General features: G+C 41.6%; 1 protein-coding gene across 2 annotated transcripts; it reads right to left on the reverse strand.

Moving 5' to 3' along the window:
- Nucleotides 1-1584: 1584 nt before the first annotated feature.
- Nucleotides 1585-118082, reverse strand: sema5a (sema domain, seven thrombospondin repeats (type 1 and type 1-like), transmembrane domain (TM) and short cytoplasmic domain, (semaphorin) 5A). 2 transcript variants are annotated; one of them, XR_008414167.1, is made up of 23 exons: nt 117729-118082; nt 88205-88416; nt 79572-79671; nt 77080-77125; nt 66939-67001; nt 62845-62943; nt 59489-59702; nt 57576-57861; nt 54526-54661; nt 51552-51756; nt 49136-49343; nt 47094-47211; nt 44746-44927; nt 43493-43636; nt 37982-38129; nt 26794-27019; nt 16920-17129; nt 12005-12175; nt 11700-11855; nt 9567-9611; nt 8454-8665; nt 7330-7563; nt 1585-5279 (listed from the first exon to the last, which is right to left on the reverse strand). XR_008414167.1 is itself a non-coding variant. In XM_053859690.1 (22 exons), exons 2-22 carry the CDS (start codon nt 88350-88352, stop codon nt 5160-5162), a joined length of 3237 nt encoding a protein of 1078 aa, XP_053715665.1. In that variant the 5' UTR covers nt 88353-88416; nt 117729-118082; the 3' UTR covers nt 1587-5159. The 2 variants fall into 2 exon arrangements, 1 of the variants encoding a protein (XP_053715665.1); XM_053859690.1 differs by lacking the exon at nt 7330-7563 and having other exon boundaries at nt 1587-5279.
- Between the last annotated feature and the right edge of the window lie 14891 nt (nt 118083-132973).

Genomic DNA, 132973 nt, shown 5'->3' on the forward strand with positions numbered 1-132973 from the left:
TCAGGACTGATACATAGTTGACGCGCCTCTCTGTTCTCATGTGAAAGTCGGAGCCTCTATCGGGGAACCAGTTTTCTAGTTTGTTTCCTCATTTGCCTTTGTGTCACTTAAGCATGAAAAACTTTTCAAGGACTGTATTTTCTTGTCAAAACTGTTCTATAAAGAGTGAACAGGATTTGCCAGAGCAGCTCCACCGGCACCAAAGGGGCTCATTTTCTGCATGTTTTTTATTGTAAAGCAGGTGTAACAAGGTTTGAGATCAGCTCAGGGGAGCGCTGGGAGGCTGGTCCAAGCACAATGATCCATGTGAATGAGAGCAAATCTGGTCTCAGGAGGGAAAAGAAGGTGTTTAATGGGAAGTTCACGCTCGGTTACCTGCCTGACAGGAACAATCTCACTCACTCACCTTGGTTGGCCCTCTGATCCGCTTGCTATACGGCGGCTAATTAACGCCACTCCTGAATGCGTCATGAGCTAAACGTTGGAAAAGTCAAGCTCAGATCTCATCTAATCGTAGTCAAGCCATTTTAAAGCTGAATAATACAGACTGCGGCAAGTTAAGCTCCGATCAGGATGTTTAAGGTCAATATTTAATACACACATTGGTCAGAGATTCACCTTGCAAATACTTGCTGTATAGCAAAAAAGGCCGGTTATAGTTTGAGGAAAACACATTTCAGTCCAGCATAAAGTTGAAATGATCCGTGCAGGCAGCAAGATAACTTTACTAGACTGTTGTGGTCGGCACTCAAGAGCTTGAAAAGAGAACAAAATCATGAGGAGATGATAATTTGTTTTTGTAATTCTTGATGGTAGCTTGCTTATTTGTCAAGCAAGAAAACGATAAATCACTAATTGAAGTGTAGCACAACTACATAAAACAAGTTGTTAGATGTGAAAACAGATCAAATCGTAAAAAGAAAGACGTAAAAAACAAAATGAAAAAAAACATAACATCCTGGGTAGCTGTGAATGTGTGGTGGAAGAAATGAGAGCAAAGGGATTCTCAAGAGAGTTTTTTTTCTTTACCAGTGGAATACTACATTTAAAGATATTCTCGACTCGAAATTTAATTAAGCAACTCACTAAAAGCCATTTTTGCCAGTTTTATGCTGGTTACGAGAGAATTGGCAACCCTGTGCAAACATGTTAGCGCTCTCTGCTAACTACTACTCAGTATAGCTCTGGAGAATCTATGCAGTGCATGGTCATCCTGGGCTGTAAAACTGTGGGGAAAGTAGTTGGATATTAGTTATTTAATCCAGCTCCCAAGGTGCCTCGCGCTTGCTACGTTTGTGTTTTGGCCTTTGATAACAACTCTAAATCACTGAAACAATTTAGACCCTGAAATATTTCTGTTGGAACCTGTTCTGTCTTTGCACATAAACGGCTTTGTTTGTTTTTTATCTGTGTATTTATAAAGAGTGAATAATATTCTTTATAAATACACAGATACAACCACGGTCACCACTTTGACCAAATATCTGTGGGAAACTGTGATGTGAATTTGTATTTTCATTTATTTTTCAAATTGTGATACAAATTCAATTGGACGAATAATCGCAATATAAATCAGAATCATGATATACAAGTAACACCCCAACCGGTTGTAAGTCACATCGGACGTATATCGAATGCCATTCAAAATAGCTGACGCAGGGGTTATAGGTCCTACTGTCGTGGTAGATCGCTGTGTGAGAGTGAGATGCTGGTCGCAGCAGGTCGTAAGTCGGATGTTACTAGTAAATAGAATCGGCTCCCAGGTATCAGGAAAAATACTGAATCTGGCAAAATGTATATCGTCCCAGCCCTAATAGTAACAGAAAGTAAAAGTTGGTGAATAATGATGCTCCAGAAGAGAAAGGACAGATTTCTGTACCCACATTCTGGCACCCAGCGTCTGAACCTGTCTGTTATTATCAGCCTCACACAACAGTATGTGTTCCGTATTGAAAATCCAACACAGCCTCAAGAGGGTCTGATATTGAGAAGTGTCAAAATGTGACCCAATATTGACACTCAGAGACGCACGATGTGCCGCTTGACTACATCCAGCTCAATTGCATTCTCACACACACACCCACACTACACAGTGATAAAGCCTCGATGTCACATCTCACCACCTTGCGACTTCTTCACGCACATGCAAGCACTCTGATCTGTCATACGCGAGTTCTACTCTCACACCCTTTAACTGCGACCTTTGGCAGATCCAAAATGCCGCTGTGGAAGAGTCATTTATTCTCCTGAGCTCACCTGTCAGAGTGGAATGTCACAAGTGCCTGGCTGCAGATGAGCTGCAAACATCTGCTGCCAAGCTGTGTGTGTGTGTGCGCTTTAGTGTGATCATGCTAGTCTGTGTGCAACTACTTTACATACTACGCTGGTGGAGTAGCAATGTGAGCTAGCTGCAGACCTCACAATCTATCTTGCAAAACTGTGTATCTTCTGCATTAAGTGTTGCTGCATTGCTGCGGAGTAGCGCTGGTTGGTGGCTCAGACCTAAAGAAAGTACGGCGTGTGCCAGTGGGTGAGGAGGGGTGGGTTCCCTGGTGCTGAACGTACATCGGGCTGCTTGATGAACGGCCCACCTCTTATCGGCGCCGAAGCACAGATGCGTGCCTTCAGGTTTAAGGTTGATGGAGCACAGCTTGGTGTGGGCTGCCACTTTCCATCGCTCAGATGAGAGTTTACACTTCAGATGGTAGCCTGCTTCACCTTTACCCCCTGACTCTCTTTATTTCTTTCCTTCAGGTGCCCTTTCACCACTGCCAATGCTATTTGTCACTGCAGAGACCCTCCAAAGACCCTTTATAGGGTTGAGGGAGTCCTTTACTCAGGGTTGAGTGACTTATGAATCCGTGGTGCATGTTTACTGTGTTTTTGGTGTAATTGAAACAGATATGTTGCAGAGGAAGGACTGCAGTTTCGTGAAATTTTCTTTGAATCCTTAAGATGCAGACGGGCAAAGATGAGAAAAAAAATCACTATTATGAACACAAAATATATTCAATTGATGAGAATTTGGATAAAAAATACTTTCTGAGTTTCTGGAAAAGGAGTCAGAGGCATAGCAAATAAATGGGAAGAAAGGAGACTAAAGAACAGCCTCACAGGGGACTAAAACTTTAAACTGAGTCTGCGGTCACCAGGATTTATTCATCCAAGAGTGTTGAAAAGCAAATGCGAGTTGAAACAAAATGCTCTGACAGTCACACCTCAGTACTGTGGACTGTGACATGGTGTCTCAGTATTTATGGTGTACTTAAAATGATCGAGTTTAAACTCCACAATAGGTTTTTAAAGCTCTTGCGGGCCACATAAAATGACTCAGCCCCCGGGGCCCGAGCAAAATAGTCTTCATGAAACAGAGGCCTGATGACTTAGTTCATCGTTGATTCTCCAAGACAGATCCCAACCATCAAACTTCTGGCTGATCGCCATGTAGATATAAACTTAGATATAAAACGCTTATGATTTCACTTATGAAAAATGGCATCTATCCATTTCCTTTTGCTTGTTCCATACACTTCATGACCACAAGCTCAGGCCCTTCGGGAACCTCTCCTTCTTTGTGGGACACACAGGTCCCACAGTAGAATCAAAGAGCGCTGATGCCCTTTTTTCTTGCAGTTACAGTGATGTGTATTTTATGGTCAGCAGTTATGGTGAACGACAAATAAAAGAGGTGAACAGAGGGTCACATACTACGGAAGCTCTGAACTGCCATGGTAAGTTATTTTTATTTATGTATTATCTCATTCGTGTGAGCTAATTATTATGTTTTGTATGAGAAAAAAACATGTTCGCACAAGGTAATTATTACGTTTGTACGTGAAAAAACACGTTCATAAATTGGATGCGGGATGACCAGAGATCGCCGAGCTGATGCTCCGACAGCACCTGCTTCTCAATGAACGGACATGATAGACTTTCAGAAGACCATATCAAGAAGCTCCAGGATGATAAAGTTTGAAACTCATGTCTGTTAAACATAACCGTTAATTCCACATAATGATCTTGTATGAACGTGTTTTTTTGTCGTACGAACGTAATAATTATCTCATCTGAATTAGATAATACATAAATAAAAAAAACTTACCATGGCAGTTCAGAGCCTCCGTAACATGAGAGAAACCTTCAAACAAGGGACCTTTGATGTATTTGTGAAACCGACCTCCTCAATTCAGCACTCAAAATATTCATCAGTGAATCTGTGATACTCCAGTGAAACCAGAGTGTTTTGTACCAAGAGGAGTTTAATTTTTGCACAATAAGACAAGCAAAAATGTAAAAAGGGTTAGTCCAAACTGAACCACCGAATTACCAGATGAACCAATGAGACTCAGTTTTCATTACACGAGAAGCTTAAGTTCAGGGATCAAATCAAATCTCTCCACCACAAATGCGCTGTAGCCCATTTAACAATTGCACACAATGTTGAAAAAAGTAGCTCATACTGTAGGATTTCGATTGAAATTTTTGGAATACACATTCTTTGACACGAGATACGGAGAAATGTATTCACATAAAAAAGTTCGGAGAAAACTTTCTGTACACGACCTTCAGAGCTGTAAAAAATAAACCGACCGTCGTACACTGCTTGCAGCAGTATTCTGAAAAGAACAGAACAAAATGACCCTAATTATCTACATCGCAGTACAAAGACCTAGGGAGGATGTTTATGAAAGAAACTTTTCAAAGTAAAAGCCCTCAGACCTTTTTTTAAACAACATAAACAGACCAACAAATGATCCATAAAGTGGAATGCTGGGTTTCATGCAAAATTAAAAAGATGAGCAGTCAGATGGAGTCATGCAAAAACCTTCGGGGAAGTTGCCTTTCTTCCTCACAAATACGCAGCCGCTTCAGAGGCGGCACAGCAAACGGGAAAGGGAAAGGCCTTCCATTTCGCCCACTTTATCGTCCACATTAAGAAATATTCATTGACAGTCAAGGCAGTATCTCCTTCCTAAAATTGAAATTGAGTGTTCCCCAAGGCACCTGAGAGAAAGCGGGTACTTCCCTCTGCCGACTGGACTGTGCGTCAGTTTCCACCGAGAGTCTGAGAGTTTCAGAGAGGATCCCACAGGTGGTGTCTCAAATCTCAATACAAAGCACAAGAAAATGGTCAGCTCGGTCACTTGTCCACAGCGTCTTTAATAGTCATCGTAGGTGTTGAGGTCAGTGAAGTAGGCGTTGGTGTAGGTCTTCCCGCTGTGCTGTGGGTTGAAGTACTTGTTCCTTTCTTCCAGAATAAGGTTGTTTTTGTTGAAGGCCTGTGGATGGAGACAAGAATGTTGAGGTTGAGCATTTTTGCAGCACGTAGTCTAAGATCATTCAGCCCAGATGGCAAGGTAAAACTGACTGCCAAAAGAAGAAATTAAAAGGGGGCAACACAAATGGAAGGCTCCGAGGTTACAGCATCAGCAAACAGGGCAGACAGATGACCACAAGACCAAGCTGTGGGACTTGGATGCACGTCCGTAAGTGCACCTCTGCAGCTCCAATCAGCAGTTTTCAAGACAATCCAAACAATAGCCATCTATCAAAACAGCTTTGTGTTCTGCAACACAATGGAGCTATAGGGGCATCGTTCTGCTCCCTTTGAGACGCTGTAAGTGCGTGGTAAGCTGCTGATGTCGATTCAAAAGAACATCAAAAAGTCGATATGCGTGGTGGAAGTCCCTCTGGGCACAATGATGCTGTGTTTATATCTTACAAAGACGACGATGAAAATAACTTTTCAATGAAAAGACAACTTATTTCAGGATTATTTCAGGAAGAAACACTGACTTCTGGGTTTAAATCCTCTGAGGACACGCTCAGAACAGCTGAGAGCACTGTCAACAGAATAGCTCCCTCTACTGTCTGGTCCCGGCTGACCTGGGTGACCGTGAGCGTGTTCTTGGGTGAAATGTATTACAGTATCTCTGGCATGTTACCAAGACGCCACCTAGTTGAGCTTCCCCAGCACATCAACGGGAGGCGTCAGTTCAGCAAACGCTTCTTTGATTATCGATGGGTGATGGCTCAACGGCACTTCGACAGGTCACAGGCTGAATAAGATAGTTATTTACCAAACGGTCAGTAACAGGCTCGCCTTTCACGGGAGTGTAGCCACATCAATGTGAGTGTCGGTTAGAATTTTAGCGTCAAGTTGCTATCTAAACAATGACCAGCTCCTCATAAAATTCTGTCTCTCTACCTCTATTGTTTGTAGCTGAGACAGCAGGTTGCTATAAAACACCTTGTAACAGGGCAAGGCTGTCGTCTTGGTTGCACTATGCATTTGAGGTGCTGGTGACACTGGTAGTGTTTAGTGAAGATACATTTGCTTTAACACATTTTAGTGAACGATAACTGATAAATCAAGGCAATGAGAATAAGCTGAAAATAGAAATAATTTGAGGTTTTATAGATAATTCATTGTGATTAATCACAGTTTAAAGTTTGACACCAGAATGATCAAAACCAAGATGATCTGTCCACAGATAAGTATAAACATCAGGGTGGAGGTACTACAGTTTTGAGCGAAGTCTTTGCTCCATGAATTCTTTATGTTTCTATCCTGAAGTTTTTTATCCATCCCACAGCACAATCTCACTCACTTTGGTGATGACTTGGCGTTTGTGCACTGAAAATGTAAAAAAGTTCAACCGCGATTAATCTGTGTTGTTTCAGTTAACTAGTCCTGTCTGTAATTTCATTACTGAAATGAATATTTTTCAGTACCAGCCCCAGTAAAAAGTCATCTTCAAACTGTCACCCTCACTTATGGCGACATACTGTCAATCTCAACCTAAAAAAGATGAGACTGTCTCCAATAAATTCATTTCAGATAATTCTACTTCCTCTCCTGAAAAAGTGAAATATCATTTCATACACTGTTTCTAAAGCTTTTAGCACTTAAACACATCAAATAAACAGACGATACAGTGACCTACAAATATTAACTTATTTCTCATTAAGAATCTAAACAACAGTGGAGTGTTTATATTTTTCTACTTGTGGCCTTGAGGCTCCTTGTTATGGGCAACTGCTTGTTAGCATCTTTTTTTAATGATGCATTTTTAATGTTTTCAGAGCGTGGAGAGACAACAGAGGTGTGTTACGGACATCATCGTCATTAATGTCATTTGGAGAAGTTCAAACAGAACAAGGCAAACATGCAAATGAGACATGTTTTCAGATCAATATATGAAGGGCAACACTGCATTAGAACAAGCCGGGGAATGGGGTGGACGTGGTGGTGGTGGGGGGGAAGAGGTGAAAAGATGAAGAAATGAAGGCATCAAAGCAACAGTGAAAACTATTGTATGCTCCAACCTGCCACAGACAGCAAATGCCACAGGAAGGTGGGGGAGTGGGGCACATTGGGGAAGTGGATGTAGCAGAGGTTGGGGTCAGAAAGTTGTTGTTGGGGGAGTGGAGAAGTGGGGGGTTTGTTGAGGTCAGTGGTTAGTAGAATATCTCCAAGCCACGCATGGACACCCCCATGTTAGCAGAGAGAGGCTGGTGCAGGGTGGGGTCATCCAGGGGCAAGAGTACCGACACGTCAGGCTGCAGGGAGGACAGGAGAGTCATCCTCAGGAAAATCCTAGCATCATGTTCTGTGCAGCAGGATGATGAATCGATATACATCTTCAAATACCTGACTGAAGTGCTTTCATCTCTCTCTCACTAAGGAATGATCTGTGCGTCGGTAATGAAAGGAATTAAGCCCTGAAGTTACACCATCACTCGCTCTTGTGATCCCTCACGTGGAGATGTTTTATGGTTTCACACATTTTATGTTCCAGTTTCCTTCACTGCGAGAGTGGGCCAGCGTGACAGAGGCTCCGAGATCGGCTTCATAATCCGTCTGTCATTTATTTTGCTTATCGTTCTTTGCGCCAACCATCTACGTTGATGCCTCCTATGATCTGCATCTGAAACTTTTCACTCTAAATCCCAGGTTGAAGGGCTTCTAAGGCCTTTTGACAGAAATAAGACGGTGAAAGTGAAGTGAAGATTCTACTCACTTCTGTCACTTAAGTAATGCAAACAAATTTTCATTTTGCCAAAGACTATAGTATCAATAATGCATTACATATAAATGAAAAACCTAATACATGATTAATAAAGTAGTGAATAAATGGAATTTTCCGACTCTTACCAATAATAGATAGTCTTGAAAGGCGAATTATAAAATGAAGACGCAAGTTCAATACAATAAATATTTCATCATTCATTTTCAAACGCGTAAAATACCTGGACTAAAAACAAACTGCCCACAAATTAGGAGGTCCCTTGGTAAAAAAATAAAAAAAGAAAGATATGAGAAAGCAGTACACAACATACCCAGATAAAACTGCTCTACAGGAAACATCAGGCCCAATGAGTGCAACAATCACATGAAACTGTAAAGACACTTCTGAAATCCTCCCCACGCAGCGAACTCATCATCTGACCTTGATGGCTTCCACAGAGTCGTATTTGTCCAGCTTGTTGATGTGGTTGGTGATGCTTGTGTTGAGCGGAGCAGCTGATATCGGGTGAATAACGGTGGCGTCGTGTGACTGCTGCTGGTAGCGTTGGCAGTACGAGTAGACCAGCAGGGTGACCAGGCACCCGAGGATGGAGCTGCTGAGGCCGACAGCGATCATGTGGAAGATGTTGAAGTCTGGAAGCAGAGCAATAAAACAGAGCGCTTGTGTGAGTACAAACAGATACTGCAGCTCAGGCGGTTATGTCAACCTGTTCAAGAACAAAGTCAAACAGTTCTTTTATGAGAATGTGTTCTCATAAGTCAGCAACTGTGAGGCACAGATGGAAACAGACGTCATTTCCAGTTTGAGATTGGGCAGCTTATTGAAGGAGCCTCATTGTGCAATATTTTTTCTTCAGAAACTCAATCACACAACCGAACACAGTAGTTTCACTTAAGAATAAAAACATGAATGTCCTTGCCTGTTTACATTGCATGAGCAACCCCAGAAATGGGGGATGCGCCGTCTCCTGTTCTGGTATCAACTGTGAAACAAAAAGTTCTCGACTCCTGACTGAGACATGCGCTGTCACCCTCAAAATGTTCTTCCTCAGTTCATCTCATTTGTCCTCATTCTTGTTGTGGACTACATGAAGTTCACAGTGTTGTTCATTCAAAGGTGTTTTTTTGTATTTTGTGTAGCCACTACAGTGACCACAGCTCCAGACATACCCTGTAGGTCTAAAATATCCATTCCAAAAAGAACTGATAGATCATCCAAACATGAAGAGGAAAGTTTCCTTATTGATATAGTTCTGCAAACGGAGAAGACTTTAATATCTACTAGATCTAGAAGTATGGCAGCTTCTGCTGAGAGATCTTTCTTGGCTGCAGCAATAAGTCACAGTAAGAGCAGATAGGTCAGAATGACTGAAGTAAAAAAAAAGGAAAATTTACATGATGCTCGAGGGCAGCAGTTCCCTCCCTGTGTTGTGTGTGTTTGCGCTACGATTTATATGCTCTTAAGCAGGTTTGAAGGGTTATCTAGCGTCATACAGTGAACCAGTGTATTGCACGCGCACACTCTTCACAGTACCTCCACAGTGCCTCTCCTCCTGACTGGAACGTGCAATTGAGATTTCTGGAAAACACACAAAGAGTGGAATTAGCGGCAGAAAACCAACTGAGCAGATTATCATCGTAAGATCCCTGACGGCTGCTGAAGGCTGTGGCACGTAAGAAAATGATCGAAAGATGAAACTCTTATGAAAGGAAATGAAGTTAGGTGTTTCTCATTGACCCTAATGGACTCTGTCCCACGAAAGGAGAGGGACAATCAGGCAGAAACGATGTTGAGTTGCATGGAGGCTTATCCTTATTGATCTCGGGGCCCACCTTTCCCAGAACAAATGGACCTGGGGCCCATTCAAGTAATAGAACTGATTCATTACTCTTGATTTCATTTGTGATCAATGACCATATTTAACCTACTTACACGTAAACAAAGCAAAACCTTGTGAAATGACATGAAACCATCTGACCATCAGAAAGATGTTTATTTGTCATTGAAAAGTCCAACCAGCAGCAGAACCAGGTACGAGTCATTTTCATCAAATTTACTACAGAAAGAAAATACGCTTGATGCAAACTGTAGAGAAAATTGGAAAAGCTGAATAAAATTCTGGATAAAATAAATATAATAAAACCAAGTCTAAATATCATAAAATAAAAACAATATATTTTATTCTCCAAAAAAGATATAAGTGAAGTGTAAATAAAAGTTTCACCATAAAATGTTCCAATACATTTTCTAAACTGCTTCAACAGGTGCTTTCATGAACAGTTTTTACTGTTGGAGGAGACGACATCAGTTTCTTTATCATTTTTTCTTTTCAAGATCTTCTCCATAGTTGGTAACTATCACAGATTTGCAGCTGTCAAGTCAATTCCGCGACACACTACTGCCACCATACTGTACGTGGCTAATGTATTAAAACCGAGCGTCTCGCGGCCCTCACGGCCCAAAGACTTAAGACATGAAAACTTTTAGCGGCCCTATAGGTGGCGCTTGCGGCCCAACCATGGGCCCCGGCCCTATGGTTAAGAATCACTGATCTAGAGTATGTGTGTCCTTTGTTGGTGAGACTTTTATGTTCTCAGGGGTCTGTCTACACTTCCTGTCAAAGTGGTTCCTATCAAAGTGTTCTGATGAAAGTGCTGTGTACAGGATACAGATACAGCGAGCGACTTTTGTGTCTCTTTCATTCAGAGTAAAACACACCCAGGCATCTGATCAAGTGCTCATCAATCCCTTTAACTGGCAGCTCACTTGCTGCCGGAGTTCATTCTGGTTGAATTTAGCTGATGTGGACAGACGAGCACTCCAAGCTCTGCGATTCACATGAGCTTATGCCCTTATTCCTCTGTCTGAATCACTTCTACGCCACAAACTTGCAAACCAACCGGTGATTTCAAAGACCACAAACTCACAAAAACCTTTTTCAAGGCTCATCTGTACCCAACTCTAAGTTCTGACGCAAGGAATCCCAAACATTGCATTTACATACTGAACACTAAAAAGGAGTGATTGTCCACAAACTTGTCCAATTTCAGTGGAAGTCTACTGGGGCACCAAACACATTCATGTTATAAGATACCCAATATTATATTCCAAGTCCCCAGCACGGTTGTGCCCCCAGGCTTCTCAGTATGACAACTCCTGAATAAGATGAAGAGAGAGCAGTGCTGGAATGCATGTTCGTAGCACGGGCATGTGAGAGAAAACATTGAGTCTCATGGCAGTCAGCAGGACAAGGAAGACCACCTGCCTGCGCACTACTACAGTACCACCCCAGCTGAAAAACACCAAGAGACTGCACTCAACTGACAGAAATGTAAATGTGCCTCACATGTAACATAGTTCATCATCATAGTCTTCTTGTTCATGTGATTTTTAAGTTCTTATCTTGTCATAAAGCTAAGAAATCCAGCAGTATTCAATGCCCTTTTTGCACTTACACAGTTTGCACAGTCAAATACATTGAGGTTTAATAACTGCCAGTAAACTATGTAAATTGGATTAGAAAAGGGGACAGAAGCACTTGCAGCACATTTTTAAACAACTGCATAGCCATATGACCAAAACACATAACATTATTATTAGTAATAGTAGTAGAGAAATTGGGAAATATGGGAAAAACAGATGCTGAAGTGTTCATGTCCGTCTCACCTGGGATGACATTGGAGTCTGGAGAGCACGGCCGGCTCTCGCTGCTGTTTCCTGCGCACTGATTTCCAGTAGGAAACAGGACGTCGCAGTGACGGACACGCATCTGGGCCCCGTTGGAGTCACAGTGAGTCCACCCCGACCAGCTGGACCAGCTCTCTGGAAACGGAAGTGACAATACTTTAGAGCACCTGGCACGTGTGCGTGTCCCGTTCAGCGCATTAGTCATGCATGAGTGCAGCTCAAGTGGCTGAGAAACTTAATGAAGACTAGCAGTGGATGTCGAACGTCTGCGTGCGTGTTTGTACCTGGACATGCTTGTGTGTTGCACAGCGCCTCCTCAGTGTGCAGGCCCAAGCAGATGTCTCCTCCGTGAGCAGGCGGAGGGTTACTGCAGGTCCGGGTCCTCATGTAGTGCCCTCCTCCACATGTCACGGAACACTTGGACCATGAAGACCAGCAGGACCAGCTGCCATCCACTAAACCCAGACAAGATGACAGGGAGGAGAGTTCTTTTTTAATGAGGATTTGAAATATGTGCTTGATGCTGGCCTTTTACTGTCCAATTAAATGAGGAACACAGCAGAGTAAAAGTTACTCTGGCTTAGAAGAACTTCTGCAGCTGTCCAGTTTGAAGTTTGCCGCAAATAATAGTTCAACAACATTTTCCTGCAGCCTTGATTTGAACAGTAGATGAGTTCAAACCTTATTGCCTAAAATAAAGTAGTTAAATTCAAGACATAAATGCATCCAACTCAGTTTTCCAGCACATGGATCTCACTGTTTGTAATGTTGAACAATAAAAAAAAAGGTTTGTCCTGCAAGTTGGCAGGTGATATACCATTCTTCACTTTGTATTAGGTTTGAAGCCATGAGATGTGACATTGTTACCCATTAAAAATCCAAACCATGCACTTTGACCAGCAGTTTTGATTTGAAAGTTATGATAACCTTCTTAATATAGTTGGGGTGTTCCCCATCTGCCGGGAAAAATGCCTGTTTGAAGAAGACAAAAACAGATGACTGGGTGAAGGTTCACTGATTCAGCTGGGAGCAACAGCCATCATGTTTTACACCATCACACATAGAGCGGTTTAGCTAGAAATGGTCCTTTTATTGTTATGTCAGTATCATGGGAACACATATATTTTAACCTACTCCCATGTACAAACTGTCCCATCTGCCATTTATCGCCACCATTGTAAGAACCAGGGATTGTTCCTTATGTCTATCACTAAGCCACCCACAGCCTTGTCACATGACCTTTCAGTGAACACTGAAATGATCAGCCACAGAAGCAGAGTACACACAGTACAGGACGCGCCATAATAAATAATGCATTTGACTTATGTGGAAAACATTTTGCTGAGGAAAATAGAGATTAATTGAGGCTTAGAGGGGAAAAGAGTATTGAGATCTCGGCATTTATCAACCACAAATCCCAAAACGAGGCAAACACTTCCTACCTCTTAGATAAAACCTCTACTCTGTGATGGAGAGAAATTCCCCTCTAACAGTCACTCGGGATCCACTTTTAAGGACTGGAGCGTGGTTGGCAGCATTGTGCAAGTAATTGAGGTTGTTGATCCTTTTTGTCATCCCGGCGTAATTTCTCTACCCCAAAGAGACACAAAAGTCGATTTGCGGCCCACGGAGACAGATAGTCCAATCTCAGGCTTCGTCGGAAGAAAAAAAAAAACACAAATTCATTTGTTTCCAAAGCAGACGGATGGTAGAGCAAACACCGTCGCGCGACTTTAAAAAGCACTGGATTATACATCGGAGGATTACGGAGTGGCGCTGCTGCTACATCTCGAAATAATATCTCACTTTCAGAGGGGTGCTAATTGAGCTCGCATTAGTATTCATTGCTACTCAGGCTCAGTTAAATCTGTTCCTTTGAGGAGTGAGAGCGTGGAGATGTTCATCAGAATATTGTAACTGCAGCATCGTTACAGTCAGCGTCTCATAATAGCTATACGACACATATTAGCATAGAAATGCAGCATCAGAAACACATTCACTTCATGTTGTCCTCCAGGGAGGAAACCTGAGGCAACGTCTGAGTACGTTGATGAAAGATGATGCTTTTAGATTCATCCCAAATATTGTGTATTGTGATCCATGTCATGAATTCTGTTAGGGTTTGGCTTATTGGAGTAAACCGCATGTGGTTTCACAGAATGACTGACAGCCTGAAGGACCTGAAAAAAATTTTTTGGTCAAATAAAATGTGTTTTATTCTGAAATCGTAGCCATATTTTTTCACCTGGACTATTGTGTTTTACCAAAAATGGAAATATATGACCCCCCCAAATAATTTCAGGTTAAAATCTAATGATAGTTTGGACACCTTCGTTATATTTTTTTCCGTCAACATGATGGAAAATTTAGCAAAAAAAAAAAGATCTCAGAAATATTCAAGAAAAGATGACAATGGGACAAGAAGGAACAGATGGTTACATTTGGTGGTGTTCCAAACTTCTAACAAGATCCTGGAATCATATGAGGATTCACCAGTCTCTGATGCGAAAGGAGCTGCTGCTGCTGTGCGTGTTGGATAAGCACATTCTGCTGCAACCTGCTGCTCACTGCTATAAACAATATTTAAAATGCTAAAAGACATATTGAATTATAGTGATAAAATATTATTTTGATTAAAAACAACCACATAAAAAACACTATACGGGTGTACACTAGGAGCTTACCGGAGTTCTCCATGATATACACCATTTGCTTGTACTTTTTGGATAAAAATCTTTTTTTTTTTTTTTTCGTTTTGTAACATTTGTCTGACGTTTTGTCGTTGAGGTTAAGTCAGGTTAAAAGAGACTTCACTGCCTCACACCACTTTTCCTTCCGCTGAGTTCTTTTTGGCGGCCAAAAATAAATATGCAACACTTGGTTGTAGGTTTTATCGACAATCACGTCCTTGTGATCACCAGCCAAAATGTGCACCTCTCCCTGCGAGTGTAAGAAAAACAGTCGGAGAAAAACCAGAGGCAGAAGTCAGAAGGTAAAAATGAGAGAATGTAAGTGAAGAAAGTAAAAGGTTTATATTTGGTCGGTATACACATTTTCATCCACTTACACATGTCATTTTCTTTCTCTTCCACAGCAAAAGGTGCTTTGAGTTTGTCCTTTTGTTTGTTTGTACGACTCTCCTCACTACACAGGAGGACAACAAAAACTTCTCTTTTAAAATGACTATTTTCTGAAAGCCACACAAACCATTTCCACACAGACCAATTAGCCACAGTAAAGTGAAGGATTCTGTGAAGAAACTGAAAGAGAACAGTGTGAAGGCTCCGAAGTCTTTCAATAAGGTGCTGATCATTAATGATGCGAGATAATGTCTGGTCTGCTCAGCGCAGATAAGCTTGATAAGCGCGAACCTCCCATCACCAGACAGAATATTCTTCTAATTAGAGCGCTTCCTCTTGTCATCCACTGTTGAGAACACATTGTTTCAGGGCTTTTTCACGGCAGACATTGCTGCCAGTGTAATTACCCCTCAGTGTAATTACACGCTGCGACTCCTCGAGGAGTCCACGTCTCTTTGTTTCTGGTTGAAGATTAGAGTTGTCATCACCACAACTGATTTTGTTGTGATTCTGGGAAAAAAAAAAAGAAAAATCTCGACATGTCGTAATTCTGTCTCAACTGGACGGGAGGGAAACATTGTTTCAGTCCGTTTCTTTTGTTTCGTTTCTGATCTCAGGTGAGGGCTTTGTGATAGTCCGGAAAGTTTTTCCTGCTTTTCTTCAGACTTCAATCGACACATGAAGTGCATTGACGTCTCTGAAGTTCAAAGAACCCACCGTCCATCTAAATTGGATAAATATGCTGTGAAGTCTCCTCCAATAAAACAAGACTCCATCCGTGCAATATGTGACTGTGCCAGAACAGCTCAGGTCTGATCAAGCACACCTTCAGAACCATGTGTCCCTATAATTGTTATTTGAAGCACATGCTTCTTGTTATTCTCAGCACCATCTGGTAAATTCTCTGGAATATTCTCTTATAACCAGTGCCACTTGTTTGGCGCTCTCTAAAGTTTGATGTCCATCCAACCATCTTTCACCGCTTACCTGAGGTCAGGTCACAAAATGGACAACAGCTCCATCGAAATACTGAGAGCCAACTTGGAGATAAAGTCTCCCCAACATGTCCTGGGGCAGATGTTCCGTGGTCATTCTAAAGAGGCGCCACCTCAACTGGCTTCTCTCGATAAAGAGGGGCAGTGGTTGTACATTGAGTCTCTCCTTGATGACTGAGCTCCTCACCTTGTCTTAAAGGGAGAGTTCATCCTCACTGTTGAGAATATTTATTTCAGAAGTTTGTATCGAAGACTTTGTTATTTTCTCAGGTTTGATTTGTTTTAAAGTACAACTGCGCAAAAAGGCTAAAAGAAGTTACTAACTATGGTTACATGGGCACGTTTTTCACACCTGAATGAATGTATTTTGATAGGAGACTAGAACTTCCCTGTATACCTGACGAGATATAGGATTCTGTGTGTACATGGGAGCCAACCGCCCGACTGGACTGGAATAGCTTCTTGTCAAATTCTTATGAGGTCCAGCTTTTTAAAACAGAATTGTGAAGAATAGTTGATTCTATGTCTGTTGTATAAAGGCAAGCATGATTTTAACTGTTGGAAACTCAAGGATTACACTGCATACTCAACCACTGTCAATATTGGAGCACATCAGGGTCCTGTTCTTGGGCCACTACTTCTTATTCTATTGTCAGAGAAACCAACCAAGAGGGTCATGGATGTGGTGAAGGACGACATGAAGAGGAGGTGACTCGAGAGGATGATCAAGATTGACCAAGGTGGAGAAGGCTGACACGATGTAGCAATGCATGTTCTGAAAATCCATATGAAAATGGAGAGAACACAATGGTGCTGATATAGCTATCTACACACTAATAGTCCAATATCAATAAAAGCTCTCTCCTGTCTCCCCATATTGAATGACCTACATAGTTACTGATACATTAACGGCGGCTAACACTTCATGCCTCACACTGGAATTATTTTCCCAAATAATGGCACATCTCTGTCCAAGAAAATGATGTGTTGAAAGTTTAGTGACTTTCATTTGACACTGGTGGTGTCCCAAATAATACATACATTTTCATTATTGATACGTTCTTCACCAGAAAACTCAAAAGTCTTCTCCCACGAAAATGAACCTCAAAGAAGACTTTTCTTACCGGGACAAGGTGTGATGTTACACTCCTGAAACTCCTGTGGAGGCCCGAGACATGCTTGCCCACCATGTTTGGGCTCTGGGTTGTTGCAGGTCCTCTTTCTGCTGCGGATCCCTCGACTGCAGTCTCTGCTGCACTGAGACCAGGAGCTCCAGGACGACCACCCGCCATTTACCGTGTGGCCTGACATTCGACCCAGACGAAGAACCTCACCTGAAATGGAAGCAGCATACCGTTATTGGAGTTTTCACCCTGTGATTTGGTTTGCCTTTCTGAAATTCAACATTATTATTAAACTACTAATCAGACGGATATACATCCGTTTTGTTTTCAGATACTACTTCTACTGTAATCCCTTGTTTTTTTTCCAAGTTATTGTGACTTCTAATCTTTCCTCTCTCCATCCATCATTTCCATTAACCTTCCAGTGTTGTCGGTTCCCCCTCTGTTGTTGCTGTCCTCCAAAATAACCTTGTTGTTAAGCAACTATTTTTTTGTTGCTTTGTATTCAGTGAGTGACAAGGAAGTGTTTGCTAAATCCTCATTTATATGGCCGACTATGTTGGTGTCTAACTGTGACACCAGACGGTTATCGATCGTGAGCAGACAGTGGTGGGAGCCCTCCCAGCTCCCACGGTGCCCTGAACCTTTACAACACACCCTTCCTGAACCTCATGCTTCAACAGCTGTTCTGAAGGACTCAACCAAACTTATAGCAAAGGCAGAAATGCCAACAAAACCACCTTAAATCCCTTTAAACATCAGAACTTTTCTGAGACCTTGTACTGCGTTTCCTCCATCCAGCCCATGTGCTAGTGTCATGAGTCACAGCAAGTGAGTAGTTAGATTTTGCTGCTCTGGATGGAGCTTTCACAACTGCGCCTCAAGTGGGAGAAACATGCGGACTGAGCGACTGGGCTGCAAGTTTTCAACACGCGCGCACACAAATGCACCTCGCTTGACTGGTGAGGGCCTCTTCCGGCACTTGCTGCACTTAAACGTCTGCAGTTAGAATGAGGTCAATGACTGCTAAAACTAAGGCCATGGTTCTTTGGCAGGGAGAACAGCGCCTCTTTTCTGGAATAAGCATGAAGCAAGAACACAGCTGACAGTCGCTGCTGCAAAGAAATCGGGACAAAACGTTTCCCCCTCACTAAAAGGCAAAATATTAACTCGACGTTGTAGAAAAATTAATGCGACAGAGATCAACATGCAATATAGTGCAATCTAAAGCTCTCCAAATGAAACCCATAAAGGAGAGGAAAAGAGAGCACGGTGCTTCAAGGCAAACATGTGAAAGGCGGCTCTGGTTGAGGTGGAGGGCATGAATTGAAAGTAGCTTCCAACTGAGAAACACTGAATAAGAAGCAAAAATTATGTCCTCGCGTTTCTCTGGAGGGAAAAGAAAAGAAAAAAAAAAGGTAATAATTAAAGATATAACCTGATCGTAGAAATCTCGAGAGGTCTTGGTATGAAAAAAAAACAAGATGAATACACATTAGTAAAAACAGTTCACACAATATTGTCACATGAATACACCACATGTCTCAGCTTTAATGGTGTTTAATGAAGCCACAAAATTTATTGCCCATGAAACGCACCCTTGCTCTGATATATGGCATTACTTTTTGTCTTTACAAGCTGTTAAATGACTGAAGGAAAGAGATCCTGCTTGTGTCATCACACCTTTGCAGCCAATGCAGCAGCTTGTCCGAGGACTCGTGATCTATTGGGATCAAAATATAAAATAAATAAAATCAAAATGCATGGAAATGTGTGGTGTTTCCCGGTAACTTCTGAGCAGGAGTAGGCACACTGTGCAGCTGTGGACACTTGAGGTGATGCAGAGATGTGCACACTAGGGACACATGAACACTGCAGACTGATCAGCTGCTGTATTATCTGAGATGTGATTTTCTGTATGTAACCGGAGCTATCACCTGCACCCACTTCGCTGAAGAAGCGTCATGACATGTGCGACTCTGGAACAGTGAAAACCACAACACGCACACTAGGAACGTGACAATATGCACATAATAACGCATAGCTCATGTGTGATATGCCAATATATTTAACCAACACTCTGGTGAGGTGGTTCAACACATGATTCATACAACAGAATTCCATCTGGTCTTGACAGCTGCTGCTTGTGTTTTTCTGGTTAAACTGCAGCTCAAGGCCTTTCTAACAAGCCCCTGATTGTCTGTGTCAGCAGCTCGTGTTCATAACCTCGTGTGTGAAGTGTGAAACGTCATCACCACTCATCTTTTCCCCGTCACTAATTTCTTTTCTAATTTTTCTACTAACAGCATGCGACTCATATGAGCAGCCTATAAAATTAACAAATGGGAACAAACTAAAGTACGCCTCCAACAATATTTTTGTAATCTTCTTTTTTCCCCCCAAAACACTCATTTTGCAAGGACTTTTTGATAGTGAAGGAGAGAAGGCTCTTCTTCTTCCATGGCTTATGGCTTCACTGGGTTCAAGACTACGGCACTTGTCCACCAAATGCATGTGTTGCAAAATGTGAAGTGAGGAAGATTCATTGTTGTTATGAAGCTGAATTAAAGTGCACTAAAGCTTTGTCTGGTAATTCCCCAAACTAAAATAAAAAAATGAATGAATGGAAAAAGAAATGATGCGTTCCAAGCCTTAAAATAGACTTTTGTAGGAGCCAATGTAGAGCGTCTGCTGCAGGTGCGCTGTTCGTCTATGTGTGTGGCCGCTGCATGTGGGAGGGGTTGCCGAGTGAGTGACGTCTCTCCAGAAGTGAAGAGGTGCCCGGTGCGTGTCCAGCTCTGAATGTGCGCTTCTGTGCAGTTTGGCTGTGACAAAGTCATAAACCAAGTAACGCTCTGTCCCAGACTCGCCTCATCCCTGTCCCAGCTCCAGCCCACAACAGGACATCAAACCCTGGAGTGAGCGCTCCAGCACCTCCCTGTGACACTCTACCACGGTCCAGTGTGGAGACAGGAAAGGTTTTACACCTCAGTATGAAGAAAAAACAGTCAGTAAATGTAGCTAACGGGACACGTCTGCATACAGAGGCTGCGTTATACACAATAACAAAGCATGTCATGGGTTCATGCACATTATGTTTTTTGCAGCTTTTTTCGGGGGCGTTCGAGTTCTGGATTTTCGATGGAAATCCGAAGCAAAAAAAATCTTGAAATTTTAGTTCGAACTCTGATTTGTTCGAAGTCTGGGACGTTCGAAAACCGAGGTTCCACTGCATATAAATATGATATATTTTGCAATATTGCCCAGCCTTTTCAGGAGACATGTTTACACAAAAGCATTTTCTGATATTAGTTTCTACAAATAGCATGTAAAAAAACAGCCAAGAATCGGTTTTTCCACAAATTAAAAGGGATTTTTTGACGGGATACAACTAAGCACAAGTGCCTCGGGATATTTTCAATGAATGAAGTTTACTGTGGCTTAAAGAAGGCTGAAAAACACTGTATTAGGGTACATCCAGGACAGTCACATTCTTCTTCGGACTGAAACGCACTTCGACCTCACCTGGACCCATGACCTGGGGTATCAGAGAAAAATGCATCATTTATCTGAGCTCTAGAACTAAGAGCTCAGTTCAATCTCATTGTTGTATTGTTTAGAAGTTCAGATATGGCGTTTGGTACTGAATTTCAGAGAAATGCCTCTGTTGTTGACAGTCAAAAGCAAAAGAAAGAAGCAAAGTTCATCTAATGGTTATAAAATAAAGCAGAAAAACAACAATGTCTCACTTTAAAAGGAAGCATTCTGATGAGAGAGATGACAGACAGGCGAGGTTTTTCTCCAAAATAGAGGACAGTCGCCACAGAATCTTCACTTGTTTGATGCTCGTGGTACAGTGATAAATTTTAGAACAACCTTCAAGACCCACTTTAAATGTGCAAAAAGTCCCGAGTATTGCATTCCACAGCTTCCGTCAGCGAAAAACAAACTATAAAACAGTTCTTATTTGACAGAAAATAGTTTTGACCGCCAAAGGTGAAGATTAATTTCAAGATGAGATGAATATTTACAGAATAAATGGCTCTGTCATGAAACATTCGAAATGTTCGATCACTTGGCTGCTCATGAATATTGATCTAAATATCAATCCAAGTATCATTTTGCTTTCTTCCTGACGCCAATCCTCGGCATCATCTTGTTTGTGTCTCTACTTAATCAATCATTCCACTGCTGGAAGCCAAAAGCTCACACTCCTCCATCAAACAGATTGATCCAGAGGAGAATGACTACCTCCTGCTCCCCTGGCATACGCTTCTGTAATCCAGGTGTTTGTCCATACTTGCCCATTTTAAATCATAAACTACACCTTGAGGTGTGTTGAGGTTGGAAACTTGACACGATGTACAAGAGGTTTTGTCAAGTTGCTGAAACTTAAAACAAAACAAATCCTCCTTCACCAGTGCATCACCATCTGCAGACAGGAAAGTCAACAGCAGCTGAATATCTAGTCCAACTTTATCAGTTTAACTATTTTAGGATCCTCCACTTGTTACCCTCAACACGTCTCAGACATTTAACTGGTGCTGCCCTGCACACAGGAATCATGTCACACGCAGTGCAGCCGACTATGATCTGTGTGATCCACTTAGACTCTCAGCACTTAGCTGTGATTACAATGATCAATGAATAAAGAAAAAAATCTGCTTCTCGATGTCAGTCAGTCAGTCAAAATGATAGAGTCTAGGAAGACAAGCGAGCTGACAATGGCAGGCGAGCACAGAGACAACGCGAGTGCAGAAGTGGGCAGCATCCATCAGAGACGTCCCGCAGCACTGCCTTATATCTACTCATCGTGCGCTCATGACATCCGTGCTGGGGAAACGAATCAGTTGCCCGGGAGAGCGGCCATTCCTCCATTCTCGATCAGCTGGAGTAAAACACATCAGTCTGCTGTGACTCTGTGGCAAAAATAAAGCCATCACTCACCAGCACACGCCGTCAAAATCACAGCCGTGCAACTTATCCCCCCCCCCCGTTGTGTCGCCGTCAAGGAACGTGAAAAACAAACCCAGAGACTGAATGATTTCCTTTTCGATGCCACGCGATCTCGATCTTTCAATTTGTGTGTTGAACTTCTCTTGGCGTTTATTAGATCAGACAGGCATATCAGTTTCACAGACACGAGACTCGACTGAGCAGATTATTCAAACTGACTGCTGGAGCAGGAAGCCTGTCGCAGCCAGTAACAACATCCACTGCTGTGGTTCAAGGTTCACAGATAACAAGGGAAATGGAGATTAAACTGTATGTTATTTACCATTACAAAAGGACACTTGAGATTAGGGAACACATAACCTGCCTTTCTCATCCACATGTGTAGTTATTCATCATCATAAAGTACTTAACATCTTGCATTTTCAGATGCAATTTCACCTGAAAGGACTCCACATTGATTTTCATCAGCTAAGCAAGGAATGAAAGTGTTCCCTCACCTAAAGTGTTACTGAATTTCACTATATTTCCATCTTAAACTTCTGACTCATGACTTTCATCGTATGAGCTTCTCTTCTTTATTTCATAAACCCATAATCCAACCTGCATCTCAGCATAACCAGACATGAATCTCAAACAGCAGGAGACGCTCGAGCAAACTCACATTTATAAAGCAGCGCGGCGACGAAACAGGAAGCCTGACATCCCCCGAGCCATCATCTGCTTTACTGCATTGTTGCTTCCAGAATCACCCATGACAGATGATAATAATAGACGGTTCTGAGGAGATTATGAGCAAACAGAAGCCGGGAAATACACAAGCCTATGACTTAATGCAATGATAGACTTGCCATGTGTGAAACATGAATATTCTCTGACAAGAGATTGCAAAAATACATGGCTTCAGGCGGTTATGCCGGGGGATAGATATTTGGCTTTTCGGCGCAGTGCGTAAAATGATAGGACAAAATTGCTGCTAAGCTTTGACAATAATTACTACGCTTTACATGAGAAGAGCAGCAACCGGATAATTCCAGATCTTGAGTAATTAACTGATCACTATCATTAAGCTGAGATTATTGATATGAAAACACACAGCATGTTAAATAGAGGAGCGTGTTACATGCTTGCTCACATCACACACCTTTCTTCTGTCATGAGGACTCGTATGAGGGAGCTAGAAGCCGTGCTTATCGCACACATCAATATCCAAAACATCTGCTTGTGAATGAGCACAGAGGAGGACGTCAAGACAAACGGCAAGATGAAGAGGGGACCCTGAGGTTTAATAAGAAACTGCAGCGCAGGACCATCATTCAAGAGAAGACATCTAAAAGATGCTGCCATCGAGAGATGCAGAGGGGAGGTTGTCTGGCTCCTTGTTTATCCAGGTCACTATTAGAGCTGCCTGTTACTTTTTTGGATAGAGATTTGAATTTATGTGAGTACAACAGAGGACCCATTCTACTCTTCCACTACAACTACTGTATACCTGCATTTACTAGGGTATTATAGCTGCAGGATTGTTAAAAATGTGCTTTGAGTGACTATTTTTTCGAGTAAAGTAAAGTATCGATGCTCCATGTCACTGTGCGTATTTGACTTGGTAATACCAATATAAAGGGGAAAAAAAAAAGAGTAAAAACACAAATACATTTTTGGACTGTGAAACATTGTAAGAACTCCAAAAAGATGATGAATGATAAATATTTACCTTTTTTTCTACTGATTTTTTTCTATTAACTGATAAGTGTGGCTATAGTGATGGGACCGGTTCATGGGGGACATGGAGCGCTAGAGCTAAAAAAAAGTGCATTATTTTTATTGTTATTGCTGTTTGGTTGATTTGTTTGGATTCATAAACGGTTCTAAAACACAACATACAATCTAATCGCTGATTTACTGAACAAGCAGGGGTTATTGCAGTTAATAGGCAGAAGCCAAGCTAGCATTTAACCCTAACCTCATTCTGGACGTGAAATGGATTTTGACACCCTGAATGTAACCTCGATGTTGAAACCAGGATTAGGGGCATCACTGTATTGCAGCAGGTACGCCCACTTGTGGCTGCAGCTGGACGGCAATAGGTGGCAAACACGTCCTCATACGGCCACAGTGGGTGCAGGTTTTTGTTCCAACCAATCAAGAAGTTAACCAATATGTGCTACAGGGTTGGAACAAAAAGCCACACCCACTATGGCCCTTTAGTGGAGCAGTATGACACCAGGGATACAGGCTATGTGAAGCAAGCGAAGTGGGCGGGGCTATGACACGTTTTCCAATAATAGATACCAAGACATATTTGGGCAAAATTAATGAGAGAAATTTTTCTCCAGAAAAAAAGGGTTACTGAAGGGGCACTTTGCTCATGCATTTTTTTTTATTGTACCCAGGGTTCAGTCACATGAACAAGGCCCTGATTGTAGCAACCTGCTTCAGGTGAGTCTTGTGAGTCAGTTCCTGCTTCCTCACTTGCTGGATTTTTAAAAAATTAGTTTATTTCTTATTTTATTCATTATTATTATTTTTAAACCTGTCCTCATCACCTCCCACTTGACCGACTGGTGCTTGAACCCAAGGAGGTCAGCTGACTCACACTGCTGCAGTCAATCAAGATGCTGTCTAATGGAGCCGATGTTTGAAGGAGACAATGCTCAAAAATATTCCGCTTTTGTTTGAAGACACTTTATTCAGTAGCATGGTTTTAGTTAATACTATTTAAGAAGAGACAGAGGCAGAATCAGTTTAATTGATATTTGAACCAAGATATGTTTTGTGCTGAATGTATTATTTAGTTTTTGCCCTGACATGGTGTTTGTTTAGCTTTTCAAGCTCTTTTCTGCTTGATAATAAAAGGTCAAGGGTTGTCCAGCATGTCCTTTGGGGTCAAGCAGGCTGTTTTCAAGTTGAGCCAGGAGCTGAAGATCAGCAAAATAACCATTTACATTTATTATTTTAAAGATTATTTTAGATATTAATTTTTTTGTTGTGTTTTTTTCTGTTTCTACAGTGCTGATTGTATTATTGCTGCATCTAATATTTAATGTTTGTCTTTAATGTTTGTATGATGATGTAACAACCAACATTTGTGGGAAGACTAAAGGCAGCCTAATCTCATCTAGTACAATCTAATCTAGGTGATGCAGCAGAGTGAATCTATGACATATTATCGACCACATTCGACTCACCTGCTGTTACACTTGGGAACACTAGGTTTCATTTGAACAGCACTCTAGATCTTATTTAACTAAAATGACAGCAAAGAGTTCTCAAGCAGTTCTCTGCTGACAAAAATAAATGATGGGATGCTCAGACATTCACGCCAATCGAGGCACCAAAGGACTCTTGCTTTCTAGAGTGTCACCAGAGCTCAGACTTCCATCAGTCTGAGGCAGAATTGAGCAGGGTGTTGTTGAAGAGTGTCAGGTACAAACACACAAACAGCACCAACCACACAACAACAATCTCCAACTGAACAAACACACGGACCGGTGGATGAGATTGAAATGAAGCAGTGGGTCAAAGGAGTTCATCCTCTGGGAGGAGAAAATCATCAAGGTGCACTTAACACAGAGCAGGAGAGGAGCGACAACACTGTGGCAACATCCACGTTGAAACAGTGATAAAAACCAACACATTCAAGATAAGAACACATTCTATGGGAAGCCATTGGTTGCTTTTGTTGGCTCCTTCTGTAAGGAGATGATTCATCTTGTGGTTAAGAACATTAATAAGAATTGAACTTGGCCTGAAGTCGATTGAACGTCTGGTTTCACGGACACCTCTCCAAAAGCTCTTCCTGAACCAATGGCGATGACTGCTGATGGTAATCACATGGTCGCCACAACACCCACTGAGACACTTAGTGTGTTAGAACATCTGCAACAAGTCAGACTTGTTCATCGAGTCATCGGCTTTTCTGCCAATTAAAGAAGAGGCTGTTCACTCTGCTGGCAGGTGCTTGTTAAACCTTTGAAGAAACACTTAGTGCTTGCGTGAGTAGAACAACATGGCCTCGTCTGGGGGGGGGGACTTTCAGAGATGGATCAAAGAAGCTGCATCTTCATGATCCAAGACCAGTGAAGTGGCTCATCAGGGTTCAAAGACAGACCACACAGGAACACTGAGGAGCACCAGCTACTCAGGAGATGAAACCCCAAACTATGAAGCAGACACTCGCAGATACTGTGAGGCACTTTTATGAGCCGCACAGCTGCCTTTGGTGTGGCGTCACCGCGCGACTCGCCTCCGCCCTACACTGGTTTTCATGCCGAATGAACAAACAGCATCAATTAAGAGACTTTAGTAAACATTTACAACATTTGCTGGGTGTGGAGAGACTGTTTACACTTCAGACGCGTGAGTGATAGCATGTGGGCGCGCAATGAAACTGCCGCTCCAACTTGTGGCTTTAATTAAACATGCTTCTGCGTGTAATTTGATTTGCATTCATTACTAAAGGACGCCACATGGGTTAGTCAGTTTTTGACAGAAAGAAGAGCGTTGAGTTTATGGAGTGAGAATAAGTTAGGAAATAGTAAAGACTGTACCTTATCAATCATTTTATTAAAATTTCAGGCATTTGGAAAGAAAAATGTAATGTCATTCAATTATAAAATACAATAAAATAAAATCCCAAGAGGGAAATATAAGCGTTAGGAAGCAAGGTTTTAAATGTAAAACAATATGTATGTCTCACAATAGTGAGACATACATAGTTACCATACCAAGTACTTTCCATTAAATAATAACTTCATATGTGCGAAAAGACTCACAAATAAGAAGTTTATTTATTAACCGACAGTGCTAACAAAATCACATTCAAAATCCTGACTGTTTGGTTTGTTGACACATTACAAATGTGGCTATGTGGATGGATAGCTGCTGAAAAACAGAAGGGAGCAGAGCTACGTCTACTCACCATCGGTTGAGCAGCCAGTTGACCCATCACTGGAGCAGTAGCGCATCTCGATCCTCTGTCGACCCACTTCCAGCAGGCCAGCGTCTGGCACCCGGGCCTTGCAAGTGTAGCGGAAACGCTGCTCGTAATGGCCGCCATGGTCTGAGATGTTGACCGGGGTCCATGGCGTCCAGGGTGTTGTCTTCTTCAGGTCAGGGCAAGGCATGGTGTTGCAAGACTGGTACTCCTGTAAGGAGAAAGATGTTAGCATCTCCTTAGTTGAGTGAGCTGTAACTTTCTGCTTAGTTTACCACTTTTTCCAAATCAACCTGACTTCTTCCACTTTATTGCTTCAAAAGTTACTCAGTACATATTAAGGAACATGCTCACCGAATTATAAATCACTGTGTGTCACAGCTTTTAATTGGTAAGTCAGGGCAGCGCTGGTTTTAATTTGGGAATGTCTCCTCGGCTGGCACATTTATTAAGCTCAGTCTGCAGGAGTTGCTCTGTGGATGTCTGCATGGGGTCTCCGGGGCACCGGGTACGAGCTTTGAAAACCTCTGAATAAAGCAGCTAAGGCGACTTATATCATGCCTGAACAATCCTAAAGGTGGGGCAGCAGGTTCTTAACTGACCGTCTTCAAATTCACACCCTGATTACAACCAAGCTATTACAGAAAAACGTTCATCCCTCATGAAGCATGCAGCACTGTAAACTGCAAAATTAGATGACAATTCATCCTCCCTGCTCTCTTTTAGTCCTACTGTAATGAGCAGAGAGACAAAACTAGCACACTGATGCTGTGTTGCACTGGTGGGTGTTGCTCAAACGGTCCTCAACTTTATGAGAATCAGACACTTGGCTTCTAGTCAGCAGGTGAAAGCAGAGCTCCTTCCCTAAGAACACTGAGCCTCGTAACCAACAGCTTGTCAGTTATAATTTCAGTTATGTCCACGAGCTCATGGCAAAGTTGTGACTTGTATGATTCAGACAAGATCTTCATCCCTGCCACATCTGGAAGACAAACAGGATCAACGGCAGTCTAAAAACTAACTTTTGTGATAATCTTCTTCTTTTCTTTGTTGTCTTGGTTCTGAAAGGGCCACATTGTTGAGTTTCTGTCACGGCTGTGTGTGAAATTCCACGTCTCATGCAAAGTGATATTCTGGATTCGTTTGTTATTCCGACAAAGGTTACAATCCCTGCAGACTGCTGGCTGGACTTTAAAGGAAACAAACAAGCCAGAAACAAAAGGTCGATGATCAACTTTAATTATATATTGGAGAGGTGTGGGAGAGGAGGTCGCTCTCGGGCTGCAGGAGGACGGCTGCTGAGAGTGATCTGGGTGTGTTCGCGGAAGGAGAGGAACTTAAAGGGAGGGAAAATGAAAAGGCAATAAAGGCATCACTGTCCGCCATCTGCATCTGGCTTTAGGGGCTTGGCAGTTAACCGACAATAGCAGCTCCTAGGACATAACACGAGAGTCTTATGGAGGAGTGTATTTGGCTTCATTTCACTCTATTTGGAACCTTGGTCAAAGATACACCCGGTGAGGCTCTGTGGTGAGATTATATGCCGCTGACGGGCAGTCAGGGTCATTTCATGCCCAGCTAAATAAATAAGGGGAGGGAGGTGGGACCAAACAAGACAGTAAAGGTGAGATGGCTGCCAATTTCTTTATACTTGTTTATTCACGCTGAGTAGGCATTTAGTGACTGCCAGACCTGGAGGAATAAGATAAGAGCTCTGCTTTGTGCATCCTTCATCCTGTCAGATAGGATGCACTGACAGGTCAGCTGCGGCAAAAAGCAATATCCATTTTATGCAATGCAGCTTCATTTTTCACCATTTACTCCTGATATGGACATCATTCATGGTGACCCCCTCCCCTCCCCCACATTACTACTGACTATCAAGACTACTGTAATAATAATGATTGCAAAGTCACTGATAGTTTTGGTCTTAATATAGTGTGTTTTGCATTGTAGAGAGAGAATTTCCAGTTCCAGAAAAACAGTCACCTTTGAATCTTCAAAGATTCTTTGAAATTCAACTCCGGTGTGTTCGGTTGTTTTGGAGCTTTTATTTGGTCATTTTCCGGTTTGGTTGTGTGTTTCCGTTTCCTGTGTTTTGTTCCAGCTTCCCGAGCGACACGGCTGGCATCGATCAGCGAATCTAGCTTTCCTGGATATCTACACCTGGGTGCCAGTTTGTGTCGCCAGATGGTACTTTGCGTTCCTATGATAAACTCCCTTGTGACTCCACTCTCTCATGCTTCTGATTTTGATCTGAATTCTGTGCGTGCTTGACTTTCTTTTCAGCCACCTCCTTAGTTTGCTCTCCTCGCTCCGTTTTCTGTTTTTCACTTCTCTCTATTTACATTTATTTGCCTGTTTTCCTTCCTGTTTTTCCCTGCCCCTCTGCGTTCTCCTCACTCCACAGTTTGGTGCCGACGTCCTTGGTTTCTTCGTTCCTGTTTGTCTTTGCGTTTTCGTGCTGTTGTAAATCAATCCCTGTTAATTTACTCTTGTAAATTAACGACTTTTCAGCTCTACAGTTTGAGTCTGGTCCCCCTAATGTCATTAGAGTTCTTTTGACTTGTCTCTTCTCACCTAATTCTAATTCCATTTTGGTTCAAATCTGACGCATACATTTGCGTATAGACTGTGTTCCAGTCAATCTTCAAGTCAATATTTGTTGAAGCAGCACTCACATAATTATGTATGATGTAATAGACTAATATTAAAGTCACAATCTAAGTACATACGAGCATTTTTGAATTGTCTCCACCCTTGGTAATAACACACTTTCACCCTCTTGTTTGCCTTTCCTCCCGTATCTCCGTTTCATCTCCCTCCTCTTATCAACGCTCATTTTAATCTTGCCATCTCTCCTCCGCTGCTCTTCCCCGGAGCACCCAGGTTAAGAACACAGTGAGGATTGAAAATATGAAAAATGGTGGTGTCACCTCCATCAGACTTTCTGCCTGTCTGCGTCTGGCGCAGACATTAATATTTATCAATATCTGCCATCACAGACTTCAGCAGGCTGATTATTACCTAATAATAAAAATAAAAAGTGTCAGCGATACTCTTCCGTGACTGACGGGTGACTGTGGGCGATCTGGCTGCGCTTGCTGTGTTAGTTGTTAATGGTGGGCAAACGATCTTAATATTTAATGAGGCTGGTCCAGAAAGCTTTTCCGTCTGAACTCTCTGAGGGCTGAGGAGATAATTACTGGGTTTAAAATGATTCCTCTCTCAGGATCACAGGTGGAGTCAAGACCTACAGTGTATTATTGGGAATAAGCCTCTCCGACTGTGGAAAATCTGCCGGGTATGAACAAGACCCGCCTACTTGTTTGCCACAATAATGTGAGAGTAGACTGTAACACTACACAATTCACTCCATAGAGTTCTATCAACCTGCTGTCTCTTTTTGGAGTCCCTTATCTCTATATCTAAACAGGGGAAACAGCAAAACCTTCCCAAGTTTCTAAACAAAATGTCATGAAACTTTCATGAAGCAAACTCCTCTGGATACAGGCAACATTGCTTGAAACAGAAAAGTTTATCTCCAAATGTGATAAGAGAAAAATGAAGTATTTGATATGAAATTTCGCACATCATCTAGGAGATACAATCTGTGGGATTATTCACACTCAAACAACTTACTACCCACGTAATTGGCACAGCATTTGCAAAAAGGCTGTGAATCCATCAAGTTCAAACTTTAAAAAAATGCAGACAGAATCATTAGGCAATAGCTGAAGTTTCAGGTCTTTAACATTCATACAGTCAGAAGCTGCAGCCATCATGATGGAGTGATTCTCATTTGCCCTGCTAATATGATACCTGTACGGACTGAACAGCCCATTTGAAAGCTCCCCATGCAACCAATGAATCCAACCATGAGGATAATGACGCTTTAAAACAATTCTGTGGCTGTGAATTTCTGAATGAATTTCTCTCTGTTGTTTCAATGGACAATGTTAAAATATTTTACTGCCACAGTAACCACAGTTTGCAAATGAAATACTAAAATAAATCAAGTTTGTGACTCAGCTAGATCCTGTGTTTTCAGTCACTAGATTTGCTCTTCTTAAAACTGGGTTCCAGACTGAAAACTTTCTTTACAGCTGACTCACAACTCTTCACAACTTCACAATCACTTTGGTTACACCGCACTCCTCAGCACTTGAACCCTTTGGAAATATGAACACAATAACTCCTCTCTCTTTCATTATAATGAGCAGCAACAAGCGTTGCCAACACAGTGGCCAGTCAAAAGCACAAAGAGTTTAAACGTTATTTTCTAAAACCAGAACTTATAGAATTGGCAGAATTTCCCAGTGTCGATGAAGCATTTAGATGGGGAGCACAGATTATCTAAAACCACTCAAACACACCAGTAGTATCTGTCCCTGTCCACTCTCACATGTCTTGCTTGTCTGTTGTTAAGTTAGCAGCTTGCCACCCAAAGACCTGAAAAGACCTTTTTACCTCCATCTGTGGGGCTGTGTGTGAATACAAAGCGTGGCACATTAATAAAGGTATGCTGCGGGGAGAGAGGCAATTTTGCTATTAATAAAGCTGAGGAACATACAAACAAACAAAGTACAAAATAAGTGTATTCACAAATGTGTTTTAAATCAGGCATTGTTTTAAAATCCCAGGCACCTGAAAAACTTAACAGGAAATAGTGTTGAGTCAACTAGCAGATAAAAGAAAATACAGTTAAGACGGTGGAGAACATTTCTTCAGCTTTACTCCTTCAACGTAATGCTCAGCATTACATGGTTGTCCATTCAGTAGAGACTGGATGAAAGTGAAATTAAATAGAATTCAGCTCCAAAATCCAAATCTTACAAAGCCTTTGAATGTGCAGGTGGGCATGTGAAAAAGCAAATTGAAATCATATGTCGACAGAGATGTCGCCTCCCACGAAGGGAACACAGAGATCTTATTGTGGGCAAATAGCAATTATATGCCAAGCAGCATGTTTAACTGCCGCTGCAATGAGTTGGAATGTCGTGCAGGAGCTTCTGGGTGGGAGGATGATAGCATCTCAGATGGAACCTGGTCAGTATAGAAGTGGTGGGCAGAGGGCTGAAAAATGCTGACGTAATGGGTTTGTGCTAAGAGAGTCTTCACATGCGACGTTGAAATGGAGCGGCAGCAACTTGGGTTGCATGGCTTCTTAGGGCAGCTTCAGCCTGGCGTCAAGCAGGGCAGTTTTGCTGCTCTCATTCAGGCAGCATTAGTTTATAAAGGAAATATCAAGGATAATTCATCTCAACGCTTATTTTTTAGTCGACTCTAGTATTGCTAATTGGGATGTTGTTCTTCGGTTAAAGAAAATATGCTGCAGATATAATCCAACACAAAGTCATACAATACCACAATACTTGAAAAACTACTACTACTACTCTACTCTACTCTATTGATAGTTCATACATTTGTGTCAGGAACTTTGAATGATGTCATATCAAATGTGTAAATGTGTATTTAGTGCTTCACCAAATTTAGAGAAGCCATGGGTCCATGAATCATTTCAGGATTCCTCCTGGTGGGGCACTCATGGTATATGTCATAGTAAGTTGTTAGTATGTCTGGGGAGAGGGATGTCTGGGCCTCATTGCTCTGGCCGATGAGCCCACCTGGGATAAGTGGAGGAAAATGGATGGATGGGTGGAAAAGTCTAATGCAAACACTTGGCTCCAATAATGTGAACTGTAAGGGGAAGTTTGATAGAAAAACAAAACAAAAAAACTGCTGCTGTCAGGACAGTGAAGATGAAAATAGATTAGATTTTAAGGCAAGACAATAATCCCAAAACCCACAAACACTCCGTTGATGTCAGAGATAATAACTCCAGCAAACGCGCCAAGATCATCCCCTGACTTGGATCCAATTTACATTTTAAAATGATGCCTGTGGTTCAAAGAAATGCTCCACTGAAGGCTGGCCCCAAACACCTCAAAGCCAAGAGTCACTGCCAATGAAGGGCTTCAGATATTAGATTAAAGGACAGAAAAGATGATCAATATTTCAGGGGATTTCGAGGTACTGTTAAAACCTTGCATCAATGGAACTTAGAGTATTAAATTGAAGCATAAATCGTGTACGAATGCTAATATCCAATGGTGAAGGGAAAGGTGAGATAGGACCTGTGACTTCTGTCTTTATGTAAGAAAGTGTCGACGTGTGAGTCTGAGGTAAATGGAGTCCAAGCACAAAGAGCTCTCTGTGGTGTGTGGCCAGTTCTGGTAATGAATAACAAGGAGTTGTGCCTTTCTAGTCTCCCCCCGTCATTACACTCATTATACTTCTTACTGGACCTGCTCAGGCTTAAGTGAGAGGGAAAAGAGTCATTAGGAGAGGGCAGAGAAAACGTGGCTTGTTATGCATCAGGGCGCCGATATATATCGGCAAGTCCACTGACATTTAAGGCCGTTGTACAGATGGAGAGATTAGACTGAACAGTGGTCTCCAGTGAATCTTGTCTACTGTTGCCAAGTCTGTGGAGAGTGTTTGCCTGGCCGTGTAACATATGGGGAAACCTGAGTTTACCTGAATATGGAATACACTCTCCCTCACTTGAACATCTGTATCACTAGAACTATCTGGTAAGCATCTCCCACGAGCACAGAGAGACCATGTGCCTCCTCAGAAGCTTGCGACTTGTCTTTGACTTGTAGCATTCGGTTACAGGGTCAAGAAGTTGAGTTCAGCAGAGAAGAGTCGAACTGTTTGAAATCTGCAGAGAAGAAATTTATGTGCTCAGCCATTTACAGGCAGAAATACCTTTGAGGATTTATGACCTCGTGAAAAGAAGCAGCTCTGCAACATTGGCGTGTGTTTTATTGTGTTTGCGGTTCTCTGGTTTCGGTTGTGTCTCACTTACGCCCAGGATTTAATACTTATCAATTAGGTGTATGCTATTTTCAACCAATATTTGAGGACCAAAATCACTGGAGAATGAACCAAGGACACCTTTCTTATCATTTAGACCAATCCCAAGGATTTTTTGTCTATTTTTGTTGCTTTACACAGCTCTTTCACTGGTTAAGAATGTTTTTCCTCACTATTCGTTTGATTTTAATTTCAATGAATAATGTATAAAGCGATTAGTTGCTTGTCTGATGTTTTAATTTGCAAGATTATTTTATTTCAGTTCTGTTTGGGAGCTCATTTCTCTGTTTAAAAATCCTAACACACATCTTCACCTCAGAAAAACATGGCGCCATTAAGGTGAGAATGGGTTCAAGAGATGCACTTACGGTACATTAGAGATGATCATACTCACTAAACATGGAGCTGGTGAGAAGGGATGAGTTATAGGATGCTGCTAAAGCTGCTCTTAAGTTGGTATCATGCGAAAAAATAGGATAATTCTCTTCATCACTATAGGAACAACAGTGAATTTCTCTGGAAAGCCTTTTTTCAGGAGCTGCTCCATTGTTTCCAACTTTTCTGATTGAAACTCTTGTTTAAAATGTTCAACTCTTAAAAACAGCACTTTTAGGAAACAGTTTCTAAAAGTCTATAAATGCCATCTGTGGACTGCACAATTGTCCTCTCTCTCTCCTCTCACTGATCAATTTTTGTGGGGTAAAGATTGAATCATATGCATTTTAGGTTACAACTCGCTCAAAAATAATGTAGGTATTCATAAACTAATTTTTATCTCTAAGATCCCAAAAGCACAACAAATGAAAGAACTGCAGTGAAAGAAATGTCAGTGGTTGCCACTTACAGTATATGAACTTTATTTCGTTCTGAAGGACCTGTGATAAATGGTCACTACTTTATATTGAAGCATTCAGAATGAATGTTCTCCACTGTACCATTTGAAATCTATTTCCGACTTTATTACACTGGGGCCCACTATCATAAGGTCCCTCTCATAGCCAGTTGTTTGTACTGTAGAAGTGATGATATCAACAAAATACTCCTTCTTCTCTCACGGAAGAAAAACTTTCAAGTGGCTTATGTAACACAATCTGCAATTGTCACCTTTTGAAAAAAAATAAAATTAAAACATCGCTGAAGGAAATGTGACTGGTAGAAAGAAATTCATCAGTACAGGTGTGTGGGAAGGGTGTGGGCAGTGTGTTGCTTGCTAGCTACAAGTTGATAATTTGTCTGAGTCGATGGATTGTTCATTGCATGGCTGGCACTTTCAGTTGCCACTGACACCATGAATTGACAAACCAAACCAAAACATGTCATGAGATATTCAACAGATATAAACAAAGGAAAAATAAAAGCCGCGAGAACGACGGCCATGTGTATGTTGGAGTATAATATCATTCATTCTATCTTTAGTTCTTCTGCCAGCTTGTCATCTGGTCAGCATCTGGAGATGACCACAGGTGGCTGCCATTCTCCCCTGGAAAGTGTGAGCGTGTGAGACAGATGGCTGATAACATCTTATATTTCTGTGGCGGTAATAAGTAAAGTGACTGATCCAAACTAAAACACAGTTTTTAATCTAGGAAAATGATCAGTAGCACTGGTTTGCAAACAATTACAGTATCCCAGCTGGCTGACGTCTCAATGGGGTGGCAGCCAAAACAGACCAACCAAAGTCCGTCAGGAATAACAGTCGGGAAGAGAAGTGACAACAGCTTGAAAGGTAGAGGCGGCAGTTGTGGAAAATTAACCATACAAGATGTGTTCTGTGTTCATTCAAAAAGCCTTCTGACTTAATGAGTCACAGTTTTTCCTCTCTGCAAGATGTCACCATCATCAGCTGACTGTGGTGTTGTGACAGCAAATAATCTTGTTTTTAAAAACAGCTCCTCCACTCCGCTGAGCCAGGCCCTGTGAGATCGCGCAAATGAGATGCTGCCCACAATGATTAAAGGTCACCCGCTTCCTCGGGGCTGTCTTTGCAGCGGTAAGTGTGGCTACAAGGCCTAGTGTGGGAGGGAGCATGATATGAAGAGCTGCTCAGGCCTGGAGCCTTGAAGGCCTTTACACAGTGTGAGCATGGTTTGACACAAACAGCCTTTAAAGCAATGTTAATTGAAGAGTGAAAACTGAATTCACCTCCTCTTTAAACAACTCACTCCACTATCACACACAGGTGCTGAGGAACCACATGAGCAGGTGTCAGTACATACGAATGCTGTTTTTATTTCTTTATATCATAATAATATAATTATAAGTCTTTATTTTTATAGCACCTATCCAACTCGTGTCACAAAGTGCGACACATAAAATCAAACACCAAACAATTTAAACACAGTCATACACAGCAGAAAGCAGCAGTGCAGAAAAAAAGTACAGATAAAAACAGAGACATGTAGCGAGGTAATTGAATAGCCAGAGGACAATGAGATTCAGCTTGGCAATAACATAACTAAAATAACAATAACAATAAAATTCCCCTCAACGAATCCAGTGAGTGGACATCATCGAACAAAAGCCTGTCTGTAAAAAAACACATTTTCATAAGAGATTTAAGGGACGGCACAGGCTCAGCCAGTCTTATCTCCTCGGGCAGACTGTTCCAAAGTCAGGGCGCACCGACGGAAAAGGCTCCGTTCCCTTTTCATTTCAGCCTCAAATTTGGAATACATTATAGGGACTTGCCGTGTGTGAGGATCTAAGACTGCAGGTTGGCTCAGAGGTGGTCAACACATCGAGACCCAAATGAGATTTAAAAGGTAATGTTAAAAACGGAAAAATCAATTCTAAAATGCAGAGGAAATGTCTAGACAGTGAAGCTACAGCTGGCAAATATGATGCCATTGAAAAAAAGAAAAGAAAATCACAAAAAAAAAAAAAAGATCCGGACCAAATTTAAGACTCTTTTTGTATTTCTTAATATCTTACTGTACTTACAATTATTTATTTATGATTTTCTTAACCTTTATTACAACCCATGCAGGGACACAGGATGCTGCTGTACCTGGCCCAGACTGGTGGTGAAGTCAGGACTGCAGACTCTCGGTTAATCAGTACAGCCTGACTCCTGACTTGTGTCTGTCATGCTCTCATGTGCACCTGCTTGTGATTTTATTCACATGACTCAACACCTTCTCTGTACCCGTTTTCATATACTGTAATTTGTCTTGCATTAATTGTTCCCTTATCGTCTTCTTCTTCTGAATCTTTCGGCTTCTCCCTTCAGGGGTGGCCACAGCTGATCATCCTCCTCCATCTCACCCTGTCCTCTGCTTCCTCTTCTCTCTAACCTACAAACCCCATGTCCTCGTTCACTACATCCACAAACCATCTCCACCTAGCCTCTCTGACTTTGTCTCCTAAACATCTGACATGTGCTGTCCCTCTGATCCCATCCATCCTGCTCACTCCCAGAGTGAACCTCAGCATCTTCATCTCTGCTACCTCCAGCATTTCTGGCCTGCCACTGTTTTGTACACTTTCCCTTTCATCCTTGCCAACACCCTTTTGTCACACATGCCTGCACCCGCTTCTTCGCCTCCTTCTCACACTTGCCCCATGGACAGTTGAGATTAAGTACTTAAATCCCCCCACCTTCTTTGTCTCTGCATCCTGTAACTTCACCTGTCCACTTGGCTCCCTCTCATTCACACACATGTATTCCATCTTACTGCGGCTAACCTTCATTCCTCTCCTTTCTAAGGCAGACCTCCACCTCTCTGGCTTCTCTTCCACTTGCTCCCTGCTCTCACCACAGATCACAATGTCATTCCCTTATGAAGAGCTATAAAATTTGAATGTCATTCCCAAGTACACGCATCTCCATACAATATTTCAGAACAATTTCCAACAATTCCATCTGCAGAGGAACCAAAATGTAAACATCTAACTGAGAATCAGCCTCACCCAGTCCAATGTCAATTCTGTAAGTCGCTTCAACAACATCGAAAATACAGCAGTCCATTTATTTCGGCAGTTTGCTTGTTTGCTCCATGAAATAAACGTAATAAATATCAGAACACGACAAGGACAATGCAGACTCATTTTTCCGCCCTTCCCTGGCTCATCTATACTTCGGAGAAATCATGGATGATATTAAGTTTGAGGCAACAGAGCTGCCGTGGTAGTAAATCTGACAGGCGCTGCCAGTTTGCATACAAACCCACAGACGCTAGTCATTTTATATGTTGCCGCACCGTAACCAGTGGCTACAGCTGCATCTAATGTCACCACTGACATTTTCGAACAATGCAGAGACCCACAGGACAAAGCTTCGACTGTAACCTACCTGACCACACCCGGGACAGTCAATGCCATTCTCACAGGTTCTGCGTCGGGACTGGATCCCTCCACCACAAGGCACGTTGCAGCGTTCCCATGCCGACCAGGCCGACCAGTAGGTGTGAGGCGGGCAGGGCAGGTGTTCGTTGCAGTACCTGGGAAAGAAAGGAGGCAGCGGCTGCAGGCGATCAGACTGTTGTTTCACTTTAGAGTCAACAAGTTCATCATAAGCTCTTTCATAAGGTTTCTGACTGCAATAAAGAAAGTGATAAGAAAAGAGAAACAGAGCGCTAACAATATATAATAATCCCCGCTGGTGAATGCTGTATCATCTTGTCCATGTCATCTCAGGACATCATGTTTACTCATGAGGTTGGGATGGCGAGCAGGAAAAACTGATCTTTCTAGATGCTAAAAAATAAACTCTAATGTCCAATAAAGCAGCCTTGTCTCATTCCTGAGATAAAAAAACAAGTAAACAATACATTTTCCAATTCTTTGAATATGATTTCTGCATCCATGTTTTCGCTACCATCAGATTTGTGAATGCAGTAATTGTCTGGTTCAGTAACCATTGTGTTTCCGTGACATTTGTTACAGACTTCTGTTGTCAGCTTTGGGAGTTCATGTTCCAAATAGAAGCTTCCCTTCAGCCTGTTGTGTTGCCTTGAGCAGGACTTGTATAATGTTATTTGACAAAAAGGGCTATCATTTTATTACAACATCGAAGGGCGGGACCTTCATAACAGGGAACTGACACATCACCCATGTTATTTACTGCAATAGTCAGCAAATGTTTGGTTCTAGTAATGTGATGACATGAACATTAACATCGTGTGGTAACATTTTGAGTGTAACATAGCGATGGGAAATTACTGGAACACTTCACTTATTAATGGCAACTTTGTGAGTGGCAGTGAAATGATAAGAAAAAAATGAAGTTCTGTTCTTTGAAACCACAGAATAGAAGTTCTTATGGTTATATGATATACATTTTATGCTGTGACTATTAAGATACAAGAGAGACAAAAGAAAATGTAGAGAAAATGGAGAAAAATATGAAAAAAGTAAAAAAAAAAACGGGTTCGAGTTAGAAAGGAACAAAAAACAAGAATTATGATTCTAGAGTATTAAAACAAAGTAAATTCGTACTCATTTAGTCTTTGATTTTTAATGTCAAAGATACTAGCATGAAGTATATATTAATTACCTGACGAACCATAGAAAAAAATCCAAATTTAATTAACATAATGAATAATAAGCAAAGGGTGTCTTTCATCACAATTTCAATATCAGAGATCGAGAACATTAAAAAGGTCAGTAAAATAATGTTTCATTTTCTGGTTTCATATCTTTAAAAATAATTACACATGAATTCAACTGAAAAATATAATTCAAATGAAAATAAAAAATGAATAAAACTGACAATAACAACAATATAATACACCCTGTTTCTAGGAATGAAGACGAAATAATAAATCATATCTACCTGCCGAAATAAAAATAACGTGCATAATATTCATGCATTTAAGTCTAGAATTGTGGTCCAAACAGCTGTAAATGTGCTAAAACCTCAATGCATGTGCAGTGAAGAGCATTTCTTGATAACAAATGAAATAAGCAAGCAAACAAATCCACCGTGACGGTGTCCTTTCAGCAGCTGCTGTGTTCTGCAATCGCTCCTCTGTTCGATAAAAGCCTAAAAATCACATGTGAAGGGCTCTGGAAATGTCGCCACACTTTTAGCTTCGCCAGTAAATTAAATGAACAGCAAAGTGTTCACACCACGAGACAGGGCTGTGCACAGAACGCTTGGGGCGAACTTCACCCAGCCTCGCCCTGCGATGTGGTCGGTCACCGTTTGTTGTGAACAACTGAGTGAATCACATGACCGCGGTCTGAGCTGCAGGCAGAACCTCCATCACCTGAAACAAGAAGCGTGATCTCGATGCACTAGGATGGGCCTTTGCGCATTTTTGCTGATGCTGCACATGCATCAGCTTTAATTGTGCTGTTTTATGAGACAGGATTAGAGCCCTCTCAAAAACAGTCAATTACTCACTCCTCATTACAGAAGAACAACAGAGGAGCGTCGGGCTCATTAGGGCCACATTATTTATCTTTTCCTACGCACAATAAAAATGCTTTTATTGCTGTTTTTGATGTTTCTGGACTCATTACACCCTTCTGGGGATAATAAAGACTCTTTGTGATGAAATACGGTATCTTCTTCTATTTTATTATCTTCACCCAGGGACCAGCCGTTTCTATTGTACTTCCCCACAATAGTAAGGGTGAAGCCAAAGCTGCATTTGCGTACGCCGGAGCTGTTCCTCTTTTTAAGGGAGTCATTTTCCACATTTCCTAATCTGCCAGTTTGCAGCTGGAAAGATGCTTCTGAATGTTGTGTTGCTGGGAAATCTTTAGAGAGAGGATTATGGTTCGACAGATAGAGAGAGATGAGACATGCATGCACACACACACACGCACACCATTGTGTGTGCACACGCGCACATGCCATGTTTTTATGTTTTGTGGGGATATTTCATTGACTTTCATGCCTTCCCCAGCCTCTCATCCTAAACCTAACCACCCAAAACTAACTCTAACCAGGAACTGAACCAAACTTAAATTTCATTACAATGACCCAGTTATTTAGAAGTTTTAATTCTCAAATTGAGGCTTAACCTTGTGGGGAGTAGCAAAAAGTCCCTTCAAGTATAGATTTATACTCTGCGCACACACACACACCCATAGTCTACGCCAAAACAAAGATCACTGCAATGATCAACTCCCTCTCTCAGTCAGAATCTAAGATGTACTTTCTGATTCTTAAATATATTGCTGCAGGCTGATAGTTTTCCTTGACAGCTCATGGACACCTTTAATTTAAACCTCAGACTGGAGAGAGAAACACTGCACTCAAAGTCTGGTGGAAACGAGAAGAGATGAAATTCTGGGGTTCTTTTTTTTTGGAGTCGATCCCACACGTGGGATAGTTGTACTCGTTTTAAATGTACCATTAGAACTCAAAGAGTCAGTCCTCCTGCCTTCCCCACAAGCCCAACCTACATCTAATACTGAGAAAAGAAGCACTTGACCTTTAACGGGAAGGTTCCTTGTCATACATTCTGCAGCTGAAAGGTGCCGTATATGACTTAAAAGAACAGTGTCAAGTCGGTTGACTTCATGCCGCTAACCGTCCACACTCACTGTCATCTAGATAGTCTGTGACCTTTTGAGAGATTCTGACGGGTTTATGAATCAGTTTTGAGGAGAGGTTCATGAAGAAAATCTATTGCTTACTTCGGCTTCATGAATAAGGCAACTTGTAAGACTTGAGAATCGTGTTGGCTCATGGAAAAACAATGTCACCAGAGAGCAGCATTCTCACTGCAAGGCCATGAAAGACGCTAACTTTACTCTGACAATCTTACCTCGCAACAGTAGCAACAAATTTTGCCACCAATGTCACAGAAAAATAGATTTACTGAAGGTCAGAGGTTTGATTGTATGCTCTGTTTTAATTTTTTCAGATTTTTTTGTTCTGCCGCACACGTGAAAACCGACTCCCTAAAAACCTTCAGAGCCCATTGAAAAAATACTGAAAATGTAATTGAAATTGGGCTTGGGCTATTTTGCTGTCAGACTGTGGGAGCGGGTCTTAAGTCAGTGGCAAGTCAAGATGGCGGAGCAGAGAGGCTGAAATCTAGCCTGTTATCTACTGTGGAAGTAAAGTAAAATGAAAAAAATAATAATAATAATTTGCACATTGTCGTTTCTGAGTACATCCAATCCACCAGAGGCGCTATCAGCTGGGTCAGTGAATGCCTTGCAACCGGTACAATCAGCTTGTCTTCCATTTCCTGACTGCGTACATTACCAGCAAAATCCGGGCTTAAATTAGTTAAAGTGTGGCGACTCGTTGCTAACTCCAGTGTTTGATAGTGTTCTAGTCAAGACCACCCATCCTGAGACCAGAACACATGATGTGTGTTCTCACACAATGAAGTCCAAGAGTAAAACTTTGAGGGCCTGAGGCCCATTAGGTCTAAGGCTCATTCGGGGAGCCAGACCCAAACCAAACTGAAACCAAAGTTCTTGGCCTCACCCCTCAGGGTCTAGGTCTACTGAGACTTTGCCTCTGTATGCTCTGGATTCGGAGTCGACTCCAACAGTGGTGTTTGACACCTTGGCACTTTGTCACACGTAATAGTGCCTTCACATTGACTTCAAATATGGATAACAACTCAAATATCACCACTGATGTGAATGTACCTGAAAGGGGACAAGGTCCTACAAAAATAGAGATTCAGTCTGTTGCATTATATGCAGGTTATTAATGCTTGAATTGGCTCATTTCACACTTGATTGACTTCCGTCAACTACCGTGCCTTCACTGAGAAGTCAACATTGCGTGACACCCCGGGATATGCTGACAATCAACGCACACCTATGCACAACGGTAAACATCTCCCTCTTCCACCCGCTCCGGCAACTTCAAACAATCAAAGCATTATTCATCTGCTAACACTATCATCTCCCACTTACTGTTGGGCTGTCGCTCGGTCTGTGTCTCCTGCACACACACACACACACTACCACACAGAGAGACGCTCCCTGTGCTCACAGCTGGACACAAGTCGGCCAAATGTGTTTTAAATAGACGAAAGAAGCATTGACTTAAAGAGGAGATGAAATACAGGAGCTTAAAGAGAGGAAGGAACGAACCATAGCGACTACATTTTCCCACCCGTTGTGTACATTTCCATAGTTTTCTGGCTGATAAGTTTTGCATAATACTCTCCATAAAGCACGGTGAGTTAAAAAGGTGGCATTAAAATGAAGTGGCGAGAGAGAGAGAGAGACGTATAATCTTAGGAAAAATCTAATTAAGACACTGTTGCCAGGGCAACGCGTTTACTTCTCATCACTGCACATCCTCTCACATTCCTTTTGAAGTGAATGAATTCATGTTTTCACGTTCTCCACTTCTGGCGAACATCAGAATGATAAAGATCACAAGCAGGATGGCAAGAAGACCTAAGATTGCCTTTGAATCTTTACAACATGTAAAATATATATTTAGATTTTTAGTAAATGAAGCCAATTATCTGACAACTCTAGCGAAACACTTCCACCGACATCAATGCTACTTGCTAAATACTTATCTATGATGTCAAACAGCTACCTGAGCTGCTTTGTGCTGGTACAGTATCAACAATCTTCTTAAGTCTTTAACTTTCCGAGCTGTCTCTCCAAGCCCTGACGGTTGCTTAGGAACAACACCAACATCTGCAAAAACAACAATTCAACAAATCCCCCGAAAACCTCTAAATCCAAACTTGGACTTTGTGTGAAAGCCAGATAATTAACCAGACGCTGCCTGTCCCCATGATTGCTTCATTGTCTGTCACAAAGTTGGATTAAAGTGGAGCACTACCAAAACAAACCAAAGACTTCGGATTCTGTCGCACCACTCTGTGTGGCTGCTTGCATGTGTGGTCTATTACTGTACCTTTCCTCACGATTTTGGCCCACGCACACTCGCCCGCCGTGGCGTGGGGTCGGGTTGCTGCAGGAACGCTGCCGCACCTGAAAGCCAATGCCGCAGCTGGTGCTACAGGGAGACCAGGAAGTCCAGGGCGTCCAGGCTCCGTTCCTAAGAGAAGACAAAAGAACCAATGCCGTTGCCATTTCATTTTGAACGGCCTACATCATGACTGACTAATGTGTGTATCTATAACATACTGCTGAAGAGAGATAACAATATAATTATACAGCAACATACACACTTAAAAAAACAGAGTTAAGAGTTATCATGCAGCGCTCAATAGCATCTTGCAAGGGATTCATCCAACAAACCTCCTAATGTCTCATTAAACATTTAGTATTTCTGTAAAGCCTCACTATGGCCAGAGTTTTTTCTTTATTAACAATTACTAATAAATGAAGTCTATTTGGCTTATTCATTTTTAATCATTGGATTTGATTTAGGAAAACAACAGGAATGAGGTAAACAAAAAGTTACTGTCACAATATTCAGGAAAACAAAATGTTAAATTATCAGCAAGTTACAGTAAGTGAAAGTGTAAGTGCTGTATTCAAGACTGTGACCAGAGCAGACAGAGACCAAGTCTAAGACCAAACTTCAAGGGCCTCAAGAGACCTTGTTGAGACTGAGGGGTCCAGACTGGAACTGTATACGCAACAAACTGATAAAAGCATATCAGTTTAGTTGATTTATTTTGGAAAAAAAGACGACTTTTTCTTTTGTAGTACAAAATAAACATGTATATATTACTATATATTATGTATTGTGTATTCAGTTGGTCTTTATCTCAGGTCAGGTGGTCTTGACTGCAATGCTAAAACAGTGCACAGACACAAAAGTGTACGCTGCTAGCATGTTCACAGATTTGCATGACTTTGACACAATATGTGAAGAAAGGTTTTTAAAAAAAATCATCTCTCAGGTCAAAACTATGACTAATAAAAAAGACAAATGTGTTTTACATTTGGATATGTCAAAGCATCTACGCCTGCTCTTGTACTGGAGGCATCCGCACCAAAATCATCTGAGAAAGTGTTAAAATCAGGTGAGCAGAGAAACGCTGAATATTTAACACAGCGTAATTCACACCCTCAGGATGTAACTGCTGTATCTGCTGATAAATAATATATAGCTTCCCTTTCAAGCTCCTGTCAATCATTTTGCCAAGGAATGGGGGCACAAGGCTTGATATTCTCCAACCTTAGCTAGTAGTTTACCTTGAGCAGTTGGCAACCTCCACGCTGACCCCCTGGCACTTCTGTCCTCCACACTGAGGAGCCGGGTTATCACAGGCCCGGGTTCGACAGAGACACGACCCGGTGCTGCCGCCATCATTATGATTGCATGTAGACCACCCTGACCATCCACCAAAACCTCCGTCCACCGTCACGTTTCGGACCTGTTTGCAAAGAAGAAGCGAAAACCCTTAAACTAGAAGCCGTCATTGATTTACAATGTGCAGCTAGAAGCACAGAAAGCATCTTAATACAAAAGCAATATTCGGAAATGTTCAGAGAATATGGTGAGGAGAAAATAAAAACAACCAGGAAATAAAAGAGACAGCAGGAATAGTTATATGAGGCAAAACAAAATGAATCTCAATGGCTGTGATGTTGCAGAAGCTTGCAACGTCCCTGTCATTTCCAACTAATGGAGAGAAAAAAGCTCAGAGGGTGAGTTGAGCCATGTTGAAACAGTATTTCAAGACGACATATACTTCAAAAAATGCCCCTTAAAAAGACCAGAGTCTCATTGGTACATTTGAATCTCATTTGTACTTAAATTGGTGCCTTGCCTTTGTTTTAATGGGGAACTTGAGGCTAACAGATGCAATGCGACTTCTAAATTGGCAAAACTTTGGGGGTATTTTTCATTTTAAAGCTTGACTATACATGAAATATTCATTGAATATTCTTTCAACCTCAATATCTGATCTCTTCCCTCGAGAACTAAGAACAGATTGAGGGTTTCAGAAAAATGCGATGCTGCTGTACAAAGTATAAATAATGTAGTTTGGCATCCTCAAACAAAACCGGACCTACCACCGCAGGGATACTCCCCAACTTAAAAACGACTCAATTTTTGTTTAGAGGAAGTTGTGATGGGTATTTGAAGTACCATGAAACAGTATTGCAGGGTTAATGAAACAGTGTCCTAATTTCCAGAGGCCCCTTTGTGGCGCTCTTGGTTTAGAAATTATGTTTCGTTGAAGTATTGGTTTGAGCCCCAACCATTTACAGTAGGCAGTGCCATCTGGTAGCCTCCAAAAATTCAGACCCTGTTTCATGAAACTTCAACAACCCTTCAATACTGACGAGTCTTACAGTATATGAAAAGCATCCAGCTGCCTAGGGTCCTCAGTTTTGACTGACTTTATATAACCTCAGTCGTGTTCCTCACTGCTAGTGTTCTGTTTGCACCTTAGCAAGCGGCAAATGGCATTTTGTATGTTCTGTTCCCGCCGGCACAACTCAATTTGGGGACGATCCTCCAGACACAGTATTGCAGGAGAATACAGAACAGCCTGAAAAGGCCGGTTTAAATGAAACATCCTTGATGTTAATATACTGATGTGTTTACCACTTTATTCCTCTTCAGACCTGTTTAGTTTGAACTGATCTTGATGACGTTATGAACGAAAAAAAAAATCAAAATAGTAAAATTCCTATTGACAGTATGTATAAATGGTCTTGTCATGTTCTTGTTAAGATACGTTATGAAGTTAATATGTGTTCTCAAGTGTTACCGTATAAAAATACATATACAACAATACATTCAATACATTTAAAATCCCAATTCAGCGCACTACTGACAAATGAATCACACTTTCAGTTCTAAAAAATGAAAATGATGGAAAATGAAACTTGCAGGTGGCAAATAATGCGTTCTTGGTTTGTTTATTACAACAACCGACCGAGAGTTCAAGTCATGTCAGAACCTACAATACATCACAGGAGTAGCAGAGACCGAGGTAGGTGCTCAGTGCGAGTCACTTTCAAAATAGACCACAAAATTAAGTATGATAAACGAAAGGAATTCATGTTCTTTTTGTGTTGCACTGAATGTTGAAACCTCATCTGCACTGACGCAGGAGAATCTCACCCACATGACTATGCTTTGGCAAACCGCCTGTTTTTGCACATTCATGCGCATGTCTTCATGCATACAGGCATGTGACATTAGTTTTCAAGCCAGAGCTCTGCTCACAGTTCCACATAAAAGACCAGCATTCCCTAGATAGAAGATCAAAATGTGTTCTCCACCCCTCATATTTTTACAAGATTTGCTGAAAGAAACAATAATGGCAGAGCTGTTTCCCAAATCAACAAGGAGTCAGGGGTGAGAGAGAGAAGCAGTCTGGAGATCTCATGGGGAACATGCTGCTCCCTTAAAGTTGAGCCTTTGTTTGACAGTCAGATTTTTTATAACACAGAGAGCAGACACCATGTGGCGAGCAGATGAATGTGAGATTTCATTTGAGGCAGAGCCTGTGTGTAAAGGAAATATGTAGAAGTAGACAGACCCTCTACCTGGCTCAGTCCGAGAGCAGCTCAGGGATACTCACGGGACATTTTGTGATGCTTTGCTCCCACTGGCTCATTCGTACACTCTCCTCCAACGTGGTGCATTTCTTCAGAAGGAGATCCCAACCACAGTAGGGGTCTCTGGCCCCAACGCACGCACTGAAGAGGCAACAGGAGACGATCAATTCATGATATCGTGGTAGAAGATTTGACCCGACATTTAGCATACATTAAACTTTTAAACGGCAAAGTGAGGTGGGCACTGACATTTCCCAGCCACCGCAAGTTCAAACAAGGACTTTTAAAGAGGAAACATGAACAATTATGGCGGTCGTGTATTTTGTAATTGTCTGACTGCCAGTATCTAAACTGTAAAGTGCTACAGTACAGCAATTGGAAAATCAATTGGAATCGAAGGGAAATAATGGCTTTAACATGCAATAAATAAAAAGTTTTCCAGGCATAGCAGGGGTGTGGGGGCGATGATGTTCCTGGGAAGATGAATACGGAGCACTCACCTTACCACACCATGATGCATAATAGAAATAGTTGAAATTACTTTTTTTCTTATTATTCTGAGTCATTGGATGATTTTTACCGCCCCCATAATAACAACAGGGATTCATGCCTGGTGTGGAATACACAGGTGATACATGTCATACGCAATGTGAATGTCGGTGTGAAAATGGCGCTGGTTTCATAGAAAGAACTTGAAAGCAAAATAAAAAAAGAGGAATTTAGGAGTGGTTAGGGTGGGACCGAGGAGTGAAGATGGACCCAAACATAGTGTAAACAGCAATGGAAATATTTGAAAGGAGTAGGAGGAAATGTTCTTCACTTGTAATTCTGCTCCCTCGGCAGTTATTACAGTGTATCCTTACCATGGAACTATTCCACAACTCAATATTTCTTTGGCTTGAAGCATCCATTAATCGAAAATCAGTCAGAGTTATAATACCTGAGAATTCGGCAGCAACCATGTCAATATTCATCTTTCCTCTGTCTCCTTTGTCTTATTGAGGGCAGTAAAACGTCTGATGTTTTCGCTCCGTATATCAGCAGCAAGCGTGACAGTGTAATAACTAACGTCAGAGCCGCAGGCATCGATGACACCTGACACGCTTCTGCAGGAATGAAAGTCGAGTCGCTGTTGTTTTACAAGACATAAAAACACAAGTTGCTGCAAAGGCATCCAGTACTACTTTCAGCACAGACACATAAGTGAGATCTAATACAAGTAACATCCTACTTACGACCTGCTCGACTTACGTCCACCCGTACTTATGAACACGTAGCAGCCCAGCAACACGTACGACAATTTCTGCAGCCAGTCGGCATCGCATATGACAGTTATGGCTGTAAACAGCTTGGTATATAATAGTACTCAATAGAAAAAGTTGCTTAAAAACGCAACAGAATGACATTGTGTATCCTATACAGTAGTAGATATAACCCTCGCGTTGGGCATTTTAAATGGCATTCGACTTCCAATCTGTCTTACAACAGTCCAATCTGACTTACGAGTGGTTGGTTGGAACCGATCCTGGATCGTAAGTCGGATGTTACTCCAAGTCTGGGAATCATGTGGAGTGTCACCGGTTTTCCTTTCCTTCTCCAGAACTGTTTTTGATTACTTTCAAGCAGTGATCAGGTGTGTTTGTGAGCAAAGCTATCACAGCGCCACAGCTGTTTGTTCCAATCACTGGTGATGCAGAACATGACAAGGCTCTAGACGTCCCAACTGTGTCAAACGTTTGGCTGCCATCTTGCTTGGCCCTACTTTTTTATGCTGTTCATGACTGGCCCACGAGTCCCTTTGAAGGACACAAACTCATCTGATCTGCATTTAGAACTGTCTATGTGTGGGTGACTGACAGGAAGACGGACACCTCAGCCCGCTCAGACAAAAGCTGATTTACTGGGTTTTAAATCTGAGCGGAAGCTTCCGACCAACACACATGCCTGTCTCTCTCAGATAAAAAAACATATCATGGAGTGAGGAGCTTAAAAACTTCAGTGTTTATTCACCGCAGTTTACTTGGTGATAAACCTGTTTGTGCATGTGTGTGTTGGTTCAACTCACTCTCTGCTCTTGTGGTAGCTGCACCTCTTGAGGGGGATCTTGATGACCTGGTCCCTCACACCCACGTAGAGCTCGCTGCGGCTGTGGAGAATCAGCAGGCTCCGGATCGGCTGCCTCTTCCTCGGTGGGAAAAGCTCAATCTCTTCCAATAGGCAGCTGCCGGTGGACTGATTTAGCGGGGAGAGCACTTTTCTGATGGTGCCGTAATCTGAAAATGAAGGTAGAAAAGAAAGACTGTCACAACAGGTTTGAGACTGAATGTCTGCTGTGAAAAACACAACCAAAAATACATTCAGCATGAAAAATAACTGTAGTTAGTGTGAAGTAAATGACAAGTGCTTGTTGGCTATACTCAACAGCCATTCCAGCCTGTCAGTCTATTTATACATTTTGGGAATTTACGTAGCATCAATGGCAGGTGGCATCTGTCACAGACAGGAGAGTATATGAGGGGCGTGAGGGGTCTCCATGGAGAGCCGCTCATCACTCATAGTTCACAAACATGACAACATGAAAGAGAAAAAAGTGCGGCACGTCCACAACCACTCACCTAAAAAGTAAATTAAAATAACATCTGTGTGTGCAGGGGTCATTCAGAGAACAAGCTACTCACTTTATATGAGAGAAATATGACCAGGAAAAGTAGAAAAAAAAATCAAACTTGAGGCATTAATTCCTCTTCAACTTCAATTTAAGAATAGGTTTTTCGCTAACAGCCTCTATCCAACCACTAAATAGAGCAACTGCATGAAGAAATCGAATTATAAGATGAATAAAGACATTAACTCATTGCATTTCATTGCATTTTCTGACATTTAAAAAAACATTTTCCTTTGTATTAAAGCCTTCGATTCCATTTCTAATCTCAACACGACATGCTAGTTGGTGAACTCAGAAAAACACGTTGAAATATTCTCGTCCCTGTGAAACAAAGTTGACCTCTATGTTATGTAAGCTTTGCCTCGGTGATAAAGTGAGGGAGTGCAAGGATAAACAAAATCAATCACACATTCACTAGCAGGGTGAAGAAACGGCCAATGGGGTCAGAGGTCTGACAGATGAGAAACCAGAACCCCTGTCAGATCAGAGTGGGCTTATATGATGGTCGAATAATCCGCCGATGTTTATTTCAAATGATGAATGCGTGAAGGGAGAAGGGACGTCAAGATGTCTTGCCTATGCAGAGAACTCACGTGCTGTCACCTCTAAGGGAGGACTTTCAAGCATTCCGATGATGCTATGAGGACCACATTGGCTCTTTGAGATTTTGATGGCCACAGTGCAGAGAGAGAGCCCCAGCCAGCAGCCTTTGGCCGGGTCTCAGATGTTTTCAACAGCTTTTGGTTTGTGTCATTCTACATTACAGTCCCACACAAGCAATGAGAGCAAAGTATCAGCAGGAAGATGACAAACACAGCTGCTGCAAACTTGAATGGTGCCGGACACATCCTAAAATAACACCCAACAGTAACAGTGTGAATGTCATGTTCACGTGTCACGGTGGACCTATCGTTCACTGGACCAGCAAAGTGGGTCACTCCAATCAGTTTGGAAGCGCACAGATACGGCGCTCAGATACGGTCACTTAACCGACAACGCTTGATGATGACAAGTCTGTCACCACCTGTCGCTGACCTCTGTCCCACCGTCAGGAAACCAGTGATCCTGGGAAAGTGAGAGGGGGGATGGCCTTTCTGTCTTATTTTAACACGCAGCTGTTGGCACTTTAACAAACTGGAGTAAAGTGGTGTCACACCTGACAGATTTGGACACGAGTAATAAATAATAATGCTTAGAATTTGGTCATAGTATTAACCTGGCAGACCAAATCAACTCAACTGAGTTCTGAGTTTATAGTTTGCAATTGCAAGGCCCAACAAGGCAGGGATGGTGAAGCGCAGGAGGTTATGAAGGCGCACAGTGTGACTACTTCTAAATACAGTGGAGTCTGAGATAGATTATTAATGGGCCCAGAAGGAAAGTCACAGCAACAAACAGTACCTGCTCACCAGTACACAAATTTAAAAACACATTAGATAACCTGGAGGAATTGGACTGGACGAGAAATAAAGTGTAACTAGAATGGAAAAACATAGCTCTTTCACCCTCCTGCGATAGAGTCCCCCTCCCCACTGAGTCTCCTTGCTTGATTTTGAACTGCAACATTCAACAGTGGAATCTATGGTTGGGGGACTCGACTCAGACCGTCCTCAACCACATCAGATAAGTAAGCCTTTCTCAGTGCCTTTGGGCCAAACAAGTAGTACCTATCATCTCTTCTGCAATTGAGGATTGTATCGAGGTTTAAAATTAAATCAGAGTTGCTTGAATTCCTCATTGATTTTTATTTCCTGTGTCTGTGTCTCTATTTCCCAGAGGGAATGAATAAAAAGGAATTGATGGCGGGACGACCTACCTGTGGCCAAATAGATGATGTGAAACAGCATGTCTTTCCCCTGCACCACGTCCACCGCCACGTGACTGAAGCGAACGTTGTCCTCCATGAAGTACGGCACGGTGACCACAGGTTGGACCACCTCGTGCATGAGCAAGAACTTTTGCGCATCTTGCAAGTTTCTCTCCGTCAGGTTCACGTAGGAGCCAGAGTCGATGGTTCCACACTGCAGAGAAACCAATCGACCGAAGTATGTCAAAACTTTGTTGTTTAGAAACTTTACTTTTGTTTTCCTAGATAAATAGCAAGTGAACAGACCTTTGCTGACGGAAGTGGAGCGAATAATTGCTCGAGTGAGAAATACTTTTTCTCCTCAATATGCATATTTGTTGCTGATGCATTGTTTTTTTGTTTGTTTGTTTTTGCAACACCAACTCCTCCAGTCCATTATGCAATTTATCACTTTGCATTATAACATGCTTCATCAATGCACTGCAGAAAAACGTCTGTACTTTAAAGGTGATTTCTATACTGGAATGATGGTAGCTTGATATGTGGAGAGAACGCTCCAAGGCAGCGGTAAGAAGGTTGAGTTGAAGCCTTTTCCCTGACAGATTGCAAACCATAGAAGTGGAGAAAAATAAAATCTCTTTAATGTGATGGAACAACACAGACCGGAGAGGCGTTGTCATCTTGGATTAATTTGCTTCAAGCTAACATTCAGAACCTGGCTGGTCCGGTGGAGGGACCGTGGATGGCTATTAGTTCCTTCTGACTAGCTACAGTCGCAATGACGCAGATGCTTTATCCACATCAGTTCCTGGCCTTGCCCAGGATGACAGAGGAGAAGCGAAGAGGGTTTCCCAAAACGAGCGATGGATCAGTACCCCTGTCGTTTCTGGAAATTGAAGCCCTGAAGGATGGTGACGTGCAATGTGTAAAAAGAAGGATGAGTGGCCAGTACATTTGTTTTTATTCTTCATCAGAAATTTCCAACTTAGTGGCGTAGACTGATGGACCTCATCACCATCTGGCCGTTTATTTGGAATCCAAACACTAGTCATGTGAGTTATGGTCAGGAACGTTCCATCATCTTCAGAACCAACTCAACCTTCTTGTCAAAGAATCAGTGGCTCTACTACCTGTCTCTACAACATCTCCCAGGAAATGATGACGACACGGTCACGGAACGTTGTGTTTTTGAAATTTACATTGGCAATGGCTTATCTTGAATGCACTACCAAAACAGAGAGAAAATAACGAAAACATGGAAATGTGGGTAAAATAACTCTTCAGAGAGTTCACACCTCAATGGTGATTGATCTATCTTAGTGTGGTGCTTCGGAATCATTTTATCAGTTATGGGGGCAAGAAGTTTGATAACCAATAAAGATAGCGCTTTTAATATTTCTGCAATTTAAGTGAGATTTATTCTTCTCTTTTGTATTATTATTAGGGATGTCCTGATACCGATACCATTATCCAATACTCAAATAATGGCCTATTCTGCTGTACTTGAACTTGTTAAATACTCACCTGTGACGGCACCTGATACCCACTACACTGTTTCCTCGCTTTATTCATCAGATTCTAGACTTGTACATGTGAGCAGAAGCATGTCTGCAACATTTATAAGCATCTTACACAGTAGAATAAAATAACGACAGCCGAAGGAGGTAAGAGAGCAAGACAAACATCATAAAAGTCCAAGGTCAGAAAATATAGTTTTTACAAGTGTTGTAAAACAGGAGGTGCAACTTGTGGGTCACACAAGAGGAGAAGGCTCTGTTGAAGGCTTAGTTTTAAGAGAGGATCCAGCTGAGAATCTGAGGGTCCTGGATGCCTTAATGATATGTATAATATTTCAATGCAAACATGAGGAACACTTATTTCTCCCCAGACGGCAGGTGAGAATAAATCACAGACTATATATGCTGACGTGACAAAGCTTTAGCGCATGATGAGAAGAAAGCTGTTTCCATTTCTCACCTAAATGTACCTACTTTCATCAAACTTGTCACCTCCAGCACATTTGCATCAGGCCCATGTCATTCCAGGTAATGCGTGTGGGTGACTCCCCACTTCCCTGGAATAGATGTATTTGAAGCGCCTGTGATGAGGAACATGTGTCGAAGTGGCGAGTGTGTCGCTGACTAGCAACTAGCTCTCATGGAGAATTCAATCCCTCAAGATAAAGTAGGCGGATGAGCTTCATCACTATCTGCCAAGCTCACTCTGTCAGAGCCATTTGTTCTGCTCATAAAACATTCTCTCCATGTCGTCACTACAGTGGGAATTTCGGCTTCACTTTGTTTTGCACCATAATTTACAGGTAAAGCACCCCGCAAAATCACTCAAAAAATGGTCACCCTCTCTCTCGACGTCGACAGGGTGACGTTATGTGAAACAGTAAAAACCACTGGACGTTATAATGAGCGTTCGGAAACGGTGCTGTTACGATGGGTGATCGGAAGATATGAAAATTAATGTCTGCGGCTTGTCAAAATGAACACCAATTTATGTATCATGATACAAACAGTTATTAAGATGTAAATTACCCCCAGCATGCACATAAATTGAAAACATTGCCGACCAGATTGGATTTGAAAACCAGTCACCATGAAGTAAGGATGGTCTGTCTACACTTATGCCAATATTCACATAAGTGGGATCAGACTCAACATTGAAAAGGACATGTGTTTTGGTTGTTTGAGGAGTACAATCCTTGACATCACATGAGATGTATAAATAAGTGTTGTAGTTGAGATGAACTAACTCCCGAACAAGTCAGGACCAGGGCCGAAGTAGGGAGAGACCAAGACCGAGACCTAACTGAGTACTGTATAGAACAAACAGTTTATTTGTTACATTGAAAAACATATTTCTTTGTCACTGCTAGAAATCACAGTATAAGTCGGTTGATTCAGAGATCAGACAAAGACCTGAATCTGAGAGTGGCCCAGCGTACTCCACGACGGGAACAAATGACTCTTACCTGGAAGTTCGGGTTTGGGTTGGGATAAGGCAGCCAAGCGGACCGCGAGTTCTCCTGGTATTTGAAGGGCCCATTGAAAACTTGTGTAATGGCACTGAGATTGAAGGCACAGACAGCAGATGCAGCAATGCTGTTCCTAGTTGCCAGAAACAGGAGATAAGGGAGGGCAGAGGGAAGACAGAGAGAAAAGCATATTAATTAAAGAGGAGAGAAATAGGTAGTATTTCAATTACATTTCAATATAGTTGATATTTTTGACATCTTTATTTACACAAGCCCAGAGGCATCCTCGACCCACTGCTGATCTTATCTTCATGGAATGAATGAAACCAATGAAACGATAATGGCTTGTTGAAGAAACATTCTGATTCAATATATTCATGTTGAATCTTTATTCTGAGTCACTTTTGACTAATAGCAATGATTTGAAAATTGCCCAGAGTCAAATATATTCATGGGATTTACCTTCAATGTTCATCTTCTCTAGTTAAAAACTCTTTAGTGGATATAATATTGAGGCAGCCTTCTGCTATTATTGGGTTTCTATTGTAATGTCACACTCAGGCGTTTCCTGTCGGCACGATCGTGAAGCACCATTTGTCACTCTTTGACTCTAAAGTTTAGGAGAGTGAGTTCATGGTTTTTCTTTCATCATAAGGATGTAGATCACCGGTAACTAATGTTTTTGATTCAACAATTCCAGCGCAGTTGAATAGCATGTGACACTGAATGAATAAGAACTGAACGCTAACCCAGTCAAAAATATGCATGGTAGGGATTTTGCGCTGGAACTCTGACTCTAGTGTCACTACTCAGATGGATAGAACTAAGATTTCATCTGATTACCTCTGTAAGGTCTTGGAGTTTAAATAAAGCTGGGTCTCTGGTGCAGTCATATTAAACAAGCCCCAGCACTCTCACTCTGCAGAACCAATAATGAATGGAACTACAACTTCTCAGACGCCCCTTGAGGAGTGGACAAATGAGAATTATAATTTAATGGGGCTGCTCATTAAACAGTCAAGTTGCCGGGAGAACTGTTTCCAAAAGCTCCCATCCACAGTGATACTTCAAGTTATCATCCGGCATCTGTCCATCCTGTTAGCATGATGTGTGTGCCTTAACAGCCCGTCCTCATATGGCCACTGCTTCTGAATGATGCAAAAAAAAAAAAGAACAAAAAGTGGTCACATAGCGGCCACATTATTGATCCTGGCAGATCAGAGTTTTCCTGGAGAGGTTGATGAGGGGGCTGGCAAGCTCCCAGACGGCGAGAACCTTGAGCTCTCTTGCTGTGTCACACCACAGAAACTCAACAGAGCGGTCGAGTGGAAGTTCTGTGAGGGTGAATTTGTTTGAGACTGGCTGAAAGTTTATTTCACACACTTGTGTGAGATGAAAATTAGCGTAATATGACAGAATTAAAATAATCAACACAACAATAAAAAAATGGATAAAAAATGGATAAAAAATGTCCATAACACACAATTATTTTTTATTGGCCTCTAATTCTCCTCTTATGCTTTTTACTTTCTTTTTTGAAAATCTTTATGAAACTTTTTTATTTAAAAAACAGCAGGTCTTCTTAATTTGTCCAAAACATACTTCATTCTGTAATTTATGATTATCAAGCTTCATCTGTTGTCGATCAGTTTCTGTTTCAAAGCCAGTCCTCATTTCCTATCCATGTGTTGGTCCAAGACTTAAGACTTTCCTTTCTCATGTTCCTTCTTTGACATTTCTGACAGGCAATGTGGAATTTTCCAAATCCACAGGAGAGGTGGTGATATAGGTCGATATGCTGAAATGTGATGAAGTAATGTTATTCTAGGTCACCAGGAAGAACTTACCAAGTGAATATGAGCATCAAAAGCAAATATCAGATATATCAATATCAAATATCCTGGGCCCAAGTTTAAGGATTAGCAAAAATATGAGGGATTGTGGGAGATAGGGATGATCCGATCAATCTGCCACCGATCATTATCGGCCGATATCAGCATGATCGGTGAATGCCGATAACAAAAACTGATCACGTGTGACAGACGGCACTCTGACGTTATTCACCAAACTGCGACGTCTCACATCGAATTAAAAGCTGCGGCATTCTGCAAGGTTTTTATATTTTTTCTTCCTTAAAGAGGTATATAAAAATGAATTAAAATGATTTCATTGTTCATTTTTTTCACATCATGTGCACAGAAGGTCTCATCATTTTGATTACAAATTCATAGTCAATCCATGTGATCGGTGTCAGTGATTGGCGAGTGGAAAATCCTCAGTATTGACATACTGACATCACATTCTGTTTTGATAATTCCGTGTTGAAAAAGTGCCAGTTACACAATCGAAATTTAGTTTGGACAGTGAGTTGTACTTTGAGTACATTTTACCCAGCTGTGTAATTCATTCTGACATCTTTGCTCAAGGTTTTCATAGACTCCGGTGACCTACAGTAAGTGTATATTTCACTGGACTCCAGTGACCTTGCGCTTCCATGATCAAGTTAACATGATGGAACTACTTAAAGCAGACGGGCCGAGGACCACATGTGGCCCTTTGCCTTGTTTTATGTGGCTATCACGACGTCAGAGTGAAAAAAAAATGAAATGAAATTTTAAAAAAGGACTTTTTTTCATCATTAGTTACCATTTATTTATATGACCTTGAAAGAAACTAAACCAAACAAAAACAAACAAAATGAAAAAAAAAAACCTAAAACAAATAACCAATGATGATAACCAAAATATTTCATATTTCATTTCATTTCTGCTTTTCTTCCTCCAAAGCTATTAAAAGTTAAATGAAACGCTACATTAAATTAGATTAGTATTTCTTGTCCGTAAAATTAAATCAATGAAAGATATTGCTCCTTTAAATGGCTATGAGCCATTTAAATGGCATTATATTCACACTTATAAAGATTTTCCACTATTTATGATCCATATTGAGAATAAGAGCTATGTAAATTGAGCTGTACAATATTTTATTTACAAAATTTAAGTTTAAATCAACTCCTTCTCTTCTGCCCTCTGTCCAAATGTACTTACACATTGGTTGTGAAGATGCCATAAAGCAGCTCGAGCTCTGGAAGGTAGAACGTTCCCTGTAGCTCGTTGTAGTTGAAAGGAATTTCTCCGGGCCGGGAACAGTTCAGCCGAGCTTTCATGAAGGTCGTCCAGGTGTCTTCCAGGAGAAAGCGGCCGCCGATGTCATTTTTGCAGACACGTCCAGCTCGAGAAAACACTGTCCGGCCGCAGTCATGCTCCACAGCATTTTCTCGGAAAAAGAAGTAAGTGAAGTTCCCAATATCGTAGGAGGAGACAAAGTTGGGTTCTACAAAAAAAGACAGGAAAATAAACAGCGTGAGCTCAGGCTGTTGAAGAGCATTTACAGTACACAGTGCTGGTTGTCAACGCTACAGAACCAAAACAAGTCTTTTCTCACAGATGTTCTGGAGATGGTGGTCGGCTTTTGATACGCTTCTTCAAAATAGCTTAGACGTGAATCAGATAACATCACTTGCTGACAAAAAGTGAATTGTGCAATGCCTTTGCAGGCCAGACACCTTCAGCTGTCTGTCAATGTCAATGAGGTCAGTCATCGAAGTATGTTTTGAAGAGCATTCGATTTCACTTCTCAGGATTTTCTGGTGAGATAGCTACGTCTCTACTGCCTTAATCTGGCTTCCCTCCATTCTGTCCTTTGGCTGCATTATTGTGTCTGGGCTACAGAGAAGTGTAAGAGGCTCATCGAGGCAAGGGCAATACGGTACTGTCGAACACATCAGTAAAATGAGGAGCCCCTCCGACACAAATTGTTTCTGGAACACAATCTAGCTCCAGCCTGTCTCACCAGAACGTTGATTCCTTCGGAACGCCACACTATATCGTAGAGCAGACCTGGGCAAGGTTTGTACCAGGGGCCACATGCGGCCCTTTGCCTGTATTTATATGGCTTTCATGAAGTCAGAGTTAATCTATAAAATGATGAGCTAGAAATGTTTGCCACAATAATCTGTTTCTTATACGTCATGACTATTTCCACTTTCAGTATAACAAGTAAAGGCCTTTCCTCATTTTCCACTTATTTTTCTACATGAATTAATTTCATATTAATTTGACAAGTAATTGCTTTAATTGACCTGAAAATTTCCTCAAAATAAATGAGATTTTATTATTATATTGCTATATTTTATGCTTTTTCAGATAACTCTTTTATACTGATATTTACTACTTAAATAGATAGAAAAAACATACAATAAAATGTGTATAAGTGAGCTATTATATTATATTATATTATATTATATTATATTATATTATATTATTATTTCATCATAAAACCCATTTTTACTTGATCACACTTTTAGACATCTGGATTTGCAGTTTTCTCATGTTATTTACAAATTTCTGTCATATGTCTTCAGGTTTGACGGCCCCTCGTGACAGCTCCAATATATAATATGGCCGCCTAGGAGATGTAATAGCCCACCCATGTCATAGAGGAACTTCAGATAAGCCCATAGTATTGGTCCGATCACAACTATATATTAAAATAAGGAATAGGAATGTGCACACAGTTTTGCATCTGTTTGAACAGATGTAGGGGTGTCCCGCTCAATCTCGAAAATAGGACAAACTACAAAGCCAGAACACTGTGATCCTCAGAGGTAACAATATTATTGAGAGCATGAATGTTGATATGGTCTTTGTGTGCTTTAAATTAAATTACTTGTGAATTACATTTTTGAGACTAAGGTCTTGATGGCCACATACAGTAAACTGAGTTGGTGGCCCAGATTTGGCAGCAGGGCTCTGTGTTTGACCAGTGTTCTACATGTGAGATCCACGACAATGTTACGTGGATAATAACAGCTCCAAAAACGCTGCATGTGTGATTCCCTGTGTTCCACAGCATCTTCAGTTTTACCTTTCAAATCAACCCACACTAAGTCATGACTGACCATTGAGCCACTTGGAGTTGTACTGGGCCGTCCGTAAAGGAGGAAGTCCGCCCAGGCTGCGGTAGATTGCCGGGTCTCTGCCAGAGAAGTCCATGGCTGTGGCGGCATACAGTTCGCCGCTGGAGGTGATGAGTGCCGTGGAGTTGTGCAGGGGGTTGTAGGGACAGCGAGCCATGCCACTGATCTGATCGTGGATCTCTGTTATATTGGTGAGCTGAAAGAGGAAAAAGACATGCTTTAATCCAGAGTCCGTCCCATATCTGAACTATATATAAGATCACAGCAGTCGCAGCTAACAAGACAATGACAACAATGATAAAAAGGGGTTGCGGCAGCAGGAGCACTCGAGATGAGGAAGGACTCATTGATATGAGAGACAAGCTTAACACGATATAAAGACAGACAGGTGGCCAGATGTTCTGGACACGTGGAGCGGAGGACGATGCAGGTTTGAAATTGAGGTGACAGAGAGAGGAGGAAGGACATGGAGTAGTGAGAAGGGCAGACAATGAATATAGGTGATAAGAAACGCCCAAGACAAAGAACTGTTATCTGAATAAATGTAGCTAAAATACGATCCTGCATATTAAAAACAACAATGATGATAAAAATCACTAAGATCGGGACACCGTTAATGCACCAAATAAAAAGAATAAAAACACTCTTCTTCACAATAGACAGTGTAATAAAGAGGCATAAATCTTGTTGGAGAACTGTCATTAAAATACAGAGGAGCTTATCAAAAAGAACATTACAATTCCAAACACAGTGGTCTGGTGATATTTCGTTTTCACTGCCAAAATGCAAATAGGACAGTCCGGGTAGAAAGGAAAAATAACTCATTTCAAAAGTCACCTCATTATGTTTTGTTTGCCTTACAGCCGCTGAAAAACAAAGACACATATACAAGCACCTTGAGGAGGTAAGATCATAACGGCAAAATGCTTGTGGAATAATTACTGGCATAAACCTCCAAACAGGTCATTACAGCAGCTGCCACAAGATTAAATAGCAGTAAAACCAGCAACGTTAAAATGCTTTTGGAAATGGATTCAATTGCAGGATTTTCTGATGTGTCTCTTGCATCAAGCAGCGTTTTTGGTTCGATCATTCAATGCTACTTTTTCAGGAGCCATCGGTCTTGTTACAACTTTGCAGAGTAGTGCACACTCACCTTAGCTCAGAGTGATAAAAAATATTGAAGTAAAAAAATCCATAACAATTGCGTACAACTTGCGGAATTAACATGTCTTTATGTTGCTTTGATGCCCATTTATACTCAACAACAATACCAACGTGAAGAACGCATGGAAGCATGTGAAATGGATGTGTACAACTTCATACCTAAAGAGAGCATAAATGAGCCTTTAGTGTTGGTGAAAACATTTTAGGTCACCTGGCTGCTATATACTGGAATAAATAAAGTGATGTCCAGAATACACAATACACAAATGATGTCCATAATGCACGCATTAAACCAGCAGAGAAACCCATTGTTAGACCAGTAGAGAACTTCAACAATCAAATATGAGGTTCCCAAAATAACCGGGAAGTTTCCATCATGACACCTTTAATCCAGGTGCCCATAAAACAGCACCATATACAGCATAATGCAATTTTGTTTTCTTGTTATTTAGATGTGCCCTGGTGGCTGTCGTGCTGCAGTGCACCGTTATAAAACTTCTCGAACTCACTAATTTCTCTGATTTTCATGAATTTGATAATCTTCAAACACACGTCCATGACGCCATTCAGCACACGTGGAGCGGAAAAACAGACCTTCGACCAATTTCTTGGAGCCGGTCGATTAGGATCAGGGCTTCTGTTCACTCCAGCCACCTCTGCTCCACCCAAACCACAGCCGAACAGAGCACTTCTGTCTGAGCTCAGCTGACTGTGAGATGAAAGAGTGGACTTGTGTGTGTGTTTTAGGTCCATTGCTTCTCGAGAAAAAGAGGGAGGTAATAGATAAATCGACCGCGGTGCATCCAATGAATATTTAGGAAGTGGAATGAAAGTGGCATCTGTAGTGTCCCGGCAGCTGTGCAAGTAGGGCATTGAATGCCGCGATGGACCTTTTAGAAATGGTTCTCAGGTCAGCCTGGGAGCTTTGAGCTTCGAGGGTCGTACACAAGGAGAAGTCAGGTTTGCCTGAGGCACTACTGCTCTGATAATGATGGCAAACGCTTAGATGTGCCTGAAAGTCTGAGCTTCAAAGGACTGTGATAATAAATAAAACAGATTGATAAATCTGCCGTTCTTTTTTTATTTACAGAAATTAAAATCTACCTGCAAACTCCATTTAATGATTTCCTAATAACTACCTGTTGGATATCTGGAGAGCTGTAAGAGCCTCGCACCAACGTGACATATCTCTCTCATTATTACTGGTGGAGAAGCATAAGCCTGTGAGCACCAAAACAACCTCTAATCTACTTTATCACTGCTGCAGTTTGAAATTAAAGACGTTTGGAAATTGCTGCACAAAATAGTTAAGTCAACAATTTTAATGTTCCTCTGAGCGATATGGTTTTGGAACAAAAGTCATGACAAGTAGAAATGCTTGAATGTGAAGGCAGGAACAAGAAGATCACTGCTCCACAGCACCCAGACGTCTTGACACGTGTCACCTATCCACACACCAGTGGCAAGCGGCTGGTGTGTGAACAAGCAGGGGTTAAATGCAGAGTTCACCTACTCGTCTGCAGCATCCATCCAGTCACAGGACAACTACACTACCACCTGAGCTTTGCTGCTCCCTTTTCCAATTGTGGTTTGTCCCACGTCCGGAAAGCAGATCAGAGTCAATAATATAAAATGTGTGAACCCATCTTATGTTATGGCTAAAATGTTGGCAACAATAATAGACTTCATTTAAAAACAACAAGCACGGTGACAAAAAAACAAACAAAAATTAAACTAGCAAAATAAACTTAATAGCGAGAATAGCGAGAAGGCGAGTTTTGAGTTGAAACTGAACATTTAATGGATGGACAGTCAAAGTGGTGTATATATATATATATATATATATATATACATATATATATATATATATAAAAATAAGCTTTACTCAGGTGTGGTTGGAGCGCAGGGAACATATAGTGCAAAGTAAGGGATGACGTGAGTGGGTTGGATCTTGAAGAGAGAAGTTAATGTGGTGTTTGTCAAGTTGAATTTTTGAGTAAGATAATGAGACCGTAGCGTGTTACAAATACACAATAGATACCAATGACAGGCTGCTAATCGATGTATTTGCTTGCTGACAAAACAGTAACCAAACACAGGATGTGATTCTACTGCACATACTTACTGCATATCATATGGTTGACATCAATGGTGGGTAAACTTCAACATACCGTTCTGTTGGTGCAGATGGGCGTGAAGGCGTTGGTTCCGCAGGTAAACAGCCTGTTCCCGTTGACCAGCAGCACCCTGATGTAGTTCTGGCATTCCTCCTGCGGGGGCAGCGCAACAGACCCATTGAGGAGTGTGTCAACTTGCAAGCGTGCGACAAAGACGCAGTTGAGATCATCCACACGTGAAATAAGGTCTGGCATGACTGAGTCAGAGCAAGGCTCAAATCAGCAGCAATGTCACATTTTAATTCATCAGGGGAGAAACTTAAGGAAAGATCTATTTAAGAACAGATAATTGATTTCTCCAATGAAGCAGACCATTCAAGGCCAGTCAAGACTTGGTGCTTGTTTTTCTTCCACTGGAGCAATATCTTTTCATGAGTTGCCACCAAGCAAATGATAGATGTCTTAAAGAAGCGTTTCCTCTTGGGAAGTGTCACCATGAGCTTTGAGAGATAGACTGAAAGCAAATAAGAAATAAGGCGCAGCGCAGGAAGAGAATGATTGATTTCACTTAAATGACATGAACTTTCAACACAGCAGATGCAACAACAGCCAGTTGAAAGGGCAGAGAGTCTTATTTGTGCTGGACGGGGTCATAAACTCCTAGGAACCTGTCATGTGAAAGGAGCAGTGGTTGAGTTGGTGAGGGGCCCTCGTTGAGATTTAAAACCTTGTAAATCTGTTAGTGTCTGAGCGACTTGAGGTGCCTGCTGTGACTCTCGGCTCCCACAACCGTTCGATTTATGGCATTAAGCAGCAACACAGCCGGGACTGTGGGTGATGTTTTTCGCTTTAAAACAGTTTTGGGTTTCAGAGCTTAGTCTGTGGTGTGCGTTTGAATGTAGCAACTTGGGGTCAAATGTTGCCAAAACAAGAACCTTACAAACTTCACAAATGATCCTGGTGGGACCAAAAACTTAAATATATGTGACACAATTTCATTAAAACTTTCCATTTTTTGGGGGGATGCATTCTACAAACTGCACATATTATAGGGCTGCACCGATAGATCGGCCAGCCGAGATATTGGCCCCAATAAGGGAATTTATGATGTCATCACGATCGGTCGATGAAATGAGAAATACATGCCGTTTTTTTTTCATCATTAGCTAAATTATCTAAATAAAATGTTAAATATTAACTCTGCATTCATGCAGCTGAGAGTGACCCCAAACATGGCAAACAGTTTTTAAACTCAGATATAAAAACAACACCTCAAAACTGCCCCTGCAATATTGTTTTAGACTATGATGGCTGTTGCTGGCTGCTAAATGTAACTTGCAGTCTTACTTGGTTACTTTTAAATGAAAGTAATCACTTAAGTAACTAAGTTACTTTTTAAGGGAGTACTCCGTGGTCAGTGGTGATAACCTTTTCCAAGCAACTGTGTCAACGCTGGTTATAAGACAACATTCCGGTGTTTAATGTGTGATGACTGAAGTTTAAGATATCATAAGCACCTTACGTTTTGTATTGTTTATTTAATTATTTATTTAGTTTTTTATATGGTGTGGTTCAGTATTTTTGCTATTGAGCAGGTTTGTGTAATTAATCTTAAAACAAAAAAAAGTGTAAAAAGTAAAAAAAATTGGCAAAGATCTGTATCAGCCTGGTGGGACTTTCAAAAAATCAGCACTTGGAAATCAGTGCACCCCTCCATATATTCTAATGTAAACACAAAATATAATGCATCAACACCAAGCACTATCATGTCATTCTATTTTATAACTGCATACCTGGTCTGTCTGCCTGCGTACTTGTTCAACACACTCTTTCATGTTAGGTGCTTTGTGTCTCTTCAAAAACGGTGGTGCTTCTCCGTTATCAAGTAAACAGGAGGCAGCAACCTCCTGTCAGGTATATTTAATTCTCATTTGTTCCTGAATATAAATCAAACGTGCCGGAGACGAGCGGTCAAGTAGATTTAAGAGACAAAGCACAATCACAGCCCAAGACCTGGTACTTGTGTCATAGTTTACGGGCAGATGTTTGCTGTGCAGGGTAATAAACCAAAGCTCTGTCAGCTGCAATGGAATAGAGTCCTTTAAGGAGATTCTCTGTATACATCACCGTAGCAGCCTTCACAAGAGAACAGAGCTCAAAACAATTTGACTGCCGCCACTCTCAAGGACTGAGGTAGCTGCTCTGTAATTCACAATGGCGTTCCTTCTCTGGCTGGTCCCTGCATGGCCATTATGGCTCTCTAACCACCTTTTACACGAGATAAATACACAGCGTTCCACACACTCACACACACACGGCCAGATCTGGGCTGGGCAGTTCAAGTCCAGTTCGTCTGAAAACCAGCTGTTTGGTGGACAACAGTTTCACCACACTCTAAAATACTGAGCTGGGTACAGAAGGAAGCTGAAAAAACAATAGCAACTCCCTAACAAACTGTAGTTAAGGTGTGGTTGGCTTCTACTTTACTTCAGAGAAAGTAGACCAAAGCCGTCATTTCGCCGGAATATACTAACAAACCAGGGATTTCCAAAGTTGTCTATTCTTGGACCTTAGAATGAACTCTGAAATATGTGACTTTGGAACTTGACACTATGTTTCTTGAGTGTTTTGAAGCTATTCACCACTGGGAAAGTCCAAACTTCAGGAATCCATTGGTCAAGTGTGTTATATATTTATAGAAGAGCTTCACTGTTTTTGAGCCATGAGTTATAGGAGTTAAACAGATATTTTATACTCATTTTTATAAACATGCCTTACACAATCGTGCTCAATTAGCTTATTAGTGTTTCAAGATGATCTGAATACTTCTCTCTACCACAGGTCAGAAGAAGCTATGGGAAGGATATCTGGGAACACTAGTGGCAGGTAAGTATGACAGGTGAAGCCAACTGTCATATAGAAAAAGTTCATTTGGTTCAGGGGTTTGTCTTGTTGAGTGCCTTTCACCAAACTATAAAACATCCCACAAATTGACTGTATTTTCGTAGCCGTCACATGATTTAAAAAAAGCTCAAATATAATTAAAACATTTGAGAAAAATGATTTTCTATTTGATATTTTATTTGAAGCCAAATTAAGCCATTCAGTGTTTCATTTCTTCAAACAAAATTGTCTTCAAAATGAAAGCACTAGTGATGGAAAAGTCAAGAGAAGTTAACGATTAAACTTAAAATAGACTTCTCTGAGTACGGATTGATTTTTTTTTTCACTTTCTCCAAACTAAAATTAAGACAGCAAATTTCAACTTAACACCATAAACTGGCATCCACATTCAAACTATTTTGAAGACTGGGTATCTTATTTGAATCAACAATACGAAAAAAAATATATAAATGAATAAAATAAAGAATAATCTTAAGTACTTACTTATTAAGTACTTACTTACCTGGTCTACTGTCAAATATCTATCTAATATCTCAAAGGCATGATAAGTAAGATAACAAGAGGCATCGCATCCAAGCAGAAAACATTACATTAAGTGTAAATCCAATTCACTGCAGACAAAGCACTATCTTGGGGACACAAAATGTTTTTAATCAGACTCAAACTCCGTAAATTCCGTACTGCAGAGCAGCACCCTTGTTCATACACAAGCCGCACCAGTCTATAAGCCGCGGGTGCAGTGGTGCTCTCTGCCCTGTAGAAAGGTCAGTGGTGCACCCGGCTTAGAAATGCACAAAGGTCACTTCTAAACTAGCTTTGAAAACAGGTCCAGCATTGCGACTGATTCAAGAAACTAATGTGGAAATGTTCTGAACTTGAATTATGAACTTTTATTTACATTAAAATGCTACATTAAAATGAGTTCGAATTGCAAAAAACAAATAGCAGTTCATAGTACGGAGGTTACTGTAATTGCCTGTTTTTTGTGTGAGCAAACAGGTTTGCATGCATTTCTGTAGATGCAAACCGTTGGCAAATCAGCCCTGTGGTTGGACCTCAGACTATATTTAACTTTGAGATAAAGACAGTGCATGAAGTAATCAACTTGGAACTGCAAACTGCAGTAAGACACGGCAAAAAGTTGACATTTTCAGTGCTACAACAATATTCTGTTTCTTTTCTCTGCGTGGTGACAACCTGAAAGAAGTGAAGCATGAAATGGTCGGGGCATCAGTCAAACTTACCTCAGACTTTCCTCGACTGAAGCAGGCTCCCTTGGTGAACTCATCACACTGCCACTCCGCCTCCTGCCGAGAGAAGGAAGAGCACCATGAGGTTTCCCGTGGCAACAAACATGAAGCCAACTTCCCCCAAAAAATCTCTGCTGTCACACTGATCAACATAAAAATAAAGCTTCACTTCTCCCAAAAAGCCTGTCAACACAAATTTAGCAGCTGGTTTCATGAGTTTGATTTCCAATAAGAAGACTTTGTGCGACACACTCAACAGTGAAATCAATTGCTGTGTGTGTAACCCTCAAGCAAGTCAGGGCAAATATGCAGAGAGACGAACAACAGTTTGATTTATGTTTGGGAGGAAAGCATAAATGTGCAGGCAAAACATGAAAGTCCCTTGAGAGAAGTGCCAGCGAGCACGAAACAGAGCTATTAACACAGCAAAAGAAAAGACGTCTGAACTCCAGCGGATGATGTCGACCAGCGGCCTGTCACTTTCTGCCTTTTAACTTCGGCATGACCTCTGCAGGGTCTCTCATTGATGAAAGCAGAAATGAGTCTTAGCCTGGAGACGGCCGCAGCTCAAAGACATTTGTGACAGACAGGAAAGTTGGTGATGCCAGCTCTATATAACAGCAGACACGGGATTACTTCTCTAAAAGGCCGGCTGGCACATGCTCGAATTTCGAGCCATTACAGCACCAGATTTCTGTAGTTTCAAAAATCTGTTTGAAAACCTTTTTGATACAGCATTAGAGGGAGAATGGAACCTTGCAGCTTTGCACTTCCAGACAACCCTGAACACATCAATAGAAATTTTATAGAAGGAATATTACTTTAATCCACGAGGGTCAAAGAAGGTTGTCTGGAAGGATAAGAGAGGGCAAAGGCATCTACTAAAGTGACACTGAGGTGACTGACAAGTGAGCTACGACTTATCTGCCTTTTTCACGTGGCAAGTCTTCTGACAGCACATTTTCTCTGGTCTTCAAATTTCCTGTATTGTACATGCAACTTTGGACAGATTTTTTAAAATACAAATATAACATACGTCAACACCCTCTGCACCCTCCCTTTGATTCCAGCTTCCCAAACACACAATGAAAAGAAGTGGACCGGGAGCTATAATCACTTTAAGAGCTACAGCCACAATAGGTTCCTTTTTCAGATGAGCAGAGAGTTAAACTACTAAGAATTCTCAGCTCCGCGCTTCATATATATTCACAATTACTGAGGGTCCCAGCTCGTGCTCCTTCAAGGATCGTGGATATTTATGTATGCAAGTGAAGGTTGAACCAAAAAACATACAAACAATTCAAGTCAATTCCACTCGGGTATATTTGCTCAGACTCCTTCTGGACTAGTGTCTACTTCACTAAAATTCCAAAGTACCAAAACCTGGCCTCTTCAAGAGAGCACGCTCTTTGAAGAAGTGAGAAAACTTGAAAATCCTATCATGACATGTGACTTCATCAGATTCCTTTTGTCAGCTTGACAGCTGATAATACAATAATTTCACGCTTTTCATGCAGATATCATTCAGAGGCGTTTAAATCAGGTTGTATTTTCTCACCATCTTACACATATTTATGAGGCAAAACGTTTGCAAGTTTCTGGTCAGTGCAGGCACCATAGGAAAATACCGAGGAGTACGGTCAAGCTACACAAGGATCCTGTTAAAAAATACATTTAAAGAATTAAAGTTACGCCTTTGACCAGCTTGTTCACATTGACTGTCGACGGACAGAGTACTTTTCCTCTGTCAGTGAGAATTGGTGCATCACCATAGAACTGCAATTTGTCTGGAGAAGCAGGTTCCTGACAGGACTCAAACAATGATCCAGGTTGTGTTGCTTTACCTGCAAAAAGGTGCCAAATATATTCCCACTGGAAGATAGGCTCTAGGGCTTTTTCCTACTGTGGAAGCTTAGAGAGGCATACAAAACACCAACATCCAAACACACACATGGACAATGTCTGCACGCACATTGACACTAGAGAGCTTGGCCAGAGGAGAAAAGCACCGCTGTCTGCTACTATTCAGAGAGGATAAGATATGGCGTGTTAACAGGAGCTATGTGTGTGTGTGTGTGTCAAATTCCAGGCTGGCTATTCCCGGCCCATGCATTCGCCACAAACACAAACCACACACAGCAGTAGCAGCAGAAAAGCCAACAGCAGCTAAGCCCAGCAGGCCATGAAAAAAACCTTAACTGATGGCACGTCAGAGAGAAATTTGTCAAGTGGCTGACAACATCATCAGGTCAAGTCTGAACTTCTTGTATTATGCACCATAGGACATGACTGAAAACCACTGAACAGGTGAAAGTGATGGTTAAAATGCACTGTTCAGGAGGAAATTTGCAACCTCAGCATGATGCAATGTGTTAAAATATGAATGTGGATTTCAGTTTTATCCCAGTGTCCAGGAATTCCTGTACATGATGGACAGCATGAGGGCCAGCAAACTCCAGTAACAAGTCCTGCACACTATCCTTGCAGTAGGCACTGCAGGACGTTGTATCTCCACTGCAGGCTACATGGGTATTAAAACTAACCAGCACATATAATTAAAGTGTTTGATCAGTTTAATAGGCAACTTCAAAACTAGAACAATCGTGTTGTACCGTGGGTGTGCATTGCTGGCATAAACATATTTTGAAAGTTTATTTTCCAGTGACTGTGCCAATGTGGCATTGTGAAGATCACATGATAAATGTGTGTCAGATGAGTTCGCGCCCACATTTGTCTTAGCAGCATCACCGGTGCGCGAGAAGTCAGTGGACTCTACCACGAGCTAGAAGGCTTTATAGCGCAGATTTCACTTGTTTTCATTTGACCATTTCAAATGGTACGTTTTCCAACTCATAAATTGCAGCAAGAGGTGATTTCAGCGTGTACAGAAAAGACTTGGAAAGGAAGGAAACGGCAGCGGCTAAAGTGCGATACAAATCCACGGCGTGTGTGGAAGAGAGCACTTACGTTTCATTTGGACCCATTTACTTGGCAAAGTCGCATTAAAAACAAAATGTCCTTTAAATACGCATGAAAAGTGAAAGGTTGAGTGCAGCCATTTTGAAGTAAGTGCTCTTGATCATACGCTCTTTTTGATTTGAAAAACCATTTCAATGGATTCTGTCTGGATCGGCTACAGTGTTTCACATTAACACATTATTAAGTACTTCACATTTTCATTTAACCTTTAACTTGCCTTTCTTCATACAACTTCGATAATTGTTTGGTGTCGGACTTTCATGCTTAATAGACTTTCTATGTCGGATCAGCACACACTTCAATGTAAATTCGATAGAATGTTCTCATTGTTAGTTAATGTGAAGCTGCTGCGATGTGAGTAATGACAAGAGTGAATCATGAGAAGCAACTGCTCTCAGACTGAGGAGCTTTTGTCAACACAATGGGAACTTGACCGACTCCTATTTAGCCATACTTTTAGTTTGGGGGGGTGTGGGCATTAGGGATGGGCAATATGGACAAAAAAGTTATCGCGATAAATGTTGTAATTTTGGCGATAACGATAATTATCACGATAAATACATTTTCATTCTATTCCATGTGTTGGACGCAACAGTCTCTCAGTCACTGTTTTATGATGAAACATATTAGTGGAGTTTGCCTCCAACATCATTATTTATTTATGTTGAAATATAATAGTTAACTAAGTGTAGAGACAAGAAATTCAATGTTCTCTGGTAGAAGCTGCTGGTGTCAGACAGACTGCTCTGCCAGCTTTATTTAGGGGTTAAATTGAGCTGCCTGTCTGCTGTATCTCATGTCTCTTAACAGTTTACTTTAACTACTAGTCTGGACACATTTCATAGATCCTATTGAAGAAATATTAGAAATAATGTGAATAAATGATCATTTAGTCATATTCTATTCTCCAAATCATGATACAAACTGTCAGACTTTGTCTTGTCTTCACAATTCTCTAAATTCCCTAAAATGGTGGTTTTTCTTTGCCTTATTGGAGATTTCTCAATAAGGTCTCTATTGACCTTTAGAATTTGTTGATGGTCCCTAACTGATGCCAGGTTGTAGCATTAGCGTTGCCCGAGAGAGTGTGTCCACGAACAGTGAACCCTAATGGGGATGTGGAAGATAATACCGGAGCAGAGGTCCGTCCAATATCCAACTATTTTCACCAGGGTGTTTTGCCGAGGCGCCAGCGCAGCAGAAGACCTGCATGTGTTGAACCAAGGCAGATGACCGCATCAGAGAACCTATGAGGACCACTCCATCTAATAAAATAAACACAGATCGTGTCCACTACACTCTCCACAACTGTCCACATGCCGGTATCGGCTGTCAAACGCCACGGAGCTGGAGAGGGAGGCACGTCATCGACGTCTTGTCATGCTCACGTGTGTAAGTCCAAAGCAGCGAGTATGTCTTTGTCGGTTTTTCGTCGGATGTATCGTGAGATGCAGAATTGTCATCGGGGAGATTGTGTTTGCCGGTATATCATGTACAAGTTATCGCCCATCCCTAGTGGGCATCCTGTGGACGCCCAAAGCCCAAAAACATGAGAAACAGTTTGCCCTGTTTTTTTCAGCAGAACACCCCTAAATTTCTGATCCTTACTGCCTGTATAGTGTCCTAATCATAGTGATTCACGCTGGTAATTTTGCTGAATTCGATCGAATTTCCTCGATTCTATTGCCTTTGCGGACCACAGGCTTTGCCATTTTGTTTCTCGTGGTTATCCAGATCTCGTGGGTCGCGACACGCTCATTGATTGGTCGACGCGGCACGGAAGAACACTGTTATTGATGGGACATCTGACAGCATTCATTGCCGCCGCCATCCCCAGGTGACAGACACTGTGAGAGCCGTCTCAAAAAAGGGCCTGGAGATAGGAGTAAGTAAACAGTAAAATGAACAAGGAACGAAAAACGAGGCAACTCTGAGAGAGCTGGACAGCAGGTTTTGATCTGAATGAATCTGTGTTCCTAAGCAACATTGTTTTCCGGGTGAGGCACTGAATAGATGAAAGTTTTGGCCTGCTGGAGGCCCCGCCATGATGCACTGTTGACAGCTGCCTGGCATCTGCAACTGTCTGTGTGTCAACAAAGATGGCCGATTGGAGCAATGGACAAATCCTGCTGGTGAATTCTAATCTGCTGTATCAAACGCTGATTCACCTTCTGATGTGTTGGCACAATGTTCATTCTTCAGACAGATGCCCGCTGATGTAAGCGCCTGAAAGATTTAGGATTGATATCAGTCTTGACGTTGATAGAATCAAGTCTCATTGTCTGTGTGACCGCAGGCAACTTCTTAACCTGAGATACAAATTCAATGCTAGCGTGTATTTAGACACACCTCAGGCGTGTCTAAATACAGCTGCTGAGTTTGGATGTTCAGTGGAATGAAGTGGTCACATTCACAATGTATTGCCTTTGAGTGGAATTAAAAGTGAGAATAAGTGAAGGTAGTGAAGAATGATGTAGTTATTCTTTTCCAAGAAAAAAATCTTGGTAGGTTTTTCTTATCATTCTTAAACCACAACTACAAATAGGAGGATTGTTGTTGTGGAGGAAAAAAAAAACACTTCGCAACCTTTTGACGAAGGAGCCCAGATTTGCTACAAACAAATAGACCAAACAACTATTTTTAAAATTATTTTGAAGCATAAAAACAAGATGGTGATGTGCATTCTTCGAACCATAGACCAACAACAAATCAACATAAGCGAATTTTTTTAAATATGATTTGTCGGAGTGACAAATACAACAGGACAGCTGAAGCCTCAGATCGTCTTGTGTAAAAATATTCAAATTCAACAAAGCTAATTCTTTTATTATCGACCCTACATATCAAACTCAAGGCCAAGGCCTGTGGTCTTAGAGTTATTCAAATCAGCAACTCAGGTGTCAGGAGTTTGTGTGACATCTCATGGTTTCACTGTTTCACTCTCTGTGTAGACTGAAGGTTGTGACTTTAAAATAAACATTTAAATCTGTATTTCTGTGGGATGCTACTCTAACGTGACAATTAATAACTGGGGAAATCACATAACATCAGTTGAAAAAATACACCTTTTCTATGACCTACAATCCAGTACTTTGGCCCCCATTTGTGACTGAGTTTGACTCGTGCATTAGGGCATCGTGGAATGTCTCGAGCCTGTTCCACACACATGGGTTGACTCCCTGGACAGATCACCAGCCGACACAATCTAGTCGGCAAATGGCTGCATCAAAACAATGTGGTGTCCATTCATCTGTGCCTGTATTCTACTGAGACACTGACTGTACAACAGATCCATTAAGGACAATCCATCAGTGCTCGTGGTCTCCGCAGGTCAGTGTTAATGGGTTTCTATAGGCCCAGCTGCAGTACTGAGGGGAGACTCTCACTGTAGAGGGCAAATAAACAATATCATCAAACAAGATTAACTATCTACTATAATCATCTACTAGAATTATCATGCCACCGTGTGGCAGTTTGTTTGTTTATTATTTGCTTTACACCATACTACGAGCACAGGTGAGTGTCTGGAGGTCCACACAAGTGTTTACATATAATCTTTCAAAAAAACCCAAAATCATTTATTTGGCATTACCTCAAGATGCAGTGTAATTCAGGGAGAATGTCTCTGTTAAACAAAGGCACTGCTTTCACACTCCAGTCGCTGTTGTTTTGGATCAGACCATGGAGGGCGTTTACTGAGATTACAGTTGGCTGGCTCAGACTGAATCGATCTCTCAGTCCCAACTTGATATGAGCACTCGTGCAGGTTAGAGCCAAACCCCCGAGTTTCACTGCTCTCAAAATCTGTCTGACACTAACAGGCTTTTGAGAGAGATCATCACGACGATTGAAACTGAAGTGATAGTTTGCTGCAGCAAGATTGTTTTTGCTTATTTATGTCATGACTTTTTATGAGCCGAGAACATGATTGCATGATACTGAGATTTCCCCAACTATGTTTTTTTTTTTCTTTCATTCACCAGGAATTGTTTCCTATCACATTCAGTAACTGCTGGTCCTGAAGTGGTGACAGCTGCACGAAAACAACAGGCTGCCATGATGAAGTGAAATTACAAAGACGAGTCTAGATAACTCTTTTACTTGTTTTCTTTTGAGGGAAACAGCAAAGCGGCAATAAATACTCCAACTTTTATTTACTTATTTTTTTACTGTATCTTGAGGATGTGTTTTGTTTGTAACAGCATGTGAGGTTTGCGATTTTGACAACCCCATCCATTCTTCCAAAACAACACAAAAAGTTTTTGAGGACAAAATACATTTTTTTTTTCAATCAAGTTCAATGACTTCTATTGCAGTCGGAGTCCATGTGTTTTAGACTTTGTGGCGTTCGGATCTAGTTGTTGCACATTCCACCCAGCTCAGATGTATAGGAAGGTCCTGGTGATAAGAAGGAAGGTTTGGAAAGTGTGTGCTTAAGTCGCAGCCTGTAGCCCAGACCTGACAATATGAATACACAGAGCTCAAGACACATATCAATGATTATGATTCCTGGAGAAAAGCGCTCCCACCATCACAGGCTGCATAATGTACTGCAACAGCTGAAGCATGGATCAACACAAATCATTGAACATTTTATTATGTATTACTGTGTGAGAATTGGTTACTTAAGAAAAAAAAGACACTAAAAAATGGAGAAGTTTGAGCAACAACGACCAGAGGTGTTGACCAGTGCACTCCCTCCAGCTCAACTGATTGAATGCCTTGCCAGACAGTACAACCATGAACAGTAAGTAATAACTGTTATTAAAAAAAAAAAAGTAATATGATTTTATTGATGATGGTTGGGACATTAACACACTTTAATGCCATGTATTAATCCATTAGAAATATTTTACAGATATTTAAAAAAATAAAAATGTAAAAACATGACTGTTATTTAATGCTTGAAATAACACTTTATCCACCAATCTGGTCAGGAAGAAAAAAAAATCAAAGCAGCTAACTTAAGCTTAGTTATAGACCCTGCGCTTTACTGAAAACGTCTCAGCCTAACTGCATTGATAGAGATTCATTGATGTACAGAAAAAGAGAGTGATTCAGTGATTCTGCAGCACTAATGCTTTGTGGATCTTTAGATGCAACGCTGCATCTTCCATCTTTGAGAAAGTGGTGCGAGAATGTTTCTGTGTGTTTGTAGGCTCCACGACTCTATATCAATACAGCTAACAAATCTGTGTGTGGTGCATTTGAGCAGAGCAAGGGAGCTCAGGAGGAAATCGATCACAACTTTCAGATTTGACAAAACAAGAGAAATGTTGTTTACTGTACGTAGCCAAAGATGCAACCAAATCTTGGAGCAATTCATTTTCTTGAAGAGGAAAAATGGAGCGTTTTGGCGGTGAAAACTATGATTATTAACTCTTGGAAATAAAAGGATCTGAGAGCAGATATCATTTGGAGGTTTATCGTTGAGAATCTAAAGGATCTCTTCAGAAATGTGCTGTTTTATATTGCAACGCTTAAAGTGAGTGGACCTAACCAGCCAGGTGGCTGAATCATATTCATGTCTAAACTGGCCTCAGGCTCATGGATAACTAGAGCTCAAACAAAAGGCTTCATCACACAGCTGGAAGCTCCACTCTGATCTCCAGGACAAAAAAAAAAAAAGTATGTCCTTGGATTGCCGTGAGCAACTGTGCATGCCCTCCCCTCAGTCTCTGTGTGTGGCTTCCCTTTTTGTGTACAGTAATGTTGTCTACTGATTATTTTCATGACACTTCTTTGATCTATTCAGGTTTTTACTTGTCCCTACTGCTCGTCTAATACTGGCCAGCAGGCACTTTATATCAACATAGTTTCACCCATGCTTGGCTCCATTCTTGCCAACTCCCCTTACTGTAAGTACGATGACATCACTCCAACCATCCACTTTCTTAGATACAAACTCTTTGTATCAGTTGTCGAATAGGAGCTGACAGTTCCCCACAAGCTTGGAAAAGAACTCCCACTCCAAATATTCCTGTAACTAGGTAGGTTTGTTGACAGATTTTTCAAAATAGAAATGGCATGCCTGTAACATCTCAGCCTTGTGAGAGCCTGCCAAAATCCTGGGCAACGCTCGGTCGCTGCTGCGAACACAACTGGAAGTGAGTAAAAAGCTTCACAGTGGCAGAAATTGCTGGCAACAGACGGCAGGTTTGGGTTTTGAATGAACATGAATTTATTTTTTTGAGCTGTGGACGAGAGCAGTAAAAATCGCTAGTTGATCGAAATGCATGGGGAGAACATCCACAGGACGACCATGCCAGGCCGGCGAACTCGCTGCTGTCCTACTGTATGTTTGTGTTGAGCCAGTGAGTCGAGGGCAGATGGTGACAGACCATGAACTGAGATTCACACTCAAATATGAGCTTTTTTTTTTTTTTTTTTCTGATTTCAATCAATGTTTGAGTGACATTTCTGGATGAAGGAGACTGCTTCAAGTATTTAAATATTTTATATTTGATTTCTCTAATCGACATTTTTGTTGATAAATTGTTAAATTGAATGTGTATGTTTAGAATGTGATCAAAGTGATGATCATAGTGAATCTGAAATTATATTGTGTCGTCTCGCTCCAGGAAAAAAATGCATTTGACTGTTGAGAATTGACAATCAATTATTTAATATTACAGGCATTTATTTTCTCACACACATAGAGAAACATCAGAGTCTGTGCTTGATGTAGCCTTGTTTTTTATGTATGTAGCCTTGTTTTTTATACATAAATTTTTATGTATTTCATCCAATAATGCAGAACAATTGGTGGAGGTTATTTGGATATATATTTCTGTGCTTCATGATTATTGGAAGCACATTAAAGTATAGATTGAAATGTAATAATTTCTGGAGAAAAATAATCCAAAACGACCATCAACAGTTCAAGTTATTGAATAGCTCAGGCTTTTAAGTGTAAAACATATGGCAGTGGACAAAAACGTCTTGCTTCTCATGCCTGCACTTAAGCAAACCCTGTTCAACCACAGTGTTGGTCAATCATTCTCCTGTACACGCTATTACTTTTGGATGACAAACCTACTACTTTGTGCTGGAAAGTGCCAGAAGTGACGTGCAGAATGCATAAATCAGTTTCTAGAGATGAACATTTTCAACATGACTGTCATTTCCAGGCGGAGTCAGAGGAATTTGCACACACCTGGATCAGAGTCAGGTCCTCCAGGTTCAGCCTGAAGAGGTGATTCCTGCAAGGAAAGACATCAGATGAGCAAAAGCGTTTATGAAAAACTTAAGCTAATATTCAGTGTATGACCAGGCATTTTAATGCAGAATTTGCTATTTGTTTGCATGGAGTCACATATACAGCAGCTTTCAATAGTCTCAACTGTCTCAATTGAAATGAATACTTGAGTAAAATGCTGCACTGACGATAACATGAGCGACAAACGGGAGTTGCACAAAGTAACTCTCATAATGGCTTAAAAAAATTAGACTTCACAGCTCTCTGCTGCTTGTAAAGATTTCCCTTGCACTTCATTAAAAGCCCAAATTAACCTTTATAAGGAATGAAACAGTTTAATGGGAATACACCAACCGCAGAAGTGATTAAATGAGTCTGATGGTTTGGAAAGTTCATAGCTTGCCTGTATAGAAACTGAGTCACTATTCCTGTCCTCAATGCAGCGTTCTTCTTTTGGGATGCATTACCTTTGATCTCACCAAGTAGCTCACCATGGTGAACGACAGCACATATGTAAAGAGGAAAGAGTGTTGAAGACCCTCCACTGCACACCAATTTCATTAGGTTCATTGGGTGGAGTTAGGTGACACCTACAGGACTAGTAACATCGGGCCTCTGTTTCTCTATAGTTCATAGTACAGTCACATCAAACATGACTTGGCTACAGTCCCAGTGCCCAACAGCAACTTCTCCACACCTCTCATGTTGCGTAGGTGAGTCAGTTCATGGAAATTCAATATGGCAGATCGGCGGAACAGAATCGTAGACCAGTTTCTAATGTCGAAGTCTATCAGAGGAAATCTGAATTTCCCTTCGCGCATTCATATTCGGATACATAAAATCTTTGAGTGGTCAGCACTTCCTGATTTGTTGTTTTTCAGCTTTGACATTTGATGCCACAGATGAGGCCTGAAATGTGCCACTTCAGATGCACAGAAGCTGTCGAATAAAACACATTTCCCTTACGGTACCGCAACAGTTTGCCACACTGATCGCAATCTTCAACCTCGACTTTACATGTCTATCAAATCATGTTTGCTGTACAGGTCGTATCTGGTGTAAAAACTATACACGAAGCAGCACCAACACAAAAAACTGCATTCTTTGTGACCGTGGAGGACAGGTTTGGACACCGCTGGTCGATGGTATAGGCAGCGTTTCAGACATCAATCATAAGAATTTTTAAGGGGAGTGACACTGTATATGGTTCTTTTTCACACCGTACACCGAAGTAACTACACTACTCAGTAAGTAACTTAGCAGAGGTTCTGGTTGCAAATCGAAATGATTGTACTGCACATGTAGCAGAGGGTTAGAAAGTAAATCATGAGACTACAAACCGTAAAGCACTTCTGCGCTGTAGATGTGTCACCGTGTTAGTGCAGAAGGACAATACGAAGGAGGAAATATGATCTTTGTTTGTAGAGTTGTATTCTAATTCCACAGCAAATACAGTGTGGTGAAATTACAGTTTGAATTACAGTCCACTTAATCCCTCAATACTTCACATATATTGAGTTTATTTTAGGTGTAAATTGTGTAATTTTACAAGAGGCAAGAAAGAAGATAATACACTGAATTCCCAAATCTCATTTCAGATTTAAACATCGCTTCAGACCAAATCTGACGTTCGTTGTCACACAAAGCTTCTTGCGATCACTCTAACGTATCAGTCATCAGACAGATGTGTGTCTGTCGCCGCCCCCCGTCCCACTGTATTGATATTTGCATTGATCCTGCTTTCCCTCCATTATCCCCCGAAACAGAGCCTGCTGTCATCAATCTAGCTGCCTCGCACAGATAAACAGTCAACAACCGTCAAGTCCACACACACTATTAGAGTGAAAATCTCTCTCTACATCCAGCATTCATGTGTTCACCAGATAGATTTGAAAGTTTACTATATGAGGCTGGTAAATTCCTCTGTTTACCTTCACTTGTCCTTATTTTCTGACTCACACTTTCACCCACTGGTCTTTTCCATCTAGGCTTCTGGGTGCATTAGTAAACCCCAAGGGATTCATCTGTTTTTGTTAGATGCAGTGTGTTTTCATCTGCTTCCTGTTGTTTCCTCTCTTTCTCCTGTTCATGTTGAATTTCCTCGATCGACAACAAACCCATTAAGAGAAGCGCAAACTCCCTCGGATGCGAACACGAATCAATCGACCCATGTGACAGAACATGTTCAAAGCTAACACTCATCTGAGGTTGCTGCATTTATTGGATGGATGTAGAAAGATAAGGAGCTATTTTCATATCTGTTAGATGTTTTCTTTCAGTGAGCCATGAAATGACACAAAAAAGATTCAATTATAAAAATAATATATATATATATATATATGTATATATATATATATATATATCCACCAGTCGCTGAAGGCGGAGACAAGATGAAAAGACAGATGATAATTAAAAGAGAGAAAAGAGAGAAAAAAAAAAAAGAACGTTACCTTGCACCAACAATCAGTTCATTCTGTCCAGGATCGAAGGTCAGCTGGGAGTAATCCACTGTGCCTTCAGCCTTGAACCTGAAGATCCACGGCTCCATTTCTGCCAACAACACCACAGGAGAGTTGTGAGATGGAGGATGATGTTGAGACAGCTGACGGACAGTACAGGGACAAGCTAAGCTTCAGTATTCCCATTAAAACAAACAAGCAAAAAAGCAGAATACTTAGATTAGATATAGAGTTTCGGATGTACAGCAGGAGCCACCTTCACATGCAATGCAGTAATAACCGTGTCAGGACATTCATTTGAAAGAAGGTTCACAATAACCTTCCAAACGTAAACAACTCAGCTACTTGTTGTGCTTCATCCGCCGCTCAAGGACATCCTCAGTTGGTTTCTCCACTTTCCAATTAACAGCACACACCTTGAGTTGGGTCAATGCCTTGTTCCCAAAAGAGGTTTGATGCTGAATAACCATCCACAGCATCTCAAAAACATGTTTGTTTCCTGAAACAAACTTTCTTAAACTGTGTAATAAACCCAGAAAAAAGGTATGAAAATGTATTTTGTAGAGCACATTTTTATACATCAAAGGCCAAACATCACCAGTGGCAGTGTACCAGGTATACGCAAACGCAAAAAAAGGTATTGAAAGCTACTCATGTTGATGATCACAGGCTACTTATCAATCTCATTCGAGCTGCAGTTAATATTCTATTAAGCATAGTCTTCATGTCAGCAATGGAAACAGCCTTGAACTAGCCAACACAGACATACAGTACAAGCGTGTGAAAAAGTGACAGAGACATTCACCAGACAGACAGCGACACATAATCCACAGCATGCCTCTTCTCATGGCGCCCAACCCTTTAACCCCTGACCGATGAAACCGGGAGGCCGCCAAGCTTCGAGGACACTGTGTCTATGGTATGGTTATCTGATAGGAGTTGTAGGAGAGGCCAGTAAATCAATCATTTTCGCAACACTGGTTGCTCTGCTATCTTTGCCAGGATGCAAGAATGGTGACAGAATCTTTCAAAGACAATCTTAAGCCACAATGACGCTAGGTTAAAGGATTATCAGATGACTGTCATGGGTCTCATCTCTGCTTTTTGCTGATGATTTGGTACTGTTGGCCCCTCCCGGTCAAAGACTATCACTGGGATCAGCGGCTATTAGCCCAAGACCATATTTCTCTCACAGAAACAGTTGGTATGTCCTGTTCAGTGAGGGAGTTCAACTATCTTGGAGTCATGTTTAGAAGAAAGGTGAGAGATCAAGAGGGAGATTGGAGCTGGATCTTCAGTCATGAGGTCACTATAACACTTTTCTGGTCAAGATAGAGCTGACATAAAAATCAGGGCATATACCAGCTGATCTGTGTGCCATTCAAGAGCGGTTCAGAGAGAAAACACTGCCTCTCCAAATAAGATGAGCAAACTGAATTGGCTTGTGAAGCTAACTTGCGGGATGGTGCCTTGTTGGTGAGTTGTTCTACAGCTGGGAGGAAACTCCAAGGCAGACCCTGGACATGGGAATGAATTATGCATTTTGATTGAACTGCCCACATTTTCACTTCAAAGGCATTAAAAAGTGACTATTTTCAACTGGACGTTTTCATCCACGGGGGGACAACGTCAGCCTTCCCCATTGCTTGTTGACGCATTAGGCTTCATGAGCCACATCCTGAAGCTGTGGCTCAGAACGTGTCGACCAGAAATGCTGTAGCAGGTTTCTGGACTAGACGTCCGGACTGAAAGGAATCTTGGATGCAGCATTAGCATTTAATATCCTGCATGAGTCGCACAATTCACATTGTTTCTGTCGTGCCTCATGCTGCCACATCTCATACATAACTTTAAATATTCCTCTCATGGGCCTCTTAAGGCAGCAAAATTGCTTTATTGACTAGAAAACAAGGCCTCGTCCAACCGTTTATTCAAGTTCAAATCACCGCATTCTGCTGGATCCTAGATCCGTCACTAGTGGAGGCAGGTGCTTTAATATGCTTGTTGTCTTTTGGCTAAGACTCAAACAATTCCTTGTTTCAATTTGTTTTTTTTCCCCATGGCATATGTGACAGCTTCACTAACTGCTTCTTCACTTTCTGCATCTTCAGGAACACCGGTGGGGATGAAAGCAGAGTCTCCCTATGTGCCATAAACAAAAATTAAGAAAAAATGTTTCACTTCTGCTGCGTTTCAGACGAGGACACACAAGCGGATGGAACACAATACCTCCACTCACATCTGGCAGATGTGACAAAACCAAGCATTGTTGAATCAAAGTGAAGAATTTCATCTGCTGTGAGGCACCACAGTTGAGAAAAGGTTTTTTTTCCCTTTTCAATACAAAAAAAAGTGCCCTGCTGTTGACTATCAAATTCAGACTACTAGTTTATTTTCATTATTCAAGGTGGAAGCGGTGTCTAAGCGACCACGACCAACTTCCCCCCAAAGATTTCATTTTTGTTAACGGCTGCTGCTCCGCTTATTCTTGAGGGAGGCACAAAATTTCGGATGTGCCGATCCGTAAGCTGCGCTGGGGTTGTTTTCGACGACATCCAGAGAATCGCTGGCATACAAATGTGTGGCTGACATCACCCGGGGGACGGCTGAGCTTGACAAACCCAGCGTCTCGCTATAAATCTCACAGACTCCGAAAGGAGGCCTGCTGACGGGGATATTGAGTGTGTGTGTGCGTGTGCATACAAGTGGGACAGAACAGGGGAAGAGTGGCCATCGTTGATGTGCACAGGGAGCAAAAGGTACTAATTGAACACAACAGCACTCATAGGATTTATTTCTCTTTGTCATGAGCCAGAGCACACTTCATAAACATTCATAAGCAGCTAAGATAGAGCAGTGCGCGCCCCATTGTCAACCACACGGGGGTTTAACATCTTAGCTGTTAATGTTTACGACATGGATGCAAAGGCTGCAAGTCAATGAAACGTTTGGGAAGAATTTAAGTGTCAATGCAGTAGTTAGTTTTACAGAGATTTACCACCTGATTCAAACTTTGTTTCACTGCTATTTTATTGACTTGCCTTTGGGGGGTTGTCATTTAATTTAAGGATTTCCCTTGAGAGGTTTTATTACTCTCATATAATGTAAACAAATAAGTCCTTTCATTCCCCTGTTGTCCATCAAAACAGCCCTGGGCCAATGGAAACTGAGAGAACATCATCAAAAGTAGCAAATGCCGTAAATTTATAGCAATTGCAGCATGCGCTCATATCGCTCGTAATTTTAATGCATGCGTGAATGTAATCCCATTCTCACTTGCTTGCGCAACAGCTGTCTAAATCAGCGGTTTGGCGGTGGATCAGAAGAGAGCGCCATCACATGAACTACTGCAGACACACGCGGGCTGAAAATATAGGGAGCAGTTCAATAAACTGACACACTGGTGCCCTTAACCCCACTCCCCAGAATAGAACTGCAGTGGGTTGTATCGGGCTTAACCGGACAAAGGGACAAAATAGGATTTGAGAGCGCTTAATTGATCCTCTGCGGAGAGGATTTTTGTGGCAGCAGCAGTGTCTGATGCAAGAGGACTGACAATATGACAAATGTGCTGTAACACACATGAAAACTAGCATTTCGCGTGAAACCTGTGCTATTACTGTAGCAACAATACTCCAAAGCTATTGAGGTTCAAGTAGTTAAACAAGTAAAAAAAATCGTAATATATTTAACTTCCACTTATTTATACATAATAAATATGACAATTTTAACTCTTCTTTAGCTGCAATGTTAATATAACTCGTTTTACACAAATGATATTGATTCAATATGAATACAGGACCGCCGTAAATGATGTTTGAGTACTTTGACTTTCTTTGAGCTTTGAAACGTGTCTTCATTCAAAGTCACCAGGAAAGTCAAACAATAGCAGACATGTGGTAGAAATTCTAAGGCATGAATGGATTTTCAGTGAGCCATACTTTACATGTCAGTCATAGAAACTTAAAATATAGTGTGCCTTTAACACTGAGATCTAAAAATAAATTGCACACCTCAAAAGACACTGTCCAACCTCCATTTGGAATGAGGTTTTCCACGCTATGTTTTCATATCTCATTCTCTTCAGCTGGTTGCCACTGTGGTCTCGGGGGCAGGAGCCAATCCGACCAGCTTGTGTAGGAGGCGGTACATCATATGAGGCAAATACTGATATCACCAACACACTCAAAACCACCTCTATGGGTATTGGGCTTTGGGAGGAAACCAGAGTGCATGGACAAAATTAGAACATCGCGACAGAAAGGACAAAAAAGGGACACAAGTTGATTCCAACTCGTGAGTTGGCTCAAGCTAGAGTCCAACCTATGACCTGGCTAACCACAGCACTACTGTAGTGAAAGGGCTACTAAGCTGGTAACAGACAACAAAGAAAACATGGAAGTGGATGAACGATAATGCAAATCACAACAGCTTCCCTTAATGTATGATGTCCTCAATGTCAGCACACACTCTCCAATAAGCATTGACTAAAGCCCATACCTTAAAATGGATGTCTATGTTGAGCTCCATATTTGGAGGCAACTCAAGTATCTTTTAAAGATATAAAAAGCAAAAACACTGGAGCAAATGTGAAGCCCTGTAAGTGTCCTTTAACCAGAGGTCAGAAAACCACCTTCTCCAGTTTGGTCGGGCCATGCCAGGCACACCCTTCCACAGTCAAGCCACAATCACACACTGAGGGAGAAACGCGATCACTACATCACACTTGGCCGTGGAGCCCAATGACAGGTTATAGCCTCTACTTCTTAGAATGTATTGTGGATTTTTCAATGAGTGCCAAAGCTGCAGACTGGTCACACTGGCCACTGCCAAAAACTTCAAGATATAAAAGACGATTTGATTAAGCAGAGGGAGGGTCATCATCGACACCCAGATTCACCCTCTACCACACAAACCCGCGAAGACATTACTGTCTTGAGACGACCACTCCAAGTGAACCCCATGGACAAAGCACAGGGGTTTAATATTGGTGCTAGTATTGTAGTCCTTGAGACGTGCTTCATCGTGGGTCACAAACCAGCTATTTTGCATAGAGCGGCGCCAGCTGAGGAGAAAAAAAGGGACATCGCCTGAGGTGCAGAGGAGCGAGGCTGCACAACAGGGGGCGAATTGGACTCAGGCCACCCGAGACAGAACCCGCAGTGTGAAAAGCCCCTGCGACAAGACCAAGGCAGTATTCATAAGCAGTCTCAACTGATCCACAAATGAGCCTCAGTGGATGCAGGCCCACAAGGGTTAACCAATCAGGTGTCCCCTTAATGGTGTTTCGGTATCCTCCTGATGAGTTAGCAACAATAACCAGAAGCCAGTGTTCCTTTTGTGTATTATTTTGAGACAACAAAAACTGAACGAAAACCCAGAATCTTTCTTCTACCAATTGCGCTTACCGCAAACATGACAGTTCTCCCTCAACACTAGTGTGGTGCTATGTGTTCTGGTGGTGGCGTCAGGCCTGCAGACTCAACAACTGAGAGGTTACTGAAGAATGAGAGCATGCCTGAAAAGCTGAATAATGATCAACATCATCAAAGCAGATGTTTCTCAATCAAATGAAAGTCAAAACACGTACACTATCCAAACACCCAAGCAAAGTACACTATCAGCAGTGTTTCAGTCCAATGTGCTAGTTACATTCTCTTGTCCATCTCTTCATGTACAGTATGTGTGTGTCTGCTGTGTAATGTTTGTTTTTTTTTTTAGACATATCTTTTGAGTTTTTTTATTTTTTATATGTTTGCTCTCCACCTCAATTTTAAAATTCAGTCCCAATATTCCTCTTCTTCACCTCCTCCTCCATAAACCTCCATACTTTTCTTCCTCATCTTCTTGATCCTGACACCTCCTTTTCTAACATTCCTCGTCCAACATGTTCCCTGTGTAGTAGGTGTTAAAAACATTCATTGAAGAGATTTTCTTTTCTAATCCGCAAGACTGGGGATCACACTCATTCTGGCTGTGACGGCATATGTCCAGGGGCACGAGGTTTTCTCGGGTAGAGTGGGAGGTTGTGCTGTGATCAACAGGGATCAAGTGTTTGTAGTCATTCCAGCTGAATAAAGGGGAGCCGTGGCAGCCACACTCTCCACAACTAGGGCTTACACGTCATTACATGGAACACAAAGGAGAATAAAAGGTTTATCAAGGCATTTCCTTTCACTCAGGCTTTGTATTTGAAGTGTCTGGATGTGTCAACACATGCAGCAACAAATGTTTTTTTTTGTTGACTGCACTCAGAAAAACGCTATTTCAGGGCTATAATTTGGGGAGGTTGTATGTAGTAGCGAACTCTGTGCTGTCTTGTGCGTCAAGTTGACAACAATTATCATCATGAAAGTGAACACTAAAAGAGCTGGAAGATGAAAAAGCAACTATTAAGTGACACATTTGTCTGTTTTTGAGTGGTAAAAACGATGTCTAGACGGAACGCAAAACAACCCTTTGAGCCTAAAAGCATCATCAGACTTGACACGGATCACTGCTCCTGTCCTTTACCCTCCAAATGACAGTGTGAAGTCAACCACATAATATCACTTAGGCCTGAGCCAAGTTGCCCGAGGGACGGAGGGAAAACTTTCAATTACACTCATAATGAACATCTGACCTCAAGCGTCGACTCGTAAGTCCCCCTGGCAACATGGCGGTTTTCCTTTCATGCAACTGGATAAAGGTCAACATAAAGATAAACACCTGTGACAAGCACTCTTTGGAAGAAAGTTGGACCTGAATTAGTATTCTCACGGCGTCTTGATGTCGAACTTTTCAGGTCTTTTAAGGACAACACAAACTGTCAGCACCGGTCACAGAAAATGGAATCTAGAACCTTTGTATTAAAAACCTTATGTTGAAGGTTAATCGTGCTCACAAAGCAAAGCAGTCACTCTCTGGAAAATGTTTGTTTGAACCCATGAAAAAAGAAAACCAGTCTTCGACTACTGAAGTCTGTATTACATTGTGGTTAATGTTGTCATAGTTTTCTTCAACCATGATCCGATTCACTACGAATGCTGGTCCATCACCACCGTCTTCAAATTGGCAAAACGCAGTACGCAAAATTATGCGCTGCAAAACCAGTTTTGCTTGCAAAATAAATGTTTTGAATGTGTTCCTACTAGGACAGTTGAAATAGTCACCCACTTTCAGGAGATTTCAGTGGAATGTGAGCACATTGTAAGTTTGTTTTATTTTGAAAGGCAAGTGGATGACTTTATTTTGCTAATGTGTTTGACTTTCTCCAATTGTAGCTGAAATATATCTTGTGTATCCATTGACATTATCCACTACTGTGAAAATTGGAACACTGACTAGAATGGTTGACCAACAACAACGACAGGTGACACTGCCCACTGTCAAGTACATTTTAAATGGATCCACTTTCCACTTGGACAATGGTGAAATACAAACTGTTAAGTCAGAACAGCCACATTATCTGTGTACATTGTCGTGAGTGGTGCTTAATTATTGGTTTAAATGCCAAACTTAAATGACATTGTAGCTACACAGTAGAGACCCACTGGTTCACAAGGGTGAATCTGGTTGGATTAGAGGTCGTAGCTCACTGTCACAGAGACGTGACAATCCCAGCAGCTTTCAGGTGAGCCAAAAGAAGGCACTATAAGTCAGAAACAGCCGAGGTATTTAGAGTTTGACCTGGAGAATAAAAGCTAAAGCTCCAAGCTGTCGTGAGAAAGATAAGAAATGTTCCCCAGACTTTTTGTGTGTGTGGGTGCTTTGGCAAACATGCATTGACCTTGGACTTCCAGTCAATTTCTCCCCAGACAGAATGCAATCCGACCGCTGGACCAAAAAAACAGCTCAATGCCAGTTTTGCTGCGTTGCAGTCTGTATTGATTAGCATCAATACTTTTTCATTTTCCCTGGAAATTTATTGTAGTGTAGTTTCTACAAAGCAAGCTGGAACGTGATGAGGAGAAGGATGATGAAATGTGACACTGAAAATACCGTATTTAAAAGTTCGACTGCCAGTAAACAACGTGGCGAGAGTTTTTCAATTCAACTTTTGTTCAATCTGATCATGTTTACACATGAAAATGTCAATAGAATACAAACAAGGTCTACCTATGCAACATTATACTCTATCAAAGTGAAATCATCACAATTGTTTGCAAGTAAAAAAAAGAGCTAATCTGTGTCTAGAGGTGAACTGCAGACAAAAATATTCAGCGCACCTCTCTTCACCCTGTGATGTCATCACCAAACATCCACGATGGAGGAGACTAAATGAGAATTAAAATACTTCAGGATACAAGCTCAATGAATTCATTATAAAACATATAATTGAGAAGATTGTTCTTTATTGCATGCTACCACTAGTTTATATACAGCGCTGTGTTGCTGAAATAAAAAAAAAAAATCTGGTCGTATGCACATTGCAACTTGGATTCACATCCATATAACGGTAGAGCTCTTATAAAGTTGTTTAACCACATTCAGGACCACCATTTTTATTTGTCAATAAACAACCCAGGTTCCTTTAAGAAAAGGGTGAACAGCAGAAAAGTACTGCACACTCGAGTTTCTCAAAACAAAAGAAGATTAGAAAAGAGACTTTAAATGATGGCAGAATCTATTGTATGTTATCATACCTGAGTGTGGAACGAGTGGGTGCTCCGTCTTGTAACAGGGGGATTCGGGCAGGAGCACGGGACCTCTCCGGCTGACAGCAGCGCCAGGCCACAGGGCCAGCACGCACTGCAGCAGCAGCAGCGCATGCTGAGTACCGAGGTGTCCCATGGGGGCCTGGGCTTGGCTCACTTCCCCTCAGGCCTCAGGGGCCAGAAACATTGGAGAAAGAAACCTGTGGGAAGAAAACAAACATCACATCTTTTGAGAATCATCTCCTAGGTGAGAGGCTTCACTGCTCTCTATAAGAAGTGGCATGGAGTACAAAGCACACAAGCTGCATGCATCAGGCACACCTGTGTCAGAGGTACATGTCTCCATGTGAGACTATTTGCTACATGGCCCCAGATTCCTTCCAAGACAGAAACTCTAGAACATTTTGTTTTTCTCATGTCGGAGATAATTGAACAGATTTGCTCCACTGGAAACACAAGAAATCTATACCTGGCTATTGTTCATTTTTCCCGCTTTGCTCTTTGCTAAAAGGGCCTAGGCAGCAAAAAGCGTGCTCACAAATTCCCCTCATCGCTCAGGCCTGTGTCACAGAGGATATAAGTCATGATGGTGACGCTGACATTTAAACATCTTGTCGACAAGTGGGGTTAATACACTGCTCCATCTGCATGTGCAGGTTTCTACATGCAGCACATGCTCTGTTCTATACAGCAGGATTTCCTGAAACCCTCTTTTGTTTAAACCTTCCTGGTGGTTCCGCAAAACACTAACATTGCCAGCTATTACCTGGCTCCCAGTCCTCAATTACTCGTTTCAAATCCTATTATGTTGTCACACAGTTTCACACCCCCAAGATACATGAATATCTCTTGATTCCGTCTGATTGATGTTCCAGGAAAAAAATAATTTCATGGTAGAAAAAAAAAATCCCACTTCAGCCACTCACGATTTCCATCTTTGCAGGAGTAAGTCTAGACCATCTATGTCATTCCTGTTAAATCATTTATGTAATGCTATGATATGGAACGGTTCATAGAAGCAGAAGACAGCTGAGGGAGGAGAAGCACAAACTGAACTTGTTGTAGTAATACACATACAGGCTAATACTCTGTATTTAGATGGGCAGGGGTGACACCACACCACAAGAAAGAACTGCCATTTGACTGTGCTTTCAGCTTAAAGTTAAAGTCATCATCTCCTTGCCGAGGTGAAGTTTAGAACAATGTGTTTTTAGTCTGAGGAGGAAGACCTTCACGAGAACTTTGTTTCCTCATAACCTCATTTTTCACCCCTCAGGCGACTCTATTGAAGTGGACTTAAGCGTCCAAGAAGATGTCGAAGTCAGCCTTCCGTGTCACATACGCTAGGCGTTCCAGGGCATAGCATGACATCGGCAGCAAGGAAGATAAAGATTGGGGCAACACAGCCTCACACCCATGATATTGATGTTGGGAACGTTGCTTTCTAGGTCCATTTCTGACGACAAGGGCAGCCTTCAGTGTTGCATGATGACACACTGGCAGTGAGACATGTAAAACAAAAGACGGAGGTTGGGGACAGGTAAAGCCATGGGATGGCGCTCCATTCATTCTCTGGTAAAACAAAGTATCAACTGCTATCTAAAGGTTGTCAAACGACCGTGGGTTGTAAGGAGGTGAGCCATGTAAATAATAACTGACATTCCCCCTGACATGCTGCATTGTTATCAGTATAGGACGCTAAACTTTACATTAATACATTACGCCATGGGGATGAGGACGGATCAGTTGGGATGAAGGTGTCAGTTGGCACTTTTGCACTGTATAAATACCGTAATTTCCTCACTAAAAGTCGCCACTTTTTCATATGCTCTGAACCCTGTCGGTTTAACGATGATGCGGCTATTATATTGACTTTCACTCCGCCTACATATTGAGTCACCACAATCCGTCTCAGCACCTCAAATGACTATGAGCTTAAGCCTACTTGGAAGCTCAGAAGAAGCTACATATACCACTAATATCTGAGCTGCAGTAGCGATCACAGCTCCCAATTGACTCCATTTTTGCAACGTCAGTCTGCTGAACACCTATCACCTGCCAGTATGTAACATGAAAGGCTGACTTTTCCAAAAAGTGTACTTGAAAATTCAGATCAAACAGTAAAGAATTAGTGGAGCGAAACTTTCCTCTCAGTCAGGAGCAGCTGACTGGTCGAGGCCTAACCAAGGGGTGTCGGGTGGTACCAGGTTCTGGACGTACAAAGGGCCAGAGTGCTTGGTAGGTAGCACAATGGGCATCCACACAGACAGCTATTGGAAGCTGTTGAAAGGAAAATTTGTGGAAACGATGAATCTGCAGACAGGTAGTTGTAGTTTAGAGTCAAGATAATAGGAGTCTGGATGAGAACTCATGTCATCTTCTGGCTGAGAAAGAGACATATCCTGCAGCCATTGTGCTGCATAAACCTGATCAAGCTCAGAGCGGTTCAGGGAACCAAATAGTGGTGAGTAAATAGTGACTTAAATATGCTTTGTAAAGCTCCACTGACAGGCAATGTCCGACAGAAGAGCAGAGCTCCGACATAGCGCTTTCGTACAGCATGAAACAACCTACACACATGCTGAGAGCAACCATGACAACATTGAGAACAAGCAGGAACTATGCATATTTATAATTCCAAATGAAATGCAAAAGTTTCCCTTCATAACCTTAGAGGATGTTTTAATTTCAATCTGCACGGTATAACACAGCCGGGGAGGATCTGCGCTGCTCAGCCACAGAATAATACAAAACACCTGTCATCCACCGCAAGGAAGGGAAGTGACAGCCAGCACATGTTTTTGGCTCCTTCATCCCTGTTTCTCTTCAGACAGCGATGTTGTGTTTTACTTCAGTCAGCCTGTCGCTTATACAGAAACAATTATTTTTCATTTAGTTTTGTTGACAGTGGTTTTTGTCGCTGTTAGTCATTTACCTGTTACAGCTGAAATCAGATCCTCCCCAGGGGAGTTCCTCTCCTCCTCCTAAAATAGAGCCTGGTTCTACTTAGAGGTTGTATCATGAGAGATTGATGCTGGAAAATTCACAGGAGACAATCCGAATAAATAATCCTGTATTTATTGTCTTGTTTGGTGCAGTGTTGCATGATGACAGCACAGTAATGGTTTCCACATTCCGCACAAAGGCAATGGGGTTCAACTGACTGGCTGTGAGACATAGTGGGAGCATGTCCACATTGACCTTGATATGTTTTCTATTTGTTTCAGGAACAGTAAATACAGTAATACCTGACAAGCTAATCTCACCCAGTGAAAGCATTACATTACCGGAAATGTTTATTTCAACAGCAACATCTTTTTTTTTTTTTTTTATCTGTGACAACACATAAAACACTTGCTGTGATCACTCCAAACATTCTCACAGTTGAAAAGTTGACTATTGCTTCATATGCTAAAAAAGGCAGCGTTCCATGTTGCATGTTAAGGAATAGGCATTTTAATGGAGTAAAAAATGTTTTCCTTTCCATGTAATGCTTCTAGGCGGGGGTGTGGCTCGCATCACGCGCAGGGGGTTGGGGGCCAAGGTACAGGGAGATGTTCGAAAGCTCCCCTCACTGAATTATACTGGATGTCATTTAGAATTTATCCCACTTACTTGGCTCTTCTCCTCACTGACACTGCCATCGGCGTCACCATGACTAAAACGCACGGCCTTTCCAGTTGGTTTAAATACCAATGATGTCAAAAAACTGCCAGCTGTGGTTTTTCTATGTGACACGCTGCTCATTGAGTTCAAGTTGGAAATAAAATTACTTCAACAAAATTAGAAAAAATAGTAACTAAAAAAATATTCTAATGTAAAAATCTCCTTTAAAACTCCTTTTTGGGGAAAAAACAACTCTTTCAACTCAAACATGTAATTATAATAGAAGAACACTCTCGGTTTGATAGGCTCACAGTTTGATAATGCACATGCATTTTCTTCCCCAGAGACATATCTGTTGGATCCTATTCTCACTTCAGTTCATAACCACCCACAAACCGGTCCACTGGGAGAACGCCGGAAGAGCCTTCGTGTGCTCCTCTGCGCTCTAAATCATCTCCAGGGCATTAATAAAAGCTTATACCCTCTCCTCTGTTTTCTACAACTTTCACACATCCAACATATTTCATACTCACAGGCCAACACACACACACACACATCACTGGGGGATCTCAATGATGGATCATGCACTAGTACATCTAGGTCTCGGAGCCGAGGGAGCACTCGCCCCCAGAAACTAAACATGAGGTGAATGTCATGTTTAAAGAATGTGGTGGAAACAATGCGATGCAACCGAAGCCATTGAACACATTTTGACTTTACAAGTGTTATGGATTTCCTTAAAGACTGGCTTGTAGTGATGTGTGACTGGGGGAAAGAAATGTAAAAAAAAAAATCACGGTACGTGCCAGATAGAGATGGGAGTCATAGCCGTCTATCCATGGAAACCTGGACTCCCTTTTCTGCTTAGTAATGTGAACATTTTATAAAGTAAATTACTAATTTGCTAATCAGGGAACCGAATATATTGTATGCAACATTTGTCGTCAGTTTTGCATTAAAAAAATAATGTCAGTACAGACTATGAAATATTATCTGATCATTTTTCTACTTGACTGGTCAGAGGAAAACATAACCAGGAACTCATTTGAAAAACCCCAGAGAGCAAATCCTCGATCTGTAATTGCTTCAACAGGGCAATTTATTGTGATCTCCAAGCCTTCGCACGTTTTAAATCCTTTTCTAAATGAATACATTTGCATTCCAAGATGGCTAAAAAACTCATTTGCCAGCAGACGCAGACAAACACACACAGATTGGCGGCGTCAGCTGGCTAATCAATGCAAGTCTTTCTGCAGTAACAAGTGTGGAGAAGATCATATTAACAACGCTATTGATTTTGTCTGAGCGGCGACTTCATAATGGCTGCATGGCTCAACACGTAACGAATAGGCTCCGGCGCGAACATGGGTTTTGTGTTCATCGCCACAACACATTTTACAGAGGCGTAGATGCAGAGTGTGTCAGACTTACTGATGCCGGAATGTTGGAAAGTGGATGTCACTATGGAGGTGGGAGACTCCTCATCCACCCAAAAACATTTAAAAAAAAAAAAAACACAAAGTTTGTTTGAGGTCAAAATGTGTATTTTACAGGTCTGAGGCAGGAGATGAATGGTTTTTTTATGCTGAGGACAAATCCAAAACAGCTGAAAGAGAAGAATGCAAGCGTACCTGACAGTTACAAAAAGAAGGTGTTGAGATAAAGCCAATAGCTGAATATTTCTGGATAAATATTTCTGGAAGAACTCCTTGAAACTGAACCCCAGTGAAGACTATCTTACTAGTCTTTATTTCACTTAACTTTATTCAACTTCATTTAAAAACATGAAAACAAGAAGCCTACATTTTGTTCATTCTTCATGAAGAACATTGTGATTTTTGTTTATTTTTTTCACAAAACATTTTTTCAACATTTTCTAAATTCCCCCTCACACCTTGACTGCAACAAACTCCAACACAAAGAAAACATTTTTGTCACCTGTGGAGCGTGAAACACCGTCCTATCATTTTGATGCACCTGTTCAAAATGATGTTGACATGTCCATCAAACTCAACTGCCATTTGTACCAGTCCTAGTAAAGTGGCAAAAAGTTAGCCGATCAATGGTGCCGCTTTGGGGACGTGGCTTCAGGGAAGAATCAGAAGAAAGCAGGAAGGACTTTACTAGGAACTGTAGCTTGCACCAATGCAAGATTGTCCTCCCTTCTATTTCCAGCTCGATGAACACGTTCAGTTTCAGACAATGCAAATCTTGATCCTGTTCAGCACAGCACTGCTTTGTTTGTGAATCCATGTGATGAACTTAAACAAGTCTCCCTTTTAATTTTATAAATGTCTTCACATCGACTGGGTGTATTGTTGGTTATTATACTTTATCTGGATCCTGAAGTCCAGCTCGATCTCCTCAGTGTCTAAAGAGGCTCAGCGGAGGATGACGGCAAGAACGATGCTCCAGTGATATCACCATCAAAGCCTCATCGCTGCACGCAGGTTCTTTCCGCTCCACAGCCTCGACATCACAGAGGGCAGATTTATTCCAAGAGGAGAAATGTTTGTGTTTCTCTCAGAGCGGATTGAAAAGCACTTTTGGATCAGATGGATTCTGAAGCCTTATCTGACGTGGCCAGCACGGCTATTGGAGCACAAATCAAATGTGCACGCCGCTGTTTGTCTTTTTCTGTTTTGCTAGTGTTCTTCTCATTGTCCATCACACCGTGACTCATACTGTCGAAGTTTACACCACCCTTTGTATTTCACAGCCAGCGTCTTTACGGGAGAAATTACGACATGTCCACCACACTGTCTGTCTGTTAGCAACAAGACTGTGTTGTGCAAGCTCTTTTCTAACCAGGATATTTTCAGTGCTTTTATCGGTAATCGGTACTCTCGCCACCGATAACACTCTACACTCTATTTTTATGTCAGTTTATGACAATTTAGTTAGATTTGGGTTTGTACTGCGGTGAAACTTGTGACCCTCACCCATGTACAGGACAAGGAAAAACACACTGAGGAAAGTTGTTCAAACAACATACGACATATATGGAAAAATTAAAAAAAGTCATTTCAAGACAACTTTATATTGGTATTGGAATCAGTGAGTACACAATGCAAATACTCGTACACTACTTGTTTTGGAAAAAAACTATGGCATCCCTACTTTAAAGGTGTAAATAAGCAACTTGGATACACTCGCCGCGCATTTGTTTGGATCTGTCTCAATACATTTCAAGCTACTCATACTCTGGTTTACATAATGAAACTGCTGTCCTAAATTTCTTCAACACATACTATAGAACATTTTTAACCGGTTACCACCAATTATGCTGCCAATTAAGAGCTGTGCATCTGAGCAACTAAATATTTCAGTCACTCCGGATCGGCTTCGATTTCCCCTTTCAGTAAGAGAAGTAGCTGAAAATTAAAAGGACTCATCACAAAAAAAAAACAAAAAAAAAAACGCCCGGTGGAATACTTGTTTTGACCAGCTCTGCTGAGTGTTCTCCACAAGCATTACTTTCCTCCAAGATGGACAAACATCACACAGGAACTGCCACGGAAATGCACACCACATATACACACAAAGAACCTCGCTGCTGTCCTGCTCATCCAAACCCTGCAATTTTCATCCCAGATCCACCCAAAACGTTCTGGAGCTCCTTAAACCCTGCTGTTATTTATACTCTGCTTGTGTGCACAATGCCAGCGGATGCTTGGCCTCACCAACATGTAATATGTGGCAGAGAAAGTGACATCAGATTTGGAAAAGGAGAGCATTTTTTACAAGCTCGCACGACTTTTGCTGCTTACACGAATAGAATATTTATATTTAGTTTTCATATCTCTGATTGGTCATACAGCAGGCAAGACCCTAGACGTCTCTTCAGCACCGTTATACATGATTCTCGAGCAGTTATATTAAAGTTGGAGAAGCCAGTGGCAGAAACTGAAGGTAGAACAGCAGCTCAGGCACGTAGCCCAGCCCTCAGGCCACAGCCTGCGTTCGTCTCAGCGTCAAGAAAATGACGTTCACCGGTGTCAGGTTGTCACCCTTTTGTTGCTTAAACCAGCTGAATAAGAGACACCTTCCATTGAAACTGAGGTGAAGACTCTGTATTTCCAAGGCAACCTACACATAGTCTACTCAGTATAAAAATTATTAATTGTAATATCACTGTTTTAGTAGTAGTTACTAGTTTTGCAGTAGTGCTATTACAATCCTGGGACTCTAACATGTATGTCACAGCTACTAAGCTGTCACAACAATGGGGTTTTGCTTGGAGGGTCACTGAGATTTCAGAAAGGAAAAACCCTGAGTTGCCCTCAGCTCACTGTACATGCAAGTATTTGTCTGCTCATTGTTCTGATTTAACTGCACTTGTAATGAGACTCTTGCGTTTCAGAGACAAACAACATGATAGAATTTCAGTAAACGCATTTTATTTATTTAGATCAATATGATTAGTGGGACAATAAATGGAAGCATTAACAGTCTTCCACTAAATAATTGACAGAAAAAACAAAATTCTGTGGAAGTGGAACTTATTTTTCCTGATGACAAAATAAAAAAAATGTGCATTTTACAAATATATGGTGTCCCATTCATCGGGCCGTGATGTGTGACTGTAGTAATAATGGATTATGTCATGACGCTAAGGCCCCGTTTTCTGCTTTCACTATTATTATTGCAAAAGATTGCAAAGCCATTTATGGCTCAATCTCGACAGACTATTGCTATGCAATATGACCATTTATTTCAGCATTCAAATGGTATCCAAACTGGACTGGGCATGTCTCCCAAACTTGTTGAGCAACCCTGGGCACCGCTGTCACGTATAAGTAATTTTATTCATTTGACTTTTTCTATAAAGTTACGTTTTCTGTTTCATGCAAATTGTCCTGAACGCACAGCAGCGTCTCTCGCAACACTAGTTGCCTGTTCCATGTTCCATCATCACAAAACCGTCATAGTTTTGTAGGTGAAGTTTGCCAGCCGGTGGCGATGACATCTCTGCTTGTGGAATATGAATTTACAGCTTGTTCATTGATGCACATTTTTCGCTGCAATTGAATAAATGTATCTTTGGTGGGATGTAATTGTCTACTAAGAAGGATTCAGATTTTGGTGCGACAGCAAATAGTAGCCCATAATAAAGCCGACACATCAGCCAACCACTAAGCGTTGTCAGAGCAGACCATGTTGTTAAACAACCTGCTTGACTGGGGCTGTGTATTGGCAGGTATCTTGCGATACGATGCTGATACAGGAGTGGCGATACAATACGTTGCAATACTGTTAATTCAGCAATATATTGCAGTAAGAGCCATCATTTTAAGGGGGAAAATCAGATATTGCAGTACAATATCATGCACATAAAAACAGGTTCATAGTTATGATTTCACTCCAGTTAGACTTTCAGTTAAATTTCTCTCTCAGAGGAATAACTTGTTAATCGACAAAATAACTCCAGAAAACATTACAAATGTTTCAGCAGCAGATCCAAGTTTCTATGTATTAAATATTGATATAGCCGACACCCCTATGCATTGCTAATATAAATGTTTTGTGCATGTTAGAAGGTGCCATCTAATTCTACATTTGCAGTTGCATTTACACATTATTATTATTAATATTATTATTATTACTGTTATCATTATTATTATTATTTCAATACAGTAGGATGGCAACTGCCTGATGTGATGTTCGAACTCTGAGCAGAACTTCATGAGACGACCTACAGGACATCAATGGATTGGTCTTGTTGCCGCTGTACGGACAGTGTAAATCAAGGACGTGACAAATGCAAACGTTAAACTTCTGCCGACCTGTCAGGAAACTCCAACTCACCTCAGAAAGCAGCAATTACTATCCCTGCAGATGGTGAAGTTTGGAGTTTAATTACATGCTTGACAGCCTCACAAGAGAGCACGGAAACAAACAAACCCCAAAACACGCCGCCTGTCTGCAGTTGCACGCAGGGACACGTAGAAATCCGCCAAGCATATGGGACTTGAGCACCACATCGCTCACCCAGCCACCTTCATGAATGAATTCAGACCGCTGTGGCGGCTCAGCTCGCTGAATCTGCACTCTTGCAAAAATATATATTAAAGCTAACCAGATATTAAATGAAAAATAAATTACCATTTCTCACTTGGTTGTTGAAATCGGTGATTGGAACGTTTTTTTTTCTCTCTCTCTCTTTGCAGCTTTAAATCATCCTCTTACTTATACACCACTCAATCATAGTTTGCTAGTATTATGAGTACATGAATGATGAATGGGAGTTTTTTTGCTGCAGAGAGTGTGAGTTTTAGGGCAAGATTTTGATTCACAATGTACATGAAAGTGCCAGCAATGCTCTTCTTTGAGCAGCTATTTATTCAAGAGAATACTGTAAGATCAGGGGGAAAGTCACAAAAGGGTCAGCATTTTCCTGCTTTTTATTATTCATTTTCTTTGGTAAATGCAATTCATTTCATACAATATTTTATATACTGGACCAGGAGATCATCGATCATCTGCATCAGTTATGGCCAATACATTTCTCAAAGGTCAAACTGGAAATGTTACGAAGGCTAGAAAAGCTTTTCCTGTAAAGTATGAAGAATTGAAAAACAATTTTCTCCAGTTTTTAAAAACGAGTGGTGAATAAAAAAGGCATTGTTATGTTTCTCGTTGCCCCCACGGCGTTGCACTGCCCATGTCTGATCCCCTCACATCGGAACATCATCTCTTCGATGTGAACAGCTGCTCCAGCAAAGTAATTACATGCCTTCGGAGAGCAATCTTCTCTTTAGTTAAAAACGGAGACCTGCATGACGCCACATGGAAAATGACGACAAATGACAGAGGACTCTGAAATATGGTCAAAAAAAGTGTGCTTGAACACGAGGGAAATTGACTCTGACTGTGAAGGAACTAATTAATCCGAGACAAAGGTCCTTATCTGTGTGCGTTTGTTCGGCCGCTGCACCTTGCAATCAGCCCAGTTAACACAACAGACAAGTGCCATCACGAAAGTTGGAGCTTTATTGACAGAAAAGAGGACAAAGCAGCTCCTAAAAAGACAGAGAGGCATTTGTGTGAGGAGGAAGTGTATGTGTTTAAGTCTACATTGGCCCATATTGGTTTCCCCAGGGTGAAGTGGAACAACAGAAGCACAGAGTCTGAGACACAGCCTGCAGGCATCCGATGCGATTTTGTCTCTGCCAGACCGAAGCAAACAGATGTGGTACTATCCCCCCCAAGTCTCACCTCTCTCTGAGCCACTGAGAAGCCTGAGCGATTCAGTCTCGAGAAATACATCAACAAATCGCTTTTGGCTGCGAGACATTTCAGATCTGGTGAATTCCAGTCCGCTTTATCACACATGAATACTTTAGATAGGGGCAACTTTTAGCTTGGTGAAGTTCCTCTTGTTGGATTTCATTGATAGGGAAAACTTTTTTTTCTAGGAGATTGATGCTGTGACTTGAAAAGAAGGCTAAACACAGATCAATTAAAGGAAAACAACACACAGACAACTGCAAAGTGCAGATCGGCTGCTTAAAAAGAAAGCTGGAACTAACCAAACCCGGTGTTCATCTAAGTCACAGCATCAGTCTTGGAAGTCTTAATGTCAACTGTTGCACTTGCATCATGAAAGTTGTTATATGAGTTGTGGAAGTGCTTTTAAGTGAAGGGAATCTTTTTCAACCTGGGTCTCAGAGTGGACACGTCGGGTTTTATTTTGTCATGTCACTTCACCCACTTCTCCACCGTTTTCAGAGTGGCCCCACAGAAACAGTAGACGACTGGAGCTGATTCTGCATTCAACTACACAGCAGTCTCAAATCTCCAGTATCCAGCATGGTGCACCACATGGACTTCCAATATATATGTTGTTTTGCTTCCTCAGTTGTTTATTTGCTTCTTGTGTGTCGTTACTGAGCAGTGTGTGTCTTGTTTTAGATTTGTCTCCGTCACTTTGGACAGTTGTGATTTTTAAACTTTGTAATTTTGCTCCTCTCTTGTTGCTTTGTAAGACATTCCCCTTGGGTTGCCATCTTGATAGTCAGTCTGCAACTATTAAAAAAAAGAAGACATAGTCTCTCATATTTGGTGCAAGTGTTCTGAAATGAGAACGTGAATTTATTTCCCAATTTTAAACAATTAATGGCCCTGCATTTTGAAATGATTGATGAAGAAACTGTTTTCATATGAACTACATCAGTTACAGAGAGTGAGGTACTTTTAGACCAACTTTTGAAAGCCTGAAGATAAAAAATAAAGCCAGCTACCGTACCACACTTTAAAGTCCCCCTTCAGCTCCCTAAAGATGTTGCCTCGTGAGAAATAAACATGTTTTTTTTAAGTAACTTCATTGCTCCGTCCCTGCGGACCGTTTTTCATGTTACAACATTGGCTCTAAGAAGTCTGTTTACAAGCTATGGAGACGAGTTTCAATGCATCGACTAATTTCTGCTCTGGTTTGATATAATTATATAACTGCATCAATGTGCGGCTCTGTGTTTACACAGCCCATGAGAAACGGTTGTTTGTGAAGAGGAAGGGACATACACATCCTCTTGGTTCCGTTGGGAACAAGCAACACAATCTCTATGGGAAAGTTCATCGGTCACAAATTTAAAATGGAGCAAATGTGACGATCTCTTGGAGGCTGGACAAGCAACATGAGGCATCAGCTTCTGCATTAAGAAATTGTTGTTCCACAATCCTTTGGTCTAATACAGTTGATGATCTGTACTCTGGATACTGAATCCAATTAAATTCAGTAAAGTTTGCAAAGAAAATTTGTGTTTGTGCCTCAAGGAGAAAAGAAAAACTGTTTGGTGTTGCGAAGAAGTCATGGAGGTGAAAGATTATCATTTTATTTCTGACCCCAAACATGACTAAAATTGAAATAGCCTCCAAGAAAAACAACAAATCACTCAAGAATGAATCTCAAGTTGGATTCGGTGTAGAACATTGGCAGTTCAGAACTGAGGGTCAGAACAATTCTTTGACCCTTGACTTACACTGTGTTTTACATTTTGAACCCTGGCAGGATTTATTTTATCTCTTATAACCTAGAAAAACAACAGCATCTCTGTAGGCTGCTGGTGTTCCGTTGATCACCTTTGTCCTCTGAGACTTTTCAGACTCAAAGGTTTCGGCTGTTATTGACTATTGGCTCGTGGCAAGTAAACCAGCACATCTTGCTCAGGTCGGATGAGTAAAATACAAATTCTGAAACACAAGATTCAAAGCAACATTGAGAGGAAAATTTTCACTTAAACTTGACTGAGATTTAGATCAACTCTTCTGTTTTACTTCGTTATTAGACTTGTTCATGAGGCAACAGCAAATGTGATGTCATATTCAGATTCAACTGTTATGTTTGTGAGTTAAACCTCTGGGACTCAAGCTGGAGTCAAACCTGTATGTGATGTTGGACTGTGCAATGTGATAAAAAGGCAGACAAAAAGAAAAAGGAGAGAAGAGTTATGGGAATGTTTTCTATACTTAAGGAAAAAAAATCTATATTAAAATACTTCTTAATACTACAAAAAGAAAGAGTCATTAAAATGCAAGCCAAAATCAAACTTTCTTGGAGTTGGAAAATGGCAATTTATCTCATGATAAATTGCGTAAAAAGCCACACCTTCAATCGGTTTCCTGTCTGGGTGGAATACTTCCACTTATCTAAGAATAAATCATGAATACATTTGTTGTCCTGAGTTTTTTGGTCAATGGCAACCTGCCTTCTAAGTCAAGTAACTCTGTTGACACAAAACTGAGGCTCCATTAACAGTGTAAATAGAAAGTGTTACTCTTCACTCTCACTGACTCAACTAAAATGTATCATTGCCACTGCAAAAGTCAATCTTCCAAACCATCCTAAAATGTGCCTTTGAAAGCATACAATATAATAAATCACATAAACATTACACTGCAGGGTTTTTAGAAGGATCATTTTAAAGAGTGATGGGGTGCTCACTGCCCCCTTACCCCTCCTGTGCAAAAAAACAAACAAACAAAAAAGAGAACGGAATGGAACAGGACAGCAAGCAGAGAAACAGAGGGGAACGTTTTGTGATTTACTGAAACGGTGACAGTAAAAACGCTAGCATTCAATCATCATTTTAATAATCTCCCATTGAAGGTGTCCTGACGCTGTCCGTTCTTTTACAAGTCCGTCCAGAAGGTGCGGCTTTAGTTCCACGAGCAATGGACTTCAGTCTTTATGATGTTTCTTTCAGGACTTTTCCATGAATAACACACAAAAAAGCGTCATGTCCCATATCATATCATTTTTTCTGATGGCATGGCAGCTCCTGCACTAATGAAACGACACAAGAACATAAGAAACAATACATTTTCAATCACACAAACCCTAAAGGTGGACTGGTATAGTAGTTACCAGGGGAAACAATTAATATGTCAAGCAGATTATAACTTACACAGCGTGACCAAAAATGAATTGTCAAATGCACAATGTTGTCACTGCGAGGGTTCGGAAATGAATTATTTATCCTTGACCATGTAGGCTTTTGAACAACTTATCGCCTGTATTCAGAATGAAGTATAATCGCTTTTCATTGTGCAGCTAGAGGATTTTCAATTCAGCTGTAATCGTCCTCAAATTCAGCAGAGAAATCTTTCCGGTCGCCCGTAAAATGCTGCTCTTTGCAAGTGTTTTCAGTGGGCCTTTGATGAGGAGATCAAAGCCAGAGATCTTTCAGGTTGGCTCTGATATAATAATTCAGTTTAAAGATGTAAGGTTTTGCTTTGCTCTTCCACAATGCATATTCATGCAAAACACAAACGCGACCCAAATTTTGAAGGAATTATTTTTAAAGACTCATTTCTATTCATTATGATAACTACATGTTGTCCTGGTTAATGCTCCCCACTGATGGAGTCCCCCTGCAGGGTCCTGTGAGCGGTGAGCAGAAAGTTTTCCCTCTTGTTGTCCCAGCAGCTCTGGAGTCCCTGAGGGACCAGAAACAGATGTTCTGAATGGACCATGTGTTTCTTGTGCTTTGCGTGTGGTTTCGGAATAAGCCATAAACATGTGAGTGTCATGTGTGCGGCTGTCTACCTGACCTACATGTATCCATTACGACTCAGATGCTTCTTTGTTGCAGATTTGTCTGGCACACTTCCGAGTGTGAGAGTCAGATTCTGTTGCACTGGCCGCACAAAGTGGCCATTCATGTGGTCTCAGTTTGAGCCACTATTATCTGTCTGGAATACATCTACAATACAACACAACCTTCACTCATCGTTGCCACATTTAAAATTAAACCGGAATCTAGAGTTGATAATAAAAATGTTGCTCTCCATTTTAGTTTTGTGTTTTAAGGGATCATCCGTCTCTGGATAATCAAGTCTCCGCTCAACCTCTGTCTGTTTTTGGACTCCAGGAGGAAATCAGAGTGGCTAGAGGAAACCACTAGAAGCAAGAACAGAACACAAACGCCACATTGAAAGAAAGCTGCATGGTTGCTAACCCAGACTGGACTTTATACTACACTTCAAATTGCGTTGAGTGACTTTTTGACTTCCGTGTAGTCGAAATGCAGTAAATGCTTTTTGAATCTCAGTAAAGCATGAAGCACCACGATAGGATCTGTGTGCTTCCCTGCCCAACTCGAGAAATGTTTTCAACTGAGTGCAGTAAAAATGCTCAACAACGAATAAACAATGACTTCTCTAGAAGCTACGACAATGTTGAAATAGATGGCATCACTGTAATGAAATGATCAAACCTGGTTGGCTTTTTCACCATCTCCTATCATGCGCTCTGTTTGACTGCCCGCCGACAACCCATCGACCTGCCAAGCACCTCGGCTCCCCGGAGAGGGAGCAAACACTTGCTCACCAGATCCTGTCGCTCACGCTCTATTCACTCCACAAGATGTGTGCTCGACCATACACCTGCCTTTTCTTCAAGTCGCAGACCTTCATTGGAGTCAAGTATCATCTGAGTAACAGACCACTGACACTGTGGAAATCCATTCCACCTTCATGTGAATCAATGTACAGCAATTGGAGAAAGAAATGTCCTCGAACTCTGGTTTTTAGATGCAGTCAATTCAACCAGGAGTAACTGTGGTCATAAATGAATGGACTCTTTTGATGCCAAATGATCAATATTGTCCAACTGACTTGGTTTTACTTAAACATGACAGTGATTTGATGAACGTCCATGTTTGGATCCATGATGATAACATGACATACATGCAGGCTTTTAGCTAGGAGGGCGTCTGGGCGTCTGCAAAGCATGAAAAAAATGGACGCCCGATTCTCGACCGTAGCTCTCCTCGCTAAAAGCCTGCGTACATGGATGTCTTGGTCATGGCCCTCCTGATTTTACAGAAAATCCACTACTTCTGATACTACTACTACTACTAGTAATAATAATAAGAATGTTTTATCTTTCGGGTGCGTCATTCCTGCATCCCTGACCAAAGAAGGATTCAACGGACATGCGAATTGAAGTGTGTCTCAAAGCCCAGGTCTATTCTTCATCATCACAGCTGAGTGACCACGTTCACATGCACAAAATAGATGGACAACAACTTAAGCCTTTCAGCCCGACGCCTATTATTGCTGCAGTAGTCAGTAACCTCCACTGCAGTAGGTGGCGCCAAAACTAAATTGACATCCCGTGAAGAAGTAACCCACGGACAGTAGAGGAAAATTTTGCAAGACTCAGATGAACTCAGATGAAAAAACGAACATCCAGTGTTTTCCAAATTTCAGGTTTGTCTGCATGTGTTATTCCCGTCGTGCTGAATAAGCATTTGTCGCTCTATTAATTCCTTTTGCTTTTTGAGTTCCTTGCACAGCTGCTGTTAGGTTCATGCAGGTATAGCAAGAGGTACAAAAATGATTAGTTCGACTGTGAGAAATTGCTTTTTTTTTCGACCACTAACGCAGTTTGACTAAAGCAATCATTTTTCAATAATTTTGTTTTCTCCGCTGACTGTGTTTGGCTGTAATTCTGTTTTCTAAAATCCCATTTTCTAAAATCATTTCTGTGTCAGCCTCCTGAATGAGAACAAAGAATTCCAAAAACTGAGGCAGAGCTGGTGAGACCAACCACCATCTTTTTCACAAAAGCGTCCAGGCTGACTCAGTGTTTTGGGCAAACCATGCAGCTCACTCCTCAATGAAATCTGTTTTTCTCTGCTTTTCATTTAGAAGCGGAAATCAAACACCAGTGAGAAAGAGAGAGGGCAAGTCCTCTGAGAACATGTCCCCATGTAAAGGATCTTAAAATGTAATTGCTTTTTCTATCATTAACTTTTCTATCAGGACTTTGAGTGGAACTGCTCTCATCCTTTCCCCTGAAGACTCAACACATTCTGCGTGAAACCTGAAGGACTTTGTTGGATGCTATACCAGGAATTATTTAGGTCAATGTGGTCCCCAATAGCCTTCCTGACCTGCTGTAAAGGATATGAATATTCAGAGGCAACAAAGCTGTCGAGGGTCACTTGAGTTCAATAGGAGTAACACAGTGAGAAGGCAGAGATAAAGGCATGTGGGTGGCACAGATGGTGACATTGAGTGAAAGAAAACAGAGATAAAATGGGGGAAAAAAAGGTTGGAGAAGTGAGGTTTTGCTGCGGACGGCTGGGATTAGCATAAATAACATGCACCACATGCCAGAAAACTGCAATTCCTCACAACTCCTGTGTCCAGTGAGAGCATGTCTTCTGTCACAAGCAAAGTCCCAGCAAGGTAATTGACTCCAGACATGAAAACACGGGCGAGCGAGAGGTGGTCAGGCCCAGCTGGATAAGCAACAGATCCCCTTTAAAGCAAGAGAGAGAGAGAGAGAGGGACAGAGGGAGAGGAAACACCGGGGGTAACGGAGGTGTTCCGACTGGTGGACTGATGGAGTTCACACTGCAGGACTGTTCATGAGCACTGTGGCTCCAGGTGCAACGCAGCACACTTCTGTTTCAGATCCAAATACCCCCTCATTACTTTTTCATCCCCAAATTAGACTGTTTTCAGGAACACACCAGGTGTTTTGCTGCCTTTCATATGAACATGACCATATGTCTGGAATTGCTCCTCTGTCTCTGAACCGACAGAAGATTGTGAAACAGAATTGCTTGGCGGAGTCGGGAATACGAAAATCAAATGTCACGTGACTCACAGTTTAGAAATCGATAAATACATACATTTTACTTCGTACTTTTAAATGTGTTCAACTAAAGAAAATAATAATAACATGAGTAGTTATAGAGTTATATAGTTCGACAGTTTCTGATTTTATTTGACGATCTGCGCCCAGTAGGGTGCCGCTATTGCTACAATTTTGACCCTGATCATGTCATTGTTTTCCATCTTTGTTGTTTCAACTTGCTGAATTTCCTTCCATGCATCAATAAAAAATGTGTTTAAAAATGTATGAGCTGTGAAACACATACTGACACGACGCAACCCCAGCAATAAATGAGAGAACACTATATATGTAAACCAGTAGGAAGTAGCAGGGTCTTATATTTTATATATTGGCATATAAATAGGTTACCCAGGCTAAACTTGAAATGAGTGAAATCTGAGGTAGTGGAGTCAAGTTTGGTCAGGGAACGTGATAAAGTTAAAATTTAATTGGTTGTTATAGTATTATTAATTACTCGCATCTGCAAGTTGTCGTAACACAAACAAAAAGACAGTGAAGCAGAGTGGAAGGTTTCAACATTTACTGAATTGGTGACAGTAAAAACGCTAGTTTTCTATGATGAGACATAGACTTCTCTCTGGTCTGCACCCGTCCTCACGCAGTCCGTCTCTTCATATGTCCGGCCGGAAGAGCTTACTTGAGTTCCACAAGTAACTGACTTTAGGAGGTTTCTACTGGGACATTTCCAAAAACTGCAGAAAACCATCCTGACAGGCCAATACCAATTTTTAAGTCACACACTGGTCACTTTTTTTAGATTACACAAACCTACTCAATAACAATATCACTGAACAATACTGTCTCGAAAACATAGCAACATGAACGGATGAAAACCACATTGTAAACTTCATTTGTTAAATAGTGGAATGTTGAATTATAACCAGACAGACTGCTCTTCATTGACTATGTCCTTGTAATGAGGTCTTCAGTAAAAAAATCTTCAATCAAGTCCGTTAGCACTGTGGTTAGCTCATGTTAGCATCCGTTCATTCGCCTCTTGGTACTGCTGGAATTCGGCGCGGGTACTTGAGGCTAAGTGTGGTGTCCTTAATGAATGCGGCAAACTCACTTGTACGCGTCTCAAAGCTCATCCCCTTTCAAAATAGCCCGGCTGCTAAGAGCGCCACCCAGAGCAAACCAAGAAACTACACTCAACACAATAAAAGATGCTGTATAACAAAATTACGATTGTGGCTCCAACACCGATTTAACACCGTCTTTAATGCTGCACCTGAGTCCGTGGGTGCACACATTCTGAATTGCAATTTGGTAGTCATTTTCCTGGACTTAGAATTGTTGCCAAACAATTGTTTACTGCTGCAGGTCTACTCTGCAGCTTCACAACAACCTACCTACTTTGTCTTTTCATTTTAACATTGAGATGTAAAATTGTAAAGAGTAATAACATTTCTTAATAAAATAAATGAATAAAAAGAAGAAAAAAAATCTGCGTATATTTGTATTTGATCGGCCGATCAAAACAATGTCATATTTGCCCATATCGGTGCCGATAAATGGGCCGGCCAATAAATCGGTGCTGCCCCAATGAAAATCCGTCTCAACTTCCTCTTGAATTGGACAAAACAAGGTGAAACAAAGGTGTGAATTCATTTTCAATTCCAACTTTGGCGTCACAATCATTTTAGCAACCCTGTGTGGATCGAATTTTTTTATTTATTTTTTTGATGGAACAAGTCATAACAGGGTGAGAGCGAGGTGAACACTGCTTTTGCTGGCATGTGTTTAATATCCCTGCATATCAAGTGAACGGCAGCAGATGTGGGGAGGAAACTCTCTTAAGAAAGCATACTTCTGTTGCGCCGTTTACTCCAGAAGAGGAAGGAAGTCCCTCTCAGGAACAAGATGTAAATTAAGCAGTATAAAATACACAACGCGAGGAGAGGTACAATAGCATAAGTCATTTTTCCAGCTGTTCTTCTGCATGAGGCTGGACCCCCTGACTGGCTCACTCAATTATTTTATTCATTGGGGGATGTGGGTGTGTGCGAGGCGAGACTGGGCCAGCAGGTGATAAAACCCCAGAAAGCACATAAATATTGACTTAATGAACAACGCCATGATGACGCTGGCATTTTCGAACAAGGGACACTGGCTGTAGACGGACGCCCACATGTGGCTCGCAGGTGTTCCCAGCAGATTCCATGGTCTGTCTCCGGTTATTCCACTGTTTGGGCTCCTTCGGTAGATTATTTCTGAAACTTCCAACCGTAATAGAAAACAGGCCTTGGAATTTTTAACTTTGAATTTTTTAAGCCCCTCATTTGATTTTCAAAACAGGGAAAAGTTTCATTATGACAAGGACTAATGACACTTTATTACTGCATTTATTCGAGTGCATAGCAGCAGACAGCTTTGTGACAAGCTAAATAAAATTGACTACAAAAATTAGCTGTGATGTCATCACTTCATACTCCATGCATGCGTGAGTTAGCACGATCCGTAACAAGAGGAGAAACGGCTGACGCATGCTGGACCATTGTGGCCCAAAATAGCAAAGGTTTGGGCAAAATAGCGAGATGCAAGATTTGCTGTAAACGCTTTTTAAACCACAATTTGCAAGATTTAATACAAGTGTCAAGTGTCTACAATTATTTCTTTATTTTTAACTACTATTTACAACACTATTTAACAATACTATTTATTGGCTTAGACAGCTGGTGAGTAGTCGACCATCAAAATGGTCATTAGTTGCAGCCGTACAAGGTTATGACAAGTCAGATTATAACATAAAAAAAGACATTTAAAGAAAATACAGATTGCTGTTGCTTCAAACCCACTGAACACGCAACAAGCTCATAAAAAAGTGAATACAATAGCCATTGAATGTCTTCCAGTAAGTTGCTGCTTCCCCAGCGCACAGTGCACTCTGACCTTCACAAGTCAGAGGGAGGGCAAGCAAAAATATTATCCGCCTCGGGGGAAGAATGAAACTCTCTATTCTGGCCGCACGTCTCTGCTCCGCCCTTGAATTGGAATATTCTGGAGCAGAACCTGAGAATACAATATGAAATTTAAAAACTCTTAGCATGTGACTAACTCCTGAACATCATCTGTGGGGTGGTTTCTGGCACTTCAAACAAAAGCAAGTACTTCAGTGCCTGAAGTCAATAAAAGACTTGCACTAGCTTAGTCGGAAGAATCCTATTTCCCCATCAGCTGTTGGAAAGAAGTAAAGAGGTTTCCACGGCGAGGCCTCTGGGGAACAGCATGAAGCAGAGGATAGATCAAGAGGGTTTTCTTCAGGAGGCCACAGGTCTATTTTTAATGACAACAAAACTAATGCAAGAAAATGTTTTGCAAAGGTATCTCCGGAGGAAATGTATCCTCTGCGTAGGAGTTTCACTCTGACCGCCTCAAGAGCACTAATACTTAAAGCCAGAAACAACAGTGAAGGCTTCCTAAACAGAATCCACTTCATCCTCTCTATATAATGATGCTACTGAGCTCTCGCCTGCTGGAAGTAAACAATGGCTGAGCGAGTCACGTTCATGTGAAAGCATGAATGACAGGGCTGCGGTAGGTCAGGGTTCGGGTTAAAGGTCGTGCTTGTCCAGACAGGGGGCAACAAATAGATGGTCTGAGAAAGTGAAACTCTAGGTTTCCCTTGTTGACCATCCACTTGTGCAAGAGTCTAAACTTTGAAAGCATGCAAGCTTACAAATCCAAAAAATAATTCATGTAAAAGCCTCTGCTGTGTTAAGCACTATTCTGATTGGCTTAGTTTTACCAAAATTATTTGACATGACATTTAATCAAATCATAGTAATCCAAGCATGTGGATGGAACCTCCTGTCTAAATGAAGAGGGTCAAAAATATCGACACTCAAACGCAATAGTATTTATACTACATTGCGTAGTATGTAGTATAAGTAATATATGCAATATGCAAGGGATGCATGCATTACGTTTATTACATTTCTGATCTATTCAAATTGATACCTGGGGCATTTCTACCTGACGTTTCACCAGAGCAAGTAGTCTGGGGTTTGTTGTGGGTTACAGGAATTCTAAACTGACAACAAACTTTCAGCCTCAAGTGGTGAAACTTAATAAAAGAAATAAGCGTAAATTCATGGCAAAGTGAAAAGTGTCAGTCAATACGTGTAACATCCGACTTACGACTGGCTCAACTTACGTCCACCCATACTTACAACCACGGCCAGCAGATGCTTATTTTTTTTAATTCAATGTCTGGCACTGCAGCACGTAGCAGCGCGGCATCGCGTACGACAGTTACGGCAGCACAGTCTCCCAGCATCTCACTCTCACACAGTGATCTACCACTACAGTAGTACCTATAACCCTCACGTCGGCTATTTTGAATCAAATGTGACTTACGACCGGGTGGTCGGAACCAATCCCAGTCGTAAGTCATGTTACTTGTAAAATATAAGAATGTAATTGCTTCATCTGTAGACGGTGGAATTGTAAGTCGTCGTAAAATATTCACAATTTGTTCATAATTTGGGACTGCAGCACTAAAGTTACAGCAGTTTATGGGTCGATTTTTGCTCCCAGAGCAGATCGTACAACTTTAAGAAATTAGCTAAACAGTCTGATCAATGACCTCCACTGTAAAGGTCATGAACTGACTATTTCAGCTGATGAAACTGTTACTGTTAAACTCGTGGAACTTCTGGAATTGTTGCCTTAGCATGACTGAGGCAGTGCACGTTGTCAAGCGAAAAGTAACTTTGCATGACTTTCTTTTCTATTTTGCAGCACTGACTTGCCATCTGTGTCTGATCACCATAGGTTTCAAAACATGGCAGCACAGCATTTGCACCTGTGATAATATCTTCCATTTGAGATAGGACGCTTGCCGCCTCCTTCCTTCAGAGCAAAACAACATCTAATTCAAGAGAGCAGAGCTGAAAACACATTCCATTCCGGAGAAGCTTTAAACAATCAGTCCCAACAGTGCAGTGGAGGAGAATCAACATGAGTAGTGAAGTGAACTCACCTCTCTGGGGAACCTGGGAACACAGTGGAGACCGAGGAGCATAATAAAAAACATTTGCTTGGGTCCCAAACAGCACAATCAGGGACGCTCACCACCAGTGCGTGTGAAACAAGGACGGGGCTGGTTATACCTCGAGAGGTTCTTTATTTTCTTCAGCAGCACTGTCACCGCGGCTTAGTGACAGAGTGACTTTTAATAAGCTGCAGCAGACGCAATATGACCAAAGTCATGTGCAGTGATGTTTCTTTCTAGTCCAAAGGCTTGAAAATGAATTCAGCTTGGAGTCACTGAAACCTGCATACGTGCGCAGTCAGGTTTGAACTGTATAGTTCGGCGTCGCAAAAGGTTTATTTTAAGTGGGATTGAAAATGTGGTTAGGGGGCAGAACTATGAGTCACCGGTGTATCAGTGCGACCACATGTGCAAGTGTCACCTTCAGAACTAACTAAGAACTGAAGTCCCACGTATGTCTTCTGTTAAAAGTAAATGGCACTACTAACTTTTAATCTAAATGATGAATCTTTTCACGCAGGATCTCAAACTCATTTCAGCAAGGATTATCAGGCGCACTTCATTAAGATGATTAAAACAACATAGTGCCAAAAAAAAAAAAAAGCTGACATCATGTCTTTTTGCCGATAATTGTTTGTTCTGCTTACTGATCCAAAGTCTCAGCAATATTCTGCCGTCTCCTGTCAAAGCCAGGAGGAGTAAATCTTTAAGAGTAAATCTCTTCTTTCTTTTCTAATATAAAACACTTTGGCTTTAGAAAATTCTGCATTCACTATCAGGGCAAAAGACTGGGCTGCGTTTTGAAATTTGCACTGTCATATTAACATAGAACTATTGACAACTTGCAGTATCTTTAAACTAGTTTGCAGGGAATGTTGTCTGCAGGTTACACATCAGTGTTACAATTTTCCACCTTGTTATTCACACAGTGAGAATACCAACTTTCAAACTGCGTGAAACGCTATGTTCTCTTTATCCCCTTCTTTCTCTGCATCATCTCCATCCCGTGTCTCTGAGGACGCCTCTGAAATGGACACAGGACGAAGACGAACCCGTGTACATGCATTGAGCGACAGCTTTTGACAAGATTACATGAAAGCCATTTAAACTCGATGGTCACTATACGTACAAGTAAATGGCAGCTGCTGCTAAGACTCCTCCTGTATATTTATCCATCTCCCTCAAAGCTGCTGCGGCTGCTTGTCAAGCCATCACATCACCCCCTCAAATTCGATATAATCCCTCTTCCTTTCTTTCTGTCCATAAGCCGCTAACTTCCCATTCAAAAGCGAGCGGCGCTTCTCTTTGTCTGCAAATATTTCTCCATATCTTTCTGCTGATCTCTCTCTATCACCCTTCTCTTCCCACTTTTCCTCCTGCAAAGCTTTGGTACAAGCAGCAGTAGCTCGGAGGTGCATACGCCTACTTTTATATGAGGTCAAACATAATGTTTGGTTTGCAAATCCTGAAGCTCTGAGATGTACTTTCATCAATGTGATGTGGAGGTTGAGTGTCTTAGGGGAAGCTCTTCTGCTTTGCCTTGTCTTGTTTTGAGGTAAACACAGCAGCGACTCCCCTCATTATCTGTTCCATTTCTAAAGAATATTGTTGTAAATGATGACTACACTGCCAAAAATTACCTGTTCAGCTTCACTTTCAGTGTGGTGTTGTTACTAATAGACACGAAGAAAACCTAACCGATCACCTCCTACTACAATGCAGCCTCTGGTTCGTCTTTTGGGCGAGACTTCTTCCAGAGTCGCCAATTTTGTTTTGGAGTTTGTCATCGTCATAAACTTTTGCACTGAGGCAAACACAGGAGGCAGAGCTGGAGGTAGCAGAGATGAAGATGCTGAGGTTCTCTCTGTGGTGAGCAGGATGGATAGGATCAGGAAGCAGTAGATCAGAGGGACAGCACATGTGGTCAGGTGTTTAGGAGACAAAGTCAGAGAGGCTAGATGGAGATGGTTTGGACATGTACAGAGGAGAGATAGCCAGTACATTGGTAGGAAGATGTTGAGGTTGGAACTGCCACAGTCGAGGAGTTTATGGGTGTGGTGAAGGAGGACATGAGGTTTGTAGGTTAGTGAGAAGAGGAAGCAGAGGACAGGGTGAGATGGAGGAAGATGATCCGCTGTGGCCACCCCTGAAGGGAGAAGCCGAAAGAAAAAGAAGAAGAGGTTTGATTTGGATGCAGGATTTATAGTCAAAGCTGCTATCCTTGACAAGAACTGCTCCTCACCTTGACTTTGTTCTCCCAGAAAAGCAAAAATAAAGGAATGTAACTTCAGCATCAGATGTTGATGTCAACAACACTAAATCTCAGTACGTCTTTTGTTAGCGGACACGAAGCTACAAATATGTCAGAGCACTCAGGCACACTCCTCTGGTGGTCATTCACGTCTATCAGGTGCAAAAATTAACTCCAAATGAAAACTGACAGTCAGCGACAACACGACAAGGTTCTACGCTCCCCACCCCCTTCCGTCGTCACACTCCTACAACACCGCCTCCCCATTGACAAACAACCCTCATAAATATCTATCCACCTTGAATAAATGATTTTTCTGCGGGAAACCCCAGAATGCTGTTTGCCGCAGATTTGTGGCATCTAAAACACCACAAACCCTTCCCTTAAACTTACTTTTTCTAAGTACTTTAAAATACATGTTTTTTAAACCAATAATTCAGCAGAACTTAAGTTAAGCTTAAATGTAGAGCAAAAGCTTAAATGTAGCACAGCAACGTTGGGTGCCACAACAACCTCACAGCAAGAAGCTAGGTTTGACTCCAGCTTGAGGGAACTCACGGGTTGGAGGGTCCTTTTGGTATGAAGTATGTATGTTCTCCCTGCACTCTGATTTCCTCTCTCTGACTGTCCAAATCCAGGTATAGTATTTATTTTGAGTATTTGAGCATGGCAAATGATTCATTGTCATTTCAGTGGAGCGTGCGCCCAAAATCGAATGAGCCCTCACCAAAGGTTTGGATCTCTTTCTGCATGTGCATGTCAGTGCATGTCAGACGAGTCAGACCAGTTGTTATTGTACATTTAAGATGTTTCAAAGCGTTAAATGTGGGGCACAGGCTGCTAATTCTGACAAGTTGTTATGCCGGCGAGGGTGAACCTCTTACGCGGGCGGCCCAGTTTTACTTTTTGGCAGCAACTGCAGCATGAAATGAGATGCTTCTTGAAATGAGAAATATACGAGTGGGGAACGACTATCAAATGATCCCCTCAATCATGCTCGAGAGTCATTCATTTTCGGAGAAATACGACAGCCAGAGCGCTCTAAGAGGAAAACCTCAGCGCGTGTGACTGGGAGTTAGCCGATGACTCATTTCGCTCTTTAACTAGCCATGTGGCACTCGATCAGTCAGCAAACCAAATAGGATCCTTCTACCAGTCTTAACTACGATCTCTCATTTCGACACCACACCTCACCTCTTCTCAGTCAATGCTCTCCAGCCACGGGCACAATCGCGAGGCAGGAACTTAAATACATTTACAATAATCCCTCTTCCTGTTGTCACAGTTTTTCTGAATCTTGGCTTAACCTTCCTGACATCCCCTTGACTTGATCCCAGGGAAAAAGCAGCTCTGAGGATTATTTAATCGTGACCCAAATAGATTGTCTTGGGTGAAAGACAGACGTCTTTGCTGTTTGGGGGAAGTTTGATGTCACAGCGAAGACAGACAGCTAAACCGGTAGCAGCACAGCTGGCAAGAGAAGGCTGGCGGAGTGTCGCTAATTCCCTCGACTACTGTGCTGAAGGTTGGATTCCAACCACACACGTCCGTCTGAGAAACAAGCTAACCAGACAGACACAATGAAGCTTGTGATTCATGTCTCAACTGCGCCTTCAAATTATCCTCTACACCTGGCATGACACTTTCTGCGATGTGTGGTGTGACATTATCACACCTCTCCCCCAGCATCAAGTAAAAGAATTGGTTTGGATAGGGTTATTTTTGGATTCTGACAGGAACTGCTAAACAGATTTGATCACATCTACACCGCCATATTCCTTAGTCAACACTTCAAGCTTGATTGATGATACACTTGGAGCACTTAACTATGAATATGTCTGACCAGATGGGTCTTCTTTAATCTGGCTCTTTGTGTTGTGAATTACTTATTATTATTTTTAGAAGTAGCAGTAGTTACAATTTGTATATTGTACTTCTTTCAACTCTCTAAAAATAAGCTACTCTCTCATAAACTAGGCCCAAAGTTCAATATTTGTGACTGACGGGGAATTTAGTCGAGTTCATCTGAGAACCATTTTCCGACCTGGAAAAAAAAAAGCAAACGAACAAAAAAATAAAACACAGAATGCAGCCAATCATGATGCGATAGAGACACATTGGGGGAGGGGATTTGACATTAACTGAGTTGGTGACAATAAAAACGCTTGTTGTAAATCATGAGAAGTGGACTACTTTTCAGTCAGCAGCCGTCCTCACGCAGTCCATCTCTTCATATGGAATGCACGACTTGAGTTCCGCGAGCACTGGACTTCAGTCATTATGCTGTTCCTTTAGAGATTTCTCTGAGAAAAACATGCCAAAATCCGTCATGTTCATGTCCACCTTCGTGATGCATTATGTGCCAACAATTGATATGTTTGCAATGCATTTGAATACGTTTCATCATGTGAGAATTGGCATGGCGGTAACCCTGCATGGTATTTGTGCAATACCCTTCAGCCATAGTATTAATCTGTTTTATTATGAGAAAACAGATTAATCGTCTAATACATTGCTGGGTTGTTAAGAAGCGCTGTGAATGTCATTGGTATTTGCTTCAGACTACCATTTAGCTCAGAGTAAAATGCATTAAAATCACATGACTAAGATTGGAGGCAAACTTGCAACCTTGGGTTTGTCAGAGACGTGATCTGACCCCTACACCACAGTGAAATTGCTAGTAAATCGGCTAATATTTTCATTAAATGACGATGGATAGACGTAGACAGCATATTTGCCTCACAATAGACACAATAAAGTAAGCATTACATAATGTGTTTTAGGACATCTAATCTTAGAATGTTTGTAAATCCAAACGGACAATGACAAAAAGATGGGTGACCTTATTATCTGTCTGAGCCCCCCCTCCCATCTTGAATTAAGATCCCCGTGTCTGTTCTAAACTGCTGCGACACAACAGAGTTTGGGCAAGCAGGAGAGTGACAAGATAATAGTCAAGTGGATGTGATGTAAAAATAGTCCGAGGGGCTGACCACAGCAGGACGGGACCACAAACCACCTCACCAGTTGGATTCCTTTGAGTTGGAATGAATCGTTGACTTTTACAGCTTCACCACTCAATAAAGCCCAAACCTCTGCGCTGCTGTTTCTACGAGAATAAACGGTCCGACAGTGCCTGAGACGAACAAACAACACAAAGATCCTGGAGAGGCCAGAGGGCAACGGTCATGAAGCTTACACGTGCATGATAATGCTTCTCACTTTCCCTTCCACCAGGAGTTCACCAGAGGGATCCCGCCTCACAATGGTGCATAACAAAAGACGTGCCATTCCATCTGTAGCCATAGCAACCACAATGCCTTGCAGAGGGTCATTTTTCCTGACTTGGGACTAATTGCAGCATTTGTTGCATGTCTGCATGGACAAATTTCTAATGCAGAGCAAACATCAATCACGCTCATCACACGCTTGGCGCCAGGATGTGCGGTCGGTGTCCATGAAAGTACTCATCTCCTCGGAAAGAGTTTATCTGTTGCTTTTTCTTGTCACAGTTTGGCTACTGTTTCCCATCCAATCCAAACACATCACCTGTTAATGTAAAAGCTAGAAGAGAATTAAAATTCTCAATTGACTTTTCAACCTGAAGCCAAATAGATTTTTAAACCCATGATCTATTTAGGGTTTAAGCCACGGATCTGAAGACCAAAATCATCCACACTCTCCAGGAACTTGACCCGCAGTCTCACTTATGAATATCGATTTCATAATGTTGACTAAAAAGCGCCGACAGAACTGAAGACCAATATTGATTTGTAGGTCCTGTAGCCAGTCACAAATGAAATGAACAGCTTCTCTCATGCAGTTATTGAACCAGAACGTACTGAACAATCACATCGGTATGTCCATCTCGGTACTTTCTAGGCACATGGTCAAGAAGAAAACCAACGTCGGGTCACGTTGTGATTAAACCTCAATCCTTATTTCTAGCCAAATCCTCTGTCCATGACTGAGCCTCAGTGCCAAATTTATATATATATATATATATATATATATATATATATATATATATATATATATATATATATATATATATATATATATATATATAATTTTCCTTTACTACCACACAGAATTGTGCAGCGACAATGTTATGGGAAGGTAGACAGAATCTTTGCGCACTTAACTGAAGAACAATGAAGTGTGCCAAGGCGCTGACATTTGCGGGTCCAGCGCAGTGATATTTACCTTTTTTTTAATTGGAAAAAACGCCAGGCATTGCCAGTATTATCTCACCGTACGCCCGATACTACAGTCGCGGGCTATTAATAATGGCAGGCAGGAGAATATTGGCCACAACACATTTGCATCAGAGCCACTTTGGAGACGGCTTTCTTGCAGCACCACCATGCGACCGCACGCCGCAAAGAAAACAGAGCGAAACTTCCATCACAACTCTGCGTGTCATTTAAACGGAACAAATAAGATTCCACCAGAAACGGAGGAATAAAAACAGTTGAAATATTCACAAACTAGATCGCGGTCTTACCGAACGAGGCTCCAAGCTTCTGGTCATCTAGTTCAATCTGAAGCGCTGCGTCTCGTCCCGGTCAAGAATGGACCGAAATATTGAACCAGCTGCGGCGAAATACCCTCCCTGTCCGAGGTAACGATCACAGAGAGTCCTGAGTCTGAGAGACCGCGCTGGTTGTCTCCCAGTGCGGAGCGTGTTCGCCGGTGACTCCTCGCCGCTGTAACCGGACACTGAAGCTGCTGCGCCGCAGAGTATTTGCCTCCTCGCGGCGGGAGGGAGAGAGGAGGTGCGTAGAAGCCGCGACAAGTAAACTTTGCCTTGATCTTGAACAAAGACTTGGTGCGAGCTTTACAACACGAGTGGCTGTCAATGCCAGCGCTGCTCTGGGTCTGAGCTGCTCATCTTCGCTGAGGGGGGTTCGGGAGTTGGCGCGCCCCCACTTTGTCACCACTCGATCAGCCGAGGGACGTGGCAGCTGCCCTGCAGGTGGAGACACGAGAAAGCAGCGCAGCAACAAGTGAGCCAGCAGAGGTTTACACAGCTGGAGCTCATTCTCCGGTTTTATTGCCACTCATTGATTCCGTCTGTCAGGTTCTCATCACTCAGTCTGGCGGAGGCATCGAATGTTGGGAGACAGACTCAGGAGAGAGACTTTATTTCAGTCAAACGCCGGAGTAAATAATGTTGTTTTTAGTGAGGGGTCACAGCCACACTGTGGTTCCTCGATATGGATGTGACCACTGCCACATCCCAGGATACATTGTCAGTCAGTTAATACCAAAGCAGCAGCTTCAGCCTATGACTGCTGGTCATAACCTATTTAATAAAAGGAGTCAAACCCATTCAACAGTTGTCCAACTCAAGGCCCAGGGGCCAAATCAGGGGCGCCAAGTCGTTTAGCCCCTGTCTACATGGAGAAGGAGTTGCTTCCGTGTCGGATACCCCTTTCATCCACAGAGTGAACATATATGAAGATGCCGGATCACTTTATTGAATGATCCCATTGGAGTATGTCCAGCTCCATGTGGATGTGGCCTTAATATGGCACACGAGTGTAACTTTCCGCGTCTGCAGATTATGCTTATAGCCTTTTCATTTTCTGTTCAACAACAAAAACTTAAAGACTGGAACAATTCACACAGTCACAAGTGAACATCCAGCCAGTGATTGTATAGTGAACAAGAATTTCTTTACAGTAAAGCAAAAAATAAAAAATTACAATAAAAGAAACAAAATGACACACGCACCTGTTGAACAACAAACACATCAATTTGTTATTGAAATCAAAATGCAAAATGGACTCTGCAGGAATATGAAATATAAACAGACATACATTCAGCATAAAATAAACTAAACACGTTTCAGTTCAAAACCCAGAGAGAGTGATCGCGCTTTGGCATGACTGAAAATTTCCCACAATCCCCAGGGACAGGTCAACATGCAGGACTATAAAACAATTATCATTTTAACAATGATGATAATTCACCATCCAAGAAACTGCTTTCTTAAAAACAGAGATCTTGAATGTCTATAAATCCAGAATGATTGAAGCAACTAGACCCCAGCTCTCCTTGGTTCCGTCAGCAGTCCTCCCACTGCATCACCTCTGCAACAGCAAAACACATGCCACCTCCTCAACCTACTGTAGTTGTGGAGGTGTTGCTGATTCATATTTATCACGGCCCCCTCCCACCACCATCTTTCAGTCAGGAAATGTACCTCCACTCCTGTTAGTTTTCCTTCACTTGGAAGTCTCAGTTTCTCCTAGCAAAACTAATTCAGCCAGAGACTGAACTCGGATGAAGATTGGAAAACGGGTTGGGTGTAGTGAAGACATCAGGTGGCTGGTTCAGTGCAATAAGAAAAAGAAAAAATCAAAACATGACTTATTGTTTCTTGGTCCCTCAAGGAGGTTGCCAAGTCGCGATCTCCACCCGAATGCAGCAGTGTTTCTGGCACCCTGCAACAAACAATCCCACAGGAGCCCAACAACACATCAAGAAAGCACTTGCACTGTCGGGCTACATCACAATATGGAAATGAGCTGGGTGCTTTCCTTGATTATAGACGGCATGTTATGACATTATAACAAATAGACTCTCCCCTCCACCACTAAAGAGTTCTTTATGAACTAATGTATATGAGCCACATGAGCGCAGACTTCATGAAATAACGTTTTTCAAATGGTTCTTCAAATATCTAGTGGCGTACATAAAACAAATAGAGATATCCCTTTAGGCACAATAAGGCTGGAAATATATATGTGGAAACAAAGGTTCCCATGTGCTCAGTCACCTATTGTCTTCTGGTCATGCTTCATGATGTTTCTACAACTTGAGGGCTGCATAAAACATAACTACTTTAGTTTTGAGTTTCAACCCATTAAATCTCCTGTAAAAGGACTGCAAAACTTCTTCCTGATGCGAATGTGTCTGCGCTGTTTGTAGTTGAACACGTCGTGGGTACAATCCACTGAGCCTTCTGGTTGTCTTTTCTCCTCTCCGAGACCAAACACATTGATTAATCTAATGCGTGATGAGACTGATGCAGGGGGATTGTTTACCTCTTATGGTTAGTGCTGTGATCGATTGAAACATGTTCACGCTTTTCTCTACCACTTGTCCATTTCTATCTGGCTTTGGCTGTGGCCACCTGCCAACAAGCTCATGGTGACTGGATGTAGAAGGAGAGCAGGGTAAAAGAATCCTGCTGTTAAGAGAATAAAAGAAAAAGAAAAGAACAAGGAAACACAACTATGTTTTCGTCCCTTAATGTATTATGTAGCGGAACTCAGTGGCTGGTTAAAAGAGCTTCCGAGAGTGTTTCAGTCTCTATGAGAGAAAACAGTCTTAATGCGCCTCTTTGTTTACCCGGAACATGACACAGTGGACCCTTTATACCCACAAATTCAAATCAGGTATAAAAATGTGGCTTCCCACGTCGCTGTTGTTAGGCATGTTTGCAAGTGCTCGTGTACAATTGACAGCTTGGTTTTACTGCCAACTGTGTTCCTTTGTGTGGCACTGATATTGCACTCAGCCAAGACCTTTAACAGATGTCTTCGCCAGCACATCCCAAAGACCTGCCTGTGGGGTTGAGGTGTGGACTTAGTGTCGGCCATTCATGTGAGAAAATGATGCCGCATGCTCCATCATAAAGAAAGAAAAAAGGGAAAATCTATTGGTGGAATAAGCAGAGCGTTTAGTGTCTCCAGGTGTTCAGTTGACCTCAATCTTCGGGAACGTAACATTGCTGGACTCATGGGAAGTTCGTAGGTATTAAGGTACATTTATGCTCCCTTTACCTACCAAATTGTACCCGTCTGTTCCACAATGTTACCGTCACTGATCACATTATTTCATATGTACTTTACATTGGCATTGCTGTTCAACAATATATCCACCAGGGGGAGCAGCCCAGAGTGGCTTGTCATGTCTCATTAGAGCTACGCATCACATAGTGATAGCAGCAGTGTCCCTGTGGATTCTGGTGCACTGTTGGGTCTGTGTCCTTAAGCTTTGTGGAAACATTCAGTGATACTGATGAAAAGAACGCAGAGCATTGAAGAAGATCCGTACATAATGTTCAGCGTAACTGGGCTTTAAGGCAAGTTCAAACTGGGGAGAAACTCTTACAAAGATAAAATGAATTTCAGATTGGATGGAGGGAATTCCCAACGCAATCATAGCTTAAAAAATAAAATTTTAAATATCCCGCTTAAAAAATAACATTTAAAATAAAACCACAAGCAAAAACATTTAGAACGAGGCAAATATATTTAAAAACAAAACAAAGAAAATGCTAAAAGAAATCAGTGTTTTTTATGCTTTTCTTCTCACTTCTGAAAGTGCTTTGACCTCCAAAACTTTCGTTCTATCCACACCAGGAACTTCATCGGTTGCATGGCTGGGTCCCAGACGATAGATGTGCTACCAGCTCACCGTCAGAAGAAAAAAAAAAAAAGCCTGCCGAGCTCTGGAAGAACTTGAGAGTGAACTTTAAGGTGTAAAAGCAAGACTTGACAGCAAAATGTGAGAAGCAGTGTGCTTGGACGACACAGCAAACAAACCACAGCGTTGCTTACACTCAAATGAAAAAAGAGAGAAAGAGGATGTCATATGAGCGAAAAGCTCTATTTAAAACTTAAGTCACTCCCGAAAGAGATGCTTCTACCTGGAGATCCCTGAGATGTTTGTGAGCTGTGTGTGGTGTAGAGTCTTTCATCGCACAGCCCTTTGAAGAAATGTGGCTTCATGTTTATATGCCCTCCCTGGTGCAGTGACCAAACACAATTTATCAAAGTAGCGCTATGATGACAGAAAGAGAGGGCAAACTTTAATCTGTTGGGAAGAGGCAAATGTAAGGAGACTCTGAAACAATAGGGATTATTTGGTGTTAAATTCCAGAAATCAAAGGTGTTCGAGCCTTTGTGAGGAGGAGGAAAAGGCAGAGGTGCATGTCTGAGAATACTGATCCATTTCCCAAGACGGAGGAGCTGTTTAAAAGCCCATGATGCTTTGTGGTCAGCTGCCAGCACCGACACATTCTTAATATGACAATTTATTATGGTATAAAATATCAATACACATATAGATACAGATGCATCAGAAGGCTATGAATGGGATACACATGTATTGTAATATATCATTTCCTGACCGCTGTATCGTGATACGTATCGTATCGTGAGGTATCGTGAGGAATACACAGCACTACAGCCAGCCTGCTTCAAATATTCCAGATGCTTAACTTAAGTTAAATTGAGACTGCAGTCTTCACTGTAATTTGAGAGAAAGCATAATGTGAATCCCCTCTCCCAATCATCACTGACATACTCATAAAACCCTTATATTTGGCAGAAAATATGATCAATCCGTGCAAAGTTTTGGCTTGAAGGGGCGAGAGCGCGTATAGGGACAGATGTGAGTGCGAGGAAAGAGAGCGTACTGGGTCATTTTCCAAGAGATAAACTATCTGAGTATGGATGAGGGAGGGTGAGTATAAAATCATGGCCAGACTGAGAAAGAGAAGGTCCAGCCAGCTGTGAAAGACTGCAGTCATCCTTCATTCTCAGCTTCATACCTGCAGACTCAATGAGCCGTCCCGTGCTAGGCCAGGGCCAAAGCCTTGTGATTTCTCAGACTTACTCAGCCTTACTGAGCCCAGGCACCAAAGTTCCAGCAGGCCCATAGTTGCAAAACTCTGCAAAGTCCACAGACCCTATCACGCTCTGTTGGAGGATGGATTGGAGGCAATAACTGTCAGCGTAAACAGATGTGTGTTTGCAGGAGGCTCCACAAGGGCCGGGTCCATGAAGCAAAGCTGTTTCGTTCGTGTTCTTCCGGCTCACTTCCACCTTGTATTTGACATTAGTCAGTCCTGTCAGGATTGTTCCTTGCCAGAGAGAGTAACATCAAATGGTGTTTTATTGATTAATACTTTGCTGAGCACGGTGAAGGGACATACCTTCCGGAAATACTGATGTCAGTCGAGGACATGGAAGTAGAACAGAAGCAGCAATTGAGTTCCTTGTTGATGAAGGAGGAACATTCACAGCAACCTCAGAAGGGACTGAGCTAAATGTGTCTTAGGATGTTTTTTTTTGTTTACTGAAAAGCTGGACAGAGGGATTCAAGGTGACGGCAGGCTGACATCAGGGATAAGTTCAGAAAAGATGGACAGACATGAGGATAGGGGGAGTCTCTATGGACTATGATGTTTGCCACTGATGTAGTGATCTGCAGTGAGCGTTAGGAGGATGTTTGGACAGGGAAGATGTTGGATGAAGAATGACAGGGAAGGAGAAGAATCAAGGTATATGGATGAGGTAAATGAGATTTACGACTGAAGGTCCTTGCACATTATGTTTTTCGTGCCGTCTATTTTTGCTGGCGTCAGGAGCACAGCGCATCGAAGCTCTCATTGTTGACATGTCACATACCCAACATGATTTGTGTTCATATGCCAGCACCTGGTTCTTTACAACAAAAACCATAAAAGCTGAAAAGACTGTCTATGGGATCAGATCCAGTTGCTGAATTGTTGCAGGCTGACTGACGACTCGGAAGATCGAGATCAGATTTAAGAAGGTTATTAACAAATGCACAAGGACTTAAAAGATGGACGGGAACGGAGAACAAAAAGCGCCGATACCAAAACACGCAGACTGGAACCCAGGTGTAGAAATCAGTGGAATCTGATCAGCTGGATGGGATCCAGCTGCGCTGCTGTGAAGCTGAAGAGAAACAAGGGAAAAAGAGACGACACACAGGAACACAGGAAATAACAAAATAAAAGCACAAGACAAATGGAACATGACACAGACGATCTTAAAGACAACATTTGGAGGAGAATAGAGAACCTTGAGTCAGGAATGTCACTTTCTTTGAGCTCATGAAGTTGTTCACAGTGTCTGAAAAACAATTTCCGACACTTTTGATGGCTCCGTTTTTATTAACTTTTCATTAGCTGCACATTTTAAAAATGTCATGACAGGATTTCCCCACAAGCCAGTCCAATTCTACCACATGACTGTTTCATATTTGGCTACTTATGATGTACTTTCATAGTGGGGATAACACCAGCACTGATTGTTTGCTGCTAATCTTAAGTGAGAAATACAACTTCTCTGTACAGTTTGCACAGGCGCTCACACAAAGCATGACCAAAAAGCCATGACTTCTTTTTCAATTACTGCCCACTTTGTTGCAGAAGAGAAACTGTAGAACCATGATAAAGCGTTTTGGAGCCCCACACCATCTGCAGGTAGTGAATAAATGGGGTAAGTGAGATAATGAAAAGCAGCTTTCGAGTGCAAAGGGGTCATCTTTCTTGCTCTTTTGCAGAGATTCAGGCTGGTTGTATTTGTCTTTGTCCTCCCCTCAAGGTCCATGATGGATAGCAAAACGAATATGGCTCTTGGAGAGGGCATTATTCTATCCCTTTTTTTTTTTTTTTTTTTTTATCCAACTGTCCCTGAATTGGCAAAGTTGATGTGTGTGAAGATAAACCTTCATGGGAATTGAAGCTCAGGAGATTTTTGCTGTTGAATTTATTCCCTCATATTAATTACTGCCACATTGAGAGTGCGATGCTGTGGGACACTAAATGAACATGACTGCAGGGCACACTTCATTTCCTGTCAGACATTGTGGGTTTGAGCAGTTCACAATCACAGAAACACAGCAAAAATTCATGCATAAATATCTGGTGTGCAATAAATGCAATAAATAAACTCGGTTAATTCACTGATGAAAAGCAAGAGTTGGAGGTTGCTGACGAATAAATCCAAGCCCATTCAGAACACATTCTGGCTTCACCTCATGGAAGGTCGATTTTAATTTAACTCCGGAAAGTGTCATAACATTCCTTCACCGCGTCGCTGAGAGGTAAAACGGTCAGGTTTCTTATAGTGTAAGAAGCTTCATTTGAGAGTAGACACTGTTGACTGAAAACATTGAACTTAAAGAAGTAAACATCACATGTGAAACTCACAGCCCGGGGAGCCAATTCCGGCACGGCAAGTCCTCTTACGTGGCCCATAAGAGTTTAAATATATGGGTTACAAATCAATTTGAAATTAAATGTGCACCATAAATGTGTACATCTGGTCCCACAAGAACATGATCTGTAATGTAAGATCGATTTTTTAAATATCAACTATTAGTCACAGGACTTTTAAAATCTTTGAAGCAGGTGGAAGGACATTTCATTAAAGATCATGAGAAGAAAAAGAAATGTGTCTCTCGAGAGATGGGTCACTACATTTCGTATCTTTTGCTGTGATGGTTTCCTTATTGTCTCTCTGCTTCTAATACTGTACAAAGCTTGATGACAGAAGACACCAGAATGTTGGCGCTGCTCTTCCACCGATTAAGTGACAACACATTTCTAACTTTGTGGACGCTCCTCATTTGCATTCACTGAACACAAAGAGAGAAGCGGGCACAGATTCATAATCAGGTACAGAGATCCACACTTATCTCGCAGTCTATAATAAACCAGGGGGTTTTGTGTCACGTTGTGTGATGTCACCAGCACACAACATCCCCAGAGAATTGCAGAGGAAAAACATTTATATTTTCTTCATTTGTATTCCATATGAGCAAAGTCACGTTGGAGAAGGATTATTAAAAACATGCACACAAACAGAAAATAAATACAAAACATGCACCCTTCTGAAATGGAATAGTTACTGCGAGCAGAACTTAAATAAAAACCTCATTTCATTATTAACACATGGGGTTATTTACAGGGGCAGTTTTGTGAGTGGAAACAAAAGCTTGAATCCCTGTTCAGCTCTGCTCAGTCGCCAGTTCTCAGCATGTCAGTTTCAACTTGACACCAGTGAGTGGATCTCAACCTGCTGTTGACACTGAACCTGTTCAGAAGAAGGGCCAATAGGCAGAGCAGGAGCCTCGAGTCATACTGACTAGGACTCAAGTTGACTCGAGTGGCTGATTTGATGACTTGTGATTTAACTTGGCAAAAAATGGAAGACTTGAGACTTGAAGTGAACATGAAAGTTAAAGACTCAGGACTTGAATTGACTGGAGTCGCGATGACTTGAATGACTTGAGAGTAGTTAGTTTGTTGTTTTCAGTTTTAAATACTAAAATATTTATGTTTAACATTAACCAACATTGCCAGGCACCACTGCTCACCTTTGTCTTGTCCATAAATAAATATGACTGTTTAGCATGACCCTTGTATTTTGTGGTAACATCAAATTAGATTGCCTTTATTCTTTCCAAAGTCAGACTGACGTGAAGTCACTATGACCTATATCTTGTCTTTTCAATTTATTAAGATGAAATTGTGCAGTAAAATAAGGTGACTCGACTTGGACTTGACACAACCAATGCCTTGAATTGGCTTGACTTGCCGAAGAACAAAACGACTCGGGACCTGCTTGAGACTTGGTGGTTAAGACTTGAGACTTACTTGAGACTTGCTCATGTGCGACTTGTCTGCGGATAGAATATGACCACTTAAAGCATGTGACAAACTGTATGAATAGATCTGCCACTGGGCTCCTAAATCTAAACTAGCATCACAGTTTCTTCTTCTCTAACAAAGCCATCACACACATGTGATGCCTGCTGCTCATCTCAGCTTCTTTTACTGATAACAAACCAAGGAAACGGCAGCAAACCTCATTAGAAGGACCTGATGCAGACATCCATCATGTGCATCTCTGGATGGACGCAGCAGAGTGAAGTGCCCCGCTTATTCTTCTCATGAGGAAGGAGGAGTGAGAAACAAGGCCATGCTGGGGTAATTGTTTTCTCCAGACTTTGGACAACTCAATTAATTTCAATTACTTTCATGCCTCCAGATTGAGGTCAAATGTCAGAGCCGGTATCAAGAAGTGTGGAGGAGGGTTTTTTCTTTCTTTCCTCAATTCATCAAAGCAGACAAAAGCTCCCACTGACTATCTGCCATCTGACTATCTGGTTAGACCTCCATCACTGTGAACCGAATCGAGTTGTGCCTGCTGAGTGAGATGTAAAAAAAGAAGGGAGTAGGGGTCCATTTGGGTCCTCAAACACCGGCGGTCCAGAACATTTTGCAGCCCCCAAGTTTGTTTTTTTGTATGGACTGTTATGGACACATGACAGGGGCGTTGATTTTTTTTTTTTTTTAAGTCACTTGTCGTCTCAAGCCCAACTGACGTGCACCTGCATCGTATCGACGAATGAATTCAGCGCGAGTGGAGGGCGAAGTACTGAACACAAGTGATCGCATTTAACTGAACCTCATCACCTGGACTTTGTGGGAACAATATTCGTCGTTTAAGTAAATTTAAGAAGGAAAATAGAGCTTGTTCATACGTAAATCCAGTGGTGCATGCAGCTTTAATGCATGAGGATCACTTCTTAACTAGTTTTGAAGCATCGAGACTGACTCATAAAACAAACTCTGCAATGTTCTGAACTGCAATCATGAACTCCTCAGATCTTTTATTCACATTAAAATTCTGTCCAAAATTCTAACACCACAGCTGGTCTTAGCTGCGGCTTCTCATCTCTGGTCCACCAGGACATCAGCTCTGTTGGAGGAGCTGCGGACGGGGCGAAAACAGCGCATTTTGACCTCTTTAAGGTCAATAAAACGCCCGTGACTTCATCAGTTTGATGTGATGAGGTCCAATATTTTGGTCTATAAAAATCCATTATCAGTCGTGTTGTTCTAAACCCCGCATGGTTCAGAAAAAGTAGCAGCTCAGCTCAAGACCTCAAATGAAAAGGGATGTTTTTCAACTAAGTCAGTGAAAAAAGGTGGTTGTTGGCTAATATAATGGTTTAGGTATTTTGAAATCCCTTCTTTGATTCATGTGCACTGAACACAAATAGCTTTTGTATCCTTGTTTTATTTTATTTTTCCTTCTTTATCTTTCACTATTGATGCATTTATGTTAGTGTTTCTTTATTCTTGCAAGGTCAACAATTCGTTCAATCTGTTACAATTCAAGATGAAAAATTAAATGTGTGCGTTCTCAGAGACAGAATATGATCAAAAACGTCCTAAAATGGAATCACGGACAGACAAGGGAAAGGGAGCACATCATTAAAACAGCGCTGCCAATATCAGCTGAAATAAAAATTCTTTAAATAAAAACCCCAAACTGTGCTGCATAGCTAATAAAAAGCTCCGCACAAACCAAAAAAGTGCTCTCAAGCAAGTAGCCCTACAAGGGCTTGATGTCTTTAGCAGTGAAGATTTCACCCATTATTCTGCTTCTCTTCCACACACTATGAAGCGTGAGATTGGATTTTCCCTGTAATGGAATAAGGCACATTGTTTCTTGCGCTGGAATAAGGAGAGCGTTGTAATGATACTAGGCAGCTGGGAAGATTTACAAAAGCTCTGTAGGCTAAATTAATAAAAAGCCGATTATCAAGGACCCATTATGCTGTTTTCATGGAGCAAAAAAAATGTACGTCGACTGGCAACTGTGGAGATTATGCAATATGACACTGTAGACAGGTATCAGATTTACAGACTGCAATATTGCGTATTAGTTCAGTCGCTATTTACTTCATACTACTGATGGGTAGTTGCGGTATCATGAAACAGTATTGCAGGGTTGATGAAACAGTGTCCTCATTTTCAGAGGCCACTAGGTGGCGCTCTTGGTTTATAAATGATGTGTGGTTTCATTGAATGAGTTGTTGAAGTCCAGACATTTTACAGCAGACAGCGCCATCTGGTGGCCTCTGAAAATCAGGACACTGTTTCATGAAGCCTTATCAACCCTTCAATATCGTGTCATGAAACCTCATGTATCCATTACTACTTGTTATTCCTCTAAACTCCACATTCAATAGAGACGCTGTAGACCATCGACTTCCATCGCTCTCTAACTTTGAGAGACAGACCCAAGTGAGTCAGTAGGATCCCAGGGTCATTGCTGCCTGTGTCCAAAATGCTGAACGCTTGGTGGAGTGTAAGAGCAAAAATGAATATCAACAGATTTGATGAACTTTTTAATGACGGTGATGTCCCCTGGTGATAATGGAACGCGATGGTCAGCGGGGCGTACGCTGCAGGAAACACAGAGAGCTGGAAGATTGGGTTGTGTAGCAGTTATTTTGAGTGTATTTTAGCCCCTCTGAGGTCTAAATAGTGAGAATAATTGATGAAATGCTGTTTCTCAAGAGAAGATGTGTTGTAATTGGTGCACTTCTCATTGAAGAGATGATGTCAATTTACGGAGCCTTTTATTTGCAAAGTCATACAACACAACCAAACCTGCTTTTGCTGCCACTAATATTAAAAGTCTTCTCCTACCGTATTTTTTGTGAATGTTAGCTACCGCACTTACCACTTTTTTCGCAACACAACCTGGATCACTTTCAATCATAGACTACTGTGTAACTAAATCACATATCATGAATAACATGCTGTGACTGTCATATTTGTTTGCTGCAATATTTATTTGTTCAATTCTAGATGACTTCACTTCCAAATGTGCAACTGTGGTATGAAATCTTTCTGGCAGAAACTTCATGAGAACCAGGCTCAAGGCCAAACCAAATAAATACAATGCTGGAGATTTAAGATGGGGAACAACTTCCTCAGAACAAGTTAGGCCCTTTGCACTCAACAGAGCTTGTCGAACAGTGAGCAGTAGAAATTACTTTTTTTTTTTTTTTTACAGATGACAAACATTTGATTTCTCGATTTTATGAGGGCCAGTTGGTTAGATGAAGAATTATTCAGTGTTCAATGTTTATTTTAATATGTTGGAAAACAAACCAACAAAAACAGTAGTCTGGACAAGGTGTATCCAGATCAACCATAGACCTTATGGATTGGCTATGCTTTTGTCAGATGTCCTGAGTGACTGAAGGCAAATGGTAGAACATGGCAGTAGTATTGCCGTTTTTCCAAGAACTGTTTGGTACAAACCTTTCTGTAAACCAATCAAACGCTCACGCATTTGTTTCGCCATTTTTTAGTGAGGACCAATCCTTGTTTTTCAGAGCCTCTCACTCTTAACTTAACCATCCAAAACACATAGCTAACCTTAACCAGGACTCTGACACAAACATGTGTCCAATTATAACACACTACTTTTACTGGTGTTTCTTCTTTCACACTACGGGTTCTGTCTTGGGTGGGTCTGCAATTTTCCTGCAGCTCCCAACTGCACACCTCAGTGTTCTGGGAGTTTGAGAAGTTGTTTTTGAACGATGTTGTCCACCCAGACAGCGATCAGACCCTTTACTGCCCGGCATTTATCATGCTTGTGTGGAGTCGCGTTGTACACATAGTTTCCGGCGTCAATCACCGAGTCACCACCTGCTGAGAGTTTCCCGAGACGATGTGCAGCTCTCACGCACGGATCACCAAAACCCGACTCGCTTGTGTTCACATCTCGGACTTCTGAGCCGAAAGAGCTTTGTCTCGAGACAGAACCCCTAGTGTGAAAGCCCCCTAAAGCTCGTGAGGACAGGCCAAAATGTCCTCACAAAGCAAAATGTCCTTACAAAAAGGTGGCTTGTCAAGACATGGTACTCAACCCTGCCCACACACACACGCACAAATACAGTTGTGAACAGTTGTTGCTAACAAGTATGTTAACTTTGCTCACCTTAAATGAGGACTATGTCCTCGGTGTTCTTTCACCGGGTCCAGTAAATGCACTGAGGATTGAAGTCGTCTGCACCTGAATCTCCTCGCGGCACGATGTCATTTAACCCAACATCAAAAACAGGACAGACGTGCACCTGCTAGTTTACATTTTTTACCGTGACAACTCATTCGTTTGCAGAAGAAGAACAGAAGAACAGAAAAATAGCGCTTTGAATCATTTACAATCAAACAACAGAAACCACAAAGAAGTATGGAAGCAATGCTGCTATAATACTGATAATAATTCTGAGCCTGTGATGACTATTAAATTGATTAATTTTCATATTTTCTTTTCAATGATTGTGATATTAACATATAAGCCAGAGAAAACATTGCCGATATGTGTCTATTATTCATCTAGCATCGCCCGTCATGGGTTGCCACAGCTCCTCTTCCTGTCCTCCTTTGTGACATCCATGAACCAGAGTGACTGTCTTCCTCTTCTCCTTCTATTTCTAACAGTCTTTGTCCAACATGTTCCCTGTCTCTCTCTACACTGACAAGCTGGTTCCACCAGCCACCAGCTACAGTATCAGCCTGTTCACACACCACTGTCACGTACTTCCAGGAACACACACTCATTCTAAGGATTTTCCTGGCGGTGGCAGTGAGCGCGGTCTTGGCATGAGAAGCAGACTTTCTGCATAGTCAACGTAAATGAGTCTGACTGGCCTGTCATCCTCAGTAGACTCACACTTCACGTCAGGATGTCGGCTCAATAGGAGCGCTGCGGTTACTCAGCAAGCGCAGGTCTGGCTCCGGCGTAGGGTTTAATTAAACTCTCATAAAGCCGATGAACAGGAACAACTGTGGCCTCAGTGTGTCTGTCTTCAAACCGACAGGAGTTGAGATTGTCCTTGAATGTGAGCAGCCAGGCGACAGTTAGCGAAGACGTCGTGTCAGAAATGAGCTGGTTCGCCATGTTTTCACATCCAATACTTTATATGTCCCTGTGTTTTTGTCGCTCCTGGTGATGCTCAATGTTGTTTCTGCCCAAGCTCAACACTCCATAACCATTGGCAGACGCCCCAGTTGGAGGGAGACAGTTTGCCAAGGACATTATTTCTGCCATCATAAGGTGGATATTTAGATAGAAAAAAATGACATGTTTTAAAAAATGTCAGTGGCAGCAGTGCATTAAATATTTGTATTATAACCACCAACACATTCTGGTGAGAAAGGGGCAAAGGAAATGACCAATGGCAGAGTGTCATGCATTCACTTGTCAGAAGGGAAATCTCTAGGAGACGTCTCATCCATCATTGCCCAAACCAGGGTGGTGCTGTCTGGATACATTTTAAAAGTTGCAACTCCTTTCACACCCTCTGTCCTGGAACAAGACAATAACACAACAGCTGTTTATGTCGAGATGGAATAATGAGGATTGTAGATCACAGGCTGCTTCCCAAAATGCAAAACAACATTGATGAGCACCAGAAACACAGCACAAGTGAAACAAGCAGCTGATAAAAATGATCCATAAGACCAAACATGTCAAACTCAGTCGACAATGGGAAAAAGTTCTAAACACACTAATCTGTTTGTGGGCAAGATGAAAATAATATTCACTGAAGAAAATAACATTAACTGAAATGGAAACAACCGAACGTATTTCAAGCAGATAAAATGACTTGGTGGGCCCTCGGTCTGGTCTGGCCCCCGGGAACTAAGTTTGACAGGTTAAATCGACAAATATATCTCAGTCACTCGATGCAATACAGTAGTTGCCGTTGGTGGATGTGTATATAGGCACATTCTCTCTCGGTCAGAATTGCTTCGCTCCCCTGCACGTACATGATAACAGAGCAATATCGTCCACCTGCACCTCTGCGCCACTCAACTCTGCTGAAGCGCCAGCCTGCAATAAAGTTGTCTCCTCCTCCTCCCACTCCAGCCTCTGATGCCAACAACAGGTTTGTACAGTGACATGAGCCTCAAGAACAAGTGGACCAGGAGGGAACAACTTGGTTGCAGGCCAAAGTTGTTGTCACCTCAACTCAAAGTTCTTTTAACATCACACTTGAAAGAGTTCCGACCTATGAAAACAATGCCTGACCCTTGCTTGCATTTGTGTCCAGGGTCAGACTTTTGTGTGTTAAACCTTACGAGCAAAAAGTCTACAT

This window comes from Synchiropus splendidus, chromosome 3 (assembly GCF_027744825.2).
Source record: "Synchiropus splendidus isolate RoL2022-P1 chromosome 3, RoL_Sspl_1.0, whole genome shotgun sequence".
NCBI classification, from domain to species: domain Eukaryota; kingdom Metazoa; phylum Chordata; class Actinopteri; order Syngnathiformes; family Callionymidae; genus Synchiropus; species Synchiropus splendidus.

Coding starts and splice junctions, on each gene's coding strand:
- sema5a (XM_053859690.1), bottom strand. CDS start 88,352: ATGGGACACCTCGGTACTCAGCATGCGCTGCTGCTGCTGCAGTGCGTG. Junction 51,757..54,525: donor ACCCAAACCCGAACTTCCAG/GTAAGAGTCATT, acceptor GTTTCTCTGCAG/TGTGGAACCATCGACTCTGG. Junction 38,130..43,492: donor GGCCAAAATCGTGAGGAAAG/GTACAGTAATAG, acceptor TTTCTTTCCCAG/GTACTGCAACGAACACCTGC.